Source organism: Meles meles, chromosome 9 (genome assembly GCF_922984935.1).
Source record: "Meles meles chromosome 9, mMelMel3.1 paternal haplotype, whole genome shotgun sequence".
NCBI lineage: Eukaryota > Metazoa > Chordata > Mammalia > Carnivora > Mustelidae > Meles > Meles meles.
Window position 1 is genome coordinate 93,678,945 of NC_060074.1, and position 144,179 is coordinate 93,823,123.

The window sequence follows — 144,179 nt, forward strand, 5'->3', positions numbered from 1 at the left end:
ACAGAAGGTTATAACTGAGAGAACACCCTCTGAAATAATAATGCCTTACATTTGTACGGCACTTTATACTCTTCAAAGAGCTTTCCAGAAGAATTATCTCATTTGAGCCTCAAAACTCAGGGAGGCAGGGAAAGTGGGTGTTTTTATTCACTGGCTTATAGATAAAGAAATCAGTTCACTTTGCAAATATTATCTGAGTATTTACTAAGTTCATCGTTTTATACTCTGTATTCCAGAGGATAAAGTAACATGCATTCCTGAAAGAGTCATCTATTTTTCAGACAAGACATAACAACACAAAGCTAAATAATACAAAAATGTACAATATGTTTCAAAAGATGACAAAAGGCCATGTGTATGGTTAAAATATTAGAGGCATCCATGATCAGCAAAATGTTCTGGAGAATTCCGGAGGCTTTTTAAATCAGATGCCACCTGGAAGAGATATGCTTGGAAAGAACCTAGGAATTTGGGGAATCCATGAGAATGTCTGCTGTTTAGCATCACAACCACATACCCCTATAACCTTAGAACGCACAAGATTTTGGCATTCCCATAGTTTATCCTGATACTCAATGCCGGAACTGTTTCTATGGTACCCCGGGCAAAAAATGTTGCAACAGCTATCGTTTTTAGAAAATTCTACCTCGTATGAAGTCGCCATGTCCCTGTCTATAATTCTGTGCCTTGCCTGACTAAAGCAACCTTGCTGGTCTAGTTTTCCTTTCTGTGGAAAGCCTTTAATACATCTGTAGACAGTTGTACTATCTGCCTTTAGGTTTTTTCTTCTTTCCATTAGATCTTTGAACTTCTCTAGGTACTTACAGTCAGTGTTATACTGCTGGACCCCCATCTTATTTGTCCATAACTTTGCCATCCACAACTGATACATTACTGTAGTCCCATGCAGTCATGGGATTCTCACTTCCTCGGCTCCTAACACTGTGTAAACACGTGTTATGCTTTCAGTGTACTTTCAGCATGTAAATCAATACTGCTAGTTAGGAAGTTTTCTCACAGGTAATAATAAGTGTCATGTAAAAGTTGCTTAATTGAAATGCCTGGGGAGAGTTAGGATTGCTTTCCTGAAGAACAAGGGCCACTTCCGTTGCATGACTTTTTTCCCCTTTTAAAATTTTCCTTCTTTTTCTTAAGTCATTTGTGATATATACATATCCACCCACAAGAAACTTTCTTAGGGGATTAATACCAAATTCCAGTATAACAATGATCCCTGGCATTTTGTTTCTTGTTTGTATTAACCAGGAAAATAAAAATTAATAGCTCATGTAAATTAACAGGCCAACACTGACCTCTGGTGTATAAGGAAGAAATTGCTTAGTGGGTGAACCAGTAGACGCTGGGGGAAAGTTTTATGTTTAATATAACATCTTTGTCCAAGCAAAGAAGTTTCCCGAGTCATAATTACAAATGTGGAAATTGGGGAATGTCAAACTAACTGAATGGAGAGAATTTCTCTATGTTAGTCCCTTGCGGTAGGAAGTGAAAAGGAAAAGAGAGAACTGCTGTGAGGAACGGCCCCATTGCATCATGTTTTTGCCGTATTAGGGCTGCGATTAAGCAATTCTAACCATAATAATGGAGAAATGATCTGCACTCCCTCACTGGACTCCATACAAACTGGATTTTTTTTTTTAAAGACTTATTGTAGATTTGCCTGGGTTTTCTCCTTAGATGGGTATGTGTGTTCCTTGCCTGTTATGTCCCCGAATGCCTCTTCACTTACTTCAGACACGGGTCCCAAAGTTATCTTTTTCTATTCTTGTTTACTTTTGTTCATTCTCCTAGAATTTTCCAAAGCTGTGCCATGTGCCTGGGCTATATTTGCTTTGTAACTGAAAAATCTAACATTTGTTAGAGTGGTTCTTCTTTCGGATAGATGCCCCCTTCTCTTCTCTGTTTTCAGTATGTGCCCTTCTCACTCCATGCTGGAGCCAGATTCTCTGTCTACCTCTCCCTCCCAGGTCCCCTTTGGGTGGAGCCCCTAGGGAGTGCACAGCCAAGGGCTGCAGGCTGAGGCAGTCACTGCAGGTAGAGGGATCGGCCGGGCAGATTCACCAACTCTGGCTGGCCCACCCTCTGTGGTACAATCTTAGAATCTAAGAGAGAATCTTAGGAACTCACCTATTGGGAAAAGAATCACTAGCCCCGTAACCAATGTGCCTAGGTTCCAGTTTCATCCTGATTCGGCCACTGACTTCCTATGGGACCTTCTGCAAGTCAGTTCAATTCCTAGAAAGCAGGCTTCTATAACGTAATCCACAAAAGGCGGTAATTAGAATAGATGATCACTAACATCCCTTGTGATGCTCTAATTCTACAATGCTGTCAATCTGGACTCAGGAAGCCAGATTGCAACCCAGGGCTCTCACTACCTAGGGCTCCTTCACCTCCTCTCTCCTCCCACCCTCCTAGTTGGTGTAGGTGTTTCTACTGTGTGCCCCTGATGTTTACTAAACCATTGTACTGATTACACTGTATGGCTGTTTGCCTGTCCTTTCCCCTTCATTGGCTAACCTGTGGCAGGCTGTAAGTAACTACTGAATGAATGAAAAAATAAAAGTAATTTACACTCGTCCTGTAAGTCTGTATCTGCCATGTATTCCTTAGAAGTTCCAGGGCCCTAGAAGCTCTGGAGTCAGCACCATCCTTTTGTCCTGATTCTACAAACTAGATAATACACAAGAACGTTGCCTCACCAGAACGTTCAAAGGAGATGAGTAGCTAGAGCCCGCTGCTAGAAAGTGCGGGACGCCAGACTGTTAGTAGAAGCTGAACCACTCGGCATAAGGGCAGGAAGTTTACTTCGCCGTGGTCAGGCAGACTAGGAAGAAGTGGGCAAAAAGAGATTAGGGTAGAAGGGTAAAGTGGAGCTGGTGAAATAGTTTGAAGTAGAAGACGATGCTGGGTGAAGGCCCAGTGAATGTGTCCAGTTCTTGGGGCGGCCATGGGAAATTTTTAAACCTTGGAATTCGATTTGATTTGACAAAATTTGCTTCATTCAACTCCCAATTTACAGTCTTCAGTAAACTCTGTTGTGTTCACAGATGACGTGCGTGGGTAGTTTATTTGTGGTAAGCAATGGAGAAGTGAGTAGTACATTTGGGTCTGTGGTTCTCCACCTTCAGGTGCTTAAGAATCACTTGGGGAGATTTTAAATACTGGGTGCTGTCATCATAGTCTGGAAGGGTTGCAACAGCATCTCGCGGGTGAAGCCCAGAGGTCATTGTTTCTTAACAGACGTCCAGATGAATCTGGTGTGCAGCTGGGGTAGTCACCACTGGCTGAGGGCTGTGGAGGGCTGGCGAGCGGAAAAGCAGAGGCAGCTCTGGTGTGAGTGAAGCCACCGTAGATGATGGCTGCAGTCATCAATATGAACTCATCCAAGAAACTACTCAGCAACCATGCATGCTTTGTTTTTTGTTCAACTGTATTTCTCATTGTTGGCAGTAACTATTTTAATTTTATAAACCTCTACTTTCCTCAGACCTTCCTCTTCCCAATTCTATAGGTACTCCCAACAGGTACTTTCTACTTTTCAGAGATAATTGGTGCCCAAAGGGAAAAATTCTTTAATTCTCTGCCACCAAATCTATAAATTTGTTTTCTTCTGCTCTCTTTTTCCTGCTGCCTGTTCACCAGTATTTAAGTATCCAAGGGCACCCCCTCTTCTTAAACCAAAATTCAGAAATGCAGATATGGGTACGTGTGTTTGGGGAAAATAAAACAACCTTGCCAACAAAAGACCCCTCTGAACTAATATAGATAAGAGAACACAGTTTATTTCTAAATAAGAATTAATAGATTTACATGAGTGTAAGATACAAAAAAAGTGACAAAATGCCTTGACAGATTTTCACATAATTTCTTTAGCAAGGCAGACACAAGAATAATTTCTCTTATCTCCTCAATAGACAAAGAGTCATACCTGTTGATAGTCTCCTAGTGGAAGTCTTCTAAGTTAATTTGAGAGATATGTGTTTACAGTTCCAAATATCAGAAGGTCCCCAAATTTGCACTGTACAATCAAATGGTCATATCTCTTTGGGGACCTATTAAGATTTCAAGGAGACATTCTAAGGACGGGAGTGTGGGGAGATTGCAAACTCCCTCCTCAAAGAAAGTTTCATCATTTTATCCTTATAGTATGTGTTGGTTAATGTATAGATATATATTCCTTAACTTTGTTCAGTAAGAGCATATAAAAACAATGATACTCCATTAGAATGCCTAGCACCTAGATCTTGGCAAACACCATTTTTTTAGTAAATTACTATTTATTCCAAATACAATATAAATGTATAGAATGAAAACATTTTTAGATGCTTATAATAATTTTTGTGAGCACATTTTAAAAAATAATTTTCACTATAAATTATTGGAGAATATTCCTGGCAATATTATAAAATGTATTGAGTATTTTAAGTTTGAGATTTTTTCAAAAGGAGCCAATATTCATTGAAAAAAAAAATGGTTAATTGCTCATCTAGGGTAGGGAAAACACAAGATAAGCTTGGAACATCTTACAGTCCCTGAAAATAAGGAAATGGGTAAAAAAATAGAAAATAAAGTAAGTGATGCGTGCTTGTTGAAATAACATAGCAGTCATCCTGAAGGAGATCCTAATGGCCAAAATTCAAACATTTTGAGCAATAAAATAAATAATATATATTATTGGATTTTATTCCATAGAACAAACTAAATATACGTGAGTCTATATCCATATAAATAATTGAATAAATAAATAAGTGGGGAGGAAAAGATAGCACTTAAGAAAAACTCTAAGTGAATATAGACAGAAAAAAGGAGATGGATAATCACCATTGGGCAATCACCACATTAATAATCATTAGTGATCAGATCCATGAATGGATGCCCAAGTTAGTTGCAAAAGTTTGGGGTAAAAGATGTTTGCATTGCTTCAGATTATCTTCCCCGAGATATTTATTAGCTACAATGGTAAAGATCGTGTCTTTATAGTAAAGAAATCTAGCAGACACAACCTTAGCCAAGTGATCAAGGTAAACACCATCAGTAACAAAACATACTGTCACTATCATATAAACCCTGCTACATTGTACTGAAAAGGAGCATCACTCCTGGTTTTTCCTGCCCAAAATGCATATCTTCAATCCAATCAAGAGAAAACATCAAAAGAACCCAAATGAGGGACATTCCAGAAAATAACCAACCAGTACTTTTCAAAGATGGTAAGGTTCTAAAAAGCAAAAAGACTAAAGAACTGTCATGGTTTGGAGGAGACCGAGGAGTCATGACAACTAAATGTTGGGTGGGATCCTATACAGAATCCTGAAACCAAAAAAAAAAAAAGGACATTAGAGGAAAACACAGCTGGTATTTGAACGAAGCCTGTAGCTTGATTAATATTATTGTACTAATGCCAATGCTAGTGTCCTAGCTTTGAGGATTATATTCTGGTTATATAAGATAAAACATTCAGGAAAGTTCTCTGTGGTGTATACAGAAATTCTCTGGGGTATACAGATGTAGGGAGGGGATCAGAGCCCCAGCAAGAAGGGTGAATACACACAGGGATAACTAAGTGTGAATGCAGGGACTTGAATGGGGCCTGAGGATTAGATCCTAGCAACGTATATAAGACAGTATAAGCAATGCTGTTGGTTTGTTGTGGATATGTTGGAGAAATCTTGTTTTGTAAGATATATATCCCAAAGTATCAGAGCTATTGGACTGCTGCTCAGTAACTTACTCGTAAATGATTAAGAAATTATTTTTATATGAATTTAAATGAAAAAGAAATTATTTTGTCCTATATTTGCAATTTGTGTCTAAGTCTGAAGTTATGTCAAAATTTGAAAAAAAGGGGCGCCTGGGTGGCTCAGTGGGTTGAAGCCTCTGCCTTTCGCTCGGGTCATGATCCCAGAACCCTGGGATCGATCCCCGCATCCTGGGATCGATCCCCGCATCGGGCTTTCTGCTTGGCAGGGAGCCTGCTTCCTCCTCTCTCTCTCTCTGCCTGCCTCTCTCCCTACTTGTGATCTCTATCTGTCAAATAAATAAATAAAATCTTTTAAAAAATTTTTTTTGAAAAAAAATTTTTTTTAGAAAAACTACAACCAAATGATGGAAATAAAATGACTACACCAGTAACCAAAAAATGTAAAGAAGTCAGATCATTAACACGCTGCTGGTTGGAGTGTGAATTAGTAAAATCATTTGGAAACCTTATCTGTATCTTCCAAAACTCAACATGTGTGTACCTTATGAACTAGCAAATTCAGTCCTAGGTATATACCTAGAGCTAGATCTATATCGCAAATTTCCCAAAGTTTTGTATTTGAAAGGAACATTATTCTATAAAGCATACTCCCTTAAGGTGTTCACTTAAATGCAAAGAATATGGTGCAGCAAATCAGAGATTGTGCAGGCAAGCACTGAGTCTCTGAAAGACATCCCATATGCATGCCCCCCAGGTCTCTTTTATTCACATACACACAGATTGTATTCTGTCTTCAGGTTGAACTACCAAGATCTATGCCAGGAACCTTGCTTTCAGGAGAGCTCCAAGGAGCAACCCTTAGTCTTTTATACACCCTTGTCCTAAGCTATGTTGTCAAGCAAGTTAGGCTAGTTTCAAACCCTCAGGAAAACCAAAACCAAAGCCAAACAAAATAAAAAACTTGACATTGAAGGTCACCAGGAGTTGTTTCTTGACTTTAAGTTCTATGTTATAAACCTCATTGCTGTTATCTTGGCCAAGAGCCAAAAAAATCTAGCTATCAAGGTTTCCCCAGATATAAAGAGAGTGTCTCTTGTCCATCTGAAAATCCATACATTTTCACTTAGAAAAAACATAAACAGGGGGACAAGAATATTTAAAACATCATATTCATAAAACATTAATATTCTTAATAACCAAACCCTGAAACCAGCCTGCATGTCCATCAGGAGGAGAAAAGATAAACTGTCATCTATTTGCATATAGAATACTATAGACTAATGAATAAATATGCATTACTTCTATGTGGAACAGCGTAGATAAGTATCACAAATAATGTCCTAAGTGAAGATATCTGACAGAGTTGCTGGGTACGTGTTGTTTACTAACTTGGTGGGTAGTTAAATGGCTGTATTCTCTTTGTAAAATTCATCACACTCATAATTTGCCCTTATATGTACATATGTGATATTTCAACAAAAGTAATTTAAGGGGTACCTAAGTGGCTCATTTGGTTGAGCGTCTGACTTGTAATTTCAGTTCAAGTCATGATCTCAAGGTTGTGGGATCTGGCCCAGCGTCAGGTTCCACACTCAGCAGGAAGTCTGCTTAGGATTCTCCCTGTCCCTTTCCCTGTGTCTATCCCCTTTCTCTCTCTCAAACAAATAAATCCTTTTTAAAAAGTAAGTAAAATAGGGGCACCTGGGTGGCTCAGTGGTTTAAGTCTCTGCCTTCGGCTCAGGTCATGATCTCAGGGTCCTGGGATCGGGCACCGCATCGGGCTCTCTGCTCAGTGGGGAGCCTGTTTCTCCCTCTCTCTCTGCCTGCCTCTCTGCCTACTTGTGACCTCTCTCTCTGTCAAATAAATAAATAAAATATTTTTTAAAAAGTAAGTAAAATAAATGTTTCACATACATGGGCACACACACACATACTCAAAAGCTGTACCTGCTTTTAGAGTTTTACAAAAAAATTCATTTAACTCACTGCCTTGTGAGTAATGAGTTCAGGGGATGTAATTCATGAGTCCACTTTTTAAAGTTTTCTTCTATTAGTTCTTTGTTTTGTTTTGTTTTAAGATTTTATTTATTCATTTGACAGACAGAGATCACAAGTGGGCAGAGAAGCATGCAGAGAGAGAGGAGGAAGCAGGCTCCTCACTGAGCAGAGAGCCCGATTCGGATCTCAGTCCCAGGACCCTGGGATCATGATCTGAGCTGAAGGCAGAGGCTTTAACCCACTGAGCTACCCAGGCACCCTAGTTTTTTGTTTCTTAATATTCGTGTCCTTTGTTCTATTCCTTCATGAATCCTTCAGGTGGATTTTATGTTTTGTGGATTTAATTTCCATGTCCTTTAGCTTTTCTTTCACATTTTCCATCTTTCTATATATTTTAAAATTTATTTTGTAGTAATAGCTCACTGAAATTGATTGATCTTTTAGATTCCGAATTCAGCACAAAGACATTGTTATAATCATACATAGAATACTAGGCAGGTATTTTTTCTAAATGACAGATATTGGTCCTATGGTATGGAGATACTATTGTGTATAGGAGTGTCATTTTTTTTCTTTTTAGATGAAAAATAGTACAATTTATATAATATAGTGCTTTAATTTAAAAAGATATCTGTGTATATATAGTCTGCATTTCTCGGTAAATTGCTAGAAACATGCTGTGCTAATTAGGTGCATGTGGTGCAAGTAACAGAGGAGTCACTAATAGTGGCTTAAGCAATACAGTATCTCAGTTTCTATTTATCTGGAAATAAGAGCTATGAGATTTTTCTGTGGCAGTTCAACAATGTCATAAGCATCCAGCTTTTCTCTAGCTTTCTGCTCTGTTACTCTTAGCATGTTTCATTTTCATCCTTTGTAATTCTTCACGGTTAGAAGGTCACGACCACAACTCCAATAATTATGTCTTTAAACAATAAAGCCAATGAAATTTTGAAAACACGTGTACTTTCTGCCCTCTCACTTTTTCATCAGAGGTCAAAATCCTACTTATAAGTTCTCTCCCATAATATATTTTTCTAATACATCAGATTAGCTACAAGATTACAAGAAAAGAAGAATTAAGTCAACATTTGTGTGAATTAGCTTTTGCTACAATAGTGCAGCTGAAGAAACACACTAACATGTCAACAAACATATGTTTATCATTTCTGGCTTATGAGTTTATGGATCAGTTGCAATATTTCTACATCAGACCATGAGGGAGGTTCAGGTGTGTTCCATGAGTCCCTCACTCCTGGAAGGCTGAAGGGCAGTGACTAGCTGGGACCTATGATTTTCACAATTCAGAGCAGTAATGCAAGAGGAGAAGCAGAAACACATGATGCTTCCTAGTAGTTTTTCTTAAAATAGGCACTCACTCTCTCACTTCTACCCATGTTCCACATGTAAAGCCATCATATAGCCAAGCCAAAGTCAATGCAGCAGGTTAGTCCTCTTTTCCCTCACTGAAGCATGGCAAGGGTGGGAAGGGAACAAAGAATTATGAACAAATAAAACAATCTACCACAACATTCATGGCTTAGACCAATCATGGCCCATCCCTTCAGACTGGAAAGGAATTACATTCTGTGAACTTGTTGCAACACGTATAGAATATGATTATTATAAATTAAGGGAGGGGCGCCCGGGTGGCTCAGTGGGTTAAAGCCTCTGCCTTCAGCTCAGGTCATGATCCCAGGGTCCTGGGATCAAGCCCCATATGGGGCTCTCTGCTCAGCAGGGAGCCTGCTTCCTCCTCTCTCTCTGACTGCCTCTCTGCCTACTTGTGATCTCTGTCTGTCAAATAAATAAATAAAATCTTAAAAAAATTAAGGGATACAAATGGCCCTTCTTTTCACTACATCTGTATCTTTGGGGTAAATACCCAGCAGTGCAATTGCAGGGTCATAGGGAAGCTCTATTTTTAATTTCTTCAGGAATCTCCACACTGTTCTCCAAAGTGGCTGCACTAACTTGGAAAGAACCAAGATGCCCTTCGACGGATGAATGGATAAGGAAGATGTGGTCCATATACACAATGGAGTATTATGCCTCCATCAGAAAGGACGAATACCCAACTTTTGTAGCAACATGGACGGGACTGGAAGAAATTATGCTGAGCGAAATAAGTCAAGCAGAGAGAGTCAAGTATCATATGGTCTCACTTATTTGTGGAGCATAACAAATAACATGGAGGACATGGGGAGATGGAGAGGAGAGGGAGTTGAGGGAAACTGGAAGGGGAGATGAACCATGAGAGACTGTGGACTCTGAAAAACAACCAGAGGGTTATGAAGGGGCGGCGGGAGGGGGTGGGGTGTGGTGGGAGGTTGAGGAACCAGGTGGTGGGTAATAGGGAGGGCACGTACTGCATGGAGCACTGGGTGTGATGACAGAACAATGAACACTGTTATGCTGTAAATAAGCAAATAAAAATAAATAAATTAAAAAAAAAATTAAGGGAATAAGTAATGATTCTAGTAAGAAACCAGTAACATTATCTGACTTAGTTCACACCAGCCTCACAATGAGTATGCCTGGGTTGGAGAAGAGAGAGTGCATTAGGCAGAGCCCACTGTGAGGCCAGAACAAAACAGTCCCATGTTGATTTCTCACTATTTAAACAAATTAACTAGAACCCTCTTCTAATTGAGAAAAAAAAAAAAACCCACCCTGGAAAAGCAATTCAAATATTGATGAGAATAGCCCTGGCTTGTCTATTTATTGACTAAGCATTTTAATTCAATAATTTGGAGAAAGGGGCACCTGGGCAGCTCAGTGGGTTAAGCCTCTGCCTTCGGCTCAGGTCATGGTCTCAGGATCCTAGAGAGGAGCCCCACTTCAGGCTCTCTGCTCAGCAGGGAGCCTGCTTCCCCCAATCTCTCTGCCTGCCTCTCTGCCTACTTGTGATCTCTGTCAAATAAATAAATAAAATCTTTAAAAAAATTTTTGGAAAGAGACTTCCAGAAACCTGTTTTGAAAAAGGCTGAAATTCATGTATATGGAATATCAATTTCACAGTGTCTCCCAAGAACTCTCTGGCACCTTGGGTGAAGAACTCCCAACGGTCTTACCTGCAGGACCACACGGTATTTATGCTCTTTTCATTCTGGCCCATCCACTGGCACAGATTGTTCACTTCTGTTACTGTCATGGTAAGTGATGCAGGGAGAGAAACATTGCTGATCTGTGAAATTGGACAATACATTAAATCTGTCTTGGTATTTAAGCCACAGTAAGTACCATGTTTAATTGGGTTTATGAAATGACATCTTGTTCAGGGCAAGGATCAGGATGGAAGAGGAGCTATAATGGATGATAAATTAAATGCCTAACTTAAATCTAAACTGTTAGATGCTTGAGTCAGTAATTTCAGAACTGTGACTCCCAAGTGAATAACAAAATGACCTTTGTGTGACATTATATGTTATTAATTTTAAAGGCCTAATCTGACTTCCAATTATAGACACCCAAAAAACATAACTGGGAACTTTTTCTCTCTCTGCATTCCTGACATTATTTCCCCAGTACTAAGTTAGTAGATGGCTTCAAATCTAAAATCATGGGAAATGCAAGAGTTTGTCCAATTGTTAATATCCGAATCTTAGGATTTATCAACTGTGGAGTATCTCGAGATACAAACCCCACCTTTTCTAGTTTCCTGGAATGTCTAGATGTAGAAATAAAGAACTTTTTGCATGTGGAAGTGCCCTACCAGGCACAATTTTCATAAAGAGAATTTAAATAGCTGTTTTAATTTGTAGACCAGACCGTGTGTGCCTGGAATCTAAGACTAATGAGCCACTTTCTTAGAAAATTGCCTCTTCTAAACAAACAAGGCTTTTGCACTGACCCAAGAATCTGAGTTACAGCTGAAAGACTAATTATACCAATATTATAATAGGCACATCCACAACAAAAGAATATTCTCTCCATCTTCGAAGTTAGATGAGTGTTCAAATGAAATCCAATTTATCTGGATTGTCTTTAATGTTTTCCATTGCACCTCTATGGGAACTAAAAAAATTTTTTCAAGAAACAGTTTGAAAATCCATCATTTTTACTCCTTTTTTTTTAATATATATAATACCTCCCCTATAAATGAATTCAAGCTGAATTTTTCCTTTGATAATTTTATTTGAAAGGAAATTAGAACAAATCATTATGAGCAGAAAGATTTCAATTAAAACATAATTAAATGTGCAAATACAGAATATATTTGGCTAGGCAATTAGATGATTAATTACACTGGAAATCTAATTTCACACTTAAATTGCCAACTACACTCCTGCCTTGAGCTATTGACCCTCCACAAGTGACCACAAGTCTAGACCTTACCACTGGAGGAAGTGACCTCAGTGGAATAGTGTTTTTGCAGTGATTCAATCATCATCTGATAGGTCTCTTCAGATAGTAGTCAGAGGCTCCTTCTTGCCTTCCTTCTTACTTTCCACCAGAATTTTGTTTGATTTGATTTTAAAGATTTTTTTCTTTTAATTTGACAGAGAGAAACACAGCGAGAAAGGGAACACAGGTAGGGGGCAGTGGGAGAGGGAGAAGCAGGCTTCTCGTTGAGCAGGGAGCCCGAAGTAGGGCTCGATCCCAGGACCCTGGACCATGACCTGAGCTGAAAGTAGACGCTAAACGACTGAGCTACCCTGGAGCCCCTGATTTTAGATAAGTAATGTGAAGCTTGGCAAATTGCAAAAGGCCTCTTTTATCTCTTTATATTTAGTAATTCTTTCCTATTCAGTTACTCTCTAAAAGAAAGTTGATTGTTAAAATTTTAAACATGTAAAAAAAGCACTAAGCTTTGAATAATTTAGAAATCATTTAGTATTGCTTTATTTTAAAGATTTATTTATTTGAGATACAGAGAGATTGTGAGCACCCATGGGAACATAATTGGGAGACTCCTCACTGAGCACAAAGCCCCAATGCCGGGCTAGATCCCAGGACCCTAAGATCATTACCTGAGCAAAACCAAGAGTCAGGGGCGCCTGGGTGGCTCAGGGGGTTGGGCTGCTGCCTTCGGCTCAAGTCATGATCTCGGGGTCCTGGGATCGAGTCCCGCATCGGGCTCTCTGCTCAGCAAGGAGCCTGCTTCCCTTTCTCTCTCTCTCTGCCTGCCTCTCTCCCTACTTGTGATCTCTCTCTGTCAAATAAATAAATGAAATCTTTAAAAAAAAAATAAAAAAAAAACAAGAGTCAGATGCTCAATTCACTGAGCCACCCAAGTGCCCCCATTTAGCATTATATTTTAAGTTGTCTTTAACTTTTTTTTGTAAGATTTTGTTTATTTATTTGACAGTCAGAGATCACAAGTAGGCAGAGAGGCAGGCAGAGACAGAGGGGAAAGTAGGCTCCCTGCTGACCAGAGAGCCTGATGTGGGGCTCAATTCCAGGACCCTGAGATCATGACCTGAACTAAAACCAAGAGTCAGATGCTCAACCCACTGAGCCACCCAGGTGACCCCATTTAGCATTATTTTTTTATGTTGTCTTTAACTTTTAGATGCAAATGTCTGAAATCTATACTTTGCTGTTGGTGATTATGGGTTAGGAATGTCTTCAAACTAACCAAGACAAATGAATTTTATTACCTTAGGAGTGGAAGGGGTGATTTAGCAAGGCTTGTGACTACTATGTATCAATGTTGTTCTAAAAATTGAGATTTCCATCACATACTAAAAACAATTTGCATTTCCAGAAATTCTTTTGTGTTATATCTATCTATCTATCTATCTATACATCAATCAAGTAATTTATATCATCTTTCAGCCCATACTTCCATATCATTTCCTGGGATGCTGGGGTCTGGAAATCTGTAAATTGCTTTTTCCAGCACACTTTTCCCCAGAGCATGATGGGAAGGTCTCTTAGATCAAAGATACATCCCTAACCTGAAATGCAGTCATTAGCTTGGGTTAGTGCATTCTCAAGCCCCATGAGTGTGATGTTTTCCTCTTCAGGTAACTTTTGAAGATGCAAAAATCCATCAAAAAGGATAGTAGTTACCTTTTGGGTCACTGAAGTTTTATTATTAGCAGGTTTGTCAGATAGTTTTCTCTGATAATGGTGGGTACTTTGTCATAAAGGTAGAATAAGGGTCTTGGGTAGATAGGGGGACAAAACAGATGCAAAAAAGAGAGAGACGGCATCAGAGCTTATTGATCATGTAATTGTGTCTTATTTTGATCCTAGAGCTATTGAGGGATGACTCAGTTTCCCTTTTTTGTGCAGTTCTTTGATCCACTTGTGGACGGACCTCTGGGAGCTGACTGTAGGAAAAGGAACATTGAGAAATAGGCAGAAAACTTGTTGTTAACAATGTTCAATTAGGAAATCCAAAACAGTGTTTTTCAGCTTTAGCTACTCATTGGAATCACCTGGGAAATTTAAGAATTACCGATACATGGGTCCCATGCCCAGAGATTTAAAAATAAATTGCCCCAGATGATCCGAACAGCCTTGAGAAAGTGGAGAGTCACTGGTCCAAAGAGCTAATCAAATAAAGATTTACCATGTGCTCAAAGTATTTATGATTAAGGAAGGCCTAGTACAAAGAGAAAAAAAAAATAGAAAGTTCAGTGCTCTTTACTTTGTCAATAGCATCCAATTCCAGGTCCATGCTTGTCCTTACTTCCAACTGCTACCTTGGACACAAGCAGCGGGTGCCTCCGGCTGCTGCAGGGCTATCGTTAAGGGACTGTTGCACGGGACATCTAAAAACTATGGAGGTTCTAGAAAATGTGAGATATCAGAAAGCCCCATGTTTAGTGAAGGCATGCAAAGCGAAACAAGTTTTGCTAGAGAACCTGGAGGGACTCCAGATACCCTAGAAATTGTGCAGTTTTGCAGGGATGGCTTTCTGTGAAGACATCAACTCTGAAATATGAATAAAGGACAGAAAGTTAAGAAGATTTTTCTCAGGGCCTGTGTGTAACCGTTCAGAAGACAACCAGGAGAGTCAGAAACGAATGTGGAATCACACTGCCGGGATGAGACAAGGTAAGAAAAGAAACATGAGGTAAATAAGTATGATGTATTTCTTTACGAAGACTCTGCTCCCTCTAAGGGCCTAAAATTCCTACTGCATCCTTTGTATCTTTTTCCTATTTTCTGCCTAAAATGGCTGAGTTCCCTTAATCTTAAATATGGCTTGAAAGGAAGGACTAACGAAGGCAAACTAAAAGGATTTATTGAGACACTGCTCTGGGGCAGTCTGCCTGCTAAATGGTTGTCAGATTTGAGTTTGTGATCAGAAACACCTGGAGGGCCTGATGCAGGAAGCTTCTGGGCCCCACCCCCGCAGATTGAACAGATCTGACTGTGGCTCCAGAATGTCTATTTCCGTGAAATTCCCAGATGATTCTTCTAATGCTATCTGGGGACCATAAGAAACGGCATCTCTAGGGATGAAAAAAGAAATGGCTTATCAGCAATCTGTCCCTGATTCAAGATTCGTAAGGAGAGGTATTGGGGGTGTATTTTGTCACATGTTTGATGAAATAAGAATACGGGCAGGTCACGTAGTTGGTTTTTTTTTTTAAGATTTATTTATTTGACAGACAGAGATCACAAGTAGGCAGAGAGAGAGAGAGACAGAGAGAGAGAGAGAGGAGGAAGCAGGCTCCTCGCTAAGCAGAGAGACCGATGTGGGGCTCGATCCCAGGATCCTGGGATCATGACCTGAGCTGAAGGCAGAGGCTTTAACCCGCTGAGCCACCCAGGTGCCCCCAGGTCATGTATTTTTAATGTAAAATACAGTGCAGACACTACAGAAATTCTGACAATAACTAATTAAACAGCAGTGAGGCGGAAGAGGTCAGAGATGACAAAGAGGAATATGAGACCAAGGCCTACAGAGGTGAGGGTGGCCTGCGGGGCTGACTTTATTAGGAAACAACACCGGTGAGGAAATCACCTGAATATTTGGGCCTAAAAGGCAAAGCTCAGGGTCTAAAATGCTAGAGAGAGGAGGGCCATGGTGCTTATGCTAATTAAGCACTGAAAACTCACATTTCTCCTAAGACTGAGGATGGGTGCATGAGCTCTGGAAAAGCATCCCCTCCTTGTTTATTGGTCATGAGCAAGTTCAATTAGATCCAGAAAAGGTCCCTTTTGTTGGGGGGCAGAGAAAGGTCATTCCTAGTCCCTCGTGGTTAATCAGCTTCAGCTGGTTAGGACCCAGTGTAATGAAACACATTTAATTTTGCCATCTCTTAGGCAAGTGCTACTTCAAGTGAAAAATTCTCTTTTTTTATAGAAAAGAATACTCAGGGCATCCAGAGTCAGGTCTCAAAAGCAATGCTGGACAGGGTTGACAAAGGTTTGAGGAGGGTCCTTAGGCCAGGGGTATTTGTGACAAAAATAGTATCCTGAAGTTGGAGATAGCAAGACCTTGGACCACGACTGGGCAGATTGGCGTGGCTTCAGTGAAAGGACCATATGGGTCTAAAAGAGGAAATATATTTATGCATCTGTGCAGCATTTAAAAGGTGTGACCGTGTGATAGCGATTATAATTCCCCAAAGTGACAGCTGGATCCCTAGTGAGTGCTGGCATTTAATGTAGTTACCCAGAAACAGTAAACATTTAGAATTGTGTTCAAACAAATTTGAGACACTTACATATGTATGTGGAACTTGACACACAGTATTATTCTGGGAGTTTCCCCATCTATATTGTGTATAACTACATATATTCTTTCCAACTTTATTCTATATGACTACCCAGCTTTTACTCTGTATGATTTTGGCTATTTTCAGATTGCGCATCTAGTTTGAAAAACTCATTGAAGAGAATCATAGAATCTTTGACTCTAATGAAAATTCTGAGAAAAGAGCAACACACCTAGTAGTAACAGCAAGGACAAGGGCAAGGTCACGGGACACTGGGGAGAGGTAGCTCTTATTTGACTATATAAATTCTGGTATGTTTAATAAATTAAAAACAATCCTAACACAATAATTCTGAGCTTCTCAGTTACCATTGTAAAATGTTTATAGGTGTCTAGGTATGAGAAGAAATCCTACTCAAAACCTTCGTGGGTAGTCAGTATGAATGCTTGGGGTGATTGAGGCCAGCATAATCTCCCACAGGCTGTTCTGCTCGGCTAGTCAATACACTTTAAGCCAGTTTACCATAGAAATGTTCTAATTTAGCAGAATTAACTTTTAGACCGATTAAATACTTTCGACTGAACAGTCATAGAGAGTGAGGCACCTGGTGGCTCCGTCAGTGAAGCATCTGACTCATGATTTGGGCTCAGGTCATGATCTCAGGGTCATGGAATGGAGTCCTGCTCCAGGCTCTGCCCTCAGTGGGGAATCTGCTTGAGGATTCTCTCACCCCTCTCTCCTTTCCCCTCCCGACATTCATGCTCCCCCATAAATATTTTTTAAAAAAAGAGAAGTCAAAGAGATATCTGTTTCTATAAATAAGAAAAATGAAAGGCAAAATGACATTTTTCTTCTAGTCATCACGAAGCTAGAATTTTATGATATGATAGATTCTGGACTCGCGGTTGTCTCCAGCTGAGGCTTCAGCTTGTGGTGAGGGTATCCTGAACAATGATGTTCCATGAAAGGTGCTGCACACGAGTGATCATTCTGGGCTCCATTTCCCTTCCTCAGTCTTCCCAAAGCCTCCAGTAGAAGAGCAAGTGGGAACGGTAAGAATTTCTAAGCAACTGAATGGAACAGATGCTGTTGGAGGTAGTTTTGTGGGCCTGAGAAGAATAAAGGAGAAGGGGAAGGATTGAAATGATTGCCAAAGGAAAATACAGAAGGGAAGCTACAGAGCGGTCCTGGGTAAGAGGGTCCCACCCAGCCCTATTTTTAACATGAAGTCTCCTTAAGAGTTTACATATGTATGTATTGTATATAAATTTATTAATTATTTTACCTTACATTTAAAATGATAAAACAATTGTGAGTTTGCTAGTAAACATTAAAAAATGAAGGTCGACTTTTACTTTCTTCCAGGTGTATATAGAATGGTATTAGTACTACTTATTAAATGATCCGTCATTTTCCCATGCAACTGAACTGATCATCTGTAGCTTCTCATACATTCTGGATGCCATTTCTGAATTCTCTGTTCTGTACCGCTGACCTATTTGTCCTGTCCAAGGTTGAAAATCATAAATATAGATCCTAGGTCATTCATATTAAATTTATTTAGTATTTTATAGTTTTCTTGGAGCCTCCTCCAATTAATATATCTTTATTCACCTTTGTAATCTCTTCTATTGGGTTTGGTCCATCCAAGTTTCCCGCTATTTAATTTGACAATGAGAACATCATTAGCAATTCTTTCATTTACTCTGGACTGTCAAATATATTTCTATAGCGTTCCATATTCTCTCTCCATTATTAGTGTTTGAAAATATTTAGGCATGCAAAAAAGTACATATTAGGAAAAATAGCACTTAATTGGCATGGATGCATCTAAAATGTTTTGCATATTAACTATAAATGCACTGCATAAAGTTTTAGTCTTTAAAAACTTCCTTTCAGAGTTGATGACAAACCAATGCCCCATGTCAGAAAGAGTGTTTTATAGTAATTCTAAATATCGAAGAGATATCATGAAGTTAATTAGGGAGCCTCACATAAATAGCCATTGTATGGCATTGAGCTTATTTTGGTAGTGTATGATCTACACTAGGTGGTAAAATAGTCAGATGTACATTAGTACATTATGTTTTGTGTGGTTGCATGAATTTCTGATCTGGCATTGGATTTCTTTTTTTTTTTTTAAGATTTTATTTATTTATTTGACAGATAGAGATCACAAGTAGGGAGAGAGGCAGGCAGAGAGAGAGAGAGAGGAGGAAGCAGGCTCCCTGCCAAGCAGAGAGCCCGATGCGGGGCTCGATCCCAGGACCCTGGGATCATGACCTGAGCGAAAGGCAGAGGCTTTAACCCACTGAGCCACCCAGGCGCCCCTGGCATTGGATTTCTTGATGAAACTTCAACACCTTAGGCCAGCTACCAACAAAAATGAGGATTAAAAATGGAGGTAGAGGGAGGAAGCATACTACTACTTCTAATATTTCTCCTTTAGCTTATAAACAAGTAAATTTTTGCTTCTCTTCCAGTTCAGGGAGCATAAAGAGAATTATTCTAGTATCATTTTATTCCCACACTAAATATCCAATTATTTTGTGAGGCTTGTTTTTGCATGCCCGAAAAACATTGGATGACATTATCAGTGGAAAAGTCAGCTAGCTTCCCCCTGCCAAAGAAAGAAAATGGGTTTCTCCTAGGTTTTGAAGCCTGTTTTCTTTCCCTATACTCTGTCCAGACAGACATCTACTTATATTCCTGACCCCAAACTGCAGGCTGTTGTGGGGGAACTCCAACATTCTGCAACTTTTCTGCTTGAGTTTTGCTGGTGAGTCATATCAGCACTGCCTTCTGCGATCACCGGTCTTCATCCCTATATCCCGTTTTGACCTCAGATTCCAGAAGTGTTCTAATTAAGCTGTAACAGAGAATTCCTGTGGGAATTTTTAGACCTCTGTCTATGCATTTAATACTCTAAATCATCATGTGGGGACTCGGGTTTTTTTTCTACATGCTAGAACGTAATGAAAGGATAGCTCATTATTGCCATTCCTGGTCTCAACAGTTTGTAAAATTACCTCCATTGTTAAGCTGACAGATGACTGACTTGAAGAAAAAATGTTTTCCCAATAGAATTGACATTGATTGTTGCCTTTACATATAGGTAAGATTAGACTTCGTGCACAAACCTCAGTGCTAGCTACACATTTTGCATGTAGTTTCTAATATTTTACACTTTCTCTATGAAGTCATCCATAAAAGATCAAACTAAACCGTTATGGATTTCAAACAAAAACTAGCTTGACTGTGAAATAGTCAAAAGCAAATTGATTTTATGAAAGCTTCTAACAAGTTTAAGTTAAATATGTATTGCCATTAATAATGGAATCTTCTTTTTTTTTTTAAGATTTATTTATTTGACAGAGATCATGAGTAAGCAGAGAGGCAGGCAGAGAGAGAGGAGGAAGCAGGCTCCCCGCTGAGCAGAGAGCCCGATGCGGGGCTCGATCCCAGGACCCTGAGATCATGACCCGAGCTGAAGGCAGAAGCTTATCCCACTGAGCCACCCAGGTGCCCCAATAATGGAATCTTCTGCTATATATAAAATCTAGCAGATTTCTCTAGAATCTAGCAGATTTCTGTAGAATCTAGAATCTGCTAGATATGAAATCACATAGCGCAGATCTACAGTTTAATGAGGATTTTGGCATGTATAGTTGTCTTAATCAGTTTGAACTGCTAGAACAGGATACCATAGACTGGGTGGCTTAAGCAACAGAAATTTATTTCTCACAATTCTGGAATCTGGGAAGTCCAAGTTCAGGATGCCAGTTTCTCACAATTCTGGAATCTGGGAAGTCCAAGTTCAGGATTCAGTGTTTGGTGAGAGCCCATTTACCGGTAAGTTGGCCAATCTTCTCACATCCTCAAATGGTGTAGAGAGAGATCGTCTCTCTTGTATGTTTTCTCATAGGAGCATTAATCCTATTCATGAGGGCTCCACCCTGGTGACCTAACCACTTCCTAAAGGCCTCCCCTCCTAATACCATCACACTGGGGATGAGGCTCAACATAGGAATTTTAGAGGAGACAAAATCATTCAGTCCACAGCATCAGCGAGCACTATTGATGCTCCAGCGGACATCCTGAATCCCTTTGACTCTTTCTGTAAACCCTTTGCCCGCTGCTTTGTGCTGCTTCTAAAAGCCTTCAACTAAGATTCTTGGGTGGCTCTGTTGGGTAAGTGTCTGCCTTCAGCTCAGGTCATAATCCCAGGGTCCTAGGATTGAGCCCTTCATCTGCAGGTCCTTGCTCAGTGGGGAGTCTGCTACTCCCTCTCCCTCTGCCTGCCACTCCCCCTGCTGGTGCACCCTCTCTCTCTCTCTCTCTCTCTGTCAAGTAAATAAACAGAATTAAAAAAAAAAATTAAAATAAAAGCCTGCACCTAAGACTCTCTTCAGAGACCTCTGCAGCAGTGGTTCCTCAGGAAGTTAGGACCCTCTAACAGCAATTCAGCAATGACTGAGATTCAGGCTTAAGAGTGTGACCAGTCCATTCCCTTAGCCTCTCATTGGATGAGCCTAAAGCTGGACTCCTTCTGAAACTACAACCTTTACTTGTCTGTCTTCCTCATTTATCTCTGACTTCACTTTCTTAATACATTACTTCCAGCAAAATCCTCAACCCAGGGTATTCTAGAGTAGAACCAGCCCTAAGACAACTTACAAATAAAGAACTTTACAGTCAAATAAGAGGATAACTTTTGTAACCAGGATATGAGCAGAGCCCTTCACAGTAGAGACTGAAATTTCCTCACTGTGAAGATTTCATCTTCAACCAATAGCAGCCCAATACACTTTAGGGATTCCTCAGGAGTCTGCGGGGAAGATAAGAGGGGCAAATGACAGGCTTGGGGCTGAGAACGTAAATCAATGTGAGCAGATTTATGAAGGTGATCCCATTTCTACTCACAGGTCACAGAGGTCCAAGGAAATGAGAGGGCTGAACATTGAGTAGATAACAAGAGACCAGCCCAACAGGTGAAGGAAGTTGGCAGCCTGTTTCATATCTAAATTTGGAATGCAACCCCAAAAATCTGTTAGATATGTAAATTTGGAAGGCAATGCCAGAAAATATCTCCTTTACAGGTTTTCTGTAGAACCTGAAATATAATTATGGGCACTTGTTGAATTTAAGATACAGTTTTGTCTGGGAGATCTGAGGTAATATAGCAGGGATGAATAGATAGATCAATAGATAGATAGATAGATTGATCAATTAATCTGGAGAGGCCCAGAGATGGCCAAAGACTTCTGGAACCTGAAAAAATTATGTGACAACTGATTACTCTGGGAAGGAAAGAAATGGAGATAAATTTGTTTATAATTTGCTGTAATTTTCTTTATTCTCCAGATTTTCCACAGTATCATGTATTAATTCTATTATCCTAAAAAGTAAATTAAATTTTGATTACCTCATACCTTTATGCTTATAAGAAATTTAAAATTAAATTTTATTAGGGAATTGTTGGTAATTATGAACATTCATACAAGGCAATATTATACAATCTTTTTTAAAAGTTTATAAAATATTTTGAGGGACAGTGAAAAATATTATGGAGTAATATTAAATAACAAAGACAGGCTTTAAAATTTTGTATACTATTTTATATATTTTATGTTAAAATGTGTAAAAAATATACTAAAAGGAAACAACACTATATTGGGGGTTTATTTTCACTAGATAAGAGGTTATGGGGTTTTTCTATTATTTAAAACTTACAAATATTCTATACTGAATTTTTAGCATCAGACAAAAGTAAACTTTGGAAATTTAGCTGTGTGTACATACTCAGAGGTCTGAAATGGTAACATCTGAGAGACAGTACTCTTAACAGGCCTAGGACTAATTAGTTCTAGTCGAAACATTTGAACTAATTTATGCTTTTAAATAGCTCACATTTTTCTCTGCTACACTTACCCCATTTTCCTCTAAGCATCTATCTTCCTTTGAATGCCTGCCACTTCTTTGTCTGGGGAAAGCTTAAATTTATTTCCAGCACTTTCCTTCACATTCACATGAAAAATACACATCTGCTTGTGTGTGTGTGTGTGTGTGTGTGTGTGTGTGTGTGTGTGTGTTTTCTTTTTCTCTCATATCTCTCTGAGAGTGTGCTAGCATTTTTCTGATGATTTATGGAAAAGTAAATATAGTTTTCCAGTGCTTTTCACCCCATGTAAATTTCTAATGATCCCCAATGTGAGGGTGTGTATGACAATGATGCCTTGGTAAAAAGCCAGCTGCTCTTTTCATTTGAGCAATAGTTTGATATTATTCAACTCACTAAGTGAGCTTGTTTGTTTCAACAGCTGTTGACTTCATCTCCCTCTCCATGGATAAAAAGAAAAAGGAGGAAAAAAGAAAAAGGAAAAGCTTCCTTCCATATTCCTTGCCTGGCTACCTTTCAGGACTCTTTACTGGGTGGTAGATTTCTTATTCTTGATTAGAATCAGGGGCATTTGGAGCTAGAAAGAATCTAATAGATTATAGTTATCAAGCACCCTCTCCACGAGGTAGTTTTACATTGCATAGATTACCGTGTTATTAACCACTCTTTGTCAGATAAGAAAATTGAGGCTCAAATCCATTATATAGCTTGCCTGTGGTCGCAAACCTTGTGGAGTGAGAATTTGAAAGACCACCTTCTTTCTCTCGCAGATGGAAATGTAAGGTCTAATAAACTTATTTATCTTAAGGTCTAATGAGGGATTTAAGCCGTAAAATAAATCTCTTATTAGGCTTCTGTGCATCTGTACACTCGGTTATAGTCTTCAAGCAAGGACACTGTTGCCTTCCAGCAAGAGGAGGTGGGCCTTTCTGCAGCCCAGAGGATTCAAGGGTTCAAGTCTCTGTGGCTCAAGATCATAGTTCAAGTCTTTCAAGAGTATCTATTCTCATATTTTTTAAAAAATATTTTATTTATTTATTTGACAGAGATCACAAGTAGGCGTAGGCAGAGAGAAAGGCGGAAGCAGGCTCCCTGCTGAGCAGAGAGCCCGATGCGAGACTCGATGCGGGACTCGATCCCAGGACCCTGAGATCATGACCTGAGCTGAAAGCAGAGGCTTAAACCACTGAGCCATCCAGGCGCCCCTCTATTCTCATATTTGGTTCAAGTCTTGAAGTCCCCCTCCTTTCTTATAAAACCCTAAATATTGCCGGGAGACTTGCTGAAAATGGAAGCTGGCTTTTCTTTAGGTTTGTGACTCTTACAGTGGGTCCTGGGCCTGATCTTCAGCCTGGTCCATCTCTGATTGTAGGAGAAGGTCTGTTTAAAACATGTGAAGGGGTATTCTGACTTTCCACCATGCCTGAAATTGACCAGCTTGAGCCTGGCATCTTCTCTTCCTTGTGGAACCTACCCTCAGGCTTTGCAACTACACTTTACTTGTATCTCTCAAAAGCCAATGTCAATTGCACAACCTAGTATACCCCCTTCTGTCAGTGTCTCATCTATGCTCTTTTCCTAGGGTTGCCCTTACAAAGCACCACAAACTGGGTGCCTTAGAATAGCAGAAATGTATTGTCTCACCGTCTGGAGGCTAAAAGTCCAAAATCAAATGATCAATGGGGCTGTTTCTGAGGGCTGTGAGAGAGAATCTGTTCCGTGATTCTCTTGGGGTTTCCGGTAGCTTCAGTTCTTCTGTGGCTTGTAGACCGTGTTCTTGCTGTGCCTTCATATCATCTTCCCTCCAGATGTGTCTGTCTCTGGGTCTGAATTTCCCCCTTTTTATAAGGACACCTGTTACATTGGATTCGGGCCCGCCCTAATGGCATCATCATAACTTAATCTTCATAAAGATTCTATTTCCAAGTAAGGTACTGGGGTCAGGCCTTCAACATCAATTTGGGGGGGCACGATTCAACCTGTAATGGCATTCTAATTCATCAGAGAGGAAAGCTGAGCACTCACAGTATGTCAGGGGCTCTCAAGCTTCCCTATACCACCTGTGATAGGCTCCTAAGTGCTATTTGGCTGGCAGTTCAACTCCAGCTCACCGTCCATAGAGTCTGACTTCAAAAACCACCACTGCAGTCTCGGTACCAAGTATCTTATGTAAACTTTCTAGAAGCAGACCCTGAGATTCAGTGTCATGAGTAAGGAGTTCCGTAGGGGTCAGGAAAAGCATGTAAAAGAGAAGGACATGCAGACAGCACCAGGGATAATTTTACACAACTGCCCAGCCTTCACCTCATCTCCTGGGGGAGCTCTAAGCCATAAATTATGTCAGAATTCACCCCACTTGGGAGCAAGGGAGCCAGGCTTTCAGATTCTTGCCATTGTCAGTCATTGGTTTCAAGCTGCTCTAGACAGACCTACCTGTCTGACTCTCTGTCTGGAGTTGAGCTGATTCATGGCAGCCCTCTGGTGAAGGCCACAGGCACAAGACATTTGGAACAAAGCACAGATACTAAAGGATGTGTGCATGCAGCTGGTAAAGTGGGTTGGAGGGGCTGGGGAAGAGCGAGCATGGATGCAGGAGGCCATTCCACGACGAAACTTCCTGGGGCTTCAACACCTGAATGTTTCAGATAAAACAGGGTTACTTTGAAACACTGGGGGTTCCAGGAGGATCAGGAATGCCTCACGATGAGACTCAGCATGTCCAGGAAGGACGGTGTTAAGGTCTGTGAGGGAAATGCTTGGCGGAGGTCGGATCAGAGGCAGGAACAGCAGTGGCACCTAGGAGGCCGCCGGACTGTGGCCTGGGAACTGGCAAGAACCAGCCTTCCTGAGTTAGCCCAACAGAGCAGCAACAGTGGGTCCTGCCTGAGACCCTGCTTGTGAGATGGTACAGCATGAGGAATTCACGCTTATGGTTTTTAACATCTCTCATGTTTTAACGCTGGACAGGCATGGCCATCCTTTGTCAAGGACAAAATGTATTTATTTCTTCCCCACAGTGGTACAGAAAATTCACCCAGCTTATTATAAAAACTTAGTGGAGGGAAGGTAATTTGAAGAAACAGAATAAGTTGAAAGTAATAATGAAAAGAAATCAGAGTTGGCAGAAAGAAGTAGGAATTGACTTGAAGGCAGGTAGATTTCAAACCAGGGACTTATGAGGAAAAACGTTACATAAACTCTCTCTTTGAAGTGGGGAGTGTGCGGGAAGGGCAAAAACAATTGTTTGAAGGCTCTATGCTAAAGAGATGAGGGCTGGGGAGCGCAGATTAAATATATTTGAGGAAACAGAGGTTCTGAGGGGTTAAATGATTTTTCTCAAAATTACACAGCTGAGGACTTTGCAGCTTAAAACAAGAAAAAAAAAAAACTAAAAAGAATTATAACCGAGAAATAGGTCTTTTTGCTAACAGAGTATTTTCTGGCAAATCTTAGGTTTATATAATCATAGCCCCAAACTGTGCTCAACATCTACCCCACCCCTACTTTTCCATTCTTAGCATCAGACCTCCTAAATTATCTTCATATGGGCTATCTCCAATGTAGTCAGCCAACACCAGCACTCAATTGCCATCTATTAAGTTGCTTACACAAACTCGCATCTGGGAAGTGTCTCTCCTATCCTTGACCCTTTAGCTGCCCTGCACTTGTTGGAGCAGCTTTTGCAGCACTGCGGTCCCTTGGATCTTGTTAGGAGCGCCGTGACCCCTGAAGGGAAGCCCTCTCAGAGACCCACTCAGGTGTGGGGCAGCCAGAGTCTGCTCTCCTCGCGTTCGGGATTGCTCCAAGCCGCTTACATAATAAAGCTCGTAACTTCTTTTTGGACACGTGGGAGTTTCATCCTCAGTTAAGTCTAATGCGTCCTAAGTGTGATGCTAAAACCACAGAAAGCAAAGCAGGTTAGGCCAGGAAGAGCTTCGCCTCTCCAAGTACCTTTAGAGGTTCTTTTGAGTTTTTGTCTCACTGGGTGCGCGCGCCCTCTGGTGGCCGACGATCCCAAGGTTCAAGTAGCAGCGGGATCGCGATGAAAGTCACCTGGAGGTAGAGTGCTCTAGGCTCTGCGGACACTGCTCATCAGCCCAAAGTCCTAATGCTTTCCCTATCCCGTTCACACTCCAGCTGTCACAGCAGCTAACCTTACATTTCAACGTAAGCAAGATTGTGCTTTTTGTGCCATCATTTCTATTCTGAGGATACATTTCATTCTATTTTGACAAAGCCGTATAGGAAAAAGACTCGGGAGTGTTTGCTTTGGAACGTTGCCTGTCATACATACAGCTTCCAAAGCTCACTTTTGCTCTCCTGAGACCATGGCCCTCACTTCGTGACAAAGAGGACCGGAAGTTCATATTCTCTGAGAGTCGAATTTATTTTACCTTTTCATATGAGTGCTTCATTCTCAGACTGGATCCCTGTGTTTTGAAGGATCAGCGTTGATCAAATGATACCCACTTCTGCAAGTTTTACTTGTTTCTAAACAAGAGAGGTTATTTTATAACTTCTTTAAATCATATTCTATTTCAGATATTGGAATATAGAGGTTAAACCATCACAATCCCACTGTCCACCAGCACTATTATAATTTTAAAGTATTCCCTTTTCTTCCTCTTTTATGCAAATGTACACTACATATAAATATGTTTTAGCCTCATTTTTTCATGTCTCTTAATAAAAGTTATGATTATATTAAATCACATAAAATATATCATAATTATATATTATTTTACTATTCATAGCTTTTTTGGTAATATTGGTCATGTTAATCAATTATGACCTTGAGTGAATTATATTCAGAGAATATGCTAGAGTTATTCAAAGCTTGATAATAAAAGTTCTGGACTAAAGTGCCTCTGGGGTGAGCCTACATTCAAAAATATGGAAAACATTCAAAATATATAGATATTCCACCTTTCTCCTGGAAGCAATGAGATTATTAAAATGTAATTTGTATTCCTAAGTTTACCATGATTTGTGTGTCCCTTTCATGAGGGATAAACTATAATGAGGAAGAAGAGAATTTTATTAACTGAAAGATATGAGACTGAGTTGGTTTGCAGAGAATATTCTTACAGACTAACACCAACTCTGCCTCTCATTGCCCCTAATGAGTTATCCAAGAATTTAGAGTTCATGCTGCCTCAAACTATTCAGGTCATTCTCCTGCTAAGATGTGTTTGCCCAATAGAGTTTATATACACAGACCCCCTAGAGAATATCTACCCCCTCTTTAGTCACATGTGATGGTTTTGCTTTCAGTTAGCCAATTGTGTATATAAGTCTTGCTATGGGGATTAAGTCTATTTTGCCCAACAAGGTGGCCCCGAACAGTTTGAGAACCACAGGGCATTTAAAGTCTCTGATATTGCTCCATGGCTTGCAAGCATTACCCTCCCCAAGGTGTGCTGGTCTCTAAAAAACCCCTCAGAGCACAAGGCAGGCTGTTCTGTATCTCTTCTCTCCTTAAGTCAGAGGAGGAGAAGTCATACACCCATCCTCCCAGTAGAACACCTGCGTGCTATGAAATGCTGAGTTTGACCACAAAGAGATCATCTTGAACAAAATGGGTTGGGACTTCTAATCAGCAGCTGAAATTCCAGAAATGTGCCCATTACCTGATACCCTTACTGTCCACAGATATGGGAAGTCTGGACTTGAGAATTGGGGAGCATGGAGTTGAGAATTGGAGAGCATGAGGAATCCTCACTCAGACTCCCTGCTTCCAGAGAAGGGTCTGCCTGCCATTTTCCCCCAGCCCTGCCCTCTGACCCAGTCCTTCTGACCTCCTCTCCTAGAAGTAAAAGCTTGGGCTCACCTCTGTTTGGGAAGGGCAGCAGTGAGGAAAAGCTGGGGAGATGATGGTGGCCTACTGCTTCTCATATTCCGTCCAATTTACATGAGCACTCAGCTTCACGTCACTGTCTCTAGATAGATAATTTTTAAGTAGAAAAGAAAAATTCCCCTTCTTTTCAGTTTTGTGCCTGAGGTTATTATAAACAATTTGGTTATTATTTGTCAATCACATTAGGATTCTCTTATAATATACTTACCAGTTGTCATGTATCTGGTAGACATACACTAATGTATGTTGTTGTAAAATATACTTACATATATTTAATGCCAGACATAATGATTGCATTTCCTTTCCACTTCAGTCCACAGCATGGGACCTCTTCTGAAAGTGCATATACGAAAGTAATTATGTCCAGGATGGCCCAAAGCATTAGCTTCCTTTCTTCTCATTCCTGGAAAAAATTATACTTTTGCTTCCCTCCAGAATTTTATAATTACTGTGGGGGAAAAACTAAATGATGCTACATTTGCCAAGTCCAAATTTTTCAAAACTTTCCAGGTAAATTTGCCACAAGAACAGTTTTTTTTTTCCCAAAATGGTTCTTACCAGTGCTTTAATGAAAGAATTAGCTCAAGACTTGCTGTCTGATATGAAATTATGCTCTTCTCACAACACGTTTCTCTCTGTGATTAAAATTTATAATCTTTGTGTCCTCATTTAGCTTTATTACCTACTCTCTATAAGATATATTTAAGCTGATGTGAATTTTCTTTCCCTACCGCATTTCCCTCTTAAGATCCTTAAACTGTTTTCATTTACTGAAACAAGCTTAAAAGTCTAACACACGAGGGGAAATTAAGGAACTGTAACAAAGTCATCATCGCATCGCAACCAAACACTCATTTACTGAGTGTTTACTAAGTGCTAAGCATTGTGCTAAGTGCTTTACGTCTTTTCCTTCATTTCTCATAACACTCTCTGAGCTGAGAATGATGAGATGTTCATTTAGCTGGAGGGAGAGCAGACCTGGCAAGGTTGTGCATTTTCCTAACACCACTGGCCTGGATTTAGTGGCCTATTAGAATGCAGTTCTGCCTGACTTCACATCCTGAGAACTTGGTCGTGAGGCTTTACTGTCTCTTGTGTACCATGGCAAAGAAAGAGACAACCTACTTGAACTCAACCATGCCTTCTTGGTACTGAATGGCTGCCTGGACCCCTATTTGTCTTCCAGATAAAAGTCACATATCCTGAGCCACTCTCAGTAGACATGCTTTCCTGAATACGGAGAGCCCTCCAAGTCTACATTCTCTCTAGATTATTTTATCTGATGTCATAGCTTGAACTATTACCCCAGTGCTAATTATTTCCAAATTAAGATCTTCAGCTGTGACTGATCTAAGATTTCAGATTCACATCTCTCACTGCTGAACTAGACATCCACCAGGATGTCTGACAGATATCTGGAATTTATGTCCGAACAGAAGACTTGATCGCTCCCTGTCCCAAATCTGATGCTTCCCTTCACTTCCAATCTTAATAGAAATATCGTCTCTGATCACCCAGTTGCCCAGTCCCCAAATTTAGGAAGCAGCCTGGATTCCCTGTTTATCACACACCCATATCCAATCCTTTGGCCAAGTAGGCAGAGAGGCAGGCAGAGAGAGAGAGGAGGAGGAAGCAGGCTCCCAGCCAAGCAGAGAGCCCGATGCGGGGCTCGATCCCAGGACCCTGGGATCATGACCTGAGCTGAAGGCAGAGGCTTTAACCCGCTGAGCCACCCAGGTGCCCCATTTTCTCAGATTTTTGCAAAGGATTTTCCTTCCAAGAGGAACAAATCCAGAGGCGTCACTCCCGTCTGCAGGCTCTGAGGATTTTGGGTCCTAGTTGTGTTTAGGATTCACTCCCTGCCACTTTTCCTTCACTCACTTAATCACTTTGCACTACTTTTCTTGCTATTTTTTTAGATTTATTTTTTTTTTTTTTGACAGACAGAGATCACAAGGAGGCAGAGAGGCAGGCAGAGAGACAGAGAGGAGGAAGTAGGCTCCCTGTCAAGCAGAGAGCCCGATGTGAGACTCGATCCCAAGACCCTGAGATCATGACCTGAGCCAAAGGCAGAGGCCTAACCTACTGAGCCACCCAGGCGTCCCTCTTGCTATTTATTGAACTCCCCTAGCTCCTGCTGCCATAGGGCCTCTGGTTGGCTCTTCCCTTTTCCCCCCAGATTCTGGTGTGGGTGTTTTGTCATCTCGTTCCTCTCTGAGCCATCTCTCTACCTCAGATACTCCCTGCCACACATTCACTGTGTTCCTCTGTCTTCACAGGCCTCATTCCCTCCCAGCCCTAACACAACCTAACCTCATACCGTCTGTTGCTTTCTGAATCTGGTTACTCTATTGTCCTCACAGAAATGGCAACTCCATTCTGCTCCCCTGGGGTAGAGATTTTGCCTGTTTGCTCGCCCTCGTATCCCAAATGTTTTAAAGTGTGCCTGACACACAGTACGTTTTCAAAATAAACATTAAATTAAAAATTGCTTAGATTTATTTCTCTAAAATAAGTTTTTATAGATACTGCCTGTCTTGTGAGATTATGCTCAGTACAATAGACTTTTCCCTAAGATTTTCAGAATATCTTAGAAGTACAGGTTATGCTTTCTGGTAGAAAGTAATAGAGATGTATGATAAGAGAGCATGGAAGGCTGGAGCTAACCATGGCCTTAATCTTTATTCCTCATCTTTCTGGTGACACTTATTCCTCACCATTCTGGAGGCTGCAAGTCTGAGATGTGAGTTCTTGTAGGGATGGGTGAGGGCTGTCTCCCGAGCTGTAGACTTCTTGTCGTGTCCTCACATGCTAAGATGGACAAGTGAGCTCTCTGGGGTCTCTCTCTCTCTCTCTGTTTTCCTCTTTCTTTCCTTTTTTTTTTTAATTGAGGCATAGCTGAAACACAGTGATACATTATTTTCAGGTCTACAACACAGTGATTCACTGACTCTATACTTTATGTTGTGCTGATCACAAGCGTAGCTCTCATCGGTCACCATATGGCGTTATTACGGTACCATTGACTATGTACTTTGTGCTGTACCCTTCATCCCAGGACTACTGATTCCATAACTGGATGCCTGTGCCTCACTTTCCCTTTCATCTCTTTTGCCCATCTCCCCCCCTCCCCCGGTCAACCAGCAGTTTGTTCTCTGCATTTATGGGTCTGTTTCTGCTTTTTTTATGTTTTTGTCCGTTTGTTATTTAGACTTCACGTATAAGTGAAATCAGATGATACTCATCTTTATCTCACTTATTTCACTTAACACCATACCCCGTACATCTTGTCATGAATGGCAGGATCTCTTTTTTTTTTAATTAATTTATTTATTTTTCAGCGTAACAGTATTCATTGTTTTTGCACAACACCCAGTGCTCCATGCAACACGTGCCCTCCCCATTACCCACCACCTGGTTCCCCCAACCTCCCACCCCCGCCCCTTCAAAACCCCCAGGTTGTTTCTCAGAGTCCATAGTCTCTCATGGTTCATCTCCCCTTCCAGTTTCCCTCAACTCCCTTCTCCTCTCCATCTCCCAATGTCCTCCATGTCATTTGTTATGCTCCACAAATAAGTGAAACCATATGATACTTGACTCTCTCTGCTTGACTTATTTCACTCAGCTCAATCACCTCCAGTCCCGTCCATGTTGCTACAAAAGTTGGGTATTCACCCTTTTTTTTTTTAATAAACATATAATGTATTTTTATCCCCAGGGGTACAGGTCTGTGAATCACCAGGTTTACACACTTCAGAGCACCCACGATAGCACATACCCTCCCCAATGTCCATAACTCCCTCCCCCATCCCAACCCCACCTCCCCCCAGCAACCCCCAGTTTGTTTTGTGAGATTAAGAGTCATTTATGGTTTGTCTCCCTCCCAATCCCATCTTGTTTCATTTATTCTTCTCCTACCCCCTAACCCCCCATGTTGCATCTCCACGTCCTCTAAATAATATTCTATTGTATGCATATACCATGTCTTCTTTATCCATTCATCTATCAGTAGATACTTGGATTGCTTCCATATCTTGGCTTTGGTAAATAATATTGCCATAAACATAAGGGTGCATACATCTTTTAGAATTAATGTTCTTGTTTTCTATGGGTGAATCCCCAATAGTGGAATTACAGGAGCATATATGAATTCCATTTAAAAATTTTTTTTTGGATTTTTTTTAATTAGCTCACTTTCTAATTTATTTATTCTTTTTTCAGTGTAACAGTATTCATTGTTTTTGCACAAGACCCAGTGCTCCATGCAATACGTGCCCTCCCTATTACCCACCACCTGGTTCCCCCAACCTCCCACCCCCGCCCTTCAAAACCCTCAGGTTGTTTTTCAGAGTCCATAGTCTCTTATGGTTTACCTCCCCTTCCAATTTTTTTTTATAAACATATAATGTATTTTTATCCCCAGGGGTACAGGTCTGTGAATCACCAGGTTTACACACTTCACAGCACTCACGATAGCACATACCCTCCCCAATGTCCATATCCATTTTAAAATTTTTGAAGGACCTTCATACAGCTTTCCACAGCAGCTGCACCAATTTGTATTCCCACCAACAGTGTGGAGGATTCCTTTTTCTCCACTTTCATACCAACATTTGTTATTTCATGTCTTTTTGATATGTGCCATTCTAACAGGTGTGAGGTGAACTATCTCATTGTAGATTTGAATGGCATTTCCCTGATGATAAGTGATGTTGAACATCTTTTCATGTGTCTGTTGGCCATCTGGATGTCTTCTTTGGAAAAATGTCTGTTCAAGTCCTCTTCCCATTTTTAATTACATTATTTGTGTTTGGGTTTGGTTTTGTTTGGTTTAGTTTTCGTGTTGAAGTGAATGAGTTCTTTATATATTTTGGATATTAACTGTTTATCAGGTAACATAGTTTACAAATATCTTCTCTCATTCACTAGATTGCTCTCTTGTCTTGTTGACAGTTTCCTTCACTGAGCAAAACCTTTTTATTTTTTAGTGCCAATAGTTTATTTTTGCTTTTGTTTTCCTTGCCTTGAGGAGAAATATTTTTTTAAAAAGTTGCTAAGGCTGATGTCAAAGAGATCACAGCCAATTTTTTTTCTAGAAGTTTTAGGATTTCAAGTCTCACATTTAGTTAGTTTAATCCATTTCGAGTTTCTTCTTGTGTATGGTATAAGGAAGTGGTCCAGTTTTCGTTTTTTGCATAGCGATGTCCAGTTTTCCTAGCACCATTTTTTGAAGAGTTTGTCTTTTTCCCATTTTATGTTCTTGCCTCTTTTGTCGTGGATTAATTGACCATATAAGTGTGGGCTTTTTTCTGGGCTCTCTATTCTGTTCTCCTGATTTATATGTCTGTTTTCATGCCAATACCATACTGTTTTGATTACTGTAGCTTTGTAGTGTATCTTGAAGACTGTAATTGTGATACCTCCTTTGTTATTTTTTCTCAAGATTGCTTTAACTCTTTGGGGTCTTTTGTGGTTCCATACAAATTTTAGGATTATTTGTTTTAGTTTTGTGAAAATTACTACTGGAATTTTCATAGGGATTGCATTAGACTTATAGATTGTCCTGGGCAGTAGGGACATTTTAACAATATTTCTTCTTTCAGTCCATGATCATGGAGTATCTTTCCATTTGTTTCATTTTCAGTTTCTTCTGTCAATATCTTATAGTTTTCAGAGTATAGGTCTTTCACCTCCTTTGTTAAGTATATCCCTATGTATTTTTTTCTTTTTACTGTACTTATAAATGGAATTGTTTCCTTAATTTCTCTTTTCAGTATTTCATTATTAGTGTACAGAAATGTAATGGATTTCTGTATATTAATTTTGAATCCTACAACTCTACTGAATTCATTTATTACTTCTAATAGTATTTTGATGGATGTCATTTGCCATTTCTTCCTTACCAATTTGGAAGACTTTTAAAATTGACATTTAATCTTTGACATTTAAATTATTGTGTGTCATGGGGTGGACTTCTATGGGTTCATCTCATTTGGAACTTTCTGTAATTCCTGAACCTGGATGTCTGTTTCCTTTTCCAGGTTAGGGATGCCTTCAGCTATTATTTTACTTGAAAATGTCCAAAAGATATCTCTCTCTCTCCCTTTTTTTTTAAGATTTCATTTTTAAATAATCTCTATACTCAAAGTAGGACTTGAACTCACAACCCCCAGATCAAGGGTCACATACTCCATAGACTTAGCCAGCCCAACACCCCTGTCCAAAAATCTCCTAACCTATCACTTTTTAGAATCTTTTGTTCCCTTTCTTCTTTTCAGCTTGGATGCATTTCATTACACTGTCTTCCAGATCACAGATCTGTTCTTCTGCATCCACAAATCTATTGTTAATACCTCTGGCATATTTTTCATTTGAGTTACTGTATTCTTCAACTATTATTTTTTTTATATTTTCTCTCTTTTGTGAAGTTCTTGCTAGGTTCATCCATGCTTCTCTCCAGTCCAGCAATCCAAGCATCTTTATGACTACTTTGAACTGTTTATCAGGTTGATTGGTTATCTCCATTTCATTTAATTGTTTTCCTGAGGTTTTGTCTGGATCTCCAATATGTTTGGAACATATTCCTCTGTCTCATCATTTTGTGCAACTGTGTTAATTTCTATAAATTAGAAGAGGGATTCTTGGGTGACACAGTCAATTATGTGACCAACTTTTGGTTTTGGCTTGGGTCATGATCTTGGAGTCATGAGATGGATACTTGCATCAGGCTCTGTGCTCAGCATGGAGTCTGCTTTGGACTCTCTCCCTCACCCTCCCTTCAGCCCCTACCCCTACCTGCTCATGCACTTGCTCTTTCTTTCTTTTTTTAAATATTTTATTTATTTATTTGAGAGAGAGAGTGAGAGAGAGCATGAGAGGGGAGAAGGTCAGCAGGAGAAGCAAACTCCCCATGGAGCTGGGAGTCCGATGTGAGACTCAATCCCAGGATCCAGGATCATGACCTGAGCCAAAGGCAGTTGCTTAACCAACTGAGCTACCAGGCGCCTGACTTGCTCTCTCTCTCAAATAAATAAATGAAATCTTTAAAAATATATATGAATAAATAAGACAGAACAGCTACTTCTCCTAATCTGAAGAAATGGTCTTGTGTTGGGTGTCTCCTATATAGACTATGTCTGCCTGGTGATTGGGGCTGGTTTATTGGAACAGTGGCTGACATGGGCTGGGGTTCCTGGGGGCACTTCGTGCTTGGGTTACCCTGTTGGGATGGCTAGAACTGAAGTGTGAATTGGCTGGTGTAGTCTGGGCTCTCTGCTAAAGTAGGTATAAGCTAGAGTTCTAGGGTGCTCCACGCAGAAGGCACCCTGACAAGACAGCTGAAGCCAAAGTGGGTGCAAGTTGTGGTATCCTGGGATGCTCAGTGCAGGCAACCTGGCAAGGTGGTTGGAACTGAGGCCAACATGGCTTGGGGGGCCCTGGGGCACTCCCCTCAGAGGCACCCTGTGGGTTACCTGGAGCCAGAGCTGCATTCAGGCTGGGCTGTCTTGGGACACTTCACACAGGAGGTGCCCTGGCAGGAGCCAGAGCCAAGGTGGGCATGTGCCAGATGGTCCCGGGCACTACACACAGGGGCCACCTACTAGGGTTAGCTGGAGTCAAAGTGGTATGGGCCCAAAGTGTTGCAGCATGATTTCCACCTGTGTCACTTTGGTGAGCTGGCAGGAACTGTGGGAAGCTCTGATCAGGTGTAGGGGGAGTGTAACTATGGCATTTGGCAGCCATCTGGCCTGTAGAGAGTTCTGGTAGCTCCCCCACGTTTGGCAGGGTTCTAGGGCTAGTTCCTTTATATTCTTGTTGCTCTTTGAAACCATGGCTTTTTTCTGTGTCCCAAGGCAGAATCGATCTGAGTCCCTCAGGACTATCCCTCCAGTTCTCAGTGTTAGGAGTAGAAGGTTTCTCCTGTCTTTCTTGCCTTTCTTCATGTGGCTTCTCTATCTTTCATTTTGCAGAAGCTGTTCAGTCAGCCCTCAGTCCTCCTTTAGGATGAATTGCTCTAAAACAGGTGTAGATTTAGGGCATCTGTGGAGGAAGTGAGTTCAGGATTTTCCTATGTTGCTGTCTTGACCTGAAGGCTGTTAGTCTTCCTTTCGAACATCAGTGTAATAGTTCTGTGATGGAGGCTTGTCTACCCTTTGTTAAGTTCTACTGATTACTTTTCCCACATTTCCCCCACATATCCCTTATATCCTCTTCCATAAGATAAATTTCTTTTACAGTTTAGTTTTTTGTTGAGGCTTATTTATACGTCAAGAAGCAGTTAGATTTTACTCTTATAAGTGCTCACCGTTGTACTATTTTCTTCTCTCTCTTCAAATATATAGCTAATTATATAAAATTTTCCTGTGGGATTTATGACAGTATTACAATTTGGCTATTAAATGAGCTGAACTTGGTGGTGTACAAGCAAAAAATAGTACTTATTTTATTCGCTAACTTTCAAATTCTCTGTTTTATCTTTTTTCCACACCTGTATGTTAAAGAGATTCCAGAATTTTTCTGGTCTTGTTAAGACGTTGAATGTCTCATTTTCATTAATTAAAAGTCTTATCTAAAGCTACTTAAATATTTACTTGAAAATACCGAGGTTCTAAAACAGTCAAAATAATTTTGAAGTACAAAATTAGAGGATTTACATTCTCAGTATCAAACTTTACCATAAAGCTTAAAGTAAATCAGACAATATGGTATTAGACAAGGATGGATATACAAAACAATGAAACAGAATAGTCCAGAAACAGACTTGGTTTTTGACAAAGGTCTTGCTATGACTCAGTGTGGTAGAATGATCTCTTCAGTAAAATGTGAAGAATCGATTGGATATCTACAAGGGAAAAATTTATTTTGAGACCTCTTCATACACTACACACAGATTAATTTGTTCTGGATCGCATACCTCAGTGAGAAATATAAAACGATACAGTCTCTGGAAGAAAATATCGCTATTCCAAAATGGCGTATTTTGGGGAAGTATAGTCTGATTCCCTTTAGACATTATTGCCTATATTTTGCCTCTATCCTAATCTGCTACTGCATGGTTGCTTGCAGGAGCAGTGCGCCCCCTGGTGGACTGCCAGAGTTCACTTCACCCCATCAGGTCCCTCCTTTGGTCCTGGGGTCTTTATGTATGTATGTATGTATGTATGTATGTATGTATTTTAAGGCTTTTAGATCCATGTTCTTTATTTGATTTTTAAAATTTTGGGGGGGGGGGGCGCCTGGGTGGCTCAGTGGGTTAAGCTGCTGCCTTCGGCTCAGGTCATGATCTCAGGGTCCTGGGATCGAGTCCCGCATGGGGCTCTCTGCTCAGCAGCGAGCCTGCTTCCCTCTCTCTCTCTCTGCCTGCCTCTCTGTCTACTTGTGATCTCTCTCTGTCAAATAAATAAATAAAATCTTTAAAAAAATTTTTTTAATTTCTTTTCAGTGTTCCAGAATTCATTGTTTATGCACCACACCCAGTGCTCCATGCAATACGTGCCCTTCATAATACCCACCATCAGGCTCACCCAACCTCCCATCCCCCTCCCCTCCAAAACCCTCAGTTTGTTTCTCAGAGTCCACAGTCACTCATGGCTCATCTCCCCCTCCAGTTTCCGCCAACTCACTTCTCTCTGTCTCCCCATGTCTTCCGTGTTATTCCTTATGCTCCACAAATAAGCGAAACCATATAATAATTGACTCTCTCTTGCCCTGGGGTCTTTTAAGATGGCTGTAGTTCTGCTTTCTCCAAGAATCTTTCCTCACAGGAAAATCCCACTCCCTTTGTCTTTCTAAACTCTAGAATTGCAGGCTGTTCCTATTATGCCATTCTGTCTTTACTTTGCAACCCAAACCACTTCAACCAGCTTCTCAGAGAGGTGGTTTGTGGCGAGAGTCAAGCTCAAGTCTCTATCCCATCAGACCGCAGGTATCTTGTCAAGCTCTTCAAGTTGGTCTTTGAGTGTTGCCTTTATTTGTCTTGAGGTGGTGGTGAGGGTTTTCCCGGTAGAGGGAAGGAGCCCAATTTTCTAAAAATTCTCTTCAAGGAAACCTTGCTAATCTCCTCTCCCCAGTCTCTGGCCGCCTCATTTGTTTTTTTGTTTGTTTTTTAAGATTTTATTTATTTGACACAGGGAGAGAGAGATCACAAGCAGGCAGAGAAAGAGGGGGAAGAAGTCTCCCCACTGAGCAGAGAGCCCAATGCGGGGCTTGATCCCAAGACCCTGAGATCATGACCTGAGTGGAAGGCAGTGGCTTAACCCACTGAGCCACCCAGGTGACCCTCCAGCTGCCTCTTTACAAACATTCTTCCTTGGAGGCTCATGATGGGCTACTGATTGCAGAGCCAGCTTGGAAAACCTGTGAAGTAGATTTTCCTATTCACCTGTCACTCATTGTCCTTCCTATTGAATCTCAGGAAAGTATGAGACCATTGGGAAAAAATGCACTTAATATCATGTTTTAAATATATCTTTTAATTTACTTATTTGTAAGCATAACTACTTCTCTCCCCCACATTATCTACACATTGGGAACAGAGATTGGAATATATTTCTTTGTATCCCAAGTACCTAGCTCAAGTCTGACGTGGCCTGATACCTAACCAGGTTTGCTGGGGGGGAAAAAATGGTTGAGAGTTATATTTGTTGAGGAACAAATAGGTTTATTGTAATTTAAACATTACACAAGACTCAAAGATTTATTATAATTTAAACATTAAATGTGGATCACATATTGGTTTTTCAAGATTGTACTCAGAAGATACATGTTAATCTCCCTCCCATTTCATTGAGCAAGGCAAGTCGCAAGGTGAAGACAGATGGCAAGGAAACAGAGAAGTCTAATTGTCTCTACGAAAGGGGCACTGAGCATTTCTGAACAATACTTCAAGCTAGCATAGAGTCATATTTCACAAATCAGAAGTAACCACTCTCCGTACTTAACTCTCTTTGCTACCAGTGCATTTTCTTCTGTTTGTAAAATGATGATTGCATTTAATTTTTGTGGATTGCTATATTCCCATCACTTTCCTAAACACTTAAATATATAAATTAACTAAATCCTCCCAATAAGTTATGAGGTTAGTGTTACTATCATCAGGATTTTAAAATGAATTAGAAGCTCTGAGCAGTTAGTTAACTTGTCCAAAATCATACAGCTAGAGACAGAGGGACTCAAGCCCAACAAGTCTGGTTGCAGAGACTAAAACCTTACTCAGATCTATTTGTCTATCCATCCATCTGAAACGTACTACATAATTATGATACATAACTCTATATAGTATATATCTGAACGGACATATAAATACATGTGATATATTCCCTTTTAAATTTAGAATATTATAAAAGGTTGCAAAACCTTTTTTAGATTTTATCTAGACCCTACTTTGTCTCTTACGAAATTGGTTCATGTACTTCTAATGTTATTCTGCACATTTTCATAGTAAAAGTAACCACTAAAAATGTAATGGTTTTTTTGTGCTTTATATTTTAAATGGCAATATAAATGACAACAAACGACATACATAAATAACAATATTTTTGCTCCTTGCCTCTTTTTCTTAACATTTTATATATGTATATAAATGATAAATATAAATACAAATTATATATAACATGTGTGTATATATATATTTATACATATAAATATATATATATATATAGAGAGAGAGAGAGAGAGAGAGAGATAGTAGGCAGCAAAGCAAGCTTTATTGAGTGATAGCAAAGCCATAGTACAAAGCTCCCAAGGAGGAAGGGGACCCCAGACGGTTACCACTGGAGTTTCTTAATCTAGGGGTTTTTATGGGCTTGTTGGTGGGCTGTTTTAATCTGATTAACCCTCCCTGTATATATCATCCAATCAGGTTTTTGTCACCTAACTATCACATGGGAAATGGTGGAGGGCTCCTTCCAGGGTGGTGTAAAATCCTTTTTTTTTTTTTTAATTTTTTTAATTTATTTATTTTTTCAGCGTAACAGTATTCATTGTTTTTACACAACACCCAGTGCTCCATGCAACACGTGCCCTCCCTATTACCCACCACCTGGTTCCCCCAACCTCCCACCCCCGCCCCTTCAAAACCCCCAGGTTGTTTCTCAGAGTCCATAGTCTCTCATGGTTCGCCTCCCCTTCCAATTCCCCCCAACTTCCTTCTCCTCTCCATCTCCCAATGTCCTCCATGTCATTTGTTATGCTCCACAAATAAGTGAAACCATATGATACTTGACTCTCTCTGCTTGACTTAGTGTAAAATCCTTTTAAGAATGATTTCCTCTTAGGGTGGGGGAGCCTTGCCCCTGCCTGCTTGCCTTCCAACTATCCTTCATCATCCCTAACTCTCTAATTGCTGTTAGGGAAAAAGGGCGACGACTATCATAGCTCCTTCCTGATAGTCAAGGGCATTGGATGGAGCAGCAGTCAGGGTTCCTCTCGTCCCAATCTATCAAAGAGTCCCCTGTAAAGGTCTGATCTGACCTCCATGAGAGACTCCATCTGAATAACCATTTGGAGTTTGATGACCTTTATTCTGGAAGATATAAAATGGCTTACGGCATTTAGGAGGCAAGGCCCAAAGCACAATGCAAGACTGAGTAGAACCAGAAGTCTGGCGAGAGATAGAGGATGTTCTGTTTTAGTGAACTCCCCACATACTGTGAGGAGAGGGTGGGTGAAAGGAGTGCGATAAAGATGATGATTTTGATGGGATATAGGGAGAGTGACATTTAAGAAGACTTACCTGTGTCTTGTTGCTTCAAGACAAGTTTGAGGTCTTCCCTGGTTTCACAGAGGGATTTTGTTTTCTTGTTGTTAGGCCCCATTGGGGACTAGGGTTTGGCTCTGGAATGATGGATCCAGGCTTCAAATTTGGGCACTTTGACTACTGTTGGAGTGGCTAAAATCACTGTATGTGGGCCTTCCCAGACCAATTCTATAAGCACTTGGTGCCCAGGGTGAAATGGGACAGGCTATTTATTTGGGGGCTGGGAGTTGGGAAGCTCCTTGCCATAGGAAATGATTTATCAGATCAAAGACTTCTTTATGTCTCACCAGGTCATTTACAAAGAAGAGTCTCCTGTATAAGGTCTCAAAGGGGTTCAACCGCTTTTTCTTGGGGGTGTTCCTAATTCGGGGTAAGGCAATAGGGAGTAGGGATGCCCAATTTTTACTTATTTCTTGGGCTAGTTCATTTTTCCAAAGACTGAGGTCTTCAGACACAGTGTAAGTGGTAGTGCCCAAAACCTTGGATACTCCCTCTGTTATCACTCTGAAGGGACTGGGCAAGTCCTAACTGAGGGATTTACTAGTGCCTTTAACACTTTTGAGGCTTTTTTGATTCTGTAGGGGAAGGCCTCAGCCCAATGTATGAAGGTATCTACCCAAACCAGGAGGTACCTGTACCATGCATTTTTGGTGCATGTGAAGTCCATTTGCCAGTCTTCTTCAGGGTAACTTTCTACCTGCTGTACCTGTGGATGGGAAAATGGGTTATACTTCTGGGAAACTTCACATGTTCTTCCTGTCACAGAGTTAGTCTCATAGCTGAGGGAAACACTGCCCTAAGACATGCTGCCAAGCCACAAGCTACCAGACCCAACTTTTTGCTTAAATAGCCTACCAGCTGTTGAGCTGGCCCCCAGGCCTGGATTAGAAGGCCCAAGGCCATTCCCTTTCTTTCTGTCATATACAAGTCCTCACAGTAAGAAGCCTTGAAGCTGGGGCACTGAGCAAGGCCCTCTTGAGATTTTTAAAAGCTTCTTCTGACTCTGGATCCCATATTAATAGGTGGGTACTGGCTGTCTGGGTGTCCTTGATCAACTGATAGGTGGGGGGGGGGGTGCTATTTCTCCATATCTTGGTATCAGACCCAAAAAACCTTTCTGACAAGAGGAAGTTGTGGGCTCCTTAACGTGTGTGGGAATGGGCACTGCTGCTAAGGCCAACCCATTTCAGCCTGAGTTCCCCAGACCTCGGCGTTAATATCAGCCTTTATTAAGGGGAGGCAATTTCTAGTCTGCTAGTCTGCCCAGGGGCTCTCAGTATGAGAGTAAGTATCTTCACTAAGAAAAGTATGGGGCTCTCCGGCATTAAGAAAGAGTGAGAGGAAATTAGATCACCCTAGGTGTATCCCAGAAGGTGAGAAAAAAATTGGCTGTGGGGTCACCCAGTGACACCCTTAACAACAAAACTGCAGTTGGACAGTTGGCCTGGGTTAGGGAGCAGAACAGAAAAGGTGTCTCCAGTATCAAGAAGGAAATCAACTGGTTTTCCTCCTACTTCCAAAATTACCTGAGGCTCTGGGTTCCCTATGGTGAGCTGTTTCAGAGGAACCACTGCTTAAAGCCCTGGGCCCCATCAGTCCCGATCAGGGGCACTGGCCACCTGAGCCCTTGCAGACAGAAGTCCCCGAGGGCATTCAGTTTCCCAGTGACCCCCTCCACAAGTGAGACTAGGGTTACAGGGCCTTGGTTTTTGCCGCTGGGGGCATTCTCACTTCTAGTGTCAGAGAGATGACATTTGGTGCCAGAGCCTTGGCAGGCTGAGCTGGCAAAGGCATGCAAGTCTGCAACCAAGGCTCCTCAGCCTTTCTCTTTAGCTTCCGTCTCTCACTCTCCTCTTGGTCCCAATTATAAAAGACAAGCTGGCCCCTCATAAGAGCTTTCCTGGGGTCCCCTCAGGGCCAATAGTCAACTTTTGTAGTTTTTTCTAAATATCTGGGGCAGATTGTTTCTTTAAGAAGAATCTCAGCCTCAGGAGAACAGAGGGAGAGAGCTGTGTGTTTAATGGGAGCCTCTCTCCATCTAAGAAGATTGTTGGGTTTTCTTCCTGAGTTTGGGTAGACAGTTAATTTACCAGCAGACCTAGATATCCTTTGATGATATCCTTGGTATCAAGATGAGAGTTAATATCTCTACCTAAGGGAAGTGTGGAGTCCTCAGGTAGTGAGCCTATTTGGAAAAGACCTACATGTAATCCTCTTTATCATCCAAGCAAAACCTTCTTAACAATTACCCATGAAAACTTTGAGACAGACAAAATTAAAGGCCTTTTTAACAGGAGCTTATTTGACCTTCAGCAAACTGAGATAAAATCGTTCCTGGTTCTAAACCTCATCAGCTTAGGCAGACAAACAGACACCATGTCTTTTGGGAAAGATGTGGTCCATGTCAGGCTGGAGAAGACAGGGAATTTCCCCAAAACAAAGGGAATTTTGGCAGATGCTTAGGTATATTTCTCAAAGTCTCTGTCCCAATGTAGACTAACCACAGTTGGTTCCAATTATAGCCATTAACCCAGGAAATGAATAAGGGAGAAGTACCCATGTACTGCTCAATCCATGATGCAGGCTTAGAAGTGACAGTGATACCAGTCTCCAAGGGGATCATTAGGATCACAGTTGAGGTCTTGAGAGGATCCAAATTGGGGTCTTGAGGAGGTATAGGCTGGACTCCAGTAAGAAACTGAAGCCACCCAAGGGGTCACCCATCCCTTGGTCGCCGTATCTTTTAGCAATGGCCATAACGCAGTGTTTTTCTGCTTTGGAAATGGTTTGACATAACAAAAACATTACATCCAATTTTGGAAAACTTTGAGGTCCCCCTTCATCTCAGTTCTTATAGCAGCACCCCCCCTTGGTTCCCCTTCCAGACTACCTGTTCTTGCAAAGAGTAAAGCCCTCAAGCACTGGATAGGGCAGGACAGGTATATGGACCTGATCTTACCCTAGGAAGGATGCAGCCATGGTTGAAGATTCCCCTTCAGACTTCACTTGCCTATCTACTTTTTATTTATTTATTTATTTATTTATTTATTTATTTATTTGACAGAGATCACAAGTAGGCAGAGAAGCAGACAGAGACAGAGGAGGAAGCAGTTTCCCTGCTGAGCAGAGAGCCCGATGCGGGGCTCGATCCCAGGACCCTGGGATCATGACCTGAGCTGAAGGCAGAGGCTTTAACCCACTGAGCCACCCAAGCATCTACTTTTGATGTGCATGTGGTGCTCCTTTGTGTCCCAGGGGCAAAAGAGAGCAGTCAGGAGGCTGGGATTAATCCTACATTGCTGACATCAGAACAAAAGAAATGAGTCTCCTTTTTCCCAGTTAAAACCAGGAAGGCAAAGTCCATCTGGTGGCCGTGTCTCATCCTCATGCTGGGAGTAGTCCCAATTAGCCAGGGTAGGCCAGGCCCTACCTCCAGGGAGCGACCCTGGTCTTCCCCACACTTAAGACTCCCTTAGGAGTCAATGGATACACTAGACTTCTTTTAGTAGAGTCTAGTGTATCCATTGACTCCTAAGGGAGTCTTAAGTGTGGGGAAGACCAGGGTCGCTCCCTGGAGGTAGGGCCTCCTACCCTACCAGACCTTCTGCCGGCATAGCCACCTAATCATCTTTTAGCAGAACCATTCTGTCTGGTATGGCCACATGGAGAGCAAGATGGGGCATCCAGGGAGGGGAAGTCCAACCCTCCCTGGAAGATCCCTTAGATCTTAGTTCTTTTTCCCTGCTTGGCCATTCCTTCACACAGGTGATGCAGCCAGTTCAAGGGATGTCCTGGTAATGCCATGACAGGAGTCATCAGAAGCAGACTGTTCCTCGCAGTAACAGAGAACCGTGTGTGAGATCCCATGAAGGCCACCCAGACCACTCGCAAAAGAATATAGGGGGGACCATCCTGGGCTCTCACTCATTTTTCTAGAGGAGTAATCAGCTAAGAAAAGAGTAGTGGAGGGGTTTCTTTCCGGATGCCCACATGGGCAAGTAAGGAGCCAGGTCCCTCCAAGAGCCTTCTGGTGCCCAAAGGATAGCCTTGGTCAGGCCTTTCAATTGCTGCTCAGTTTTCCCTCGGTCCCTTACCTTTAGTAATCTGCCCCAAAAGAAGTTCTGAGTCCTTACAAACCAACATTCCCAACTTCTGCTGAGGGATCAGTCAGAAAGGAGACCAGGGAACCTGTCACCTGAGACTTAAGAATGACAGTGCTGCAAATTGCTTACATGGCTGATGGGTGCCTTTTGTTTCAACACACAAAATGGGGGAAGAGAGAGGGAGACTTGCTGCCCACTACTCATGATTAGTTGTCCTTAACAACAGTGGATCTCCTGGATGAGCCCCCATAAACGTTACAGGATTTTATTTCTCTGTTGGTGACCATGGTTCTTTGTCACGCCACTTTGAAGAATGAAGAAATAGACCAGGCAGAGCGGGAGGCCAGCAAAGCAGGGCTTATTGAGTGATAGCAAAGTGATAGTACGAAAATCCTGCAGAGGGAAGAGCCCCCAAGAGGGTTGTCACCCTTAATACTGTATTTTTAAACTATATCCTTATTGATACATGCATATCTAGTTCATTCCTTTTAAGTGTAGTTGACTCATTATTTTCCAGTTCCACTTCATTGTTATTAGGTCATATACTTGTTTTCTCAAGGAGCAAATGTGTTTTGTACTGTTTTGCTTCAAAATTTTTTTCTCTTAAAAAAATTAGGGAGTTTTGGGTGCCTGGGTGGTTCAGTTGTTTAAGCAACTGCCTTTGACTCAGGTCATGATCCTGGAGTCCCAGGATCGAGTCCCATATTGGGCTGGCTCCCTGCTCCCCAGGGAGTCTGCTTCTCCCTCTGACCCGTCCCCTCTCACGCTCTCTATCTCTCTCTCTTAAATAAATAAAATCCTTTTAAAAAATTAGGGAGTTTCAACAAATAGAAAAATGTGTTCTATGGATTCCTTCAGTTTTATCAATGGGATAAAATGGGATCAGGAAGAGAAAAAATCATGTTTGTTTGCAAAGTCCACTGTGTTATTACTCACTCTAACCCTAAAAAAAAAAAAAAAAAAAAAAGATCAAAAACTCCACATATCACTGTGAGTCCAGCAATTTGGAAGAAACTTCATATTGTGATGTCCAAATATGCCCCACACATGACATCACAACTACTAATATCTGTATATTCATAGGTCAACAGATTTATCTTCTCTGTATGATACAGATACCTGCTACCCTATAGACAAAAATTTCTAGGGTTGAGAAGTACAAAGCATTTTTTCAATGAAAGTTTAAGCCTAAAATAGTCATTTATCCTTGATACAAAATAGGCATCTGGGTGGCTCAGTGGGTTAAGGCCTCTGCCTTCAGCTCAAATCAGATCTCAGGGTCCTAGGATTGAGCCCCTCGTCGGGCTCTCTGCTAAGCAGAGATTCTGCTTCCTCCTCTCTCTTTCTCTGCCTGCCTCTCTGCCTACTTCTGTCTGTCAAATACATACATAAATACATAAAATCTTTTAAAAATATATGGTCAAATGAAATTTCAAAGGCAAAGGCAAAAATACGATCTTGTAAGTCCTATAATAAAGTTGGGGAGCTATAAATACTTTAAAGTATATGTGTTTTTTTTTTTAATCAAAGATAATTGTTTTTCTTCTTTGGGCAAAAACATTTGGTTGCTTGGAACATGTTTGTATTAGATACTTTTACCTTTCCTATGATATGACCTGATTTTAATTTGCTTACTTTTGACACACACATTGAATGACATATTTACAGTGAAGTCAAAACCTGACAGATTTCTTTTCCAGTTTCCAACAGTGTTGAGAGAATACTATCATGATCAGATAGGTGTAGAGAATGCTATGATTCACTCTTACAGGTAAAGAAGTCATTATTAATTTTTTGCAGTATTTATTAATGGAACAATCAGCTTAACACAAACTTACACATTCTTTGGAAATACTGATTTTTTTTTAAAGCTTACAATGTTGGGGAAGGAATTTTCTTGATAAGAAGAAAAGATGCAGAAGGAAATTTCACTTTCAGTCATTTCCACCTCCTCAACTTTTATGTGTGAACAAAGAAGGAAGCTCAGGCATTATATATTCCAAGGCTACACGGTACACCAGTTTCTTTAAAGCTCTAGTTCCACATGGGGCCTGACATGTGAGTCTGAGACCAAACCTGGGAAGCATGCTGCTATTGCTGCCACTGCTGCTCCTGCTGCTGCTGCTGCTGCTGCAGGTTCCTTCCTGAAAAGTGTGCAGCAAAGCCTGGTTTGAGATGACGTCCCAGGAAAGAGGGACAGGTGCACCATTCTGCCCCAACACAGGAGGATGCTGGATGTCAATCACAGGGGGCTGGTGCAGGAAGGAGAGAGGTCTGTTTTCCAGAAACTTGACCAGAGGGAGATGTGGATCCTGGGATGCTTCTCTGCTCAACTTTCTCAGATGAGCACATCAGGCAAGGAGAGGACATGTGTGTGCTCACCTGGAATTGAGGAAGTTGTCTGGTTTCAGGTTTCATGTGAAAGTAGATTCCTCTTAGGGCTCATTTTTCTGATGGTCTTCAGGGAGCCGGAGGGGCACCCATTGTCCTGGGCATCCTGGCTGTGCAAGAGCTCTGGTCACCTTTTCCCCCAGGGCTCTGGACTAAGAAATCGGAGGGAGTCTGTGGTGAAACCATCAGAGCAGGGCTTCGTTTCCCCTTGCCGAGATAGGCTGGTGACTGTGATAACTGGTCTGGAAATAGAAAGTAGGAGACAGGGCTGGGACAATAAAGGGGGGTGGCAGTGATACTTGCTATTCTCATAGGGGCCAGGTGTGTCTTCACTAGAAAGGTGAGACTTGAGTCAAGTTCAAAAAAAGGTGAGTGATATCAATGAAGAGTCTTCTAAATGGAAGGGAAATCATATGCAAAGGCCCTGGGGCAGGAGCATACCATGTATGTCCAAAAGCAGCAAGCCTGTGGCCATAGGAGACAGCTTAGGACATGACCTCAGAGAGGTGACAGTAGGGTGACAGAAAGCCATGGCAGGGCTGTGACCTCATGGGACCCTGTTTCACTGGGCCATCCTGGCTAGTGTTGAGAACAGATGACACAAGGTTAAGGATGGGCAAAGGAAGTCAATAATGAAGCTTTTCCAGGAAGTCAGGCAAGAGATGGGCTCCAGTATGGACCAGACAGGTGGCCTTGGATGGAGGGGTTGGTGCTATTCTGGGTACCTATTGAAGATGGAGCTCACAGGATTTGCTGATGGGTTTGATATTGGGAATGGGAGAAAAGAGGAATTGAGGTAAGTCTGAGCTCTTGTGGGTTGTCCCGATCAAGGTGAAGGAGGAGGTTTCTGGGGGTAGGAGGTAGTCCATGTTCTACCTGCTGAGGAAGGTGCCTTTCACAGTGGACCTGCTAATGTTTGTGTCTGGGAGAACTCTGAACTTCTACCCCTTCAGCAACTTTCAAGTACAAGTCTTCCCCACTTTTCTCAAAGTTCCTGGGAGGACACTTGGCTTTTTTGAAAGATCTATGTTATTACCCAGCTCCAGTAGCAGGAAGTAACCTGAAGAGTATTTCTCTCTTATGAAAAAAGCCAAAAAGTGAGCATCACATTCAACATCTCTTTTGTGGGGAACCACTACAGAGGCGGCGTGCACCCCAGCCAGCTCCTTCCTGAGCACTGATCTCCATGTCCAGCCACCAACGCTTTGAATTGTGTCTGTGAGCATCTGCTGTGCTTTATCTCCATTTATTTCTGGCATCTGTTAAGATGTTGTGCTTTGAGGTCTAAGAAGAGCCAAAGAGAAGGAACTTTTGGTGTCTGAGCATGCTCACTCATTTTTCTGTAGAAATGAATGGTAATTCCTTTTTCCATTTATGCCACTTCTGCTGTGAAAAGTTTCCTAGGAACATTGTATTTTCAAGTAGCGGGGGAGCCTGTACCCCATCCTGCAGGGTTAGCTTTCGTCTTCATACTGCACAGAATATTCCCTGACTTGTGGATTTTATCACTCAAACATGGCACCTCTGACTACCTTCACCCATTTCCCCCCACCATCCCTGAATCTGGAACCACCCATCTGTTCTCATTATGTATGCATTCAGTATTTTTTTTTCCCATGTGGAATGTCCATGAGAGCCTCTGGTGGTTGTCTGTGTCTGAGTTACTTAGCATAATGCTCCCAAGGTCGATATTCCATGTCTGGTTATTGTGAATAATGCTGCCATGAACATGGTAGTGCATCTCTTTTGGAGGGAGTGTTTTTGTGTTTGCCCAAGAAATATTCAGTAGAGCAATTACCAGGTCATGTGGTAGTTCTATTAACTTTTTTCCAGAAGCTCCATAGCATTTGTCACAGTGGCTGCACCAATTTCCATTCCCTCCAACAGTGCCCAGGGTCCCCTGGTGTACACACCCTTGACCACACCTGGTGTCTGTCTCTGGGACGATTGCCATTCCCACACTTGTGAGGTGATAGCTGATTGCAGTTTTGACTTCAGTTTCCTGACGACAGTTAGTAATGTTGAACAACTTTCTCTGTGTTTGTTGGCCACCTGTATGCCATCTTTGGAAAGCATCTATTCACATATTCTCCCCACTTTTTATTCAGTTTTTGTTTGGATTTGAAGGAGTGTTTCGTATATTTTGGATATTAGCCTCTTCTCACATATAGGATGTGCAGATATTTTTCTCATTGTGGAAGTTTCCTTTAAGGGTGTGATGGTTTCTTTTGTCATGCAGAAATTTCAGTTTGATGTTCTTCTACTTGTTTATTTTTGCTTTTGTTGCCTTTGCTTTTGGCGTCTGATGTAAAAGACTCGTCCCCAAATCCGGTGTCAAGAAACATACTACCTGTGTTTTCTTATTGGAGGTTTATGGTTTCAGTTCTTATGTTCAAGTAATTCATCCATTCATAATTTGTATGTGCGGTGTAAGAAAGTGATCCAGTCACATTCTTCCGCATTTAGTGTCCAGTTTTCCCCATACTGTTCACCGAAAAAACAGTCCTTTCCCCATTGTATATTTTCTGTCAAATCATAAGTTAAGACTATATGTGTGGGGGTTAATTTCTGATGTATGTTTCTTTCTTTCTTTCCTTCTTTCTTTCTTTCCTTATTTCCTTTCTTTTTTTCTCTTCTTTATCTCCTTCCTTCCTTCCATCCTTACTTCCTTCTTTCTGTTGTTTTTTTTTTAATTTTACAGTTTATTTGTTTGTAAAATATTTTTCGTGTCAGAATATATACAGTGTGGACTTCATTGATGATGTCTTCATACTCTTTGGTAGGACTTTTCTCTGGCATCTGTGTTTTTGTAAATGAGTAGCTGGATCTGTAGCTTTCAACAGGTTGAACACTTGGGCAGAACTATGTAAGTAGTATTCTATTCTTCCATCGGGCACCAGATTGTGTCTGATTGTCTTTTTTTGTGATGTTCTCAGTTGCGATAATGGATATCTATATTTCCTTTTCTGTGGTAAGTTTATTAAAGTGAATTTAACTTTTCCTAAAAATGTGAATTCTAAATCATCCTTATTTTGTAATATATATGTATATAAAACAGCATGTTTTAAAAACGCATTTATTGGTAGCAAACGTTGGAACAGGACATCAATATTACAAATTCCCATTCAGAGTTAATCATCCTTTCAGAACTAAGTTTAAATATACCTTTAATATATGAATGAATAAAGTTTGCCAAAATTACTATGATTATCATTTTCTGAGTTTTCTGTTGTGTCCATTGTCCTGTGTGTCTGTTTTTTTTTTAATATTTTATTTATTTGACAGAGAGAAATCACAACTAGGCAGGCAGAGAGAGAGGAGGAAGCAGGCTCCCCGTGGAGCAGAGAGCCCGATGTGGGGCTCGATCCCAGAACCCTGGGATCATGACCTGAGCCGAAGGCAGAGGCTTTAACCCACTGAGCCACCCAGGCGCCCCTGTGTGTCTGTTTTTATGCCAGTACCATACTGTATTGATGACAACAGCTTTGTAATCTAGCTTGAAATTGGAGTGTGGTGACTCCAGGTGGCTTAGTTGCAGCTTGTTTGCTTGCTTGCTTATCAATGAGATTATTTATTTATTTTTATGTAGTTTACATTTGTATTCTAAATGTTTTTCTTTCCCTTCTTTTTTATTATGATCATATAATGTATTATTTGTTCCAGGGATACAGGTGAGATCCTTCTGTTTACATACCACACAGTGCTCACCACAGCACATACCCTCCTCATGCCCATCACACAGCCACCCATTCCCTCACCTTTCTCTCGTTCAGTAACCCTCAGTTTGTTTCCTGAGATTGTGTCTCTTTGCTTTGACTCCCTCTCTGGTTTCATCTTGCTTCCTTTATTTTTCCTCTTTCCCTATGATCCTCTGTCTTGTTTCTTAAATTCCACATATCAGTGAGATGATATGATAATTGTCCTTCTCTGATTGACTTACTTCACTTAGCAGAATGCCCTTTAGTTCCATCCGTGTCATTCCAAATGGCAAGATTTCATTTTTTAATGGCTGCTTAATACTCAATGGTACATATACCCATATAGCTCCATTCACCTGTTGATGGATGTCTGAGCTCTTTGCATACTCTAGCTCTTGTGGGCATTGCTTCTAGACATTGGGGTGCAGGTGACCCTTCAGATCACTACATTTTTATCTTGGGGGAAAATACCCAGCAGTACCATTGCAAGGTTGCAGGGTAGCTCTATTTTCAGCTTCTTGAGGAACTTCCACACTGTTTTCCAAGGTAGCTTCACCAGCTTACTTCCCACCAACCATATAAAAGGGTTCTCCTTTCTCCACATCCTCACCAATACCTGTCTTTTCCTGACTTGTTCATTTTAGCCATTCTGACTGGTGTAAGGTGGTATCTCATTATGGATTTGACTTGTATTTTCCTAATAGCGATGGATGTTGAGCACTTTTTAAAGTGTCTGTTGGCCATTTGGCTGTCTTCTTTGAAGAAATATCGGTTCATGTCTTTGGCATATCTCTTGATTGGATTAGTTGTACTGTGGGTGTTGAGTTTGGTAAGTTCTTTCTAGATTTTGGATATGAGTCCTTTATCTGATATGTCATTTGAAAATATTTTCTCTCATTCTTTTTGGTTTTTATTTTTGTTTGTTTTGTTTTGTTGACTGTTTCCTTTGCTATGTAAAAGCTTGTTATCTTGATGAAATCCCAACAGTTCATTTTTGCTTTTGTTTCCCTCGCCTTTGGAGATGTGTCTATCAAGAAGTTGCTATGGCTGAGGTCACAGAAGTTGCTGCCTCTTTTCTCCTCAAGGATCTGGATGAATTCCTATCTCACACTGAGGTCTTTCATCCACTTGGAGTCTATTTCTTTTTTAAGATTTTATTTATTTATTTGACAGACAGAGATCACAAGTAGACAGAGAGGCAGGCAGAGAGAGAGGAGGAGGCAAGCTCCCCGCTGAGCAGAGAGCCCAATGTGGGGCTCCATCCCAGGACACTGGGATCATGACCTGAGCTGAAGGCAGAGGCTTTAACCCACTGAGCCACCCAGTCGCCCCAACTTGGAGTCTATTTTTTTATGTATGGTATAAGGAAAAGGTCCACTTTCATTATTCTGCACATGGCTGTCCCGTGTTCCCAGCACATTTATTGAAGACACTTTTTTTTCCCCATTAGATATTCTTTCCTGCTTTGAGGAACATTAGTTGATCCTAGAGGTGAGGGTCCATTTCTGGTTTCTGTATTCTGTTCCATTGATCTGTGTGTCTGTTTTTGTGCCAGGATCATACTGTCTTAAATATTACAGCTTTGTAATAGAGCTTGAAGTCTGCAGTTGTGTTGCCATCAGCGTTGGTTTTCTTTTTCAACATCCCTTTGGCTACTCGGGGTCTCTTCTGCTTCCATACAAATTTGGGGATTATTCATTCCAGTTCCATGAAAAATGTGGATGGTATTTTGATAGGAATTGCATCGAATCTGTGGATTGTTCTGGGTATCATAGACATTTTCACAATATTTGTTCTTCCAATCCATGACCATGGAACATTGTTCCATTTCTTTGTGTCTTCCTCCATTTTGTTCATGACTATGGTGTGGATTTCTGAGTACAAATCCTTTGCTTTTTTGGTTAGATGGAGTCCTAAGTATCTTATGGTTTGGGGCAGGATTATACCTGGGATGGACTCCTTAATTTCTCTTTCTTCTGTCACATTGTTGCTGCAGACAAATGGAAGTGATTTCTGTGCATTGATATCATATCCTACCACTTTACAGAATTCCTGGATGAGTTCTAGCAATTTTGGGGAAGAGTCTTTTGGGTTTTCCACAGAAAGTATCCTATTGTCTGCAAAGGGTGAGAGTTTGACTTCTTTGCTGATTCAGACACTTTTTATTTCTTTTTGTTTTATGATGGCTGAGGCTGAGACTTCTAGTACTACATTGAACAATGGCAATGAGAATGGGCATCCCTGTCACGTTCCTGACCTGAAGGGAAAACTTATCAGTTTTTTTTTCCCATTGGGAGTGATATTCTCTGTGGGTTTCCCATAGATGGCCTTTATGATGTGGAGGTACCCTCTATCCCGCCATGGTGAAGAGTTTTGATCAAAAAGGGAGGCACTAATATGTCAAATGCTTTTTCTGCATCTATTGAGAGGATCCTATTGTTCTTGTTCTTTCTTCTATTAAGGTAGTGGTTTCCATTGATTGATTTGTGGTTGTCAAACCACCCTTGCAGCCCAGGAATAAATTTGATTTGGTCGTGGTGAATCATCCTTTTAATAGGCTGTTGGATCCTATTGGCTAGTATGTTGGTGAGAATATTTGTATCCATATTCATCAAGAATAGTGGTCCGTAATTCTCCTTTTGGGTGGGGTCTTTGTCTTGTTTTGGGATCAAGATAATGCTGGCCTTATCAAAAGCATTTGGAAATTATCCTTCCATTTCTATGTTTTGGAAAAGTTTCAGAAGAAGAGGTATTAAATCTTTAAATGTTTGGTAGAATTCCCCTGGAAAGCCATCTGGTGCTGGGCTCTTGTTTCCTGGAGGATTTTTGATGACTGCTTCAATCTTGTTGCTGATTATGAGTCTCTTCAGGTTTCCTGTTCTTCCCAGTTCAGTTTTGGTCGTTTCTATGTTTCTGGGAATGCATCTATTTTTTCAACACTGCCTGACTGCTTGACATAGAGTTGGCACCCTATGTTCCTATACTTGTTTGTATTTCTTTGGTGTTGGGTGTGATCTCTCCTTCTTGATTCATGATTTTATTTATTTGAGTCCTTTCTGTGTTCTTTTTGAAAAATCTGGCCAGGGGTGTATCAATCTTATTAATTCTTTCAAAGAGGCAGCTCCTAGATTCGTTGATTTGTTCTACTACTCTTTTGGTTTCTACTTCATTGATTTCCACTCTAATCTTTATTATTTCTACTCTCCTTCTGTGTTTAGGCTTTCTATGCTCCTCTTTCTCCAGCTTCTTTAGGTGTAGGGTTAGGTTGTGTATTTGAGACCTTTCTTGGTTCTTAAGAAACACTTGTAGTGTTATATTCTTACCTCCTAGGACCATGTTTGCTGGATCCCAAAGATATTGAATGGCTGTGTTTTTGTTTCTTGTGTTTCCATGAATTTTTAAAATTCATCTTGAATTGGCTGGTTGACCCATACATTCTTTAGTAGGATGCTCTCTAGCCTCCATGTATTTGAGTTCTTTCCACTTTTCCTCTTGTGATTGAGTTTCATTTTCAAAGCATTGTGGTCTGAAAATATGCAGGGAATGATCCCAATCTTTTGGGATGAGAATGAACATGGCGGCCTCCCTATCTCTGGCCCTGGACTTGAGAGCTCGGGGCCCCACTCCTCAATGCGCCCTCACAGAAAAACAGTCAATCCTGGTCTTTGTCTGTACTCTGTGCTCACCGGTCCTGTGACCAAGCATTTCTGTGTCTGGCACACAACCCAGTTTGGAGTCTCCAAACCCAGCAGACTCCTGCAGCATGCTCAGGCACCATTCCTCCTGGGGGAGGAAGGGAGGCTCTGTCCAGGTGTGCCACTTCTTGGGCCGTTTCTCAAAAAGGAGTGACCAGAGTGTGCTGTGGATCACAGTTTCTGGCAACCTCCAGCTTAGAGTCCACTCCTGGACTCACTCTTTGCAGCTGGCTTCCCTGCTCCAATACCTGGGAGCTCTGCTGCCCTCAAACACCCCTGGTCTTCCTGGGACCCCAAGGATCCTGAGACCACACTTTCCCATCGAGGGTTCTACCTCCTGCTCAGTCATCAGAGTGACATCCCTCACCAGAGCAGACTTCTGCTCTGCTGCCCCTAGCACTTGGCAGTAGCCAGCTGACAGAGGCTCCCTCCCCCTGAGGTTTTATCTTCCCACCTATCAGCTTAGACTCACTTTTCTCTACTTCCTACCTTGTGTAAAGTGGACACTTTTCTGTTTTTAGCATTGCTGCTATTCTTTTCTTGGATCTAAACTTGAATTTGCAGGTGTTCAGAATGATTTGATAGCTCTCTAGCTAAATTCCTTGTGCCAGATCAAATGAAGGTGTCCTACTCCTCTGCCATCTTGGACTCTCTCTCTCTTCTTCTTTCTCCAGAGTGGACATGTTAAGATTATTAATTCTTCCAATTAATGAGCATGGTGTATGCTTCCATTTATTCGTGTCTTCTTCCAAATATTTGGCCCATACATTCACCCACCAACATGCACATATTTTTCCTTCCTTTTCCACCATGTGTTCAGTATGCCAGGTCTTCCTCATTCTTGATTACTTTTATTCTTAGATTTTTTTTTCTTGATGCAATTGTCAATGGCATTGCTTTCTTAATCTTTTTGTGAAATTTGGTCATCAGTATATAGAAATACAAGTCGGGGCACTTGGGTGCCTCAGTCAGTTAAGTGTCTGCCTTCAGGTCAGGTCATGATCCTGGGGTTTTGGGAATGAGTCCGGCATTGGGCTCTCTGCTCAGCAGGGAGTCTGCTTATCCCTAACTCTCTGCTGCTCCCCTGCTTATGCTCTCTCTTCTCTTTTTCTCTCTCTGTGTCAAATACACACATTCTTTAAAAAGGAAATGCAAAATGTCTCCGTGTATTGACTTTGTATCCTGCAGCTTTCCTGAATTTATTTATTCTAATTTATTCAAATTTGTTTATTAATAAAAATTTTTTTTGTGGACTCCTTAGCGATTTCTACATATAGTATCATGTCATCTGCAAATAGTGACAATTTTCTTTTCCTATTTAGATTTCATATCTTTTTTTGTTTTGTTTTGTTTTTGTCTAAATGATTTGGTGAGGGTTTTCAATATGATGATGAATGAAAGTGGTAAGTATGGCATCTTTATCTTGTTCTTGCTGGTAGTGGGAAATTTTTCAGCATCTCACCCTTGAATATAGCATCAGCTGTGGGCTTTTCATATAGGGCCTTTGTTTGGTTGAGGTATGTTCCCTCAGTACGCAGATGGTTTAGAGTGTTTATCATAAATGCATATCAAATCTTGTCAAGTGTTCTTTCTGCATCTATTGTAAAAATTCTAGGGTTTTTATCTTTTATTTTGTTAAGGTGGTGTGTGCTATTGGTGGATGTATAGATGTGGAATCATCCTTGCATCCCTGGAATAAATCCCACTGGATCATGTTGTGTGATTCTCTAGATGGATTGTTGAATTGATGTTGCCGATAATTTGTTGAGGATTTTTTGCATCTCTGTTCATGAGGGATATTGGCCTTTCCTTTTCTTGTAGCATCCTTATCTTGTTTTGGTAGCAGGGTCCTGCTGCCTTCATGAAATGAGTTTAGATGTATGCCTTTCTCCTTTTTTTACGTTTTTTAAAGATTTCATGTATTTCTTTGTCAGAGAGAGAGAGTGTGCACAAGCAGGCAGAGTGGCAGGCAGAGGCAGAGAGAGAAGCAGGCTCCCCACTGAGCAAGGAGCCCGATGCAGGACTCGAGACTCGATCCCAGGACCCTAGGATCATGACCTGAGCCAAAGGCAGTGGCTTAACCCACTGAGCCACACAGTTGTCCCTTTTCTCTCCTTTTTTAAAAACAGTTTGGGAAGGGTTTGTTATTAATTCTTCTTCTACCATCTGGTTACAACTCCTCAGTGAAACTGTCTGGCCTTGGACATGTGTTTCCTGGGAGGATTTGATTATTGAATCAATCTTTTCACTAATGATCAGTCTGTTCAGATTTTTTTCTCTTCACAGTTCATTCTAGGTTGTTGTTAGGAACTTATCCACTTCTTCTAGGTTGTCCAAGGTGTTGGCCTCTACTTGCTCATAGTACTCTCTAACGATCCTTTGTATTTTTATGATATTCCTTGTAATAGCTCAAGTTTCTTTTTTTTTTATTTTTTCAGATTTTTAATTTAAATTCAGTTAGCCAAGGTATAAGATTTGATGTAATGGTCAATGATTCATTAGTTCCACGTAACACCCAAGGCTCATCACCACATGTTTCCTCTTAATACCCATCACCCAATTACCCCACTCCCCCACCTACTCTCCTCCAGTTTGTTTCCTGTGATTAAGAGTCTCTCATGTTTTGTTTCCCTCTCTGATTTCTTCCCATTCAGTTTTCCTTCCCTTCACCTGTGGTCCTCCACACTATTCCTTATGTTCCACATATGAGTGATACCATATGATTATTGTCATTCTCTGCTTGATGGGTTTCACTTAGCATAACCCCCTCCAGTTCCATCCATGTTGATGCAAATGGGGGGCATTAATCCCTTCTGATGGCTGAGTAAAATTCTATGGTATGTATGTACCACATCTTCTTTATCCATTCTTCTGTTGAAGGGCATCTCAGCTCCTTCCACAGTTTGGGTCTTGTGGACATTGCTGCTATGAACATTGGGGAACATGTGCCCCTTCATTTCACTGCATCTGTATCTTTGGGGTAAATACCCAGGGGTGCAAATGCTGGGTCTTAGGGCAGCTCTACTTTTAACTTTTTGAGGAACCTCCATGTTCTTTTCCAGAGTGACTGTACCAGCTTACATTCCCACCAACAGTGTAAGAGGGTTCCCCTTTCTCCACATCCTCGCCAACAGTTGTTGTTTTCTGTCATATTAATTTTAGCCATCCTAACTGCTGGAAGGTGGTATCTCATTGTGGTTTTGAATTCCCTGATGAGAATTGATGTGGAGCATTTTTTCATGGACTGTTGGCCATTTGTATGTCTTTTTTTTTTTTTAAGATTTTATTTATTTACTTGACAGAAAGAGATCACAAGTAGGCAGAGAGGCAGGCAGAGAGAGAGAGGGAAGTAGGCCCCCTGCTGAGCAGAGAGCCTGATGTGGGACTCGATCCCAGGACCCTGAGATCATGACCTGAGCCGAAGGCAGCGGCCCAACCCACTGAGCCACCCGGGCGCCCCTGTATGTCTTTTTTTTTTTTTTATTTTTATTTATTTTTTTTTCTCATTTTATTTATTTTTTCAGCGTAACAGTATTCATTCTTTTTGCACAACACCCAGTGCTCCATGCAAAACGTGCCCTCTCCATTACCCACCACCTGTTCCCCCAACCTCCCACCCCTGACCCTTCAAAACCCTCAGGTTGCCCCAACCTCCCACCCCTGACCTTTTTGAAGAAGTGTCTCTCCCTGTCTTCTGCCCATTTTTTGAGTGGGTTCTTTGTTTCTTGGGTGCTGATTTTGAGCAATTCTTTGTATATCTTGAATACCAGACCTTTATCTGTCATGCCATTTGCAAATATCTTCTTCCATTCTGTAGGTTACCTTTTAGTTTTGTTACTTGTTTCTTTTGCTGTGCAGAAGCTTTTTACCTTGATGAACTCCCAATAGTTCATTTTTGCTTTTGTTTCCCTGGCCTTTAGAGATATGCAAGAAGTTGCAGTGCCCAAGGTTGAAGACATTGTTCTTCTCTAGGACTTTGATGTGAGACAGAAATCAATTATCTTTCTTTCATCCTTGTATTTGAGCCCTCTCTCTTTCTGGTGAGTCTAACTAAAAGTTTGTCAGTGTGGTTTATCTTTCCAAAAATGGCAGCTCATAATTTCACTGATCTTTAGTCTTTTTAGTATTGTATTTATTTCCACTTCCCTTTTTGTTATTTCCTTCTGTCTTCTGATTTCGGGCTTTGCTTTTTTTTTTTTCTTTTTGTCCAATTCTGTCCCATGTATATGACGTTGGTTATTGGAGAGCTTTCAGATGGATTGATGAGGACCTGAATTTCTATGAACTTTCCCCTTAGAGTTACTTTGGCTGCATCCCATAATTTTTCATAGGTTCTCTTTTTCATTTGTCTCAAGATACTTTTAAATTTTCTTTTGATTTCTTATTTGTTTGTTTACTAGCATGATATTGAATTTCCATATATTTGTGACTGTCCCATTTTCTTTTTGTGACTTATGTCTACTTTCATAGTGTTGTGGTTGGACAAGATTTGAACCAGAGCATGAAGGGAGCATTCAGTTTAAAGGTTAATTTCCTGGGGTATTTTCTGAGGGCAGACCATGACTTCCATGGGACAGAGGAAGGTTTGGTGAGACTGGGGCGGGGGAGGTGGTCAACCCTTGTTAGAATTATTGATTACTACCATGAAGGTTGTGTACCACTATTCACACTGTAGCCCTGATGGACGTGTACTTCCTTACAAACATTTTCCAGGAGGTGCAGGGTGACCTTCTCTAACAGAAAGGTGCCATGTGGGTTCATGGCATGGCCCCAAGTCATAAACTAGGATGTACAGTAAATTGGGGCATCAGAATCTGACTTTCTGTTGGAAATGACAGGAACAGGGCATGGTGAGTTTCATGACAATAGCCAAGGTCCCAAGTGAGCCACTGAATGTTGGTTGTGGGTGGTGTAGAGGGGCCTGTGGATCTGTCTCACCAGAACCTATGGAATTCAGGGACACCCTCCTGTCTATTGAGTTGTGTGAAGACAGGTAGACAGCAGTCTCTGGCCAGGTATGAGGGTCACACTAGACTGCCATTAGAGGGAGCCAGTGCTCGGCTTCCATGAAAACTAATCAGGATCTGGTGACTGTGATTCCTAGGAGCAGCATGGGGAGAGGAGGGCAGTGGTGGTGCACACTTCCTAGGGTTGTGGTCAGCACTAAACTGGAGTCCACTGAAATGAATCGTGCCTGGCAAAGAAGGCGCCCATTCACTGTAGCTGTGGACACTGTGCTCATGACACTTTCATGCCAGGCCTCCCATGCTGCTGCCTCTTATTTTTCATCATCTTCATGGTCATTAACCTCTGCTCTTGCCCCATGACCCCTGGGGTATTTCCTTCCCTCCATCTAGCCCTCATCCTCTGCCTTGTGCAAGCCGATGCAGGGCAGCCTTCTCAAGAAGCAGCTCTGTCAGTCCCCTGATGGAACATTTCCATGGATCCCCTGTGAGGTGAGGACAATGAGCTGCCTTGGAAGGACTCCGCAGGTCCCCAATCAGGATAGCCCCATCTTCCTTTTCGGCCTGGCCTGCCCTCCCCTCAGTCCCCCTCAGGGAAGCTGTCGTACTTCCTCAGGTGACAGCTCTGACCTTAAAAACTAATATTGTTTTCTTTTAGTTAGTTCATCCTTAATTCATCCATGCCATGTCTTTCAAAACTCTCACTGGGTTTTCAGCAGTCCTGCAAGTCTGCCTGCTCAAAGAGGGGATGACCTCAGAGGGCCAGCCTTCCCTGCCACCGACTCCCTGAGTCCTGGAGTCAGCTGCCCCACTAAGTGCTGAGGGACCTGAGCCAGCTCATCCTGAGCCCAGGCTGTGTCAGCAGTGTAGACTGATGTGTGCCAGGAGCAGTGGGCAGGTGGCATGGGCCAGGGACAGGCAGTTTCTCTCTCTTATTCTTTCTGCACTCTGCCTTCCAGAGGTAGCTCAGAGCAGCCTCCACACCCCACATTACGAGATCCCTTGACCTGTGCCTCCAGCATTCAGCTGGGGAGCTTGGTGGCTTCCCATTGTTCTGTCTCCATTATTACCCACACCCTTGGATCAGGGGAAGAATCGTACCTTTGTCTGTACTTGACCCTCTTCCTATCCCGCACTGAGCCCACCCACCTTTGTGTCTTCCATGGATGTGCTTAGAAGCAAGCTTGTCCACAGGAAATCTCATAACCAAATGGATCTAAGTAATGACCACTGAATTAGTGATCCGGGATAGAGAACAAACCAGCTCTGAAACCTGTCCCACACTCTGTGAGCATCTCATACTAAAAGAGAAACACTAATAGCTTTCTGGATTATGACATGGCATCTTTCTCTACTTACACTCTCTTGAATGCATAGGTGCTGATCCTAGATGAAAAGGGACCATGGCTCCCGTGGGCCACGATTAACAGGTAAAATATAAGAATTTAATGAAATTTGAATTTGAGGTATAGAATGAATAAATATTGATGAGGAAATACTCCCAAGTAAGGCATATGAACATTGTGTATCAAAGCTTTTTCAAATAGGTTACTGAAAGAAAAGTCCTTTTTATTGTTTTTTTTTTTTAAATTCCATTCGAATTAGCATACAGTGTTACATTAGTATCAGGTGTACAATAGTGTGAGTCAGTAATTCTGTATATTACTCAGTGCTCATCAAGAAAAGTGTACTCTTAGTCCCTTTCATCTATTTCACTCATCCCTCCATTCACCTCCCCTTTGGTAACCATCAGTTTGTTCTCTGTTGTTAAGAATCTGTATTTGGGGGGCACCTGGGTGGCTCAGTGGGTTAAGCCTCTGCCTTTGGTCAGGTCATGATCTCAGAGTCCTGGGATCAATCCCTGCATCAGGCTTTCTGCTCAGTAGGGAGCCTGCTTTCCTCTCTGTCTCTGCCTGCCTCTCTGCCTACTTGTGATCTCTCTCACTCTCTGTCAAATAAATAAATAAAATCTTTTTTAAAAAAAGAATCTGTAGGGGCGCCTGGGTGGCCCCGTGGGTTAAGCCTCTGCCTTCAGCTCAGGTCATGATCCCAGCATTGTGGGATCGAGCCCCACATCGGGCTCTCTGCTCAGCGGGGAGCCTGCTTCCTCCTCTCTCTCTGCCTGCCTCTCTGCCTACTTGTGATCTCTGCCTGTCAAATAAATAAATAAAATCTTTTAAAAAAAAAAAAAGAATCTGTATTTTGTTTTGTTCCTTTTTTCTCCTTTATTCATGTATGTTTGTTTCTTCAATTCTACACAAGAGTGACATCATATGGTATTGTCTTTCTCTGACTGACTAATTTCACTTAGGATAATCCTCTCTAGATGCATCCATGTGGCAGCAAATGATAAGATTTCATTCTTTTTATGGCTGAGTAATATTCCTATGTGTGTGTGTGTGTGTGTGTGTGTGTACACAATTCTCATCTCATTTAGCACTTTATCAATGGACACTTGGGTTGCTTCCATATTGTGTTCTTGTAAATAATGCTGCAAGAAACATAGGGGTACATGTATCCTTTTGAGTTATTATTTTCATATGCTTTAGGTAAATACCCAGTAGTGTGGTTGCTGGATCCTAGGGTAGCTCTATTTGTAACGTCTTGAGGACCCTCCATACTGTTGTCCAGAGTGGCTGCAACAGGTTGCTTTTCCACCAAACATGTACAAGAGTCCCCTTCTTCCAGGAGCTGGTCCTATAGGTACTTGGCAGATAGCGTATGTGGTCAGCTGGCCATCTCCCCCTCCCCGACAGCCATATCCAGCTCAGCCCATCCTCTGCTCTGCTCAAGGGCAGCAAACAGCAGACCAGGTGCAGGTGGGACTCCCTCCTGTCAGGCATGGCTTGCTTCTGATAGGTAGAGAAGTGGACCAGCTCACACGCACATGACGTGTTCCCTTGGTTCCTGGCTGTCGGCCTCTCCTTTCTGTCACCCCGGTCCTGAAACTTTAGCTCCTGGAAAAACTTGGGTTGGCAGATTTCTCTTGACATTTCAAAGTGTATTTCTGTGTTGACTTTGTTCTCTATCATTGGGACAGAGATGAAGGCGGGAAAAGTCTCCTACTCTGAAAGCAGCCAAAAGAAATATCCAGAAATATCTGAATTCAGAAATATCTGAAGTTTTGCAGTTCTCATTGATTGGTTAACTTGGTCTTGGCTGGATGGTCTTGCTGATCTCCTGGTGGAGGGGCCTATTGTCATGATTCTCAAATGTCTTTGCCCGAGGTGGAATTGCACCACCTTTGCCAGGATCCAGGCTAAGTAATCTGTGTGGTTTCAGTCTTGGGAGCTTTTGTTTCCTGAACGCTTTCCATAGAGCTCTGGAGGATGGGAATGAAAATGGCGGCCTCCCAATCTCTGGCCCCGTAGGTGCCGAGAGCTCTGGGCCCCACTCCTCAGTGCATCCTCAGAGAAAAGCCATGAATTCCTCCCTTTTCTTTTCCTCCAGCTGCACTCCATGCTCACCCAGCCTGTGACTGAGCATTTCTATCACAGGAACACAGCCCCGTTTGGAGTTTCCAAACCCAGCAGATTCCTGCCATTTGCTCTCACACCAGGAAGGTGGGGATCTCCACAGATCTGCCACTTGTGGGACCCTGCTTGAAGAGCAGTGGCCTAACTGTGCCTCAGATCACGGTTTAAGGTAAGTTCAAGCTGAGAACTGACTCCTTAGCTCTGTCTCTGGAGCCATCTTCCCTGCTCCAATACCTGGGAGCTCTGCCACCCTCAAACACCACTGTACTTTTTGACCCTGCGGGTCCTGAGACCACACTGTCCTTGAGAGGGCTCTACCCCCTACTGAGCTTCTGGAGCAACATCCTTTAGTGGTGCAGTCTTCTAAAAGTTCTGATTTTGTGCTCTGCTGCTCTACCACTTGCTGGGAGCCAGCCCCTCCCTCCATGGTCTATCTTCCTGTAGGTTGCCTTGGATCCACTTCTCTGCACATCCTACCTTCCTGAAACTGGTCGATCTGTTCCTAGAATTGCTGCTCTTCTTCTCTTCTACCTCCTATTGAGTTTGTAGGTTTTCAGAATGGTTTGATAACTAGCAAAACTCCTGGGACAGGATGATACTTAGATCTCCTACACCTCCGCTGTCTTGCTCCTCCCTCCACACACAGTGTTTGATTCTATCCTTTTCCTTAGTTTTCTGAAGGGAAAATAGAGTGGTGACTGGAACTTGGTTTCTGATTTGAAGGAATGGGAGATGAGATTTGAAAGAGCAGTGTTCATGCTGATGTGGTGCTCCATGCCCAGTGAGTGAGGGTTTGAAGCTTGGACTTGGAAGCATTGGTGTTCAGGAAGGATATGATCTGAGTTTCCTCCACACAGAGTTGCTCAGTTTGTCTGCCTAAATGGACCCATTCCTGCCTTTTGAAGGTCATCTTGAAGGTGGTTCAAAATCCTAGGGCATTGGAGGAATGATCTGGAAGGGACACCTCAGTGGGCCAGTGTAGACAAACCCAGGGAATTCCAGAAACAATGAACATGTTTCTGAGACTGAAGTTTGCTTCTCTGTGAGTAGCATTGTGCTGGGGTGGAAAGCAGTCTCTGGGTCTTAGGAGTCACCATGTCAGCAGGTGTGAGCCTGGCAGGGCAGTCATATCAGATAGCTGGGAGACTGTGAGACCATGGTGGTGGGCCTTTGCTGTTGATGCACAGGCTAGCTTGTTCCAAGGACAGGGCTCTGCTCCCTGGCCAGCCTTCCTGCTGCAGATGTGATAGGAAACTTGCCTCCTGTTGGGTTCTCCAGCCCTCATCTCAGCAGGGGGCTTGGTGGGAAGTAACCCACAAGCAGCATTATGGATTCTTGCCCAGTATGCCTCTTGCTTCCTCAGACCAGGCACCACAGGTGTCCTCTGCCTGGTATCTGTGAATTCAGCCAGCAGAAGCACTTCTTCCAGAACCACAACCCTGAGAATCCTCCACTTTCCTGTGCTGTGTGCAAGAGGCTGGTTTTCATTTGGAACTGAAATCTCAGCTCCCGCCATGAAGTATACATAAAGCCTGATTAGAGACACTTCTTTTGTAAATGATCATAAACTTCTATTTCAAGTGATTAATTGGGAAAAGGATTTTAGTTACAAACAATATTTTAGCGAATTATAAATATAACAACTATGACCCCATCAAAGATACAACTCTTTCTTCTTATAATTTCTCTTCTCAGAGAAATAAGAGCTGGTGGATGAAATCCTCTTTTTTTTCCAATATGCACAATATTGACTAGATTGAGTTATAAATTCTTCATTATTTTAGGAAATAATGTTTATTTAAAAAATTATTTTTATTTCATGTAGAATGGATTTAAATTTAATCACCTCACTTTTGTTTGGCCTCAATCCATACAGTCATTTTCTTTACAAATAAAGAATATCATATCAGATACTGATATGATGAAAAATATAATATAATACAGAATTATACTTACATTTCTAGACTAAATTTCTTCATCCTATTTTATATTCTTTTTGGCATCATATTTGATTTAATTTGTTATGTACAATTTTTTATGCTTTTAAGTGATACTGATTTTGTTTTATTTTTAATCTTATTTTGTTACTCTGAGCTTCTCAAGAAGAATTTTTAAGCTTTAAAAAAATTCTATATAACCTGGAAGAGTTTCAATAGCCTAGGATTTGTCCTTTAATGTTTAAATCCCCTATTGGTAAGACATTCTGGGTCTTATGTGGCTCAGGGAAATAAGTTTTATGTTTTTGTTCAAATAATAGAGACATGTAAAGTTATAAAATATTATTCTGAGTTTAATTTGCCTATTCATAAGTTTTAATAAGAATAATTGTGTTCCTGTTTTCACTTTCAAAGTCCCGTACCAATCCAGATTATATTTCTTATTGATGTGAATTACTTGAAATTTCTAAAAAAATTCCAATAAGATATCTTGGGGAATTTGTTGTTCATTTGTTACTATTGCTCAGCTTAGTTTTGGCACTAAAATTTTGTGATGTAGAGTTTTCTCTATAGCTTATTATTTTATTTGTATCAAAATTCTATGAGTATTAAAAATAATATTTGTACATTTTATAAGGTTTCATGTAAAATCTACATTATTGATTATGTCATTCACATATCTATATTATCCTTTTGTTTAAATTGTTTGCAAATGACTGAAAGATATGTGTTAAAATCAACTACTAGGAACGTGTTTTTGCTGTACATCATAAACAATACATTTATCCATTAGAAAACTTTTTATCCAATTCCATTATTTTGGCTTTAAGTCTTCTTCATCAGGCATTAATATTGATGCTCATTCGTTCATTACTGATGCACATATGTGCCTATTCTTCCTCTTCCACACCAGCCCATAAAATCAGAAGACTAAATCATTGCTTTATGATGAAATGTCAAATTAAACACTTGTATAGATGAGAGTCGCTACTTTTTTTTCCACTACAAGGAAAGCTACACTGTTATGATGAGAAGTTTGATTGTAAATAAGGAATCAAGCAAAGGGAGTTAACTAAAATGACCCAATACTTAATGATATTCTGTTAAGGAAGGCAATGTATTAGCCTTTGTATTGAATGACTCAGAAAGGGAGAATCTTTATAGTTTATAGGCTATGATTGTCTTGTTAGGGTCCGTAATCAAAGGAGCTAGACTGATACAAAGTGAAGGTCAAGCAAAGTTTTATTTCCCGCCAAGCATCAAGAATCAAACTGACAGGTCAGGGCCATCTCTTGCAAAGAGGTGACCCCTCCCAGCCTCACAGACTAACTTTTATAGAGTAAAGGCCATGTGGTTGAGCCTGGTTACACACAGGTGGCCAATGAGATTACAATACACAGAGAAAATTGCACAGTCATGTTAGGTCACACACAGGCGGCCAATTGAATTATAATTCACCCTAGTAGATATATGCGTGCCCCACTGATTGGCTGTCTCTACCTGGCCTGACCTGCCCTTGTATCTGGGCTTTGCAAGTAAGTTCTTCTGGGAGGGGCAGGGTCAATCTAAGTTTACTGCATAGGGTCAATCTAAGTTTACTGCATAAACAACAAAATGGCTCCCTCTGATTAAGTAGGCCCTTACAGTCTTTCTTTCTTTTTTTAATTGCTCTGTTTAATTTTCTCTTTTTACATGTTAAAAGTTTGAGTCTTATAAGTAACATACTATAAGTTTCTGACTCAATATGAAATAAATTCTTAAGGAGTGGGCTGCAGGCACTAGTTGCCTATGTCTGAGGACTCACTTCTCCAAGTAGAAGGATGGGTTCTAGCTTTCACTGGCCATAAAATATGGCGGACCTCAATGCCCTCTGACTGTGGCCACTCACATTCTTCTTTTTTAATATAGACTAATACTTTAATAATAATTATTTTGTAATTGTAATCTTTTTTAATATATATTTATTTTGTAACTGTAATCTTTTTAAATATAAACTAATAATTTAATAACAATCATTATTTTTTAATTGTTCTAAAACAGATTGCAGCTATATAGATAGAACATAAGTTTCTTACTTTGACACAATATTATCAGGTATATGGTTATGACACAGTTTCTTTTTTTTTTTTTTTTTTAAAGATTTTATTTATTTATTTGACAGAGAGAGATCACAAGTAGGCAGAGAGGCAAGCAGAGAGAGTGAGAGGGAAGCAGGCTCCCTGCCGAGCAGAGAGCCCGATGCGGGACTCGATCCCAGGACCCTGAGATCATGACCTGAGCCGAAGGCAGTGGCCCAAACCACTGAGCCACCCAGGCGCCCCGGTTATGACACAGTTTCTATCAGATTATTCTTGGTCTTCTATTCAGACACTTGGGTCTCAAAAAAAAGAAAAGAGTGAAAACATTTAGATTATAGTATAATGATGCCAGATAAGATATCCATTTTTGCGTGTGTGTGATTAGTTTGGAGGAAGCATTGTGACATTGTGATAAAGTTGTCCTATCATGTTGATTGTTACAAACCAAATTACCTGGAATACCACTTTTCTTCTATAAGACCAAGGATTACAGTGGCTGACCCTCCACTCCAATCACATATACACAACCCCCTACATACAAAGTCCTGCATCCCACAATGAGGGCAAGCTGGGAGTGAGTATATTGTCTGTCATTCTGTGTACAGCACTGGAATGCTCCTCTTAGAAGAACTGGAGAGCTTAATTCTTGCTGCTCATCTACTGCCCTTGCCCCAGCACCCAGCTTCTGAACTCAGAGACACGAGATTCTGCTGGTTATCTATGGGACTTTGACCTTACCCATGATGTCTTAACTTTGCTCAGCCCTCCCTCACTCTGGTCTCACCTATACTATATCTTGCAAAGATTCTACAAAATTTCTGGTATGTGGCTGGTACTTGTTCTCTATTTCCAATGTGGTATAAATATTTCCCTATGGATGGAGGGAATGGGAGAGGTAGTAGGGAAAGTAGTCAAATGAGCAAGGCCAGTTTGCCCTGTTATATTGAAATAGGTCATTTAGTTAATTCAGACTATTTAATTAATTAACCATATTAACCTTTTAGTGAATTGCTATGTAATAGTTAAAATGTATTGGGCTGAGACTAAGGATAAATAGACCCATTAAAAACCTACTACATGAACTTACCCCAATCCCTTAATCGACCAGAGCTTCAGGTTCATTACCTGAAATATGAGATAAAAAGGGTTTTGATCTCTAAAGCTCCTTTCACTTATCTTAATTAATGACTGTGTGTTTTTTTTAGTGACATTGTAGTTTTTAATACTGCATTTAACTACAGCATTTCATGAGGACTACATTTCATTGCAGTTTGACTATTATGAGTTAACCCTGACATGGATGTAAAAGTCTGATCCTAAATAAGAATGTCATTGCCTCTGAATTTTGAGCAGACTGTAGTCATAACAAATGACCTCTATGCACCCACTTTATGTATCTATCACGTGATAATCATTCATTTATGTTACTTGGTACTGTAGATACTTTAAGGGCCATTTCTCCTGGGTGTTATTGATGAAAAATATTATGTTCCATTACTCAGCACTTAGAACTAATGACTGCTCCTCTCAGCTTGCTGTCAACCAGCTTCCTCTTTTATCTCCAGAACACTTATGATGGCAAAAGGCATCTTTTGAAAGATTTTAAAGTCAAGAGAGATCATGTTCATGAAGTCCCTGCTCCCAATTCGTCAACATAATATTTAGTCATGTGAGAGTTTGCCCACCTGGAAGCTCCAGTTCACTAAGGAAATAGCAAACAAGACTGCTGCTTATGAAAATGAGGTAATACTTGTGCTTTCCTAGAAGTCTAGTTAATTTCATTGCTTCATGCCATGATAAGTCATGCAAAATTGTCAGATATAGAAAATGTTTTGGGGATTGGTGTATATATAATGACAAAATCAATTATATTAATGAAATTGACAGCTAATTTTTCAAATATCTTAATTATCTAATATCCAAAGAGGACTTTTTTTTTTAAATTGTGGTTTGAAATACATTTGGCTCTTGGAAAGGATCATAGGTGTTACCTTGTACTCCATCCCAACCAGCTCAATGAGTTCTTCTAATATAGCCATGCAGGTGGCCATCAGCCTTTGTTAAGCATGTCTCATTATAAAGAAATCTCTATTACCAATATAAATGTTTCTTTTTTTGACCATGTTTTTAAAAAGTTAAGTTTACTAATTTCCTCTTGTTTTTACCAGTTGGTCCTAATTTTTCACCTACACCTTCATCCTCAAGCTTATCCTCCTCTTCTGTATCTCCATTGAGAAAGGAAAGCTTTTCCTCTTTCATTCACAGGTGTAATTATCTGACAAGTCAATTATTGGATACATAATGTGTGTGTATATATTTAATACCTGCTATATATTAGGTATAATACCAGATACTAGAGTAAAATAGTGATTATGGTAAAAATTGTAGCATCCCTCAGAGAATTTCCTGGCTAGGAGTAATGTGGACTAAATGAACTGTTCATTTTAATATATGGTCAGTGTTTACAATCTTTGAATATGAATTTTGGGAAATACCTTTGCATAGAATAACCTTATATGTGTTCAATCCTCCCACCCCACAAATTAATAATTTTGATGTTATATTACATTTTAACAGTACTTTAAATATAATATTGCATTGTATCTATGTAGTACTTAAAGGAATAACAATGACAAACCCTGTTCATCATAATTGAAAGAACAACTTCAATAGTACTTTAATGTGTATTGTTACCTTGGCTTCATTTTTAAGGAAAGGAAACTGATTCATCCAAGTGACTCATTCAGAGTCATAGAATTGATGAGTGAAATAACTAGATCCAATACGCAGCTCTCTAACTCAGACCTCTGCTGAATATTAGCCATTGGAAAAGAATCTTTGCATTTGCATGGAGAAGAGGTACCCTCTTTTGTTGAATCAATCCTATCCAGTGACACTAAGTAGCACAAAAGGCAAGCAGCTCCAACAGCAGAATGGGCATTTAAAAAGGACTTCTTATAGATTCATATTTAAAAATAAGAATCTTTATAACAAAAATGATTTTAATTCATGCCCAAATAATAGTGATATGGTTATTAGAAACATGCATCACAATTTTAGATGTGAATAATTTGAAATATGTTTAAAGAAACAAAGACATTTCATTAAATAGCTCTGGAAATAAGTATTGAGAATATCTACATTTACTATTCCAGTGGACTTCAGGGTTCAGCCAGTCAGATAAGCCTACTGCAAATAAATTGCAAAGATAGCTATGAAGTACATACCCCAAAAATCACAGAGCATTTGGACTCCATAACTCTCAGAAAGTTATCTTGACTCATTTTGAGAGTGAGTGTTATCTGGTACCTATAGATGTCCTGAAATGTCAATCAATGACAGAAGAGCCAAGGGTTATGTCAGTGAGTCCTAGGTTATTCTTCTGTACAGAGCTCTTTCATTCAATTTTTGCTGTTAAAGATTGATTGCCTGATTTGAGAGAGAGAGAGGGAGAGACATGAGAGGGCAGGTGGAGAGAATTTCTAACTTTACAACCTGATGAGCATGGAGTCCGTCCATGCAGGGCTGGATCCCAGGACCCTGAGATTATGACCTGAGCTGAAACCAAGAGTCCAGTGCTCAATCAACTGAGCCACCCAGCAGACTGAATTTTTGCTGTTAATGAATACAAGTGACCAAGAAAATTAAACACACACACACACTCACATTCACACACAACTATATAGCTATATAGACTCTTCTCCTGCCATGGAAACTTGCTTAGAACCTTAGAAATAAAGGCATTTCAGTTTCCCTTTCTTAGGCTGAAAAATAAAAGAGAATTTATATTTAATTGAGAAGGCTTAATCATCGCCATTTCTAGTTAACATCAAAGATACACAATATGTAATACACACACACAGACACACAGACACACACACACATGCACACACACACACACACACACACACACACACATTTTAAATGAATTTCTAATTCCAGAAGTGAGAAAGTCCAGAATTCCCTTAACATTTTCATGGATTCATTGATTCTTTAAAGTTCATGATTGCAAGTGCATTTCAATTTACAAGTGACTGTGAAATAGTCATAAAAAAACAAGTACACTATTTACCCTCAGAGCCTTATTTCAAATATGTTCCACAATAGATAATAGTATGACACTTAAGGCAAGGCAAATTTAGAAAACTTAAGAGAACCAATATCACTTGTTGATAAAACAAATAATTGGAAGTTATAGAAAACAATAGTTAGATACATAATTCATTCACTTTATATAATTCAACAAAGAATATTTAAAATCCAATTTCTTTCCTTGTAAGTCAGGTAAATGCTTCTGATTTCCTTTACTCAATTTACATAATTCTTTACATAATTCTGACTCTACATAATTTACATAATTCTGACTCTAAAACTGAGGGTAGGAGGAAGATGGAGCAAGTTAAGATTGAAGAAGGAAGGTTTTCTGAACTTTCATAAATAAGTATGTAATAAGGTATGTGGCAATCTGTGGTATAATGTTCTCACTTCATATTGTGCATAGACATGTTATACTCCCTTGCATATTGCAAATTCTTTTTTCCCATTCCCCAACCCTGCTCCTTTCTGGCAATCACCAGTTTGTTCTTTGTTGTTATGAGTATATTTCTGTTTTTAGTTTGTTTGTTCATTTGTTTTATTTTTTTTTAAATTCCACATAAAAGTTAAATCATATGGTATTTGTCTTTCTCTATCTGATTATTCACTTAGAATAATACCCACTAGGTACATCGATGATGTTACAAGAATGAGAGGCAAGATTTCATTCTTTTTTATGGCTCAGTAATATTACATTGTGTATACATATGTATGTATGTGTATATGTGTGTATATATACATATGTGTATATGTGTGTATATACATGTATGTATATATGTGTATACTGTATACATGCAAATATATATATATAGTGGTATGTATTATATATATACACATACCACCTCTTTTTTAAGGTTTTAATTTTAATTCCAGTTATTATTAACACAGCATTATATTAGTTTCAGGTATATAATATGGTGATTCAACAATTCTATATATTACTTAGGGAATGTGATGAGAAGTGTACTCTTTAATCTCCATCACATATTTTACCCATCCCCGTACTCCTCTCCCCTCTGGTTAGCCATCAGTGTGTTCTCTATAGTGAAGAGTCTCTTTCTTGGTTTCTCTTTCTGTCTTCTTCTTTCCTTTGCTTATTTTGTTTCTAACTTCCAATTAGGAGTGAAGTCTTATGGTATTTGTCTTTCTCTGACTGAATTATTTTACTTAGCATTATACCCTCCAAATCCATCCATGTTGTTGCAAATGGCAAAATTGCATTCTTTTTTTTTAATGGCTGAATAGTATTCCAGTCTGTGCGTGTGGTGTGTATATGTGTGTGTGCATCATGGCTTCTTTATCTGTTCAACTACCAATGGACACTTGAACTATTTCCATAATTCGGTTATTATAAATAATGTTGCAATAAACATAGGGGTGCACATATCCCTCTGAATTGGTGTTTTTTGATTTTTGGGGTTCATTCCCTGGTGCTGCAATTACAAGAGCCTAAGGTTGTTCTATTTTTAACTCTTTGAAGAGCCTCCATACTGTTTTCCACAGTAGCTGCACCAGTTTACATTCCCACCGACAGTACATGGGGGTTCCTTTTTCTCCATTTCCTCACCAATACTTGTTGATTCTTGTGTTTTTGATTTTAGCCATTTCTGAGAGATAGAGTGATAGCTCATTGTAGTTTTGATTTGCATTTCCCTGATGATGAGTGATGTTGAGCATCTTTTCATGTGTCTGTTGGACATCTGCTTATCTTCTTTGGAGAAATGCTTGTTCATGTTTTCTATCCATTTTTTAACTGGATTATTTGGTTTTTGGGTGTTGAGTTGTGTAAGTTCATTATCTATTTTGGATACTAATCTTTTATTGGATATGTCATTTGGAAATATCTTTTCCCATTCCATAGGCTGATTTTTGGTTTTGTTAATTGTTTCATTCACGGTTGCAGAAGATTTTATTTTGATGTAGTCCCAATGGTTTCTTTTCACTTTTATTTCCTTGCCTCAGGAGACATATCTAGAAAAATATTGCAGTAGCCAATGTCACAGAAATTACTGCCTAGGCTCTCTTCTAGAATTTTTGTGGTTTCAGATCTCACAATTAGGTCCTTAATCCATTTTGCATATATTTTTATACATGATGTAAGAATGTGGTATAGTTTCATTCTTTTCATGTTGCTGTCCAGTTTTGTTTCCAACATCATTTGTCGAATGTCTTTCTCCTATTGGATACTCTTTTCTACTTTGTTGAATATTCATTGACCATATAATTGTGGGTTCATTTCTGGGTTTTCTATTACGTTTCATTGATCTATGTGCTATTTTTGTGCCAGTACCATACTATTTTGATTACCACAGCTTTGTAATATAACTTGAGGTCTAGAATTGTGATACCTCCAATTGTTTTTTCTTTTTCTTTCTTTTTTTTTTTCAGGGTTGCTTTGACTATTTGGGGTCTTTTGCAGTTCCATACACATTTTGGACTGTTTGTTCTAGTTCTGTGAAAAATGCTGGTGGCATTTTGATAGGGATTGCATTAAATCTGAAGATTGTTTTGGGTAATATAGACATTTTAATAATATTTGTTTTTCCAATTCATGAGCATGAAATGTCTATTTATTGTGTGTCATCTTTAATTTCTTTCATTAATGTTTTATAGTTTTCAGAATATAGGTCTTTCACCTCTTTGGTACTTTATTCCTAGGTATTGGTATTTTTAGTACTATTGTAAATGGGATCGTTTTCTTAATTTCTCTTTCTGCTACTTCATTATTAGTGTATAGAAATGTAATGGATTTCTGTACATTGATTTATATCCTGTGACTTTACTGAATTCATTTATGAGTTCTAGTAGTTATTTGGTGGAGTCTTTAGGGATTTCTATATATATAGTATCATGTCATCTGCAAATAGTGAAAGCTTTACTTCCTCTTTGCCAATTTGGATGTCTTTTATTTCTTTTTATTGTCTGATTCCTGTAGCAATGTTGAATAAAAGTGGTAAGAGTGGGTATACTTTTCTTGTTCTTGATCTTAGGGAAAAGCTCTCACTTTTTCCCCACTAAGTAAGTAGGATGTTTTCTGTGGGTTTTTCATATACAGCCTTTATTATGTTGAGCTATGTTCCCTCTAAATCTAATTTGTTGAACATTTTTATCACAAATGGATGTTGTAATTTGTCAAAGACTCATTCTGCATCTATTGAAATTATCATATACATACTTATCACTATGTATTTTATATATTTATTCTATTTAGTGTTTGTCTCTAACAATAGAAAATAAGTTTGACAAAGCAGACCTTCTATCTACTCCATGTCTGTCTCCTGTACTCCTGGTACACTACCTGTTGCCTGGTGAGTACTCATAAATGCAAGCTATAGAAACCAGTAATGTCACCACTGAGTTCAGAAAACTTCCTCATTCGTTAACTAGATTTATGTAAGCAAGGACTGTGATTCTACTTAGATTGTTGAAGATTAAATGGAGTTCTTTGTTTATTGTCATTTAGCATAACAACAAGCAGACTAAACTCATCATTTCATCTCTCTTTGATTATAAGCCGCTTTTGACTGATGACGATCTTGAATGCAGGTAGATTTGCTTTTCCTATTGAGGGTACTCAAAGTTTCTGCTGGACTCTTCGTAGTTACAAAATGACAAGTTCTTTTCTGCTCAGTGAGGCTAGCCAGTCTGGATGGAAGAAAGATAATTTGAATAAAGCTGCATAGACCAGATATGCTGAGAAAGATGAATAATGCACAACTCATCAGAAATATGGGATATAGTATAAAGAAAAATCTAACATTCTCCTTCATGACTTAGCTTCATTTTAAAGCAGTTCATCCTAGTACTAACCATAGATTTAATGTGCATGCATTCAAATTTTCAAAGCCCTTGCAAACTGTTACCGCATCTTATTTGTGTAACTTGTATAACTAATTTCTTGCGAGTTTTCTTCTGTCATACCACTAACTCTGGATCTGACTCCCTTATAGTCTCTAATGCATTGAATGTAGGGATTATGTCTTCATTTATGTGCCACTTAATTATAATATATTTTAAAATTCTTTATTTAAATTCAATTTAGTTAACATACACTGTATTATTAGTTACCAGGGTAAAATTTAGTGATTCATCAGTTGCATATAACACTCAGTGTTCATTACATCTAGTGTCTTCCTTAATGCCCATCACCCAATTACCCTCCCTTTACCTCCCATCCAGTAACCCTCAGTTTGCTTCCTAGAGTTCCATGTTTCTTTTGGTTTGCCTCCCTCTTATTTTTGATCTAATTTTTATCTTTCCTTCCTTTTCCCTATATTCATCTGTTTTTATTTCTTAAAATTCCACATATGAGTGAAATCATATGATATTTGTCTTCTGACTGATTTATTTCACTTAGCATAATACCTTCTGGTTCTATCCATGTCATTGCAAATGTCATTCTTTTTGATGGCTAAGTAATATTAGTTTTATGTAATACATTATATAACATTTTTATGTGTAATGTATATTCTATGAAATATATATAAGTACACATATATATACACAGAAATATATATACACATATATGTACATATATATAAACTATTCCAGTGGTAATTGTCGATTTATTGTTTCTTAGACTAGGAATTGGTAAATCAGTTCTTTCTGTATACTTCCAGAGACACAAAGAGACATACTTTTTTATTTCATTCTGTTATGTATAAATTTAATATTGACAACCAAAAAAATCTATTCAACTAAAAATTATTGATAGAGGTTATGAAAGTTATGACTTATTCTCATTTGTCAATGACAAGGTCTTACTGAAAATCTAAAAAGTCTTAGCACAATATTAGATAGAATGCTTTTTTGATACTACAAATTTTACGTGCCTTCAAGAAATATACAGTTAGTGACCACTTTTAACTTGACCAATGAACTACCCCCTAAAAGTCAGAGACCTATCTACCAAAACAGAAATTTATGTTTATTGTGTAGATATGCTTCCATTTTGGGAGTTAATATTGCTTCATTGTCCTAAAATTCAATTCATTCTGCTAATATGCCTAGTGTTAACTCTTTTGCCTTGTGGATTTTACAAAAATTATAATTTAAATTATTGCCATAAAGAAAGAAATGCAAGTACTTTATTTTTTTTCTTAATTCTAATTTGAGTATAGTTGACACACAATATTGAATTAGTTCAGGGATACAACATAGCAATTCATCTTCTCTATTTGTTATGGTGTATTCACCATAAGTGTATCTACCACCTGTTACTATATAACGCTATTGCAATATTATTGACTGTATTCCTTATACTATGCCTTTCATTCCTGTGATTTATTCCTTCTGTAACTAGAAGCCTGTATCTCCCACTCCGCTTCACCCACTTTACCCATTTCTCCATCTCTTCCCCTCTGGGAATCATCAGTTTTTTCACTGTGTTTATAAGTCCAATTCCGCTTTTGTTTGTGTGTTTATTTGTTTTTTTTTTTAAATCCACATATGAGTTAAATTATGTGGAATTCTAAGTGAAATAAGTCAGACTGAGAAAAAAAAATTAAGTACTTTAACATGCATTCCTCCAACCCAGATTTTATCATTAAAATTCCATGAAGTGTCTTTGAGAGCCTACCAGTCATCTTAAATACTAACTGCTTATTGCTGTTAGCTTCTTGGGAATAAATCCAATGGGGCATTGCTGAATTTTTTTTCTGAGGCATGTCACTGAAAAGACTTTGAAGATAGGTCCAAAGAAGGGCCTACAAAGGCAACTCGTTCCTTATTTTCAAAATTTATTTCACTGAGCACAGACTGGTCCCTAGGTCAGATGATTGACTAGAGTTTTTTCCCACTCTGGCTTATATACCTGGCAGGCTGCCACGAACACCCTCTTAAACACATACTGGAAAGTTTTAAAAGAGATGGTCCTGTCTTTGTTTTCAGGTTGGTAACCAGCTACTCATCTCCACAAGCTTTCACCAACATGGTCTGTTCATTCCAGCTTTAAAAAGAGTATTGAATTCTCTCAGTGAAGACTTTTGACTTGCTGTTTAGTGACATGCAGCAATGAATGATGCTTAAGAAATTGTAAAAGTTTTCATTGTGAGCCAGTATGTGTTCTGTTTCGTGTATTGAGGGATCCTAAAACAGAGTGTTGGGTGGTCAGAGCAGCCGTCTCCAAGCTGGCATAAATTGCCAGATGTTTCACATCTTCATACTTATAGCTGGTCTATTTTCAAAGTTGTTTCCTCAGGATTACTGTAACTGACATACAAAGGGAATGAAATGTCTTTATAGTGAAGTTCTAGTTCAGTCAGTTAGACTAATCCCAGCCCCAAAGACAAGAGATCCCTTTGGAGATAGGCTACCTAAGAAGAGGTAGAAAGCAACCCAAGGCGAGAAGCTCAGCCTGGATGATAAGCCCTTCTAACAGATGTCACACAGGGCTACACACTCACATGCATATCACGGCATATAAGAGAATGTATGTTTATGAAAAAATAAAAATAAAATATGTGCTTCTGTAATGCATTGATTTGCATAAGTCCATTAGCAAAGGAAATAAAAATATCAAAACAGAAAAACTTAATTAATTATATATATTTGGAATATAGTGACATATGCTCTAGATCTTACCACTGAATAATTATACAGAGAGAAACAAAGACCTTATAATTTGCATATCAACTTTACTTTCAGGAAACAACTCATATACAATAAAACCTAGATGTCAAAGAAGGTAAAGACCAGGGCTAACACTTCCATAGTTACACAAAGTCACTAAGTCACAAGCTTTAGCCTACTTACTCTGATCGTTATCTTACGAGAAATGGAATGACCTTTAATATCGTGGTTTTAGGGGCGCCTGGGTGGCTCAGTGGGTTAAGCCGCTGCCTTCGGCTCAGGTCATGATCTCAGGGTCCTGGGATCCAGTCCCGCATCGGGCTCTCTGCTCAGCAGGGAGCCTGCCTCCCTCTCTCTCTCTCTCTCTCTGCCTGCCTCTCTATCTACTTGTGATCTCTCTGTCAAATAAATAAATAAAAAAATAAAAAAAAATTTAATATCGTGGTTTTAGTTTCACTAGAGTTCTTATAAATATTATATATAATTTTAAACATGTTTATTTTCATGTAAACATTTAGCAGTCTATGTATAGTAAATTCAATATTTTGTATAATGTATGTATCAAAAATTTATCTCATTTTACCTGTATGAAAGGCTGAGTTATAGAACATTTCCCATTTTGCCCACCTCCCAACCTCCCACCTCTGATAACTGCAAGTTCATTCTCTGTATCTTGAGTTCAGGGTTGTTTTTTTAAATATCTTTTAAGTTTTAATAATTTTTTAAAAAGTTTTATTTATTTATTTGAGACACACACAGAGAGAGACATATATAGAGAGAGGGAACACAAGCAGGGAGGAGCAGGGGAGGGAGAAGCAGACTTCCCACTGAGCAGGAAGCCCAATGTGGGCCTGGATCCCAGGACCCTGGGATCATGACCCCAGCCAAAGGCAGCCACGTAACAACTGAGCCACCCAAGAACCCAACAACGTTTTTGGTAGAAAAACTTTACTCTCCATCCCCAGGTTCTTGAATTTTCTATTTAACATCTGTCTCATTAGCAACAACTGTTATCACATAGTGATGTCATATTGACTGTGACAGACTTCATACTTTTCTTGCTCTTAGGTGGCCATAAATGTATAGACTGACAACTGATAATGGAGAGAATAAGATGGAGTAAGTATTGCTAAGAGAGTTATTTAAAATGGAGCTAGGAGGACGCTGAAGATATGAGGCTTATACATGTCTCCTATTTCAAATTCTCAGACTTGTTGTTGAACTCAGCTAAAAGCCAGGGCCTCTGCTGCATGTTATAATGGACGTAAGTGGGCTTTGCACCCAGCACTAGATCTGCAATCAATCAGGTGTAGATTAGTGTAAGTGTAGCTATCCCAGTACCAATCACATTTCATTTAAAACAATTTACGTAAATCTCCATTTTCCTTTTAAAAACTCTAACCTCCTTTGTCTGGAGCATGTTTTCAATTTTGGTCAACTCTGTGTCTCCTGGATTGCAATCCTTCAGATGCCAAGCAAATGCACATATTTTGGAGCATGCAGTTTTATCTTTCATTGATCGACACAACCTCACTGAATAAATATTTGAAGAATGATTTTTTAATAAAATTAAAGAGGATGTATTATGTAGATACAGAGTTCCCAAAACATTAATTTAGTATTTTGCTTCAACATGGCTCACTTTGCCACTGACTGAGCAACTGTTCTCATACATCCAAATTTCTCTATCCACAGAGTGTAGACACCAAATAATAATTGTTGAGACCCTTGAATGGAAAAATCCTATGGAGGGACTAGAAAACATATCTATCATATGTATATTTCAGATGCCTCTAATTTGAGAGTTAACTGCAATGTCTCAAAAGCAGTTTTTTCCTAATGAATAATGTTCATAAAACATTACTTTTCTCACATCCTCTAGTCAAGTCATTGGATATAATCATGATATTGTTCCTACAAAGAAATAAGATTGATGTTTTAGCCCTTGTTACTTTCTTCCCCAGAATAAACTGTAAAAGAATAGGAATATAACAATTTACTTTCTGTTTGGGATATTAAGAAGTATCAGCTGGTACCCTTTTCATATAGATATGTGTATATACTGACATTAAAAAATTAATTCTCCAAAAAAAGGTTTTTAAGAAAAATAAATAAGTCATATGTTATTTCTTAGTGCAGATTTCAAGAGACAGGGCAAATTTGGAAATAATTGGCTTAAAGACAATGAAGTCATCGTTTCTTAGACCCATAACCTTCACATGAGAAGAAAAAAAGGTCATAGTAGATATCAGGTCTCATTTGAGTTTGTTATGAGGGTACTAAGAACAATGCTGAAATTGGCAGATCTTGATTCATGTGTATGCTACCATTGAAGGTATTGTTGGAAAAAAAAAAGAAAACAAAATAAGAATATTGTTATGAAAACACAGCTACAATCTTTGATTAGCCTTGTAAAAACTTCCTTTCATTGATTACAACTATGGAAAGTTAAACCTTGAAAAATTACCCAATCCTGGAAGAGAGCTTTATCTTCTGGGACAGAAGATTACTGGTTACTGTTATTGCGAAAAACAATCATCTACATATAGAAAGCATGTGAAGACAACAGTCATGTTACCAGTTGTTAACCATTAAGGCTTAAAGTATTCTACTTGAAATATTGAAGTAACAGTATGTAAGAGACAGTTATTTTCAGGATCTAAGCAAAGCTAATAAAATTAAAAATAAATACCTCACAATAGTTCATCTGGGTATGGTTTCAAAGAATGAATCAAGTGAAATCAGTAGATAAACAAGATGACTAGTTCTTATTTATGCCAAAATACAAACCTCAATTCAGATAGTAAAGTTGGTAAAGTGCCTTTAAAAATACATGTATATCCAATTTTCCCAGCACCATTTATTGAAGAGGCTGTCTTTTTTCCATTGGACATTCTTTCCTGCTTTGTCAAAGATGAGTTGACCATAGAGTTGAGGGTCGATTTCTGGGCTCTCTATTCTGTTCCACTGGTCTATGTGTCTGTTTTTGTGCCAGTACCATGCTGTCTTGATGATGACAGCTTTGTAATAGAGCTTGAAGTCCGGAATTGTGATGCCACCAACTTTGACTTTGTTCTTCAATATTCCTTTGGCTATTCGAGGTCTTTTCTGGTTCCATATAAATTTTAGGATTATTTGTTCCATTTCTTTGAAAAAAATGGATGGTATTTTGATAGGGATTGCATTAAATGTGTAGATTGCTTTAGGTAGCATAGACATTTTCACAATATTTATTCTTCCAATCCAGGAGCATGGAACATTTTTCCATTTTTTTGTGTCTTCCTCAATTTCTTTCATGAGTACTTTATAATTTTCTGTGTATAGATTCTTCGTCTCTTTGGTTAGGTTTATTCCTAGGTATCTTATAGTTTTGGGTACAATTGTAAATGGGATTGACTCCTTAATTTCTCTTTCTTCAGTCTTGTTGTTGGTGTACAGAAATGCAACTGATTTCTGTGCATTGATTTTATATCCTGACACTTTACTGAATTCCTGTACAAGTTCTAGCAGTTTTGGAGTGGAGTCTTTTGGGTTTTCCACATATAGTGCTGGGAAAATTGGACAGCCACATGCAGAAAAATGAAATTGGACCACTTCCTTACACCACACACGAAAATAGACTCCAAATGGATGAAGGACCTCAATGTGAGAAAGGAATCCATCAAAATCCTTGAGGAGAATGCAGGCAGCAACCTCTTCGACCTCAGCCGCAGCAACATCTTCCTAGGAACAACGGCAAAGGCAAGGGAAGCAAGGGCGAAAATGAACTATTGGGATTTCATCAAGATCAAAAGCTTTTGCACAGCAAAGGAAACAGTTAACAAAACCAAAAGACAGCTGACAGAATGGGAGAAGATATTTGCAAACGACATATCAGATAAAGGGCTAGTATCCAAAATCTATAAGGAACTTAGCAAACTCAACACCCAAAGAACAAACAATCCAATCAAGAAATGGGCAGAGGACATGAACAGACATTTCTGCAAAGAAGACATCCAGATGGCCAACAGACACATGAAAAAGTGCTCCACGTCACTCGGCATCAGGGAAATACAAATCAAAACCACAATGAGATATCACCTCACACCAGTCAGAATGGCTAAAATTAACAAGTCAGGAAATGACAGATGCTGGCGAGGATGTGGAGAAAGGGGAACCCTCCTCCACTGTTGGTGGGAATGCAAGCTGGTGCAACCACTCTGGAAAACAGCATGGAGGTTCCTCAAAATGTTGAAAATAGAACTACCCTATGACCCAGCAATTGCACTACTGGGTATTTACCCTAAAGATACAAACATAGTGATCCGAAGGGGCACGTGTACCCGAATGTTTATAGCAGCAATGTCTACAATAGCCAGACTATGGAAAGAACCTAGATGTCCATCAACAGATGAATGGATCAAGAAGATGTGGTATATATACACAATGGAATACTATGCAGCCATCAAAAGAAATGAAATCTTGCCATTTGCGACGACGTGGATGGAACTAGAGCGTATCATGCTTAGTGAAATAAGTCAATCGGAGAAAGACAACTATCATATGATCTCCCTGATATGAGGACATGGAGAAGCAACATGGGGGGGTAGGGGGATAGGAGAAGAATACATGAAACAAGATGGGATTGGGAGGGAGACAAACCATAAATGACTCTTAATCTCACAAAACAAACTGGGGGTTGCTGGGGGGAGGTGGGATTGGGAGAGGGGGAGGGGGCTATGGACATTGGGGAGGGGAGGCGAACCATAAGAGACTATGGACTCTGAAAAACAACCTGAGGGTTTTGAAGGGTCAGGGGTGGGAGGTTGGGGGAACAGGTGGTGGGTGATGGGGAGGGCACGTTTTGCATGGAGCACTGGGTGTTGTGCAAAAAGAATGAATACTGTTACGCTGAAAAAAAATAAATAAACAGTTATGTTTCCTGTTAAAAAAAAAAAAAAAAAAAAACTAATGATGTACTGTATTGTGACTAACATAACATAATAAAAAAAAAGTACTGAGCTTTTATTAAAAAAAAAAAAAAAATACATGTATAAAAATAAATGTATAAAACAAGTAAATGTATTTATTTTCAAAATAAAAAAAAAACAGAAAAAATTCAAGTTACTTAGTTCCACTACATGAAAAGAACTATTATTTGTTATTTGGTATAGATGCTTTTCAGGCATTTTTTTTCTACAGAGGGGAAAGAGATAAAAACTGGCAAGTGAGAAGCTCCAAAGCAGGTGCTGCATTTGCAAGCATGAGAGGAGAGAAAGCTAGTTGTAGTGTTCTTGTGAATGATGAATTTGATAGCCTTTACTACTCTTTGATAACTTTGGATTTTACAAATGTTTTAATTAACTTGACTCAAAGATATATATTTTTTAATGCAACTCCATTCAGAATTTGTTCCTCATGAAACCTCTGGATTTATTTGGACTACGGTAAAGTTTTAATCAATTTTATTTTTTAATGATGGTTTTAAAAATATTTGTGTCAATAATTAGATTTTCATAAGGTCCAATGTATGATTTTTAATGTGACATATTTTATAAACTAAGCCCATTTACAAAAAAATTATATATGTGGCTTTCTTATTTATCCTATCACATAAAGTGCTACAGCTAGTAATAGGTAAATATCGATACACATTTATGGCTTTTTTTTAGAATTAGTGTCTAATAGAGGAAAAATATGGATTAAGGATAGTAGACTGATCCTATCCATCCATCACTTGTCTCTCCTAATTACCCATTAAAATGATTATAGATAAATGTTTAAAAGACTAAGTGCTAACGGTGAGAGTAAAAGAAAGAGAATCATTGGTGAACATATAGTTTCAGTAAATTCTGGGATATGGATAGCATAGCAATGGCTAATAGGAAAAGAGAATAAGCAGGAGCCGGGAACAAGATGTAGTGAAAGAAAAAGCAAATATGACAGTAAGAAGTCAGAGATACTTGGTTTGCATTTAGCATATTAGAGATCCATGAGAAAGGGAGGGCAAAGCAGGAAATTAATTCAAAGTATCTATGGGGTAAACATCCCAGTTTTTTCTTCATATTCCCCTCCCATATGTTTATAATGCAGAGACTACTCCCAAGAAAAATCTGTAGGGCTTTTTCATGAAAAAGTAAAATTATCTGTTTGGGAATTAATGGTAATTAGGACTGGTTTTGGTGCTCTCCTCTTTCTGGTATGTGCATGACACACAGGTTGGTCAGATTCCCATCCTCCTACCTTAAAGGGAAGGCTGCATTTTATACACATAAAGCCTTTGTAGTCTTTTTTGTGGTAAAAATGAGAGGAAACTGAAAGTCACAGATACAAAAGAGGAAACCACAGCAACTTCCTGGGAAAATCAACCCCAAAACAAGGATTACTCTCTATATACACTTGTCTAAAATCTTGAAAAAAGAAGATAAGACACAATTTTAAGTTTGAAATGAATTACTCTTCACCTCTTTCATCAGTGTAGACAGCCAAGAAAACAAAAAATCAATCCCTGACTCATAGTTTTTGCCAATCTCTGAGGTATATATGCTCCTGCCATTGGAGATTTTAAACTATCATTGTGACATTTTTTAACACAAAGTTGGGAATTACATCATTAGATAGTATTCAAAATACAGAAATAATACATATAAATAACCTCAATAGCATCAATAATGGTAAAATGTACTAAAATACTTAGATGATAAGTTTTTAATATATTTCACTTGTTTATCTAATTTAATGTTTAATAATGATCATGTTTAAGAACCAGCTCACAGAAGTCTGAATAATTTAACAATCGGATTTATGAACAATTACAAACCAGCTCCCACACATCACTGCACCTTAAAAACTTTACTCCTGTTGGTAATGCTTCCAGGATTGTTCTTTCCCCAGCATTTTCAATATATTGTTCACCTTACATTTTTTAGCAAGGTCTACTCTGATTACTATAATATTTAATACTGCAATCTGATAACCCCCTTGAATACTCTGTTCTACTTACTGTACTCCACTTATTCTTTCTATGTAATTTCCCACCTTGAATATATTATGGTTTTTATTTACTGGTTTTATTTATATTTTCACCTTTCTACTGTATCTAAAGTAGAAGTTCAGTGGGGGTAGGGATCTCTGGTCATCTTCTCAAGATTTTGGCCAATAATCTTAAACAGATATTCCACTTATAGTTTCAACCCATGTTACTTCTGCAGTGAATGCTTAAAAATCCCAAACACTCCCATAGGCTACTTAAATCATACTTCCTGTCTTTGAGTCTGCTTGTCAATGTGCCTTGTCTGTTCTGTCAAAACAAATGGTTGAAAATGTTTAAAACTCAATCAAATTATTTTTATGAACTTACAATGAGAATAAAATGTGGAGTATTTGACTATATTGAACTAACTTCTTGGGGACATTGTATGTCAGACAGCTCTGGGTTATATCAACACAATCTGTGCTTTCATAGATAGCTGTTAAAATGAATACAAGCATAATATGTAATTGTAATCAGATTTATCATCCAAACACAAGACAATTGATAATTCTTACATGTACAAAATTATTCTTTTTTTTTTAAATATTTTATTTATTTGAGAAAGAGAGACAGAAATAGTGAGAGAGAGCATGAGGAGGAGAGGGAGAAGCAGTCTTCCACCAACCAGGGAACCCGACACAGGAAACTATCCCAGAACCCTGAGGTCATGACCTGAGCCAAAGACAGATGCTTAACCAACTGAGCCACCCAGGCCTCCCCAGAATTACTATTATCGAAGTTGCTGACTGCTTGATGAGATGTGGTCAGAGGCAATGAATATGCATTCATACAACCAGGTTGGTTCTGTATTAAAATTTGGAGCTAATATATTCCTTACAAAAACATTATAGTATGGGCTGTGGGGGTGTGTGAATCCTATCACCTGTTTAATAAGAATGTTTTTTTAATCCATAAATATTAATCATTACCCATTTACCATAGAATTTAATGAGCTTTTCGTTAGAAAGCATCACTTAATTAGTTTAAAAACAACCTTAAATATCTTCAGGAGACTGAAAGTCAACAGGGTCAGATAATTAAGCTTATGGTTTACTTGAGCAGTATACACTGTACTTGATAATTTATTTTAACTGATAAGGGTTTTTTTCTTTCAAAAAATGTACAATTCAATAATTTTTAGTGTATGCACAAGATTGTGCAACTAACATCACTATGGAATACCAGAATATTTTCACTAACACCAAAGCAAACCCTGCACCCAACAGTAGCCACTCTCTCTTCCTCCCTTCTCCTAGTCCTTGACAAGCACCAATGTACTTCCAGTCACTATTGATTCGCCTGTTTTGGGCATGTCATGTGAATTGAATTACAGAATATATGGCATTTTATGTCTGGCTTGTTTAATTTAGCAGAATATCTTCAAGGTTCACCCACACTGCAACATGTATCATTACTTTGTTTCCCTCCTACCCCCCTTTTAGGAAGCGTTATAGAGATACAATTTATGTACCAAACAATTCACAAATTTAAAGTGTAAAATTCAATGGCTCTTAGCAAATATACACAGTGGACTATCATCACCAAAATCAATTCTAGAACATTTCAATTGTTCCAAAAAGAAGTTCTACTCCCTTTAACCATAACTCTACAATCTCCCAGTCACCCCCAACCAGTCTTAACTACTAATATGCCTTTGTCTCTATAGATCTGCTTATTCTGGACTTTTCAGTAAAAGGGGTCATATAATATGTGGTCCTTTGTGACTAGCTTTTAATTGACATAATGTTTTCAAGGTTCATCTATTTTATAGTAGAGACCAATGATTTATTCGTTTTTATTGCCAAATATTTTATTGCATTGTCTGGATACATTGTATTCTGTTAATTATTTTATCAGTTCATAGACATTAGTTCTTTCCACTTTTTGGCTGTTATAAATCATGCTGCTGTGAACATTTATGTATAAGTGAGTTTGTATGTAAACAAGTATTCATTACCCTTGGGTGTATATCTAGTAATGGAGATGCTGAGTGGAACAGCAACTCTATGTTTAACCATTTAATGAACTGACAAGCTTTTCCCAAGTGTCTGAACCATGAGCAATGAATAAATGTCCCAAATTTTCGACATACTTTTCAACACTTGTTATTGTGTGTCTTTTTGGTTTTAGTTAACTTAGTGGGTGTGAATTGGTATCTCACTGTAGTTTTAATTTACATCTCTATAATAATGAATTACATATTTATAAATGATTACTGGTCATTCATATATCTTATTTGATGAAATATTTATTCAAATCCTTTAGTATTTTAAAAATTGGGTTATATATATCTTTATTGTTGACTTACAGGTGTTCTTTATGTATTCTGATGAAAGACTTACCAGATATATAATTTTTAAATATGTTGTTTCATTGGTGGGTTGTCTTTTCACTTTCCTGATAGTGTTCCTATTTTTTTTCTTAAAGATTTTATTTATTTATTTATTTATTTATTTATTTGTCAGAGAGAGTGGCAGGCAGAGAGAGAAGCAAGGTTCCCATTAAGCAAGAGCCCGATGTGGGACTCTATCCCAGGACCCTGGGATCATGACCTGAGCCGAAGGCAGATGCTTGACCAACTGAGCCATCCAGGTGTCCCTTTTTCACACATTTTTGTGGGTAGCCCCTGGCCATTTCAATCAATTTTCAGATCTTTCAGGGACATTTTGGTATTATTCTTTCATCTGTTCTCTCTGATTTTTTTTCTGCAAATTCTATTATCAAATACCAGATTTCCTGAATTAATTCTCTAATTTTCTTATATATCCAATTTTTATAATTTTTATCTTTATATATTCAGGTGATCCTTTGCTGCATGAATAGTTATCACAATTGTTATGTCCTTTTATTGCATTTATCCCTTTATCATTATGTAATGTCTTCTTTGTCTCTTGTTACCATCTTTGTTTTGAAGTCTATCATGGTGTCCCCTGGTAGCGTCCTTTGAAGCACAAAAAGTTTCTTCTTAGAGGAAAAGGCTTCAGCTGTTCGCAATTGAGTATGTTAGCTATGGATTTGTCATATATGGCTTATATCAGGTTGAGGTATTTACCTTCTGAATGCAATTTGTTGAAAGTTTTTATCAAGAATGGATGTCATTTTGTAGATTGCCTTTCTACACCTGTTGAAATGATCATACTGGGGTTTTTTTTCCTTCATTTTGTTAATATGGTGTATCACATTTATTAATTTGCAGATGTTACCATCCTTGCATTCCTGAAATAAATCTCACTTAATCATAGTGAATGATCCTTTTATTGTTTTTTTGGATTTGGTTTGCTAATATTTTGTTGAGAATTTTTGCATCTGTGTTTATCAGGTATACTGGTCTGTAATTTTCTTTTCTTGAAGTGTCTTGTTTGGATTTCAGGGTGGTGGTGTCCTCATAGAATAAATTTGGAAGCATTCCTTCCTCTTCTATTTTTTGGAATATTTTGAGAAGAATGCACATTAAAGGGGCGCCTGGGTGGCTCAGTGGATTGAGCCGCTGCCTTCGGCTCAGGTCATGATCTCAGGGTCCTGGGATCGAGCCCCGCGGCGGGCTCTCTGCTCTGCAGGGAGCCTGCTTCCTCCTCTCTCTCTGCCTGCCTCTCTGCCTACTTGTGATCTCTCTCTCTGTCAAATAAATAAATGAAATCTTAAAAAAAAAAAAAAGAATGCACATTAAATCTTCTTTAAATGTTTGATAGTATCCACCTGTGAAGCCATCTGGTCCTGGACCAAATGTTTTGGGGTTTTTTGTTTTGTTTTGTTTTGTTTTGTTTTTTAAATTGTGATTTAGTTCATTCCTGGTAATTGGTCTGTTCAGATTCTCTATTTCTTCATGATTCAGTGTTGGAAGATTGTATTGTTGTTTATGAATTCCCTCCTTTCCATTTCTTCTTTTGTTTATTTTTTTCCTTGATGAGTCTGGCTAAAGATTCATCAATTTTATTCATCTTTTCAAAGAATGATCTATTGGTTTCATTGATCTAATTGAGTTTTTTGGTCTCTATTTCATTTATTTCTACTCTGATCTTTATTATTACCCTTCCTTCTATAACTTTGGGCTTGTTCGCCCTACTTTTTCTAGCTCCTTTAGCTGTCAGTTTAGCTATGAACTTCCCTTTTAAAACTGCTTTTGGTGTGTCCCAAAGATTTTGAACCATGGTGTTTTCATTTTCATTTGTCTCCAGGTATTTTTTATTTCCTCTTTGATTTCTTTGTTGACTCCTTGGCTATTTAGTAGCTTATTGTGGGCGCTATGTGTTTATGTTTTTCCACGTTATTTTCTTGTGATGATCTCTAGTTTCATACTGCTGTGATTGGAAAAGATACTTGATATGATTTCAGTTTTCTTAAATTTATTAAGATTTGTTTTGTGGTCTTACATGTGATGTACCCTGAAGAATGTTCCATGTGCACCTGAAAAGAAGAGTATTTTGCTGTTTTTGGATAGAATATTCTGCAAATATCTGTTAAGTTCATGTGGCATAATGTGTCATTTAAGGCTGATTCTTCCTTAATGATTTTTGGTCTGAATGATCTACCCATTGATGTAAAGGAGATGTTAAATTCCCCTAGTATTATTGTATTACTGTCAATTTCTCTTTTTATATCTGTTAATATTTGCTTTATTTATTTACTTGATCCATTACTGCATGAATAGATATTATAGTTGTTAAATCCTCTTGTTGAATTTATCCATTTATCATTATGTAGTATTCATCACTTCACTTTCATTCTATATGTGTCTTATCATCTGAAGTGAGTCTCTTGTAGGCAATATATATATATGGATCTCCTCTTTTTATCCATTTAACCACTGTATGTGTTTTGATTAGAGAATTCAGTTCATTTGCATTGAAAGTAATTATACGTAGATATGTACTTATTTTCGTTTTGTTTATAGTTTTTGGCTGTTTTTTTTAGTTATTTTCTGTTCCTTTCTTTTTCTCTTCTTTTTCTTTGTTGCTTGATGACTTTCTTATAATTCTTTTTGATGACTTTTTGATGACTTCCTTATAATTATTTTTCAATATCTTTTGTATATTTACCATAGGTTTTTGGTTTGTGGTTACAATAAGGCTTACTTATAATAATTTACATCTATAACAGTCTATTTTAAGTTTTTTATCCCAGTCTAAAGCTGAGCATTTTTACTCTTTACTCCTCAATTTTATGTTTTTGATGTTGTATGTCACATTTGTTATATTTTAATCATGTGTTTTCTTTAATTATTGTAATCATATTTTTACTAATTTTGTCTTTTAACTTCCATATTGGCTTTATAAGTGATTAACTTATTATCTTTACTATATGTTTACCTTTCCAGTAATATTCTTTTCTATGTATTCTTGTTACTAACTAGGGCCCTTTTTCTTCTCAGCTTAGAGAAGTCTCTTTAATATTTCTCCTAAGGCTGGTTTGGTAGTGATGAACTCCTTTATTTTATTTTTTTTAATTTAATTTTTTTTCAGTGATCCAAAATTCATTGTATATGCACCACACCCAGTGCTCCATGCAATATGTGCCCTCCTTAATACCCACCACCAGGCTCACCCAACTCCCTCCCACCCCCCTTTCCTCTTTAGCTTTTGCTTGTGTGGAAAACTTTTTGTCTTTCCTTTAGTCTGAATGATAAGTTTGTCAGGTAAAGTACCCTTGGTTGAAAGTTTTTTTTTTTCTTTCCACAGTATAAATATATCATGCCACTGCTTTCTGGCTTGCAAAGTTTCTGCTGAAAAATCTGTTTGTAGTCTTATGGAATTCCCTTGTACACAACAAGCTGTTGTTCTCTTGCTCCTTTAAAATTTTCTCCTTGTCTTTAACTTTTGATATTTTACTTACGATATGTCTTGATGGGGGTCTCTTTGAGTTCATCTTATTTGGAACTCTGCACACTTCCTAGATCTGGATGTGTTTCCTTCTCCAGGTTAGGGAAGTTTTTAACCATTATTTCTTCAAATAGTATTTCTGCCCCTTCCTCTCTCTTTTCCTCTGGAGCCTTATAATATGAATGTTAAACAGTTTGATGCTGTTCCTTATGCTATCTTCACTTTTCTTCATTGTTTTTTTTGGGGGGTGGGGTGGGGGGAGGGGTGGGTGTTGTTGTTTTTTTATGGGTTTGGGTTTTTTTTGTGTGTTTTTTATTTTTTTTTCTTGCTCTGGTGTGTTTCACTGATTTGTCTTTAAGTTGACTGATTCTTTCTTCTGCCTTTTCTAGCCTGCTGTTGAACCTCTCTAGCGCATTTCTTAGTTATTGTATGTATTCTTCAGCTATGTGACTTCTATTTGGTACTTCCTTATATTTTCCAACTTTTTGTTGAATTTCTCACTGAGGTCATCCGTTTTTCTCTCTAACTTGGTAAGCATCTTTGAACTCTTTATCAGGTAAATTAATTATTTCCATTTCATTAAGGTTTTTTGAGGATTTTGTTGTTGTTGTTGTTGTTTAGTTGTTTTTATTGTTTTCTAGAGTTTTATCCTGTCCTTTGGTTTGGAAAATATTTATTTGTTTTTTTGTTTTTTGGGTTTTTTTCTTGACTCTGTGTTGGTATCTATAGCTCTGGTGGCAAGCGGGGCTTTTGCTTATGGGTCCTACAGAACCATAAACAATGGAGAAAAAGTCCTAAAACAACCACCCCCAGTGTACACCAAGAGGCAACAGACACAGGAAGTCTTTCTGTGAAGGAAACCTATAAGGTAATTATCATGGTGGTGGCTTAAGGGGCAGTCTTCTAATTAAAAACACACCTAGGGGTGACTATAATCCTTCATAGTAGATGAAACAGCCACCTCTCCTGGCCTTGAAGGAGTAGCCTCATGTAGGAAATGAACCTTGTTGTTTAACCCTTCTCAGTTCTTGGTTGTCTTTCAAACCTTTGTGCTTTTCCGAGCAGCCTATTACATTTTCAGTAGCTCCCAGTATTTGAGGATGTGCCAAGTCCTCTCAGTGTCCTAAAGAAGATCTCAGAACCTAAATTCAGGTTGACTGGAAATCAGACCCTCAGAAATCAGCTTTTAAAAGTATTCAGATATATACAGTCCTGTGGAACCACAAGCATAACCTGTGCTGGCCATGAGAGCCAGGAACTCTGAGATATTCCCCTGGGAAGCAGTCACAAAAGTCAGGGCTACAGAGAAGTATAGAAGTTCTTTTCTTGATACCACACCATTGATCTGGAGTAAGGAAGAGGGAGAACACCAGCATGACACCCACAGCCTATGTTCCTTAATACTAGTCAGTAGACCCCTGAATGTTTGACAATACTAAAGCCTACTCCTTAGACTAAATCTCTAGGGTAAGCAAAGAGTCCTCTTTCAAGAAAGACTAGGCAGAGGGGTGCCTCAGGCTGCTATCTTTGCAGTAATCTAGGATGATAGCCAAGAACCATCTCTCTGATTTCCGCAGTGCTGTGGGACCCAGGTATGTAAGCCCTCCTTGCTACAGGTGATAAAGGGCCATCCTGTGGGTAGCAGCTGCAAAAAGAGTACCAGATGTGTGCAAAAGCTCCCTTCTAGAAAACACTGGTACTCTACTACAGCAAGGAACAGGGTGAGCAAGAAAATGACACTTACCCTCTGAGGTCTCTGGAAAGGATTATAGTCACCCCTAGGTGTGTTTTTAATTAGAAGACTGCCCCTTAAGCCACCACCATGATAATTACCTTATAGGTTTCCTTCACAGAAAGACTTCCTGTGTCTGTTGCCTCTTGGTGTACCCTGGGGGTGGTTGTTTTAGGACTCTTTCTCCATTGTTTATGGTTCTGTAGGACCCATAAGCAAAAGCCCCTCTTGCCACCAGAGCCAGATTTGGAGGTGTACCCAGAGAGCAGTCATAAATATCAGGATTGCTAGACAGGGATATGAGCTCCTATTTGGGTGACACCAGTTTTTCCTGTCCCATGGGACCAGGAACATAAGCTGCCCTGGCCTCCAGAGCCAGGCAATCAACAGGTATCTCCTCGGCAGCAGCTACAAAAAGCAGGGCTCCCTTCTGGAAGACACTGGTGTGCTAGAGCACAGTACAGGGAGAGTACAAAGATGGTACCTGCGAGTCTCTGTCCCAGAGTATGTTCCAGCAGTCTTCTAGATGTGTGTGTTAAATGTACACTTACCCTCAGGGAAACACTTTAATATAAGCAGTGGAAATTCCTTCACTTCAAGTCTGAGCATGATCAGCTGCCTCTGAGCTGGAATCTGTGCACTCGAGCCCTTTAAGAGCCATTTCTCAGATCATGAGTCTTGTGGGTCTAGGGACATGAGTCCCATATGTTTCTAAAGTTAGATTTTTGGGGGGAGGTTGCATTCATCTCTCAGGTGCATGTCTTAAAAGTTGGGGTGCCTGATGCAGGGTTCAAATGCTTTACTCCTCAGGGAGCAGATCCAGGTTTTAAGTTCCCTCCCAGTTGTGCATCCCTGCTCCTGGGATGGGGTTTTTATGGCCAGATTGTGTCTCAGCCTCTCCTACCCACTTCAGTGTTGTTTTCTACTCATTCTCTTGGTGTGTAGTCATCACTCAGCCAGCCTTTACATTTTTTTAAAGAGGAAATTATTCCATATGTAGCTGTAGACTCATTGTGTCCATAGGAGAAGGTGATCTTCCGACATCATCATGCTGAACTGGAACCCCTAAATGCTTTTTGTTAATTGGATATATATATATATATATATATATATATATATATATATATATATGACACATAATGTTGTATTAATTTCAGGTGTAAGACATAGTGATTCCACAAGTCTGTTCATTATTCCTAAAAGGTTTTAATTTTGATGAATATATTTTATCCATTCTTTTATTACTTCAGATTTTAGTGTTGTATCTGAGAAACCATTCCCTAATATAAGGCCATGAAAATTTATATATAGTTTTCCTCTTAGAATTTAAGCTTTCACATGCAGGTCTGAATGATTCTGAGGTCATTTTTCTATAAGGTTTGAAATATATATATATGTGCGTGTGTATGTATATGTGTGTGTATATACATACACACACACACACACACACACACATATATCCCAATGACTTTATTTTACTTTATTTAACTCCTCTCTTATTTTTCCCTTTTTCCATGTTCTAAATTTACATGTTTGCTTTATGTCTGAGCACATTGCATTTCCATTTTATTCTTCCATGATTACCCACCTTTGAGTCTTAGATCTAAAATTAAGTATGTAGTTCTTTCCACCAATGACTTTGCCACTTTCCTTAATCATCTCTTAGAGGGAAAAAGTTATCTGCTAGTAACTTCTGCAAATTTAATGTCTGAAAAAATATTCATAGATTCCTAAGGGTTTATAACTGTTCTTTTTATTCCCATAGCCTAATATTGTAAGGAAAACTGAGTTAAATATAAAATAATTAGGTAATTTTTATTGAGTTTCTTGGAAATATTTCTCTTTTGTATTGCTTTCCATATTTTTGCTGGAGTCTAATTTTAACCTAATTTTCTTTTATTTTTAAGTGATGTGATTTTTTTTTACCTGAAGTTCAGAGGAGTATTTATTCATTTTAAAGTCTAATAATTGAATCAAGAAACATCTAGGAGTTAATAATTCAGGATTTTTTCAGGAAACTTTTCTTGAATTACAGTTTTAAATATTGGTTCTGTTTCTATTTTTCCTTTTTCATAAATTCCAATTTTATACATATGTTAAAACTGCTTTGCCACTCTATCACTTTCATTGGACTTTTCTAATTTTTTTATGTGTTTGGCTTCACTTTCTTTGCTCTTCTTATTTCCATTATTTATGCTCCTATTGAATTTTCAGTTGTACCTATTTTCCCTTGAGCATCTTGTAACTTTTCCTTTTCTTCTGGGATGAGCTTGTTCATTTTTCTGTCTATTTTAGAGTCAAACTTCATTTCACATATTTACTGGCTATGAGTTTTCAAGTTTATAATTGAAAGCATTTATACTTCTTTTCCTTGTTCAAAACAGTCATACTTCAGGGCCCTCTCTTGAGCTGCTTCCTAGCTTCCTTTCATCATTTAATTAAAAAAAACAAAAAAACCTCCCCTGGGTTGTCTTCTCTGGTCCTTCACATATTCCATTCCTTTTTCTTTTCTTTTCACTTTCTGGTAGTGAGTGCTCTGATATGCCAGATTTCAGATCTATTCATCATGTTTATCTACTCGCTGGCTTTCTTATGAGAAATTGGTGTCATCTATGTCATCTATGTTCTCCTATGAGAATCTCATGCATTTCCTATCTTCTGTGCTATCCACACCTGACTTGCCACAAATCAAGGACTCCATATCCAACTCTAATGGGTCTGGCTTATTTATTTGCCCACTAGGATATCACTGGAAGTCCTGGTATTTTCTGACTTTTACCTCTCTGTGGGTGTTCCGTCTGGGATATTTTCTTTTCATAGTTAGTCTGTAGGAGATTTTTAATAATATGTGTAAAATTGAAATTAGGGGCCATCATCTTTTCAAAATCCTTCTTCATGAGGAGTTTCTAAATTAATATATTTATTTTAGTTTTTTTATGTTAATTATATAAATTCTGAATTTGTGATTAATGATGTCATAGAATATTAATAATAGTAATAAGAAAATATATAAAGACTTATTTTTTAATTTTCCAGTGTTTTCAGAATTTTTAAAAATTGTTAAATAGATATTTAACAAGACTGGAACATGTTATTATGACTTGATAAAACTTCAGATAGAGTCAGTAGAATTGTTGATAAGCTCTTTGATCTGATTTCATGTAGTCCATTAAGTTGTATTAAACAGCACATCGCAGCTTGTCAGAGTAAATAAAAAGATAAGGAAAAGAAAGCCATGCTAGTCTGGAGGAAATGTTCACTTTATAATGATTTTTTGATAATCAAGTTGTCATTTCATTTCCCATATTCAGCCTACTTGGTTGAATAATTTATCATGTTTTTGAATAATTTATCGTGTTTTTGATCCTTCTCAGTCTATCCCTCAATACCATTTTATAAGATGTTCACATCTAGAAATATTAGCTAATGCAGATTTAATTATTACTCCAAGGTTATCATGGTATTTAGATGGCCAAGATTTAATTCAATGTACTGCCCTTTCAACAAAAATCAAATATTCCAGATTTAACAAATATAAAATGTCATCAATGAAAACATCTTGTCATTTTCTTTACAGGTTTGTACTTCTAACAAAAGTGATCAGCTCATTTCCCTTTGTCATTACCTGGACATTTCATACCTTGAAATGTTTTTTCTGAAAGAAGATAGTAACCTGAAACTTTGAGGCATATAATATGAATGAAAGGCAAAGATTTTAAATCTATTTGGATATAAAAACAATTGTATTTAGATTGTCTTTCAAAAGCTAAGAAGAATTGAAGGAATCAGTAGGAATACCTTCATTTGTTACTGTTAATATTTAAAAGTAAAAATTATTCAGATGTACAAAAAATTACCAGGAGAAAATTTACTAAACTGAAATCTGTTTCTGAGAAAACTAATGATGGCTGACCAAGGTGGTATTTTCTTTTTCTCTGGTTAGCCATGACATGATTAGATTGGTTTTCTAACTCTGAGCTCCCTCTCTCTTTTTCTATTTAATTCAGTGGTTTTAACCAGAAGACTGCATTATTATCACTTATGAAGATTTTTTAAAATATATATGGAAAGTTGTAACAACCTTTTGGAGAGCAATCTGTCACTATCAAAATATATATTATGCATGCCTGGAGTCCAGCATTTCTATTTCTACAAATTTGTGTGACATGTATATATGTAGGTGTTTATTTGCATATTTGTAGGAAAATATTTAGAAACTAAAAAATAAACATCAATAGATTGGTTAAGTGCATAATGGTATAAATATATCAAGAAATACTATACAGCTTTAAGAAAGGATAAGAAGACCAACAAAAATATGTTTTCAATTTATGTGATAAAATAAATTGCAAATCAATATATATGGGCATAATGCCATTTATGTAAATATATATGTGTGTGTAAATATATTCCTATGGATATATGCATGTATATAGACACAGATGTACACATAATAAAAATACACAGTATACACACAAACCAGTAAGAGATGGGAAAATGAATTCAGGAGAATTATTTCATATCCTGTGTGTTAATACATTTTCTAATGAAGAACATATATTTCTTCTCTGATATTGATAGTAATATTTAATACAAGTACTTGAGTTAAATACACAGAGATTCTATTCTGGCTCAAAAACTTAAGGTCTGGCTCAAGCACTTTTACAATTCTAGAATCTCCACAGCTAGATTTTTATGCACACCACCCTGATTTTCTGAGCACCTTTTGTTTTTTTTAAGATTTTATTTATTTATTTGACAGAGACAGACACAGTGAGAAAGGGAACACAAGCAGGGGGTGTGGAAGAGGGAGAAGCAGGCTCCCCGTCTAGCAGAGAGCCTGATGTGGGCCTCAATCCCAGGACCCTGGGATCACGAGCTGAGCTGAAGTCAGATGCTTAATGACTGAGCCACCCAGGCGCCCCTGAGCAACTATTTTTGATAAGAACCATCCAGCACTGTGTACACAATTGTTGATCCAAAACCAGATATAATATGCACACACGAAGCTCCTAGTTTAGGGGAGTATATTACCCAGTTTAGGCTGCAGCAACAAATCAACCCCGAAATACTCAGGATTTACCATTGCAAGAAATTATAACAATGAGTTGGACAGCTCTGGGACCCATGTTGAAGGAGCAACAACTCTCTGGGGTCCACTCTTCTCATGACACATGCCAGAAGTTATAGTTAAAACAGGCAGAAAGGGGCAAGAGCATTTAAAGCATCTGCTCTTTTCCACCCAGAATAAAAACCGAAGTTGTTGCTTTGGCTAACAAGACTACATGATTTGTTTATCAGCTGTGTTAATTCTCTAACTCCCCCTTCCTCCCTCTACGGTAGTTGACTCTGGCCTTTGGCCGTTCTTCAGACACCACAGACTTGCTCACATTGTTGTACATCTGAAGCTGCGGTTTCTTCTCCTTGAAGCAATTACTTATTATTTGCAAAGGAAACTCTAGTTGAGAGAAGAATTTTTGAATCTCAGTTATTCAATATTAATTTTTAACCTGTTTAAAGTCATACAGAATGATTTGGGGGTTTATGATAGGAATGGTGGTTTTGGATTAATCAATAGAATGAATTACTTTTCGAAATTTCATTTACTCAAATCCAAAAGAAATGACATTCACTTAGTATGTTCCTGACTGATATGTAGGATTCCTGAAGAGTGGCTCTTGGCTTATCATACAGACATTATTTGAATTTCAAATCTAGTAAATTCTTTCCACCAAAAAATAACAACAACAACAAACAAAAAAACCTTGCAAAGTATAACTGTGGCTTACGTATTATCTTCTTTATCACAGGGAATAATGGGACAGCTGAAAATTGTTTCAGCCTCATGACAAAGATGGGAGAATCACTTTATGGTTTCTAATTATACTCTCTGGGATAGACATGTGAATTCTCCCTGAAATATTCTAGTTTTTGCAGAGCCTTTGCTTGAGTCTTATAAATACATTTCCAGTACGGTTGAATAGTTAAGTGTACTTCATTTTGCATATTGTTTCCTGTGGTATTTACATGACAATGGTGAAGTAAGGCATAACCAGAATAACAGTGATGTCTTAAATAGAGTTCCTTTCAAAAGCACAAATACCTTCTATTTCAAGGAGGCACTGGCATTGGATGTTCTGTTCCTGTATCACTTGCCCTTTGGATGTGGTCAAAAGAGAGCATTGGCCAAAGGTCAGAAAGCAGGAGGAGAAAGCGTTCTATAATCCTCAGGTTGCCTGTTGCAGTTAGGCAGTGTCTGTGTGTCTCCTTCTGCAGCAGCTCCTGTCAGGTGGCCGCTCTTTCTAGCGTTAGCCTTAGAGGTTTTGGCTACTGCTTCCCCCTTCCCTTTAGGCCTTGAGGGGGTAATGGCTTTATACTCTTGTATTCTTTCACTTCGTTCACCTTTTCATTTCCCTTAACGCAGCCTCTAGCTTTCCAAATCGTCCCTTCATTAAATTCTTTTAGTAGTGATCCTGTTCACTGTACCATTTGCTTCCTGCCCAGGACCATGACTCATATAATCGTCTATCATGCTCTGTGTCCTACAAAAGTTTTCAAATGAAAGTGGCAAGGATGAGAATAAGTTTTACTTTTCTAACTGGCAAGTCTAAGTGAGTTGGAGGAAATCGGAGGAGGAAACAAACCATGAGAGACTGTGGACTGAGAAACAAACTGAGGGTTTTGGACGGGAGGGGACTGGGAGGTTGGATGAGCCTGGTGGTGGGTATTATGGAGGGCACCTATTGCATGGAGCACTGGGGGTGGTGCATAAACAATGAATCTTGGAACACACACACACACAAATTAAATTTTTTTAAAAGCCATGAGCAAGAATTAAAAAAAAAAAAAATCAAATCATGAAAATAGGATTCAGCGGGGGCTCCTGGGTGGCTCAGTAGGTTAAATATCTGACTCTTGATTTCCACTCAGGTCATGATCCCAGGGGTGTGAGATTAAGCCCCACACTGGGGTCTGCAAAGGGTATAGAGCCTGCTTAATATTCTCTCTTTCCCTCTCCTCCTCCCTGCTCACACACTCTCTCTCTTTCAATTAAAAAAAAAATTTTTTTTTTTAAATGGGATTCAACTAATCTATTCCCTTCCTAGTACACTTGCCCCTAATGTTTCTCTAACAACTGGGTTGACCTTGGTCTTGCTAATCCTCTTCTTCAGTCTAGTTCCCCCACCCTTTGACTCTCTACAACTCTTGAAACTTGATGTTCACTGAGTGAAACCATGAGACTTACCTGCTTGCTTGGATGTTTTTAGCATGTTGGGGAAATTTATTTACTTTTTTTAAAAAATGCTCTTCCATGGGCAAAGGATTTTTCCTATGGTTATTTAAAAACATTAGTCCTCCTTTTTAATGGCATAAGTAATACATGAATATATGGCTGTTTCATAGTAATATGAAAATATTATTTCAAATAATATAAAGTATACAGAGTAAAATGTAAAAAGCCCTCTTTGTTACTTCCCAGTCTTGCTTCGGTCCCCAGAAATAACTGCTCTTTGACAATCAGCTAAGCCTCCTTTCAGATTATCTAACTTTTGTTTTTAACCTGAATAGAATCATATTGTATGCATAGTTGTGTGTCACATAAGTGTCTTATATTTGTATGTTACCCAAAGGCATGTCTCTGTATGAATATTGCTTTATATCATATACATATTATCATATAAAAGGAATATCTCTATCTCAAATCATCTGTTTGTCTGGTCAACTATAGATGCCTTGGGTCACTTTCCAAGTCTTACATATTATTGTAATTTGTAAGTGCTGCATAATATTACACAGAATTAATCTATTTTCTCACTGTAGTAAATAATGCAATAATAACTTTGTCATATATGTTTCATTATACTCTTACTTTGGCATAGATCTCTGAAAGGAGATGCCTGAGTCAAGAAAACATGTTCTTTAAAATTTTTGATAGATATTGTCAAATTATCATACCTAGTAGCAGTCACTCCCCATTCCCCCTTGGCCCTAGACAACTACTAATCTACTTTCTGTCTCTGTATATTTGCTTATTCTGGACATTTCACATCAATGGAATCATAAACTTATTATCAACATCAAAACGTTTCCAAGGTTCATCCTGTTGTAGTATGTGTCTGTACTGTATCACTTTTTATTGCCAAATATCATTCCACAGTAGAAGTATACCTTGCATTTATTTATTCATCAGTTGGTGGAAATTTGTGTCATTTCTACTTTTCAACTATTATAAATACCACTATGACCATAATGTATGAGTTTTTGAGTAGACATATGATTACACTTTTCTTGAGTATATATATAGCAGACTTGCTGGGTCGTGTGGTAACTATATGTTTAACATTTTGAGAAACTTTGCCAAGAATATTCAATAAATAAATTATTCAATATTCAATATTATCAATATTCAATAATATCAAGAATATTCAATAAATAAAAAAATTTGTTTCTAATTGTGTTAGTACATTTGCTATGCCATCACCGAGTCTATAAAGTAGGTAAAATTTTATAAAGATCATCAGCATTTTGTCTGTATAAATAATCAAGAGATTACAATTGTGTTGAAAATGTAGATTTGCTATTCCAAAAATATTCATAGGAACCATAAGAAAAAAACTGGAAAGAATATAGTCTTTGTTTTGAACCAATGCAGTTTAGATGATGATACAGGTTGAATGATTATTAGACATGTTTAGAGTTTGAATTCCAAAGATTTATAGATCTTTGAAATCATATTTAATGTCTTTATTTTGCACTTGAGGAAGTAAAATAATTATTGTCCAAATATGGTAAACTTAGGGATAAAATTTGGGTTTTGTATTATGAAAATCTCACTTTCTCTTGTGAGGACTGTATGATTTTTGTTGTGTATTTGTTTTTACTTGTTTGGGAGTTGTCTGCTCAAAATCAATATCCACTTTCTTATAGAAAAGAGATGGTTTGGGGGTACACAAAGATTTTCCAATAAAGCTTGGTCTGTTTGGTATTGGATAAAATACTGTATACACGTGATGGGCAATCTATTGATGATGATAAAATGATATATAATGATCTTTGATTTTTATGTAGAAATTTTAGTTTATACCTACCTAAAAAAATTTTCTTCAATATAATAGTGTTTCTATATGTTAAACACCATGATAAATCATGATTTTAAATCTTTATTTTATTTTGTAATGTTATGCCACAGATATTATTGTGTTTATGTTTGAGGTAGAAACTACATATTGAGTCGTGATTGACTTATTTAGGGGTAAGCAGCTGTAATTTGAATCCTCATCTCCAAATGCCATATCTAGATTTTTATATCACTGCTACAAAGACTTAAAGATGGAGAGGAAATTCACTTTCTAGATTAATTGCCCAAAACGAGTGACTGTCAGTGAACTGTGAGTGCTGTGTGAGAATATTATTTAAACCTTATTGCACCTTTACAGATTGCCTGGGAACAACTGTGGTTCTTCATCCTCTCAGATGTGGAGCCTCTACAAGGGACCTGCTAGGATCATAGAACACATGCCAGAGCTTCGCAAGGGATTGGTGAGACTGAGATTCCTGTCATTACAGCCTTATTTGAAGGGCTGTGAACACTCTTAGGGATGTAATTTGGGATAAAGAGAAATGCTTTAAATCAAAACGATGTCCTCCACTGGGTCACAGTTACAGTTGTTCAATAATAGTTTCTAAAAAATTCTGACAATTAATATTGTAATTTTCATATCAAAAGTCCTCAGGCCACCATCCTTCATCCAGATATTTTTATTTTCTTTTTTAAAATTGTAACTCCAGTATAATTAACACAGAGTGCTAGTTTTAGGTGTGCAAGACAGTGATTCAATAATCTAAAACAGTTCTCTTTTTAATAAACACTATCAACAAAAGACATTAGAATTGATGTAAGGTCTATAATGCTGGTTTTATAAATTCAGTATCTTCTGGGCTCTCTGAGGATAGCAAAAGCATTAATTTTTTTTAATTTTTTATTTTATATCCTGTTCTTTGTAGTAACTATTTTCTTTAGCCACCTGTTGGCCCTTTCAACCTTCCTTCATTTTTTGTTTACTTTTGCAGCATTTTGTCAACTCTTCTTGCATGACTATAGATTCTAGGTTTTCTGTTCATTTTTAAGTACAAGACAGTTGAAGAGTTCTTGCAGGTTTTGGTTTACATTAATGGGGATTGTTAATTGGCAGGAATACCTAAGAGAGAAGTAGATGAACTATTTCATGGGTTGGGGAAATTTTAAATGATTGAAGTTGGACTTTGAGCCAGAGCACCAATGCCCACAGTAGTTGAGCTAATTCACCAAATGGTATGTTTAGTTATTGCTGTGTGTTCTTATTTTAGGAAGAAGGGAAGATATGGTCAAGCCACCATCTGGCAACACCTTATTTAACACCTAGTTACATTATTTTGGGAATTGCTAGGCTCAAGGGATGTAATATAAATCTTGAATTTTGCTCTAAAATAAACCCATACTGTTTTATTTCTTTTTAGGGAGATACTCATTTAATTACTGAGAACCAGTGTGATCTCTCATTTTTACGATTTCCGTTATTGGTCTTACTGCTCTCCTTGTATCCCATAGTCAAACACCTGAAGTTGTTCTGATGTCTTCTCTCTTCTGGAATTCAGTTTAGTAATTTATCTTATATCTGTTTCTCATTTCCATTTTCCCTGGAACCAACATTTGCCTTGGTTCTTTTAATAAATAAATCATATTTGTCAAGAACGAGTCCAGACTTAAAGGAAGATAATGTGTATACTCTAGAACCAGGAGAACCAGGTTTAAATCCTGGCTGTGTCACTTATTATCTGTATGAAATAAGGTAATTATCCTTTCTAAACTGCTATTTCCTCTTCTATAAAGTTGAGATAACCATAATTTCTACCATTTGGTTTTTGGGGGAGGTTAAATGACATAAAAAATGTAAAGCACTTCACCCAGTGCCTGATACACAGTACGTACTAAAAATGTTATATGTGGGTATTTTTTTATTTTGCATGTCAATTTTTAAATATTATATTTAATCCAATATTCTTAATACATAAAATAAGAACTATGGTTATTCCTTTCAAATGCTTCTCTTTTGCATAGCAAATCACTTCTAAATTATTAATGACAAATCAAGGGCTTCCGGCATTTTTAACCACTTACAATCCACATTCCACTTAAAATCTAAAAATCACAGATTTTCATAATGCCTTTTTGCATGTCAGTCTCATACTCAGAAATCTTGATTTTTCATTATTATCCAGTAGCCTGGAAAATAAAGCCAAGATGTCTTAGTTGATACTGAAGGTACTTTCTTATCTGTCTGTACCTACTTTTTATTCTCTATTGATGCCTTGTTATTTCTGCATATGAAGGAACCGTTCATTCTGGCAAAATTTATATGCTTATTGTCTGCAAGTATACTAGTGTGTATTCTTGCCCTTGTCCTTTTTTCTGATGAAATGATATAAATTATTCCTTGAATTCTCAATTCTAGTTTCAATTCCTACCTGAAGTCCGGAATTCTATGGTTTTTAGTTTCTGCATCATTTTTTCCCACATTTATGGCATGCCCATGCAGTACTCTTGTTAATCTCTTTTACAAATAGGACAAATCTCTAAACTTAAAGTCAGGTACAGGTGTAGTTCGACATTATCAATAAGTGGAGGGTAAATAAGCAGAGGGCAACTTTTTGTGATAAGATGTTATAAAATTTCACCCCAGTGATGCAGCCAATCCAGTTAGCAAAATGTAGAATGAAGAATAGCCCACAAGGCAGAAACAGTGTTACACATTCAGATATTCATTCGAGAGTGTGTTTACAACTGCAAAAATTTCAAAACAACCTTAATGTATGACGAGTTCCTTAGGAAATCACAGATCATTTGTTTTGGTGAATAAATACATATTATTAAAAATTGGATTGTAATCTGTCTGAAAAACAAAGAGAAATGCCTCGGTTCATGCTCTGCACCATTTATAAAATATTAACTCTATGCTAGAGTTAAGAGGTGATACACATCCATTACTTTATTCTCTCCATATCACCTGATGAGGTTGGTATTCCTGTTCTGCTACTTATCTATTTATAGCACTGTCGCTTCTACATTTTTCTTTAAAGATTTTCTTTATTTATTTAAGAGAGAGTGAGAGAGCATGAGAGGGGAGGTCAGAGGGAGAATCAGAGTCCTCATGGAGCTGGAGCCCAAGGCGGGGACTTGATCCCGGAACTCCGGGATCCTGACCTGAGCTGAAGGCTGTCACTTAACCAACTGAGCCACCCAAGCACCCATGAAGCCTCTACATTTTCAAACACTCTGAGAAAACTTGCTGACAATGTAGGTAATAGTCACAGGGCCAGTTTGCCAAGTAAAATGCAAAAAAGTAGACCTTTTTGTCTTTTGACCTTTTTTTGAGGGGACTCGTCTTCCTAGGTTGGGTTCTTATAGTCGGAGATAGAAGTTGGGTTGCGTTCTTATGTTACTGCCAAGATAGGTGACCTGGTGTCATTATCTTGCTGTGGTTCTAGATTTCCCTAAGGGTAGTCACCCATTAGCAGAACAAGTGATGTCTGTAATGTATAAAAATTAATACAGCTTGGACACTGTCCAATCAGAACAGGGCCACAGCTAGTAAGAATGAATACTTGTGTAAGTAAGTAATAAGGTCATACCTGTGCAGGGGGGAATACCCACCCTGGTGACTGGGAACTAGAAAGTTACTTATGCTATCCCGTGTCCTTTAAGTCACACTTCGTCTGTAAGCCCAGAACTATTAGACATTTAGGAATCAACTTGTGTTTCCATGGATGGCTGAACAAAGTTTTAATGAGACACTCCTTTAATACATTGAAAGCAGTTTCCTCATAAAATCCCAATAACCAAGGTAAGTAGGGTTTCCAACAAATTATACTGGGAAATCTGTACAGAGTTCTTAATGAAGTGGCAAAGATAATTACAGATTTCTAATTAACTACTTAATTGCTATGAATTAGTAAATCTCCCAGCTTGGATGGCTTTTACTCAGTTTTGTGGTTGAAAAAATACATTCTCTTCAACTTTCTTCTTGTTCTTTCAGTGTAATTAACCATTTCCTTGTACCACTGACCTTTTCTAAGAGACATTTAATTACTGCTAATCCTTAGCTCTTGTTTTTAATCATCCAAAAAAAAATTAATGGCTTTAGCAGCAGTAAACACCTTAGCTTTGAACTGGTTCTGTGTAAATTATAGATCCTGAGTCATAAGGCCTTGAAACTAATGTAGCCTATTTCATAAATAAATGAGAAACTGTTCCAAACATTTTTACCAGGAGAAAGAAAGCATTAGCTAATATTTTATGATACATTCTGGTCCTTGTTATGTGTTAATGCATCTCCCCTCATCATCACCTTCTCATTATGAAAGAGAGAAGTGCATCATAATGAGACAATTGAGTTTCACCTTTAATCCAGGCCAATGAGTGGAAAAACATAGAGTCTCCTTCAAAACAATCCTTTTTACTTACTAGACTCATTCACAGAAGCTTGACAAAAGAATCATTGATCCCTTTCTATTGATTGTAGGAATTTTAAAAGAAAATCACAAAATAGAAATGAAATTTTCATCCGGTTGTCGATAGAGGAAACTAAGAAATTTCGTCATAACTAATATATGACATGTAATATAAGTTATCACACAGTTGTCTTCCTCAATCTTATGGGTGCCGTAATATATTCCACTGACTCCTGCTTCCTCCCACTTGTTACTTTTAACACTTATTGCACCCATTTGCTCATCTCCTCTTTTCTTATTTTATTTGATAAACTTGTTATCATCTGGATGATCTCATCCAGAACAAAGGGAAAATGATAGTTCCTGACACATTTTGAGTGCTCCTAATAAAAACCCATCCTATTAATACTCCAAATGAGACCTCTTTCAGAATCATTTCCTACAACTTAGCAGGGAGGATATGAGATGTAAGATGGGAAGAGGACAAAGAAAAATTGTGTCTGAGAGGACTGACCGGCTGAATTAAAAATTAGAACAGTCAAATATGTTTAGGATTTATTTTTTTTTAAATTTTCCTGTTTATGTATATTTGACTGCTGTGTTCCTTCATAACTAAGGGAAAACCAGAGGGGTTTAATATGCAAGGGGAATGGCAATACTCATTTTTACTCTGTGGGAATCTGGGAAAGTTTGAGTTCTGTAGGCCTCAGATTCATCAAGGATTAATTCTACCCAATTTACAGTGCAATTAATAAGTAATGCATATACATCTCTTAGTAGAGTGCTTGCCATTTATTAGGTACTAAATAAATATTACCAACCAGTCCAACCCAAGTTTAATCGAGCTAGCTGCTTCTCTCTAAAATGTAAACTGTGTGTAACTTTAGTTTTCAGAATTTCCCAGTGAGGCAGAGAGGAACAAAATATGACGGGTTCTGGGGTGACTCTTCCTGCATACCTCTGGCAGGGCTCACTAACTCCCAGCTCTGCTGGGATGTGGCCTTAGCTCCCACCACCTGGACTGGGCTGACAGTCTTGTCACACTGAATTAACGTGCTTGCCTTGGCAAGGGTCGAAGACTTGTCAAATCCAGAGCTCCGTGACTGTCTCTGAGGGAGGTACTTACATGCACAGGAGTACCACAGAATGTTCTTCCCAAGGTACAGTCTGCCATAGCCTCGTTACCCAAGCTCGACCGCCTCCCCACAAGCTCAGTCTCAGCCTCAGCTGTGTAAACTCACGGTGGAGGTTGGGTTTGCCACACCGCCTTTCAAGTCCTCATGCTAAAGACCCTGGGATATAATGAACGTCAAGCTTGTGCAAACATGAGGTACAATAATGGTTGCAGGTTCTCGGTTTTCTAGTCACAACGTAGCCCTCCCGCTCATGAGGTTTACAGAGATGCCTCTGGGGGTGAACTGTAACCACACCCAAAATCCAGTGACTTGCTCAATGAGGCCACCCAAGTGAGAGTGTTGGCAAACCCCGAAGGACCCTTCAAGGCTGAATCTTTCCCATTTGTTCAAGAAGATCTAATAGGCCTGGAGGAAAGTGTTCTCTTTTCTAATCCTGTTGGGGGAATCAGAGGTAAAAGTAAAACTTAGAGTTCTGGCATCCTTTCTGTATTTTTAATGTGCAAATAGCATTTTACCCCATATTTCCTGTTGCTAAGGAATTCATGCATGATAGTCGAAGAGTTATGTAAAATCCAAAAATAAAACGGTAAAATGTATCAGATACTACAAATTCAGAAATATTTACCGTAGTTGCAGAAATTGCTTTCTCTAATGAATATATTCCTAAGTAAATTTATTATTAAAACAAGATTAAAAGAGACATAGATTTAGCCCATCTAAAAGCATGACTTTTTTTTTTTACATCTTAAGTGCATTCTCTATGGGTGGCTTATAACCAAGGAAATTTTTCTTTTTTTAAAGATTATATTTATTTATTTATTTGACAGACAGAGATCACAAGTAGGCAGAGAGGCAGGCAGAGAGATGGAAAGCAGGCTCCCTGCTGAACAGAGAGCCGGATGCAGGGCTCGTTCCCAGGATCCTGAGATCATGACCCGAGCCGAAGGCAGAGGCTTTAACCCATTGAGCCACCCAGGCACTCCTCAAGGAACTTTTTCATTCATTATTCCAGAACTTCCACTTAAAAATAAATTTTAGGGGGCGCCTGGATGGCTCGGTGGGTTAAGCCTCTGCCTTTGGCTCAGGTCATGGTCCCAGGGTCCTGGGATCGAGCCCCGCATCGAGCTCTCTGCTCAGCGGGAAGCCTGCTTCCTCCTCTCTCTCTCTCTACCTGCCTCTCCAACTGCTTGAGATCTCTATCTGTCAAATAAAAAAAAAAAAAAAAGAAAAGAAAATTTGGTACCATAGGAAGTTTTTAAAACAGTTTAATTTTATTGCCCTAAATTTACTTCTTATTAGGGTAAAAATATGTTTCAGTATAACTTGATGGCATATGTGTGTGTATGGTAGCAATACACACACACACACACACACACACACACACACACAACATTGATGCCCTTAGCTTTAGGACACAAGGCAAAATGGCCATCTTTCAGGGCACCTGAGTGGCTCAGGTAAGTGTCTGACTCTTGGTTTCAGCTCAGGTCATGACCTCAGGGTCGTGAGATCAAACCCTGCACGTGGCTGCATGCTCTGCATGGAATCCCTCAGGATTCTCTCTCCCCTACCCCTCTGCCCCTCCCCCCACTTGTGTGCACATGCTCTCTCTCAAATTAATAAATAAATCTTTTTTTAAAAAAGAATGACCATCTTTCTGTGTATACTCATACAATATATAAAGTCCCTGAAGTATTGGCATTGGTATACATTGACAGGAAAGAACGAAGGAAACATGGTCTTCCTCTTCCATGTTCTCTTCAGATGCTCCCCACCTGAAAGTGTCTGACTGGGCAGAGTCTATCCCTGTACATAGTCTGTGTCGTGCAGAAGGTACAACGGAAGTTACCGGCCTTAGAAGTTCATCACGAGACACGAGAGCGTGTCTTGGTCTCTGATTCCACTGTACTGCTCGTCGTTAATGGGGTGAAGATAGGCATTTCCCTTTCCCTGTCCCCCAAGCACCCAGTGCAGTGCTTAGTTAGGTGGCTAGTTAATCTCCCTTTGAAGATTGGATGGAAAATCCTCATTCTCAGAAATTGTTCCTTCAGCCTATCTGAGATGCTCGTGTATGCCGCATGCTCTGCTAAGTGCTTTTTGGAGACGTATTTAAGCCTTACAGTGACACTAGGAGGCAGATATTATGCCCACTTTAGGGATGAAGAAACTGAACATAGTAACATATGCAAGTTTTCACATCAGGAGAGGAATCTGGGATTTAACCTTAAGTCTATCTGAATCTATGCTCTTACCTACTATGAGATGTAGCTGGCCAAAAGTGCAGGTAGAATTTCAGGGTAGGTGTGTCCTCCTGCATGTTACAAGGCTCCTTGCAGTTTGTGAAGGTGGGGAGGGGGTGGGAGGGGAAAGGAGACAAAATGCCTTCCCCATCCCCAAAGATGCCTGTACCTTAATTCCTGGAACACGAGACTACATTACATTAAGGTAGCAGATGTAATTGAGGTTGTTAATCATTTGTCCTTAAAACAGGGATATTGGTTATTACCCTGGATTATTGTGGTGGGTCCACAGGTCCTGTAGAGCAGAAAAGGGAAACAAAGGAGAGAGATCAGAGAGAGGGCATCGTGAGTAGCTCTGGAGCGAATGCTGCTGACTTTAAGGCAGCCTCTAGAAGCTGGAAGAGGCTTATAGGAAGGAATGCAGACTTGCTGACACCTTGATTTTAGCCCATGAGACCATTTAAGATTTCTGACCTCTGGAACTATGAGATAATAAACTTATGTTGTTTTAAGCTACTAAATTTGTGGTAATTCATGACAGCAGGATTAAGAGACTAATAATAATAAGTATTTGTTTGTTTGTTTGTTTATTTAAGAGAGAGACCAGGGAGGGGCAGAGGGAGAGAGAGAATCTTAAGCAGGCTCCCGGTCCAGCACAGAGCCCGACATGGGGCTGGATCTCACCATCCTGAGATCATGACCTGAGCCAAAATCAAGACTCAGACGCTTAACTGACTGACCCATCCAGGCATCCCCTAATAAGTGTTTTAGATACCTTAGAATGTATATTTAATAATGGGGCGATTGGAGCTGCACCTTCTTTTTTTCACACTTACACGGAGGCATTCATCATTGCGTTACCTACGGGATGGTCTTACTCCAACAACCATCTCCCTGGGCACCACCAGTGCTATAGCCGGCTCTGCCGTGGGCTCAGTATAGAAGCTATTTCTGGTGGAAAGACATTGTGTTTTTAGGTAAGAAAAATGATTCAGGATAGATTGATTAGTCATTTCTGCCTGAATCCCTTGCTAAAATTTTAGTCACATTAGTCAGTGCCACAGGGTCACAATTTCATGAGTGGGGAGTCTGGAGAATGCACGTCTTTACTCATGATTGTAACTATTGCACGTTTGCGGTCATGATCCAAGTGTGGAAGATACATCTAGTACTTTCACTTCCCGATTACACAACGTAGAAATATGTGAGACAGGTGGACAGAAGGAGTGTGCATGTGTATATGGATGCAGGGCAGGAATTTTATGTTGATTTGGATAGGGTCTCAATTTAACAAATAAAATATTTTTTTTGTTTTTTATTTAAGTTCTAGTTAGTTAACATATATGGTAAAATTGGTTTCAGGTGTAGAATTTAGTGATTCATCCCTTACATATATCACCCAACGTTCATCGCAACAAGTGCCCTCCTTAATACCCTAAAAAGCAAAATTTAAGTGCAAATACCCAAAAATTAAGATGCCGGAAATGGTATCTCCTGCCATTAATTATTTTCCCACTAGATGGCAGTATAGTGTAAGCAAAAAGAACAGTTGATTCCTTAGCCTCGGGCTTCTCTAGCTGCTAGTAAAGGATGCTTTCCGCTCTTTTGGAAGAGCAAGGTCAGCCAGATTAACAATCAATTTAGAGGGGTGAGGCTGATCTAGACGGATCCTAGGGCAGTGAATTCCTAGAAAGGGCGTGGAAAGGGCATGGCCCTCAGCGCCTTTGATTCATAGCTATAGGATCCTGGCCGGTTACTTACTGTCTCAGGGCTCAGTTTTCACATTTGTGTAATGGGCGTGAATATTACTGTCTCCCTTAGAGGGAAGTTATGAATGTTATGAGTAAAATGAAGTAATATAGTTAAAAATCTTAGGACATAATAGGCAGTCAGTTACCAACAGTCCTTTCTCTCCCTTGCCTAAGGGGGAAAAAAAATACATAGAACGTTAAAATGGTGGACCTTAAGCTCCTACAGTCTCTAGTGATGGTTGGGATGAAATGAAGAGTTTCCAAAAGCAAGGAGAGATGATTTATTCTTTACTGTGCTTTCGTCTGACGAAGATTTTTCTAAAAAGCAGCGCTCTCAAACGCAGTTGCTATCTGCCCCATGGTTCTGTCAATAACGAAGTTTATCTTCTTTTTTTTTTTTAAGATTTTATTTATTTATTTGACAGACAGAGATCAATCACACGTAGGCAGAGAGGCAGGCTGAGAGAGAGAGAGAGAGAGAGAGAGAGAGAGAGAGAGAGAGAGGAGGAAGCAGGCTCCCTGCTGAGCAGAGAGCCCGATGCGGGGCTCGATTCGAGGACCCTGGGATCACAGCCTGAGCCAAAGGCAGAGGCTTTAACCCACTGAGCCACCCAGGCGCCGCCCCGGAGTTTATCTTCTGTGAGGAGGCTTGTCAACTTTCCCTGAGGTCTGCAGTGCTGGGCTAACATCCCCTGCCTCCTGTGTCTGCAGCAGGTTGGCCTTCAGTCTGTGGGTGCCCAAGAATGCTGCCCAAACGGTGTCATGAGTGGAATTGATTCCCAAAAGACAAGTCTCCAGGAGCCTGTGAATGTGACCCAGTTTAGAGACAGGGTCTTTGCAGATGTAATTAAGTTATGGATCCTGATACGGATCGCCCTGGACGATCCAGATAGACCCTAAACCCCATGAGAAACATCCTTAAAAAGGCCGAGGGAGGTTGAGGCAGAGAGAAGACCCTGGGAGATTTGGGCAGATGGGAGAGCAGCAGCAGCACCACAGAAGGGGCGGAACCCCTGCAGCCACCAGGGGCTGGAAGAGGCAGGGAACTGTCCTCCCCTGGAGTCTTCAGAGGGAGCATGTCCTTGCTGACACCTTGATTTCAGACTTCTGGTCTCCACACTGTGAGAAAATAAATTTCTGTTGTTGTAAGCCACCAAGTTTGTGGTTATTTGTTACGGCAACCCTAGGAAACTAATACAGATTTATATCAAGAAAATCCCTGTCCCCAGATATATTTCTGCTGTTGCTAGAAATTCCATCATTAGGAAATTTATTTCTTTAGTTTAAATTGCAGCCTCTTTTAAAATAAAATACATAAGGTCCCTTAGGAAAGGTAACATATTTTGGAGAATGCTTTTTTCACGTTTTGTACTCAGCGAATGGATGGCTTGGACCCGCAGAAAAGCAGTGGGTACTTGGAAGGGAGTGATTCTAAAAAGGTAAAGGGAATTGGCCCTGAAGACCAGCTTGACTTGCAAAGCAACTTGTCTGGCACTTGGCCCAGGGATTCATTTTGTTAATGGTTCTCAATGAGAGAAGCCAAGATTTGGAGAACTCTCGAGCAATATTGCCATCTAAGAAGATTCCTCTCCATACTAATTTCCTCTCCATACTAATTTCAGTATACCCCTTGCCATAAGATAAGGCTTCATGAGGCCAGTGGAACATGGCCTTAGAACTAGCACCTTCCCTTCCCAGACCATGGTGCAGTACCAGAATCCCTGAATCCTTTGTCCAAATGACCCCCAAGTCATTTTTAAGGTTCCCACAGCTTGCATCTCTATGTCTACCTTCCCTAGGATGGATCACACCACTGGCATGCACACTCCTAGGCCCAGGGTGGTAAACCTGAGGAGACTTTTCAGTATACAATGGAACCAAAAATAGAGACAAGTTTACTGGGGCCCAGGACCTGTCTCTTAAGGAACTTGATAATTCTAAACTCAAATATGGTTTTCTTGGTCTTTATAAAGGTATGTTTGTCAAGTATTGAACATATTTTATTAAACAGTGTGTTAGCTTGGTCTGTAAATATTTAGACACACAGAATGTGGGCCTATATTCATACCTTTCCCAGAAGCTAAGGGTGGCCCTCCTTCTGAGATAGGCGATTCTGTAAAAATGCTCTGTGAAGGTGGATAGTGAGCCAACAGCAGTCCATAAAAGGCAGGGAGTAAAAACGGAATCACAGCGCTGGAAGTGCCAAGGGTGAGAGGGGGAGACTTGGAAAGGAATTGGTAGTAAAAATCGCACCAAGTGTGCACATGACTACATGGTAAAAAGCAGAAACGGGCTCCATCATCTTTCAGTCATTTCACTTTTGAAAAAAGGACACTTAAAGTCGTTGAACTGCTGGTTCTTCAGATATAAAATCGGGTTCATTAAACCTACACTGAAGAGTTTCCTATAAGAACTGAGAAAGGAGTGAATTAAAGTCCCTGCTTTCAGTGAGGGCCCATACAGCGTGCCGTATAAATTGTGATCTTGTTATTACTGTGGACAAGTCCTCTCATGGTATCACTGGGGCTTGGTAGGAAGAGACTCACACGGGCTGTACTGTACTGTACTGTACACTGTATACTGTACACTGTACACTGTAGTGGGCACATTGCTCCGGGAGTCAGCTGTTTCAGGAGGTGAGACAAACCCTGCTTTCCAAAACTCACTTCTGCTTGGCCATTCACCTATGTATGATGAAAATAAGCAGCCTTAGACAACATTGTTCATCTGGTCTGCTCACACGAAGCCTCAGAGTCATAAACGTAAATCTTAAATGGGAGTTTTAGTTCGGGTTAGCTCAGACCAGGTACCTCTCTGACATTATACAGGGAGCTGTTGTTATTAATTTTTAATAATTGGGTACTTTATGAGGAAATAGGCTGCTTTGAAACGAAAACTATATGTAGTGTATTGAAAATAACTTGAGAATAATTGCATATATTAAAGGAAAATTTATAAATGGCACACTCTTAAATTTCATTCGGTCTCTGCTAGTTATCTGGTGAATCCTAGGTCAGCTGGGACTGCTGTGGGAATGGCTTTTGTTTTGGGTTAGCTCTGAGTTTCTGCTGGAGGAATTTGTTAATTTCCTTGGTGGGCTGCCTCCCTCTGGGTCCTTCTCAAAGGCTGGAATGATTGCTTCTTTGTATCACAATCTTTGTTGTAATTGCAGAGGGTTTGTTTTTGTTTTTGTTTTTGTTTTTTCCTTCTATAACTACAACCATTAAAAGATTTTAAGTAACAAAGTGTTTACCAGGTGTTTCCAAGAAGGGCTCTTCCTCATGTCTGCAAAAAGCCCACTGGCTTGCTGTGGGTTATTTGATGGCAGGAATGAATGGCCCCTGTTTCTGCTTTCCTGGGTCGATATCCTTGTACTCTATGGACCTCATGTATTTGTTCTCTGTTCCACCCAGTTGACTCCATGTTGTCCATAAAGCTATGGCAGTGGGTAAGCTTTTTTTTTTTAAGATTTTTATTTATTTATTTGAGAGAGGATGAACATCCGCAGGGACACGAAAAAGAGAGAGACAGAGAAAGAGTCAGAGAGGGAGAAGTAGAGTTCTTCTTAAGAACTTCACTTCTTAAGTGAACTTCTTAAGAACTTCTTAAGTGAACTTCTTAAGAACTTCTTAAGTGAACTTCTTAAGAACTTCTTAAGTGAACTTCTTAAGAACTTCTTAAGAACTTAAGAACTTAAGAACTTCTTAAGAGTTCACTTAAGCAGGGAGCCCAACTCGGGGATCTATCCCAGAACCCTGAGATCATAACCTGAGTCGAAGACAGATGCTTATTGAACTGAGCCACCCAGATGCCCCAGGGTTTAAAATGAACATTTTTTTCTTTTGATATGCAAAAAGGAACTTCCCAATTATATCATAGCTTAATATTGATTCTCTATTAAACAGGCATGTAAATACCCTTTTATTTCCTGTGTAATAGCATTAAACATCCTCCATCAAAATTTCATGATTTTCAGTTTTGTTCCTAATGGTCCTTTGGCTGCTGAAGCACCCAGGATATTACAGAGTGAGAAAAAGGGAAGAGGATGGCCAATGTCCACTTATGACACAAGAATGCTATAGCTTGATGGTGACCAACAATTTCAATTCTGATTTTTAGGCAACATGCAGTACACAATCTTCCTTGGGAGTTTATCAATAGATTGAATAAACATACTGATGAGTGTAGAAAGCTGAAAGAGGTAGCTGCTAACACATGAAACATTCAGAATCGGGAGACAAAAATATCTTTAGAGTGGAATGATGAGTAGAAACCAACAATGCCAAATGCAGAATAGATCCATGTAAATTCCTCTTCTGAAGTTGGAGAACCTGTCATTTCAGGGGCAGGTGGAGAGCTACGTCTTAACGGCTGGGCATTTACCAGGGTCTCAGTGTTCACATCAGCATTAGAAGCCGGTGTGGCCTTCAAAGCCCTTCATGCTGTGCCCTTTACCTTCCTGTCTAGCCTCATAGCTAATGACATTTTCTACCAACCCACTGTCTTCACACAGGTAACGGGGAGGTAGATTTTAGCTCAATGTAAGGAAGAATTTTTTTTTAACAACAGAGCTGTCCACAAATAGAATGAACTTTCTTCAGAAGCAGCCAGTCTCCCCAGCAATAATAGGGGTTCCTGCTGAGGCTTAATAACCTTTTGCAAGGTAATTGGAAAGAGGACTGAAACAGTATAACTAAGAAAATAGACTCTGGAATAAAAAAAAGTTCAAAGACTCTAAATAGGTGCATTATTTGGGGCAGAGTCTTGGTTTCTGGAGCTTGTCAGCCTGGTGTTCAATGCCGGTCTGACATTTCCTAGCTGTATGAGCTTGGTATGTCATTAAAGTTCTCCTGGCCCCATTGGGCTCATCTGTAGAATATGGACTGTAGTACTTTCTCACAAAGTACTGTTCTCAGCATTGTCTGAGGATGGAGCAAGTTAACAGACCTACTAACACTTTTAGAACATTGTCTGACATATAATAAGCATTTAATAAATGTTCATAATAATTATTATCTAACGACTTAAGCCCAAGTTTTCTCCTTGTTAAAAGATAGTTTGTTTGTTTTTTTAAAGAATTGAAGTACGGGGCACCTGGGTGGCTCAGTGGGTTAAGTTTCTGCCTTCGGCTCAGGTCATGATCTCAGGGTCCAGGGATCAAGCCCCCCATCAGGCTCTCTGCTCAGCAGGGAGTCTGCTTCCCCCCCTCTCTCTGCCTGCCTCTCTGCCTACTTGTGATCTCTCTCTCTGTCAAATAAATAAAATAAAATATTAAAAAAATAATTGAAGTACAATTGATATAATGCTTAACACACTAAACTATGGTTATTAGTTTAATGAAATATTTTGCAGTGTATAATAACTAACATTACTCATCATCCTGAGATTGGCGATGAAATCACTCACCAACACCCAGATGCCAGAGGAATTTTTCCAGCATATGCCGTGGAGGCAGATAACTTTAACTTGTATGTAGAAACAAAACAATCCATCTTCCCATCAACTTAAGATATTAATGATGGGTTGTGAGGGATAAGGGGAAGCTAGGAAAAAAGGAAGAAAATGAAAATTTTAATTCTCCCAAATTTTCACTCCCAACAATCCATGAAGCAACCTACAGATGGCTAGGTATCAGAAGAGAGATTAAAAAAAAAAAAAACTGCCCAGAATAATCATTCTGATGTACAATATGTTTATTATTCTTCATTCTGAGACACTTAGGAAACAGACTTAGTATAAGTCATGCCATTTTTATAAAAAGTGGGCATTTCATAACACAGTCAGGTTATTATACCCATGGTATTGCAACCTTAACCCAAAAAACCTGCAGAATACTCCAGACATAACAATTTCAGGAAATGTACCCCTACCCTAAATATCTGCTTAACCCAGCATTTTTGCCTCTGTACTGTACTTGGCAATTTTTAAAAACTGGCAACAGGATGTGGTTTGTACCTTTTTAAGTCTATCCCTGAGCTCATTCGGGGCTGTGAGATATTGGAGTGCATGAGCCCGCTCACAGCCGCTGGCTTTTTAATAGACGCCTCAATTTGGCCTACTGAATGTGATGTCCATCTGTATAACTCGCTGCTCTAGATATAACAGTTATCATTGTGTTCTTTTTTTTTTTTTAAGGTTTTATTTATTTATTTGACAGAGAGAGAGAGAGAGAGAGAGATCACAAGTAGAGAGGCAGGCAGAGAGAGAGGGGGATGCAGGCTCCCTGCTGAGTAGAGAACCCAATGTGGGGCTCGATCCCAGGACCCTGAGAGCATGACCTGAGCCGAAGGCAGCGGCTTAACCCACTGAGCCATCCAGGTGCCCCTATCATTGTGTTCTTATTGGGTGTGAAAAAGGTGCATTTTTCAGGTTGAAGGATGGAAATTGATTTCAGAATCCCTACATAATTTTTCAACTGTATTCTAAAAGTCCAGAGATTCCTTCTCAGTCTAATCACCTGCACAGCTGGCTGTCAGTGTCCTGACACGTGTCAGTTGTGCTTCTCTGTGAGTAATATTTTTAGGATATATTTTTTGACATTGTGGATTTAAAGAAAGTTCTAATACACATCTTTTAACTTCTGTCTTCTATTCTGGTATCAGCGTAGCAGGTCAGAGACACCTGTGCTCACAGTTTCCAGCCCTTGTGAATGAGAATTGAGCTCTCCCTCCAACCAGTTTTATTTCCATTTTCTAATTGGACATTTCATGTATACCTCTGTGTAATAAGTACAAACAGGTGTGCACACACAGGTTTGCATCAAAGGGAACGTGGGGTTTCATGCCAGGTTTCTAGGTTAATACACTCTGGTTGGGGTGGAAGAAGGACGAACAAGTAAGAAATGTGACTATAAGACAGTTACATAACAACACAGGCAGCTGGTTGTTTATAAGGTAGATAACTATCAGTACTCTGGGGTTCAGAGATATCTCTGGATTGATATGGGGAGCAGCTAAAAAATCTTTTTTAAAAAAGATTTATTTATGTATTTTCAAGGAAGAGAGAGTGAGAGAGTAGGGAGGGGCAGAGGGAGAGGGAGAGGAAGAGAAAATCTCAAGCAGACCCTTCGCTGAGCACAGAGCCAGACATGGGGCTCGATCTCATGACCCTGAAATCATGACCCGGCAGACATCAAGAGTTGGTGGCTTAACCAACAGAGCCACCCAGGTGCCCCAGAAGTCGCTATTCTTATGAGGTGCTGGTACAGGGCAAGAGCCAATACTCTCTGACCATGGGCAGGATAACCTCATAGAACCTCGGTTTCGTCATCTACAGGGCAAGCATAGCCACTGATGTTCGCTTCTGGGTGCGCTTCGTAAGAACTAAAGACGAGGTATGGACAACCCCTGGTGTATGAAAATACCCCCTAACTGTGAGCTTTTTATCTTTATCCTTGACGTGAACGTGGCTGAGGTTCAGAAGGATAAGTAGAATTCAGAGACCCACACGAAGTTTTGAGGGAAGCAAGAAGAGTAGAAGTTCTATGCTAACGGTGTGGGAAGGAGAGGTTGGGAAAATGTGGGGAAAAAATATGAGAAGCCAGAAGATAAGGCACTGAGTCTCAAATGAATTGTATTTTTTTAATATAATGTAAGCAGGAGTAGATCCATTTTTTTTCTTTTTAGCTTGAAGCTTATATGATTGAGCACCCTTGGAAGAAGTTTTATACAAAATGAGGTACAAAGTGAATGGTTATTTCAAATGAGGATACAAATTAACAACATGTTATATATTTTTAAAGGCTGCCAGATTACAAAAACACCACAAAATTTAGGAAAAGAGCATAATATAATGGTGAACCAAAAAGGTTTTATGTCACTAAATTGGATTGAACTATATTCTCAACTAAAATTCCTGTTATAAAATCCAATATAATCCTGCTGCTCCATCACCTCCTGACAAAGGGGTATATCAGGAAGCAGAAAGACATGGTGGTTTTATTTGGGTGAAAATATCTTACTTTTGCTACTTTTACAACAGCATATGATCACACGAACGTGCTACTGGATCTCCTGCCAGTGAGTAGTCCTCAACATCAAGCCTCATTACATTTGTGGCAAGTCACCTCTGCATAAGGACAACAGGAAGACCGTAGGAGTGAGTCATCAGAACTATTGCTTTAGGAAGATAAATCTAGCTTGATCAGAGCTAGAAAAGCAACTGAATATGGAGAGAGCAACATTTAGAATTCAAAAAAGTGAGAGACATCAGAGAATCAGCACTTACTGGATGATTGACAAGGTAATGGACAATGACAGAGAGGAGGGACCCAAAATAGCAGAGGTGTTGAACTCACATGACTGAGGGAATATACACACTAGAGACTTCGGCAAGGAAACACCTGCTGTCTATAAGGAAGTCTTTCCACTTCGCGTTGGCCATGGGCTTCAGGAGGTCAGCACACCCAGTGGCTGGGGAGGAAGGAAAATGTCCCTTTTCCAGTCTGAGTGACCATATCAAACCATATCATATGGAAATAGAATGAATAGGTATTCCGGTACTTATGATGGTTAGAAATCAGAGATTGAGGTCCTCCTATGGCAACAACTATCACCAGAGTCTACGGACACTCAACTTAACCTAGATCCAGTTTTCAGGAGACCCCAAAGAAAAACATACTCATGGCCAGTAGAAGGAAAATTATTCTTGTTTACTGTGGGGCCTCTCAGCAAGTCCTTGGATGGGAACTGAAGTAATCTGGGACCCACCATGTGCAGAACTCCCTTTGCTCAGGTTAGAAAATTTCTCCTTAAATCTAATCCAGAATCCCAGTCCTAGCCACGACAGGGGCATGGAAGCAGACAGACAGCAAGTGAGAGGCTGCTTGCCCACAATGCCTCTGCTGAGCTGGTCTAAGCAGGAATCTGGGCAATAGCCACCCGTGACTTCCAGGAGAGATGAAGAACATGCATCCAGATTGAGGGTGGGTAGCTGGCCAAACCCAGGCAAAATGAGTACTCCAGCCATGGAAAGGAGAAGCAAGAAGGGGACCATATTCTGTCTTCAGTAAGCAACTGGACTCAATCTACCATCGTCCTTGACACAAACTAATTAGAGAATGATTCCAACTACTTGGCAGCAAATTTATTCTCTCCTTAGGCAAGCATTATTTTACTTCACAGATGAGCCAGTAAGCTCCAAGTTTAGCCACTTTATCTAAGACTATGTAGCTATGGTGGCAGCACCAAGTTAATATGAACAATAGGTAACGTACTATTTTAACCAGTTCCACTATGTTAGCTCACTTAATTATCACCACAACTCCGTAGAGTAGTGCTGTTATTACTATCCCCATTTCCCAGGTGAAGCATTAGTGAAGTCAGGTAGCTTGTCTGAGGTCACACAGCTTGTAAGAGAGTAGGGTCTGAATGAGGGCAGTTAGGTTCTAGAATGTGATATTCACCATGTTCTGCCTCTCTAAGATTTCAAGGGGTGACTGTTGATTTCACAGACAGTGTTTTCACTACTCTACCATTCTGACCTACACTCAAGGCCAGATCCCCCGCACAGAGAGACAGAGAACGTAAGTCTGTCCCAAGTGCCAGTAAGGAGAAGTAGGAAGAGGAAGGAGCAATTTCCTGGGAATATTACCCTCTTTTGGAAATGGAAAATGGAGATTTGGAAGTGTCCCTGAAGAAAAGGAGCCTTTGGGGACTTATTTGTCCTAGAAATGTACATTCGAGAGTGAGCAGCAGGAAGGATTAGTCGACATTATGAGTAGAATCTGCTCCTGCATAATTATGTAATTAAAATAATGATACCTTAGAGTCATTTACTACTTTATAATTTTCAAAACACTTTTACATATATTATTACACCTCATCACCTGTAATATTTTAAAATTTAAGTGACACTGAATCTGCTGCATATTACCAAAAAATGTTTGAATGTATTTCCATTCCAGAGATAAAAGAACAAGACAACACAGGAAGGCAAGGAAATGTCGAACTCACACGTTGTGCCAAGAAATGGGCACAACCTTTATGCTGTTATTTTACTCAATCCAACAACAAACACGGAGAGCAAAATCACATCCTTGCTTTACAGGTAAAAAAACAAAGCCTCGGGGAGCTGATGTAACTTGCCCAAGGTCATGCAACTAGCAGGTGTTCAGGCCAAGTTCTCCTAGGTCCGTCTAACTACACAGGTCATTCACTGATGCAACAAGACGCACGCTTCTATTGCAGTCTTTGGGGGCGGGGGATGTTCTAGGCCCTTCTGTGTCATCCAGCACATGATGCTGCCCAAATATCTATTTCCAGTTTTGGAGTTTCGTGGTATTCATTTTTTAAGTTCTGTCTGTTCTAGATACATATTACTCACACCTTCATACAAAATGAAATAGACTGAAGATCTGGAAGTCTGTGTCAACACATCCCCTGTCACCACCAGACTGCCACTTCTGCCCAAACTCAGTTCATCTGGTTGTCATTACCTTCCACAAGAATGACCTTTGCTCTAGAATCAAGCTGCATCCCCATCGGCGTTGCTATTTCTCATTTACTAAGACCTGCTGAATTAACAGATTTTATCTGCCTCCTCCATCTCCCTGGTGTTCTTTAATATCTGTCTCCCGGGACTTGTGTTGACCTTTAGAACTCATCAATTTCCACCCTGACACCTGCTGTGTCTCGTCTAAACTCCATCCCCAGATGACTGAGCCTGATTGTTGACCACTTTTGCTAAGATTTAGGGGTCCAGAAGGCCATTCAAACAAGCATGACATCATATGAGATCCAGACAGGAAAAAACCATCATGCCAAATCGAATGTGTTTGTTGGATCCAATATTCCTGGGGCCAGACCCTCTTCTGGGCAGGCTCCAGGCTACGTGTTCAAAGATACTTTTCAAGCATCTAAAATAAAGGGTCTTGGATGCGGGGCAGTATGCTGTAGAAGGTAAGATCGACTGGTCTGGGGTGAGTCTTGTGTTTTGAGTCTGCTCCCATTCCTTACTTACAGTGTAAGCTTGAACCATGTGTTATAAGACATCTGAGACTCAGATTCCCCATTTATAAAACTGAAGGAATATCCACCTTAGGGTTGTTACATGAATTAATGAATGGGAAACATAAGTTACCTATGAAGTGCTCAATGAGGCTGCTGCTTTTATCACTAGAAGATTTATCAGCCTGTTTAAAATGTTACCATAGTTGCCTAGGGAGCGAGGTGTGATACAGACTCATGGTTTCCAAAATTTGCTGTGTATTAGAATCACCTCGAGGAGCGTTGCAAAATTCTGATGCCCAGCCCATCCTGGTTCCATCAGAATGTCTGGAAGTGGAAACTAAGTGGCCATAGTTTTCAAAGATCCCTAGCTGATTTCAATGTGCAATGAAGTTTGGAACCAGCTGATACAGAGAGAGTGGCTTTCAGTTCTTCAACTTCTATTTCAAGGACCAGTGTCTCTCCGCACCCACCCCGCTAACCCAGGGAGGCCAGTGACCCTGGCTCCCCATTCTGGTCTGCCTTCCTTCCCTTGGTACATGCATCCCATCACTGGAAACTTTGCTGAGCACTTCTTCAAGAAAATGGCAAAGGCAGAAGGAGGTGGGATATTAAGCAGTGGGCAGGTGGGGAGTCTGCGGAGGGCACATATTCAGCAAAATAAGGGATGAGGCATGTAAGCCTTTGGGTGCTGCTTGATGAGAGGAGCAATTATTGAAATCCTGGTCAGACTCTCTCTAGGGCCAGAGCCCTTTCAATGCTTTCAGGGCAATTTCACTCCCACGTTTGCTCCTCCTAACGGGCTACTGTAGAATTCTTCCCAGAAAAAAAAGGCTGAGCTTTTCAACTAAAGTTTACAAACAATGCCCCTTCTCAAAGGAATTAATGAATGGGGGGGGGGCTAAAGGTGCCAGAGAGGGTATTCTTGTGGAGACTGTCCAAGAGGAACAAAGCCAGATACTAGCTAAAAGGAGAAGGACAGATTCTAATCAGTAATATCCTACTGCAATAGGAAAAAGAGTTCAAGGTGAACTGAATTCAACTTTGATTTGTGCAGATGTGACTGGGTATTTTAAAGGGAGGGTGAGGGAGTACGGAGGGGACAAGCAGGGGCTCAGTAGAGTCAGGAAGTGAAAAATAACATAAATCAGGAAGGGGTCGGTGCATGTGAACCCCATCTGGGTTTGCTAACTGGTGCTTATTAAAGTTAGGCTCCGGGGGCATCTGGGTGTCCCAGTTGGTTAATCAGCTGACTCGATGTCAACTCAGGTCATGATCACATGTGTCCTGAGATAGAACCCAACACAAGAGTCTGCTTGAGATTCTCTCTCTCCCTCTGCCCCTTCCCACACTCACCCTCTAAGTGAATGAATGAATGAATGAATGAGTAAAGAGAGGCTCCAGGGGCAGAAGGTTGATGAGTGCCATTTACAATCTTTCTTTCCCTTACGTGTGCGGGTGCCTTTCTGCCGTCCTGTAGGATTCGAGTTCGGCAGCTATGTAGTGTGTCCTGGGTGGTGCACGGCCAAGCGGCGGCACAGACCCGACACACGATGAAAGAAGTCCTGGGACCTGATATCAGGACCTCCTCTGGGTTAGCACTGACTCGGACTCCTGTTCTTCTCCCGTCATTTCTCTTCTCCTTCGTAGCAAACCTGTGGGTCCAGTTGGCCTCTCTACAGCTTTGGGGGAAATACGCCAGAAAGAAAATGTCAGGCAGTTAAAGAACCTCCCCCGGAAGTGGTGGTTCTGGCCTTCACGGCCTCAGTCCACGTACCAAGCTCCAGTAGCCCTCGGGGGTGGGAAGCCATGGGAGCACAGCTAGGCTGGCCCTTCCTGGACTCCAGTTCCACCAAAGATTTGGGGGTTTTGTTTTTTGGTTTTATTTATTTATTTATTTATTTACTTACTTACTTACTTATTTACTTATTTATTTAGGGGTCTGCATAAGAGGAAGAACCCTGAGCCAGGTTATCCAAAAGACCACTTCTTTACCATGAGATGGGCACTACCATCATTTAGCCATTTCTTAACAGGCTACAGCCTGGTCAGTGCAGGGGCCACTCTCCTGAAACTGTGACGGGGCTGGAGGGTGTCTATGCCCACCCTGGACTCATAGGTGGCATCACAGTCTGCTTCCGACTAGCCAAGTGACATTGGGCATTGCTTCTTTTTTTTTTTTTTTTTTTTCATTTATTTAACAGACAGAGATCATGAATAGGCAGAGAGGCCCACAGAGAGATGGGGAGAAGCAGGCTCCCTGCTGAGCAGAGAACCCAATGTGGGGCTCGATCCCAGGACCCTGAGATCATGACCTGAGCTGAAGGCAGAGGCTTTAACCCACTGAGCCACCCAAGCGCCCCCTGGACTTTGCTTCTTGGCATCAACTTCCAATCTGTACAGTGGAATCAACTTGTGATAATTATCTGAGTAATATGTATAAAGTACTTAAAATAGTTCCTGATACATATAATAAGTACTTGCCATTATTAAGTACTTGGCATTATTGTCCCAAAGTTTTCTATAACCTTCTACTTGTCTTTCCCTTTGGCAGCAATTTATACTGTGGATAACAGATTTTTCTGGAAATTTCTTATTTTCTGTCACTCAAACCCACTTCTGTCTTCTGATTTCTGCCTTTGTCCTTGTTCTTATCTCTTCCAATTTTCCACTATCCAGCCAAAATAAGCTATTCCAACATTTTGTCTATGGCCATCCTTCTCTTGATTTCTCTATGTTCCCTTTAAACAAGTTCCGTTTCTTCCTGACCTTCCTTCTCTCATGACAAACTAGATGACTCAAAGCCTCTGCCCTGCTCTTCAATGGGGCTTGAAGCCTCACTTTTTGGTTCGAACTTGTATATTGATTCAGTGGTTAATCCGCTTTGGCCCAGAAAGGTTTTGTCTGGGCATTGCTAGATGAATGGTGTAATTAGCAAATTACTTAATTTCTCCAAGAACTTTTATGCCAATAAAATAGAGGTAATAACAGTAAGTTTCTACTTCACAGAATAATTGTAGGCATTAAATGGATATTTCATACCAAATGCTTGGCAGAGTGCCTGGTGCAGAGCATATGTTCTAGAGATTGTATTTATCTTCTCAAATCCAGTGTGTCTAAAACTCAGATTACTGTCCACTTCCTGCAAAAACCTATTTGTCCTCTAAATTTCTTATTACCGGTAATGGTACTATCATGTTCTTAGTCACCTGTTTTCAGGAATTGAGTCATCTTTGACTCTTCCCTCATTCATTCCACACCTGATGGGTCAGCAAGCTCTGTTGACTTTTGTTCAGCTTCTTGCTACTATCTATTTTCCCCGCCTCACCCTCCCCATTTGTAGTTACTGCCCTGTATCCTGTTTGGTTTAATACAGTAATCTGCTGAGTAATCTCTTTGATTTTAGAGCCCTATTATCTTTATTGGGAACATCAATTGTCACTGGCAAAATGAGGGTCACAGACAATGTTAGAGGCCTGAACACGATGGATGTGTGTGTGTGTGTGTGTGTGTGTAATGTGTGTGTGTGTAGGTTTAAAAATTTAACATTAAATGTTCTCAGTCTTTGCAATATATCGCAAGCCCCACTGTTTACTTTGTTTTTTTTTTTCCTGTTTGGTGCCTTAGGATTTTTGGATTTGCAATCTCTGTTAACCTTGCTAATGTAAATCATATGTAATGAGCAGACTTTTCCAAATGTGATCCTGGCAGTTAGCAGGATCTAATAGATAAGATAGAACTTGGAAATTCTATCAAGACTCCGTTTCGCAGGTCTCCTCCTCCCACAGAGGACACCACAACATCCCATGGGTTCTGAGGTCTCCAAATTTTGGCTATCTGCCTTCTCCAGACACTACCTGTATATAGCTGGCACCTCAAATTCAGACTCTGTGGAAATAAGTAATCTGTGCATTCACCCATGATGATTGTTAATTTTATGTGTCAAATAAACAAGGCCAAGAGGTGCCCAGATTAAACTTCCTTTCTGGGTGTGTCTGCATGGGTCTCTCTGGATGAGCTTAGCATTTGAATCTGTGGGCAGAAATCTCATAAAATAGATTACTCTCCCCAATGTGCATGGGCATCACCCATTTTGCCCAGGGCCTGAATAAGCGAAAAGACAGAGAAATAAGGAATCCTTCATTTTTGGTTCCTGCCTATCTGGCTCGAGCCGGGTCTTCTGTCTTCTCCTGCCCTTGGACTGGTATTTACATCTCTAGTTCCTCTGGTTCTCAGGGGTTCCGAATTGGACTAGAATTACACCACTGGCTCTCTAGCTAACAGACGCAGATCATGAAACTTCTCAGCCTTTGTAATCACATGAGCCGATTCCTCATAAGATATGTAGATAGATATATAGATAGATAGATGATAGATAGATAGATGATAGATAGATAGATAGATAGATAGATAGATGATAGATAGATAGATATAATTGACTCTGTTTCCCTGAAGAACCTGACTAATACATCCACTGGTGGGTTGATTCCCCGTACCCGTCCTGTAACCAGGGAAAGTGGACTGTCAACTACCGCCTGGATACTTTGTCAAGTTCAGCACCACCTTGAACCCAATATACTGTTCTGGGGGATGAAAGGAGAATCAGGGCTCTCGTGATCACTTTTTTCTTTCTTTCTTCAGACTATTTAAGCTTCTCAAATAAATTCTGTTTTTGATGCATACCATGGAAAGTTGAGAACTTTGTCCTGAACCCTAGTGTTTTACTGGTGGGAACCCAGAAGTGATCTACCTTGTCAAAACAACCTGCTAGCCTGTCACATAGAGTTTTGGCCAACTTGTCTCTCTAGTTTCTTCTTCCACTCGTCCTTCCAGTTAATCTTTAATACACACTGAGGTACTTTGCCTGTTAAGTCACTACCTTGTGGTTCACTACCTCTGTGCTCAGTAAGCCCTTTTCCACTCCTGTCTCTTCTTGTGAGAATCCTGCCCACCTTCCACCACCTATTTTAAAGGCCATCTAGGAAAACTTCCCTTTAAGTCTAGGTCTCTTCCCTAGATGCTCTTTTTCAAACCATCCTAATGGCACCTAACACACAGTGCCTCAGGTTGTGAACATTGGGATACACTTTTTTTTTTTAATCCCTTTCTCCTTCAGAAGTAAGGCTGTTCTTACTCATCATTGTACGTCCCCCATGCTCAGTACACACTGCTCTGCTCGAAGGACTCAATAAATGTGAGGGGGAATGAGAACTTCTTTGCCACAGCACATGTGAAGAAAAGGTGCTCTATTGAAATGTCAGGGGCTTTCAAAACTAACACAAAGGTTTTCTTGGATTTTAAAGACAGTACAAGCCAATGACTTACTGAATGCAAACCACGCAACATCCTTTCTCAGCCATTCTGACTCGCTGGAGATTATCTTCCAGGTCTGAATATCTGGCAAGTACTCTGAAATGAGTTTTTTTTTGTTATTGTTGTTGTTATTGTTTTGCTAAGACACACACAGTGAATAGCCCTGATATTTTTATTTAATTGTGTTTGACCCTTCAATTACTCTTAAATGAAGCAGTTTGTTTAGGCAGTGGGACCTCATTTCCTAGCCAGCCTGCTTATCAGCAAACCAGCTGTTTTCTGTATGTGGGCCACCACACCTGTTTTACTCTTTTATATTAAAATATACTTCAGATATGAGTGAATACTTGAAAAGAAGTCTGCATGATAAAATGTCTCTCATGTTATGTAAAATAGAGCTGTATCAACAGGGTGTAAAATGTCTGGATTTAATGTCAAAACAATCGCAGTATTTGACATAAGCCATACATCTGCCAAATATTTGCCTTTTTCTCCCACAAGATGTTTGGTATCCTTTAGACTAAATTTTTAAATTTATGATATTTGGATTGATTTATTCTGGCCTAAAACAGGAATAAATGGAAAGCAAAGCTGTCTATATCTGTATTCTGACTAACACCTAGTTTTTTTGACCAAATCCAATTGGACATAAAGTGACTAAAAATTCCACTTCCGATCAAGAGTAGCAGGGATTGGCTTTACCTTCTGTATGCACTGGATGTTTATGACCTCCCCCCACCTCCCCAAACCCAAACTCCTATGGTTAAGCCCCATCCTTCAATTTGACACTTGTAGGAGGTAGGACCTTTGGGAGGCCATTAGGTTCCGATGAGGTTGTGAGGTTTAGAGCCCCCACGATGGGATTAGTGTACTTAAAGAAAAGGAAGAATGACCAGCACTCTCTATCTGTCCACCATGTGAGGACACAGCAAGAAGGCAGCAGGCCTCTAGGAGCCAGGAAAAATAGCCTCCTCAAGAACCCACTCCGTTAGCACCTTGATCTTGAACTTCTACCTAGAATGGTGAGAAATAATTATCATGTGTTTAAGCCACCCAGTCTATGGTATTCTTGTTATGGCAGCCAGAGTTGATTAAGATACCTTCCTGTCTTAACCAATTAAAAAATAAGACAAAACAATAGTTTTCAGATTGAACAAGAGAACATGCATAACAATGATCCTTGAGAGAAGGTGCAAAGATGACGAACTCTTATGATTGTTCCAGCTTGCTAACTGAAGAAAATTTTCAGCCAATGATGTAAGGAAGGGAACCATAAATAGAGCCTGGTAGTCTTTGTGTGTTGAGGAAAACACATTTGGATTTCAGAGAGACCAAGGAAACTTAAATCTGTGGGTCAGAATACCAGAGACAAAATAGCTTCACAGTTTCAAAGATCTTCAGAGAGTTTTCCTTGGGCCTTTAGCTGAGTATTGATTGGGGCACATGAACGAACAACCAATACCTAACAACCATTAAAAAGAAATACAAAGAATAATATTTGGAGTTCACAGAGGGTCAGGAGATATTCCACCTGCCAAAATGGAAATATCTCCTAATTTATGTGCATCACATGGAGTCTTCAAAAGGGTATTACCTGAGAAGAAGGATAAATTAGTCCCCAAACAAAGGCTGTTCTATTCCCAATTAATGAATTTTAAAAGTGAGCCTCAAAAGGATAAAATGAGTGAGTTAACTGCATCCCAGAATAAAGCTCCAAAATATTTAAGGATATACCACAAAAAAAAAACAGAAAAACAAAAAACAAAACCCAAACAAAAACCCCACCAGCATCCACTAGCATAAAATTCACAAGGTCTGACATACACTGATAATGTCCCGTATACCTAATTCACTGGGGAAGGAAGAAACGTGTCGTTTCTTCACTGAATGAGGAGAATGACTTGTAAGCTGTCCTTTTCTAACCTTTTATTTGGTGAGGAGGATATAGTGAGAGAGAACTAAACTAGGTTTTACCCCCTCCACTGTCTCTGTCTCATAGTCTGTGGGCCCCAATGCACAGCATCTATTGTTTTAGCCTTGATTTGACATTGAAGAACTCTCATATTTACTTCTTTGTCACTATCTCTGTTACTTTACAGAGAAAAATATATATATATTTATATATATATATATATCACTGGTGGGATTTCAATGAAAGGTAGGAAAACAGTTGCCCTTTCATTCATGCCACCCACAAAATACGTTTAAAAAAATTTCCTATAGAGTACCTGGGTGGCTCAGTGGATTAAAGCCGCTGCCTTCAGCTCAGGTCATGATCCCAGGGTCCTGGGATCGAGCCCTGCATCGGGCTCTCTGTTCGGCAGGGAGCCTGCCTCCCTCTCTCTCTGTGCCTGCCTCTCTGCCTACTTGTGATTTCTGTCTGTCAAATAAATAAAATCTTTAAAAAAAAATTTCCTATAAATAGGATTTTTCTGAATTTGTAAATAGTAAATAAATAAGGTCTATTCTTTATATTATTCTCTTATTTTAAAAACAATAAAAATACAACAACTCACCATGTTACAACATCGAGTCTAAACCGTCCAAAGTCATTTAGCATGCTGTGAAGGAACTAGCAAATGATTTGGAGCCCAACACGTCCAGAGTTGGTTCTACTACTTATTAGTCCTATGACTTGGGCAATTTATTTAAACTCCCTGAGTTCCCATATATACCTTTATAAAATGGAGATAGTGACACCTCAGACGGTTATTGTACAGATTAAATGAGGTCATGAAAATAAAGAATCTCTCTCACTCAGCTGTTGGCACTCAGTAGGTGATCAACAAATGTTATTCTGCTTTCCTTCCCTTCCTATATCATTCTTGCCTAAATATCTTAGTTTAATTTAAAATTGTAATCCAGTAATGAGCAGAATCATAGCTTTACTCAATATTTGGAAGAATAAATTTGGTTGCTTCCTGATCAAGATGACAGACTGAGACACATGCATGCCAAAATATCATTAAAAGTAGAGTACGGAAGTACAAAGTGGAATAACTCCTTAACAGAACGCCTGTTGGAAGAACAGTGGAAGAAAGCCTCAACAAATCAGACATTTGGGGAGAGTGAATGGGACTATGTTGACATATAAGCCAGAAATCAAGAAAAAGCCTCAAGAAGGCAACTTTAGGAATATGAGCTGTGTTGCCCAGTAGAAGCCTGGCAAAGCTTCAGGCTCAGAATAATCAGGCAGGGAATGCAGGAAGAGTTGTAGGGAAATAATCTGAATATTTTATTTTGAAGCTGTTTATATAAAAGCTAAGTCAACTGACTTCTTTTAACTCAAATACACCTATATTTACCAAGAATGAGGAAGCAGTGCAATTTGCCTCTCTAGCTAAACATTGAAATAGTTTTCCAAAAATTTTGAACAATCTCTCCATATAAGGTTAGGATTCCTGACACAGGTATGTGTGCCTAAGAGCAAAGTACTCCTCTTCCAGTAGAAGGGAAGGGCAGTTTGCCTACCTAACCCCCTGTGCACCCTAAAAAGACACCTGAAAGCAGCTTGCCCTGCTCGGATGCCCAGAACTTGAAGACTTTTTGTCAGCTCTTCAATTCAAGGAGGGGTTTTTTTTGTTTGTATGTTTTTGGTCAGGTTGTCAGACTGTCAGAAGAAGCTTAGATCAACTCCCCAGTCATCTATAGTCATCCACTTCACTGATTACTCCTAAGGATGATAGAAAGTCAGAGACAACTAGGCATTTCAAGAAAGGAAATGGCTTGATAGAAGAATACCACAATGAATATACAGAATGATTGAACCAGAGAAAAGGTTGAAGTAATTTTTTTAAAATACCAATTTTTATTTTTAAAGGGAATGGAGAAGATAATTTGCTTTATTATAAGAGAACCACTAGGATAAAAAAGAGCATTGAGAGAACACAGAAAGCACCTGAACTAAAAAGAACTGACAAAAAAGGTGAGAAATGAAGAAACCACATAGAACCTATAGCCAGTAGACTCTTAAGATTTAGACAATTTATTTATTTTCCAGTTAAGTTGAGCATTAAAACTATGAGAGGAGGGGCACCTGGGTGGCTCAGTGGGTTAAGCCTCTGCCTTCGGCTCAGGTCATGATCTCAGGGTCCTGGGATTGAGCCCCACATCGTGTTCTCTGCTCAGCGGGGAGCCTGCTTCCCCACCCCCGCAACCCCCCGCCTGTCTCTCTGCCTTCTTGTGATCTCTCTCTCTGTCAAATAAATAAAATCTTAAAAAAAAAAAAAAACTATGGGAGGAAAACTAAAGATATGAAGTTAGAAGATCTGTACTTAATAAGAATCTAGTACTATGATTTAAAAACTGGAAGATTTCAGCACAGACTGAAAAGTTAATTAACAAAGAAGAAGGAAAATTAATTAAGGTACAAATTACAGAGAGAAGAAAATTTACTAGAACTAGAAAAAAATTAGAAGAGTTTAATTGAAGTATGAATGAGACAGTTGAAATCTAGACACAAGCTTATGAAATTTCACACCACCAAAGATGGAAGATCCTAAATGTTCCTGAGAGAATAAGAAAAAATATCTCAAAAGTAAATAAACAATTATATTGCTATCAAAACTTTTATCAAAATCAGTAGATGCTAGATTAGTAATTCAAAACTATGAAGAAATAAAATCCCAACCACACACATCAAGCCTGTATCAGTCAGAGTGGGCTACGTACTGCTGAGGTAACAAATTACACCACTTGCTTCATCTGCCTGATCCAGGCCTCTTTCTGGTTATGGCTGTTCTTGGGACAGAGGAAAAGAGTGCATCCAGAACAATGACTGAAAGAAGACAGTGGCCTTATTCATCAAATATTATGACTTAAAAACTGGAAGATTTCAGCTACATCATAAAGAAATCATGGTTTCTTCTACTCAAGAGAACAGAGATGTGAATAGAAACCATGGAACAACAAAGAGCTGCATGAGAAGGTCATGCTTGAAATATAAAGCAGAGCAAAATGAGATATGCTTTGAACAACTGATGGAAAATTTTAAAAGATAATTATTTTGACTGATGCAGGGCACATTCTCTTTTCACCAGCATATTCTATATGATGTCAAAGTGTGTTTCTTTCTATGGGTTCAAGTGTACTACTTGGTTCTAAAAAGAGAATTTGGATAATGAAAATATTGATACTCCTTATTGGCATTCAGATTTTTAGAATCTCAAGCTATTGAGATATCTAAATTAATTATGGTTTTATACCATAAATTTCATAAATTGAAAGTTTCCTAAACTGTTAAATCAAACAATGGACTCATATCCATATTATTAAAATACTGTTGACCAGGAGAAATCTAAAAACATGAATAGTTAAAAGTGGTGTGGTTACCTGTGAAATAATTGGAACTGGCAATGGCATAACAACATTTTTCATTGCACTTAATACCATTATGGGCACACATTATTTTTATAATAAAAAGTTGAACAAATTAGAGCAATTATGATCAAATTTAGACAATTTTAAAGAAGGAAGTACCTATAAGTTATCAAAATATTTACTTGGCAAAGTTATTTGATGAATAAGTAAGATAACAAATGCAGGAATGATTAACACACAGGAGATTCACACCCACAGAATCCTGTTGTCTATAGTTTATTCATAATTTATTACTGTCTCATTCCATAAAGAGCCCAGATGTATTCCTTTACTACAGTAAAGAGTTATCTCTCCCCAGGCCTTAGAGAAAACCATACTCTTTTTGACTACCATGTCTTTGTTCTATTTTTAAAAAACAATTGACAAGTTGATGTCCCACATAACTAGAATATTCTTATCAAATACTCCTTTTCATCTAACCATGTGATAATTTTTGGAGAACCCATTTATGTGCCAGGCATCATTCAGGGGGTGAGTAACAGTGGCCATTCCTATAGATATCCTGCCTAAGGCCACCTGGAAGAGGGCAATTTCAGGATATCGTGGTAACTTTAGGACCAAGATAAATGAAAATATTTTCATAACACAAAACAAGAGTTCCTTAATTCAGCCAAGTGAGGTCTGAGAGATGTCCCAGAGTAAGTGATGTTTGAGTTGTTCTTGAATGGCTAGAAACTGGTCATCAAAATAGGGTGCACTTGGGGCACCTGGGTGGTTCAGTCGGTTAAGTGGCTGCCTTCATCTCAGGTCATGATCTCAGGGTCCTGGGATCAAGACCTGCATGGGGCTCCTTGCTCAGCGGGGAGCTGCTTCTCCCCTGCCTGCCTTTCCCCCTGCTTGTGTTTGCTTTCTATCTCTCTTGCTCACTCTCTCTGTGTCAAAGAAATAAATGAAATCTTAAAAAAAAAAAAAAGTAGAGTGTAGAATTGGGTATAGTTTTCTAGGCAGAGGGAGTAGCAAGCCCAAGTCATGGAGGCATCAGACCAAATGGGGTTTGTGGTTGCACTAAGTGGTCTCTGAGCCTGGTCTAGAAGTTTCATGTGAAGGAATGGATGAGGATTAAACCAGAGGTGGAAATAGCTCAATCACGGCAGATTTTTGTTGGAATATTATTCTGGAGCTGCTGCTGCTTGAAATAGTAACTGGATCAAACAGATTAGCATACTCACTCCCTCCTCAAACCTTTCTATGCTACACACACAGGGTCTTCATCAGTTTGCCTTGCACTCATCAAATATGTCATATATTTCACTTATCCTCAGCAAGACTACATTTCAGGAGGCAGAGACTCTGATTCATTTGTGTCTACAATAAATGTTGATATTGTTCTTGGTATACAGTGGTATTAAATATGTAAGTATTGCATTAAAATGTTTAGGGATGTATTTATCAAATACAGTGTCATAGATGTGTGATAGTATACTTTGTAACATATCAGCTAAATGGATAAACATAGTGTCATTGTAAATATATTTATTTCTTTCACATGCATTTTGACACATTTGATTTTAGAATATTTCTCTTTTGGTGAGTTGTTGAAACTGAATGAGAAATACAAATGAAATCCTATAGGACTTTCTCAATTTAGTTTTACATTCAAGACTTTCTCCAAATTTAGAATGGAAATGATTTCATCAGCATACGCTTACATATTCAAGAAGAACATCACTGTAAAGGGAGGGTTAAAAATAGCTTTTTGTTCTCTTGTCAGTCCAAACTGCCAAAGTATTGTGGCATTTGGAGCAAAATCTAGATCCTCATTTTCAAATGAAAGCTTGATTTGTCTTCTAAATTCTGGGCTACATATCAGCCAGACACCTCATTAAAGCCTACGTTTATTAAAATAGAGGAAGCGGCAACTCCTAGTATTGCTTTTATAATGTGCACTATCTATAACAAGTCCAACAAATAGAACTTGAATGGCTGTAGAGTAAGGAAGTAACTAATTAGTGAGATGCATTATAGTGAAATAAAAGGAGTTAGTAAATACAACCCAAATAATATAAGGCCAGAATATTTTATATAAGGTCACAACAGAACTCTAGGAAAATACCATACTAGTCCCAAATAATGTAAAGCATAAAGTTCTTCATGGCTGAGCCTGGAACGAATGATTTTAGCCCTTTTACTTTTGATATAATTATTTGTTAATGTTATAGTAAATGAAATCTGGCATACTTATTATACAAAACAGTCTTCTTCTATGTCCCCATGCCACTATCTAGACCATGTATCTGGATGTAAGTGCTCAATAAACATTGGTTGGTTAGAATTGAACTTCTAGATCCATCACCATTTCCTGAAACAAAAGACAGAAGAGCCAAGTCAGAATAAATTCTTCCATATGTTTGTGGGGGGTTTTGTTTTGTTTCGTGTGTGTGTTTTTTTTTCTTTTTTTAATTTAGCTCCCTGCTGTCAACCTTACCCTCTTCTGGGTCGCTTCGCATCCACATTTGTTACCTTCTGCAAGTGACATATCATGTTCATATGGTCTCCTGAATGAAATGACAGTATGCCTCTGACTGTCCCCACCACAAAATGTTTCTTTCTCAGTATTCTCTGAAGGAATCACTTAACTAGTTATTTATTGCAGTTATAAATTTGTGGTCACCAACCTTCCCCAGACTGTCACTTTCCCTGTGTTTCTCTATCCTACTCTGTCCCAGTTTCTTTAATCCTGGTGTGCTGATGCCTTGTCAGAACTCACGTTCTTTTGATTATCTTCTTTCTTTTTGGTACTTTAACCTCTCCGTCTCTGCCAGCTTCATGTGCTAGCTTTTCATTTTATTCCCCACTTCCCTGTTTAAGACAAACACACTTACCCTATTTTCACTGCCGGCTGCTCCCTACTGGGCTCCCCTTCATAACCATCTGTTCTTGAAAGCATTTTCTACACTGTCTTCAGTATTTAACCTTTGCTTATGCTTCAACATGGCAAACTAGCTCACCATGCCCTGTGCAGACACTGCTTTGCAAAGTCACCAGTAACTTCCTTCTCACATGATTTCATCAGACTCCTCAGCTCCCTCTAGCTTTAACCCTGTCAATGGTGTCTTACTTCTTAACACTGCAGGAAAGAGTTAACAGAGCCGGTCTGACTGCTTATCCTTAGGTCTGCTTATAAGGTTGGCCCAGTGATGAATCACTAAATTCTGTACCTGAAACTAAAATTGCCCTAGCTGGAATTTAAATGAAAATGTGGGGGGGCACCTGGGTGGCTCAGTGGATTAAAGCCTCTGCCTTCAGATCAGGTCATGATCCCAGGGTCCTGGGATTGAGCCCCACATTAGGCTCTCTGTTCAGCAGGGAGCCTGCTTCCCCCCCCCCCCGCCCCGCCCCCCTGCCTGCCTCTCTGCCTACTTGTGATCTGTCAAATAAATAAATAAAATCTTTTTAAAAGAAAAAAGAAAATGTGGAAAAACAAACAAGCAAACAAAACAAGGTTGACCCTGAAGAGGCAGGCATCTGGGAACTTGGACTTTTAGAGGGTTTCTACCATTCCCAGAACTGGCAAGAGTGGCTCTCAATACCGAAACTTTTCGTGCAAACAAGAGGGTTTATTCTGAACACCTGCTGTCCTTTAGCAAGTCTGGAATTTTGAGGCATGCCAGGCAGGGGGTGCCCATGTGACTAGCCCCCAAGTCTTTAATGAGCTTCCCTGGCAATGTTTACTTATGTTGTTAGAACTTTATGCTGAAGGAATCAAGTATGTCCTGTGTGAGTTCCCCTGAGGAGTGCAATTATATTCTGAATCCTGTGGGATCCCCTAGAGAATTCTTGAACCTGGGGGTGGTCTTGGGGACTTCAATGCAGACACTCATACTTCAAAAAAAAAAAAACCAAAAAAGCAAAAAAACCTCTCTGAACCTCAGGCAACATGCTTCTCTGGTTTTCTACCTGCCTTTATGTATCTTTCTTAATTTATTTTTTTAGATTCCCTTTGTTCAGCCAACTAGTTAATATTAATGTACAATGGGTTTTTTCTTTGGTGATATTTCAGTCATTATAGCATTATCAGTAACAATGTTCATGCTGATAATTCCCGATTTTGTATCTTCTCTCCAAGTCTCCTTTCTGAGTTTCAGATTCTTATATCTAATTGTCAATGTGTCCACTTTAGTGGCTCACAGATTTCTCAAATCTAACAGTTCTAGTATCATACCCTTGCTTCTCTCCTTCAAATTTTTCCTTCCCAAGATTTTCTTACCTCTGTAGTGGCACCACAACCAAACCATCCACTAATTCTAATGTTCCTACCTCTAAACATTTCTTGAGTTCATCTACTCTTCTCTAACATACTAGCATTATTTTGCTTAATACACAATCTTGATCGTAGCAAACGTTGTATCTTTCCATTTCTGTTCTTGATCTATAATCTTGTTATGGACCGTGTCCCCTCAAATTCATACGTTGAAGTCCTAGCCCCCAATGTTGACTGTATTTGGAGATGGGGTAATTAAGGTGATTAATTAAGCTGAAGTGAGTTCATAAGCGTAGATAGAGCCTTAATCGAATGAGAACTAGTGTCATCACAAGAACGGAAAGAGACAGAAAATCTCAATCTCTGCATTTGTACCGAGAGAGGTAGACTTGTGCAAGTGTGGAAGGAAGCTCTGACCAGAACCCAAACCCACTGACACCTTGATCTTGGACTTTCAGCCCCTAGAACCGTCAGAAAATAGAAGTCTGTTATTTAAGCCACCCAGCCAATGGTATCTTGTTATGGCAACCTAAACTGATTATTACAAATCTATTCTCCATACAGCAATTAGAATAAAATTTTTTAAAACTTAAAGCATAAAGATAATATAGCAGGTCATCATACTTCTGTTTCTTATTGCTATTCAGTGAAATGCAAACTCATTACTATTTCCTACCAAGCCATGTACAGTAGATCTTCAACTTCAGCTTGAGTCACTCTGACCTTCCTTTCATATCCCAGGGACAGTGGCTCTTTTTCATCTCCTCAGATGTCTCAAGATACATCTATCCTCTGACCTTTACATATCCTGCTCCTTTGCCTAGAATATTCATCCCATTCTTTTTTTTTTTAAGATTTTATTCATTTATTTGATGGAGAGAGAGATCACAAGTAGGCAGAGAGGCAGGCAGAGAGAGAGGAGGAAGCAGGCTCCCTGTGGAGCAGAGAGCCCGATGTGGGGCTCGATCCCAGGACCCTGAGATCATGACCCGAGCCGAAGGCAGCGGCTTAATCCACTGAGCCACCCAGGCACCCCAGTATTCACCCATTCTTTACAAGGCTGCCTTCTTCACCTTCTATCATCAGCATACATTACACTTCCTCAGAGATATCTCCCATACCACCTGATCTGGGTTGACTCCTATTATCCTCTATCACTGTAAGGAGGTTGTTTCCCTCCCTGTAGTGATAATAAGCTGTATTATATACTTGTTGATTGATTTGTTTATTGTCCATTCCTCCCTCTTCTGTATGTTTCACAAAGACAGGAACTATGTCTCTTCTTTTTTTTTTAAAAAAGATTTTGTTTATTTGACAGAAAGAGAAAGTGCACAAGAAGGGGGAGGGGCAGAGTGAGAAGCGGGTTCCCCACTGAGCAAGGAGTCCAATGTAGAGCTTAATTCCAGTACCTTGGGAACATGACCTGAGCTGAAGGCAGATGCTTACCCACCTGAGCTACCCAGGGACCCTTGTATATTCTTTAATACAATGTTAATTCCTGCTGCAATGCCTGCAACATAATAGACAGTAAGTATTTGTTAAATAAATAGGTATATATATATGTATGGGTTGAAGGGTGGATTGTTGGATCACAGTCTGAAAGAAATTTCAAATGCCAAATTTATATTCTTTAAAATAATTTATAAGATTCTCTGTGATCGTAACTCCTGATGATTAGTTAAGGGGCAGCTGAGTCAAAAAAACAACTACAAAAACAAAAACAAAAAACAAACCTTGGTGTTGGAAACATGGCTCTCCTGATTTAAAGAGCACAGATCTGACCCTAGAGATATTAACTGATTCAGTACATTTGGGTAACTACTTACACTAGTTACTATGCTAGCTCTAGCTTGGTCTGTCCCCCAGTCTCCCATCACCTCACCACTGTGTGCAAACTATAATGAGCACATTGTACTTCCACCAAGTGTCAATGCTCCTTTTCTCTTGCCTTATCCCTCACACAGACTGTTCTTGCTGCCAAAAACATTCTCTATAGCCACTTTCATTTGGATAATCCCATTCGTCACTATGGTCTTGGCTTAAATATCAATTTTGAAAGGAAGGACTTCTATGCCTCTCCATTAGTCAGCCCTCCTGCTGCAACTTCCCCTAGGTCCCCAAACTTCTCATACCTCTCTCCCCTCACCTTATTGTCATTATTACTTTTCTTGACTCTTCCTTCCCATTAGACTAGCTGCTCTATGCCAATAGGGATTATGACACACTTCCAACCATGGTATCTCTAGAAACAGAAGAGTGGCTAGCAACAAACACCTATAGGATTAGATTGATATTGTATAAATTAGCAAGGACAGATTCCAACTCCAGGGCTTTCTGGCTCAATCATCTACCAACTAGTGGTTGTTAATATCAAGATTCTATTTACCAAATTAACTTCAAAACTAAAAGGTTTTTTAAGTTGTGCCTTTAAAAAAATGTCTTAACAGGAACAGTCTTCATACTAAGGTACTTGACTTTCTACTCTTCAGTTCCTCATTTAGTCAAAGGTTCTACTTCAGAAGAAATAATCATCCATCCAGACACCGAGATATTATGAATGTTTAAGTGAGTAAAAAATAGAATGATTCCCACTTTGCTAAGTGTCTTTAATTTCTTGGATCCTTACAGAGGATTTAATTAAGCCCAGTACTTTCCTGAGAAAGCAGGCTTCTGTATATTCTGGACTTCTCCATATGATTGCAGTATTAAATAAGACTAGTTGTTACCCCTGTCCTAGAACTAACATTTTGCTAGTAAACCAAGATTACACTGAGGATGGCTGATGGAAAACAAGAGTATACCCTAAAGAGGCAGAAAGACCTTAGTTACTGGGTAGTTGTGGACTAGGAACACCTTAGTTACTGGGTGCATTAGGTAAGCTGACCAAGTTGTGTATAATAGATTCTTTACTGACCTGAATTATATTCTTGAATCTGATGATGACACACATTTCTCATACTTTACTCCAGCTTTCCTTTCCTCTGCCCCTTTTATCTCCACCTGTTCTGTGTGCCTTTCAGGCTTCCTTGTTGGACATAGAATCTTGAGTACACCCTAGCAGCTCTGCCTTATTTATCTTCTAAAGTCAGTCTTCTAATTCCCTTTTTTGAGCCTCATAATGTTATCTGGGGTTGAGTCATTTTTTGAATTCTAACTGGAAGATGATTTATCAGTTCACCTTATTTATCTTTGTAATTGGTTAAATGTTGCAAGGGACAATATCATAACCCAAAACAGTTAAAACAGACTAACAAACTGGGAGCATTTATTGGGTCAGGAAGCTAGAAAGGATACCTAGAGTTGAGGAACTGCTAAACAAACCATGTGTTACCTCATGGACTAACGCCAGGATTCAAATTCAATTTCTGTTTCTGGTTTGTTTGTTTGCTTTTAATCCTCTCTTAATAATATATTTGCTCTAAATTTATAGAAGACACTTCCCACAGTTCCAGATTCATACCACCAGATTATTAACCACAGTTGAAAAATGGCTTCATTCTCTCAGTCTCGGCATATTAAATATTAAAAAAACTCCAAAGCTAAATGTCAACAAATGACAACAAGAAAAGTAATGTCTACCTCTTGGATTAGTCACTGGTTCAGTGAGAAGGGATATAGCAGTTGGTCATACTTGGGGCATGTGCCCATTCCTATATCCTGAGGAAAGTAGAATAAGAAAGGATGGTCACCTGGAAGGAGAAGGGAAGAGCAAAAATGGGTAGAAGCTGATATGCTATAAGAATACTGAGAAAGCAAAGGGTTCATGCACTGACCTACCCAAAACCTAGCTGAATGGCTTACCTTCCCTGTTTCCCAGTGCCCTCTTCTTCCTTCACACCCACAGGACTAATTGTATCAACTACATAGACGTAACTAGCCAAACTATTTGAAAGCTTCTAGAATGCTACACATAATTCGGGTGTTGACCTCTTCCAAGTTTGTTTGTTGACTTTTAGCTTATTTATTTATTTATTTATTTATTTATTTTTTATTTCATTTATTTGACAGAGAGAGATCACAAGTAGACAGAGAGGCAGGCAGAGAGAGAGAGAGAGGGAAGCAGGCTCCCTGCTGAGCAGAGAACCCGATGCGGGACTCGATCCCAGGACCCTGAGATCATGACCTGAGCCGAAGGCAGCGGCTTAACCCACTGAGCCACCCAGGCGCCCCGACTTTTAGCTTTTTTAAAATTGAAAGATAGGTGACACGAAATGTTACATTAGTTTCAGGTGTACAAATAGGGTTTCAACAACTCTGTATGTTATGCTGTGCTCACAAGGGTAGCTACTATCTGGCACCATACAGTGCTATTACAATATCATTAATTATATTCCTTATGCCTGACATTTCATCCACACAACTTATTCACTCCATAACTGGAAGCCTATGCCTCCCACTCCCCTTAACCCATTTTTGTCCTGCCCTACCCCCTTCCTTCTGGCAACTCCCACTTCGTTCTCTGTATTTACAGGTATGCTTCTTCTTCTCTTTTTACTCTTCATTTGCTTGTTCTGTTTTTTAGATTCCGCATATAAGTAAAGTTTTATGGTATTGTCTGTCTGACTTATTTCACTTAACATAATACCCTGTAGGTCTGTTCATGTTCTCACAAATGGAAGATCTCCTTCTTTTTTATGAAGGAATAATATTTCATATTACATATACATATATGCACACTATACCTTCTTTATCCATTCATCTATCAATATACACTTAGGTTGCTTCCATGTCTTGGCTACTGTAAATAATGTTGCAATAAACATAGGAGTGTATATATCCTTTTGAATTAGTCTTTTTGTTTTCTCTGGGTAAATACCCAGGAGAGGAATTCCTAGATTATATGGTATTTTTATTTTTAATTTTTCTAAGAACCTCCATACTGTTTTTTATAGTGGCTATACCGGTTTACATTCCCACCAAAGGAACACCAATGAGTGTTCCTTTTTCTCCACATCTTTGTAAAGACTTATTATTTCTTATCTTTTTATATAAGCTATTCTAACAGGTGTAAGGTAATATTTCTTTGTGGTTTAAATTTCCACTTCTCTGATGAGTAGTGATATTGAGCATTTTCTCATGTGTCTGTGGGTCATCTATATGTCTTCTAATGTCTTTAGGTTCTCTGCCCCTTTTAAATCAGAGTATTTGTCTTTTGGTGTTGAGTTGTATAAATTTATTATATATTTTGGATATTAACCGCTTATCAGATATAGTATTTGAAAATATATTCTCCCATCCAGTATGTTGTATTTTTGTTTTGTTTTGTTTTGTTGATGGTTTCCATCATTGTGCAAAAGCTGTTTATTTTGTTGTATTTATGGGTATGTCTCCATAGGCATGGAGACATACCCATAAATAGGTTATTAAGGATGATAGCTAAGAGATTACTGCCTATGTTTTCTTCTAGGGGTTTTATGGTTTCAGGTTCACACTAGGTCTTAATTCATTTTGAGTTTATTTTTATGTATGCTATAAGCAAGTGGTTCAGTTTCATTCTTTTGAATGTGGATGTCTAGTTTTCCAAGTACCATTTATTACAGAGACTGTCTTTTCCCCATTTTACATCCTTGCCTCCTCTGTCATAAATTAATTTACTATAAAGAGTGGGTTTATCTCTGGAGTCTCTATTCTGTTCCAATGATCTATGTGTCTATTTTTGTGACAGTACCATACTCTTTTGATTACCAGAACTTTGTAGTACATCTTGAAATCTGGTATTGTCTCCAGGATCTCCAGGATTGTTTTTCTGTCTCAAAATTGCCTTGGCTCTTTGGGGTTTCTTGAAATTCCATGCAAATTTGGTATTATGGGCTGTAGTTCTGTGAAAAATACATTGGTATTTTGATAGAGATTATATTGAATTTGTCGATTGCTTTGGGTGGTGTGGGCATTTTAACAATATTATCTCTTCAAATCCATGAGCATGTTTCTTTCCACTTATTTGTGTCATCTTCAATTTTTCTTTTTTTTTAAGATTATTTATTTATTTGACAGAGAGAGAGATCACAAGTAGGCAGAGAGGCAGGCAGAGAGAGGGAGAAGCAGGCTCCCCACTGAGCAGAGAGCCTGATGTGGGGCTTGATCCCAGGACCCTGGGATCATGACCTGAGCTGAAGGCAGAGGCTTAACCCACTGAGCCACCCAGGCACCCCTCATCTTCAATTCTTCTATCAGTGTTTTATACTTTCAGAGTCTTTCAACCTTTTGATTAAGTTTATTCTTAGGTATTTTATTCTTTTCAATACATTAGTTTCTCAATTTCTTTTTCTACTTCATTATGGGTCTATAGAAACACAACAGATTCCTGTATATTAATTTTGTATCCTGCAGCATTACTGAACTCATTGATTACTTTTAATAGTTTTTGGTGGTGTCTTTAGGGTTCCCTCTATCCAGTGTTATGTAATGTGCAAATGTGACAGTTTTACTTCTTCCTTAGCAACTTTGATGACTCTTCTTTCTTTTTCCTGTCTGACTGCCATGGCTAGAACCTCCAGTACTATATTGAATACAAGTGGTAAAAGTGGACATCCTTATTTTGTTCCTGACCTTAAGGAAAAAGCTTTTAGCTTTTCACCATTGAGTATGATGTTATCTGTGGGTTTTCGTATATGGTCTTTATTATGTTGAGATATATTCCCTTTAAATCTAGCTTGTTGAGAGTTTTTATCATTAACAGATGCTGAATTTTGTCAAATGCATTTTCTATGTCTATTGAGATGATAATATGGTTATTATTCCTTATTTTGTTGATATGGAGTATCATGTTGATTACATTGTGAATATTAAATCATACTTGCATCCCTGGAATAAATCCTACTTGATTGTGGCAAATAATCCTTTTAATGTGTTGTCGAATGTGGTTTGCTAATATTTTATTGAGGATTTTTTGTTATATATTCATTAGGCATATTCAACTATATTTTTCCTTCCTTCTTTTCTTCTTTCTTTCTTTTTTTTTTCTTTCTTTCTTCTTCCTTTCTTTCTCTCTCCTCCTCCCCACTTCCTTCCCTTTCCTTCCCTCCTCCTTTCCTTCCTTCCTTCAATTGTGGTATCTTTGGTTTTGGTATCAGTGTATGCTGGACTCATAGAATGTGTTGGAGCTTTCCTTCCTCTTCTATTTTCTGAAATAGTTTGAGAAAAATAGGTATTAACTCTTCTTTAAATATTTGGTAAAATTCACCTGTGACTCCCTCTGGTCCTGGACTTTCATTTTTTGTTATTAGTTCAATTTTGTTTCTTGTAATTGGTCTGTTCAGGTTTTTAATTTCTTCCTAATTCACTTTTGGAAGATTATATAT